The sequence below is a fragment of the Toxorhynchites rutilus genome, chromosome 3 (genome assembly GCF_029784135.1).
Source record: "Toxorhynchites rutilus septentrionalis strain SRP chromosome 3, ASM2978413v1, whole genome shotgun sequence".
Lineage (NCBI taxonomy): Eukaryota > Metazoa > Arthropoda > Insecta > Diptera > Culicidae > Toxorhynchites > Toxorhynchites rutilus.
Window position 1 is genome coordinate 238,479,729 of NC_073746.1, and position 126,416 is coordinate 238,606,144.

General features: G+C 38.0%; 2 protein-coding genes and 1 non-coding gene across 3 annotated transcripts; 1 reads left to right on the forward strand and 2 right to left on the reverse strand.

Moving 5' to 3' along the window:
• Positions 1–7,388: 7,388 nt before the first annotated feature.
• On the reverse strand, positions 7,389–74,068 carry LOC129774053 (uncharacterized). The gene is made up of 11 exons (XM_055777749.1): positions 73,754–74,068; positions 50,659–50,743; positions 50,350–50,590; positions 50,157–50,290; positions 49,948–50,097; positions 49,730–49,877; positions 46,410–46,783; positions 31,053–31,235; positions 14,127–14,219; positions 13,734–14,068; positions 7,389–8,089 (listed from the first exon to the last, which is right to left on the reverse strand). The coding sequence occupies exons 2-11, from the start codon at positions 50,732–50,734 to the stop codon at positions 7,844–7,846; spliced, it is 1,980 nt and encodes a 659-aa protein (XP_055633724.1). The 5' UTR covers positions 50,735–50,743; positions 73,754–74,068; the 3' UTR covers positions 7,389–7,843.
• Positions 36,505–36,586, forward strand: Trnas-uga (transfer RNA serine (anticodon UGA)). Its single transcript has one exon. It is a non-coding gene; the product is annotated as a tRNA-Ser (tRNA).
• Positions 74,069–90,000: 15,932 nt separating the features above from the next.
• LOC129779630 (protein takeout) lies at positions 90,001–109,497 on the reverse strand. Its single transcript, XM_055787217.1, has 6 exons — positions 109,377–109,497; positions 95,182–95,439; positions 91,288–91,409; positions 90,749–91,004; positions 90,524–90,676; positions 90,001–90,446 (listed from the first exon to the last, which is right to left on the reverse strand). The coding sequence occupies exons 2-6, from the start codon at positions 95,252–95,254 to the stop codon at positions 90,298–90,300; spliced, it is 753 nt and encodes a 250-aa protein (XP_055643192.1). The 5' UTR covers positions 95,255–95,439; positions 109,377–109,497; the 3' UTR covers positions 90,001–90,297.
• Positions 109,498–126,416: the final 16,919 nt, after the last annotated feature.

A 126,416-nucleotide genomic window follows, 5' to 3' on the forward strand; every position in this document is an offset into this window, starting at 1 on the left:
TCTTTGATAATTTATATCTCAAAAACTATGAGTCGTACCGAAATAGTGTCTTATAAAGAGTTATAGAGTATTGATGGTTGAGTATGAAAAAAATGTACACTGAGAAAAAAAATTAGTACTCTTTTTTTATTTACAAAATCAAAATTCAATTTGCAATATCTAAAATACATATTTTTAAATTTTTTTAAAAAATTCCGATCAAACTGATCAATTTGCTAATTCTGCCGATGAGATAAATGAATATTTTGGTTCGAATTTTACCATTGATGATTCCCATCTTCAGATGATGCCTCCTACTGAATCAGGATTCAATTTTTCGTACGTTAGTCAAATTGATGTAGTTGTGGCTATTAACTCAATCAAATCGAATGCTATTGGTTTGGATGGTATACCTATTCGATTTATTAAATTATTGCTCCCATCTATAATTTCTGAAATCTGTTTTATTTTTGATTTGATTATTGCTACCTCAAAGTATCCTGCAGCATGGAAATCGGCTAAAATAATTCCAATTAAAAAATCTTCTAGAAGTGTAAATTTGAACAATTTGCGCCCTATAAGCATTCTTAGTGCTCTGTCCAAAGCATTTGAGAAAATTCTACAAAAACAGATTCAAAGTTTCCTAAACTCCAATAATCTTCTGAGCCCATTTCAATCGGGATTTAGACCCGGTCATAGCACTACTAGTGCAATTTCGAAGGTTCATGATGATATCCATAGGGTAATCGACAAAAAGGGGGTCGCATTTTTATTGTTTATTGATTTTTCGAAAGCCTTTGATCGGGTGTTCCATGTGAAGTTACTGGACAAACTCTTTTCACTGTTTTCATTCTCGCGAGCATCTGTTAAGTTAATACAAGCCTACCTAACAGGTCGGAATCAGATAGTGTCAGTCAACGGTATGGATTCGCAACCAATCTGTATTCTATCCGGAATACCACAAGGATCTGTGCTCGGTCCATTATTATTTACGTTATTTATAAATGACTTAGCTACGATCTTGCAATCATGCAAAATTCATATGTTTGCTGATGACGTGCAACTTTATTTGAGTACAAATAAATTAGATATTTACACAATGGCTTGGTCGATCAATGGCGATTTAGAAAGGTTATATCAATGGACTCATACAAATCTTCTGCCAATTAATGTAGTAAAACAAAGGCGATGTTTCTTTCAAGATCTAGAGTAGACTACATCCCACCAACGCTAGTTCTTGGACATGATGTTATCGAGTATGTGCAGTCAGCGTCTGTTCTTGGGTTCATAATTCAAACTAATCTTGAGTGGGACAAACATGTGAGCTCCCAATGTACTAACATTTTTTATGGGCTTCGTCAACTAAGGTTAACAGCAAATATGTTGAATTCGGATATCAAAATTAAGCTATTTAAAAGCTTGTTACTACCGCATTTTATGTATGGAGCAGTCTTGCTTTTAAACGCTTCAGCTAGAGCGTTAGATAGACTACGGGTAGCTCTAAATTCGTGTATTCGCTATGTTTTTAATCTAACACGCTTTTCTAGAGTAACACATCTTCAACAGCGATTACTTGGTTGTCCTTTCTATGAATTTTTCAAGCTCAGAACATGTCTTTTATTACACAAAATAATAAATTCTACGACACCAACATATTTACACGAAAAACTTGTACCTTTTAGAAGTGATCGTGTACGGAATTATGTTTTACCGATCCACAGCACGTCCCATTATGGTAATACTTTTTTTGTAAGGGGAATAGCATTTTGGAATCGGCTTCCTAGCGATATTAAAAATAATGTTTCGCTTAACGGTTTCCGCGAAGACAGCATTGAGTGGTTCAACGGGAGGAATAAGCACGACTGAGTAGTAAATTTAATTATGAGATAAATTGTTAGTTTGCATTCAGAACAGGATACGTTAAATACTCGCGCGTTGCAGTAATTTAAAAGGATTTTTCCTTACACTGTAGCCTTTATATAAATAAATAAAAATAAATAAATTTGAGTAAGAGAAATCTTTGATAATTTATATCTCAAAAAATATGAGTCGTACCGAAATAGTGTGTTAGAAAGAGTTATAGAGTATTGTTGGTTCAATTTGAAAAAAATATACACTGAGAAGAAAAATTAGTACTCTTTTTTTTATTTACAAAATAAAATTTTAATTTGCGATATCAAAAAATATGTATTTTTTAATTTTTTTTTCAATTTTTGCATATAAAATAGAAGTCATGTAGAAAATTTAAAAAATGGGCCCAAGATGGTAAAACTATTTTTGACGAAATTTGTGGAACATCGAATTTATAGGAATTTTCGAAACTTCGAATTTTCGTATGTTAGCAATTATTCTTAGCCACAAATTATGAACTCTGATGTGATTTAAAACAAAAAAGGTTATTATCAATCTCCTTCTAAATGCAACCATTCTCGAGATTTTTACAAAAATATTTCTAATTTATAATCTTTTTTATAGTAAATAATCTCTTTTAATATGTTTGTCGTGTTATACCATCATGTTCATGAGATTTTAAAATTCGCTTATAATTTCCAACAACTTTTCAAATACATCGTTATGGTAAAGACATATGTTTAGGAGTTACGTTACGAAACATTCGAAGACATGTGGGTTAATACAAAACATAGCGAAACTAAAAAATCTTTTTTATCTTAATACAAACTTCAATCAATAAAAAAAATTGGCTTTAATACAGTGGATGCAATCCGAAAATCTTAAAGTATCAGTGTAAGGAAAGATAAAAACATTGGTTCGTTCATTGATGGACCGTATTTTTTTACAAACAATCGAGATGAACAGGTGTCTCAACGCAATGAGATTTTTGACTACACAATTCGATTAAGTGATCTAAATAACAAGTTTGTTATTGTTCCATAAAAACAACAATTTAATTCTAAATGTTATATTAAATTATAAAAATCCAAATATAAAAATCTAAAATTATAAAAATCCAAATAACCTAATAATTTATGACAGAGTCATAATTACGTATATGCTAATAAGAAATTTGAAACGATTACTCGAATAGTTCGGGATGATTTTGATTATACTGTATGAGTATGGTTTTTAGTGTGCTTTAATTCGGTGTTCTAGCACTATAAATAACAACAAACTGGTTATTATTATTTTATACCGTAATCGATTCCGCATGGCTCAATAATAGTTATACTGTTTCGAGACTTCTAAATAAATACAATCGGACAAAGACCAACAAAGAACTTGTTTACAAGTTATTTACATTGAACAGTGTCTGACAAAATATTTGTTACTAATGGAAACCATTAGTGAAAATTTATAATTCTGCACCTATTAATGATTCTCTAACAAAGCTTGAACGAGATTAGTAGAGAAACGTATGTCTGAGTTGTGCTCGTTTGAAATTCATTTGAGAACATAGAAGTTTTCTTTTCGGACAATAATCACGATAATGTTTCTCACTGTTATTTATAGTTGATTATAAATGTTTTGATCACTACTGTACGTTCTAATACTCTGTCACTCACTTTGTTTTAAAACCGGATTGCTCTACTAGTCCATTCTCTTGCGCTAGAAACAATCTAAAAAGGTAAACAAACAAATTCCTGACTGTCGACAGTTATTAAAAGACTAATATTTATGATTTTTACCTAATTACTCTAACAATACAGTAATTGGATCGAATTTACAAAAATTACCCTGCAAGCTGAGATATTAACCACAACCACACCATCGTAGACACCGCGAACGGAAGTGACTTGTGGGAGAAGGGCAGTAACACAAAAGCGCTAAAAATCGCGCACTTCATTTGATTATTATGCACAATGCGTGCGGGTTTTCCCCCAAGGTCAACAATAGTTGCTGTTTTTTTTATTATGAATGCAAGCTCTACAATGTTCAAAGGGGGTGATTGGGGGCCACACTGCCGGTCAACTGTAACTGGTCAAAAGTAGTAAAAACGTCAACATAAAAAGCACTCGGTAAGTGTGGTTGAGTGTGGCAAGGTAATCACAACCGTAGCGAGCTGATTTTAAGATAATTGACGAACGATGATTCTGAGGTGGATCGTTCGGTGGATGGCCGAAACTAGTGACAATGAGAATTGGTTAGTGGAAAATGCTGCGGCCATGTAATAAATGATGCCAAATTCGTTTTGATTCAGTTCCACAAGATCTTTCTAGTATTATCTCGAATTAATCCTGATTGTCGATGGATTCATTTGAAACTTGTGAGCTAATGTAACGGGTCAATTTTCCTTTGGTGTTGGCTTTTTACCCCCAGATACTGGGACACAGTATTCACTAACATGATTTTTCAGGCCAAAACTAAATAAAGGACAACAGGAAACCTGTCTTTTTAACATTGAAAAAAAAAATCATTTTTAACAAAAACTTACTGATCCAAAACACAAATCACAAAACAATACGTTATACACCGTTCAACAATTACGACAGTTCTAGAGGAGACGTACAAAATTGTGAGTATGTTTGATATAAAATCAACGAGCACTACTTGACAAATTAAGTATGTTGCGGAAGGTAGAATGAGTTGATAATAGCAGGCCCGGTGAACTTTGTCCCGCCTAAAATTGATTTTTGATATGAACTCATTTTATGGGGGTGTTCGTAGCCACTTTGGTTGCGCAATATAGTTGCCACAGGCTTATAAAGGGTTAATGTGAAGGTGCATCTCCCAGATTGTTTTTGTTCTTCGAAGATTGGAAAACGGACGAGCAGAATTTTGTTATTTTTTTGAGGAAAATTTCTATGACTGAAATATTGTGGGTTAAAAAAATTTAAATAACTTTCACCACTTTTTAATCAAAACTCTTGTACACTCATACCTCGCTTTACGGCCTAGATACGTTCCACGAAACTCGGCCGCAAAGCGAATAGCCGTATAAGGAATCAATTAGTTTTCAATTTTTTTTCGATTTACATAAAACTATATACTATGATGTGCATAGGGTAGTTTGTCTGGGAAATCAACATTTTTAAGAAAGTTGCGTTTGAAAATTCTAGATGACCATTTTTATTGTCACTCACCTGCCTAGATATATTGACATCGAAAAAAATGTTTTTTTGCCGTTATAGCAACACATTTTAGGTCGTGAATTGAAAACGAGCCTTAATTGAAGAGGGCCGTTGTAGCGAAACGTCGTAAAAAGTGCGGCCGTATAGCGAAGTATGGGTGTATTGCTATTTATTGAAAACGAGATGCTGTATGTCTGCTAATGAAATGCTGTGATTATTGGGTGGAATACTGCTGTATTACGCCTTAAAGTATGCACTATGTCAATCATCTAAAGGCCTTTATAAGTTATAAGCTGTTAGCACAGTATGTAGAGAGCGTCGAAATTGGCCAAAAAAATCCGCTCTGCTTGTTCAATAATTTATGTTGGATTTATGATTGGGCGATCTTCGGCGATCGATTCTCTAAATGGTGAAAAAAAATTACGGATCTATTCACTGATTAAATAGATACCAAAGAATCGAACTTTGCTTAATCGATTTTTGAAAAATCGTTTTTTTTTCCAATTTATTACTTGTTCTACATAAGTGGTTCAAATTTCTATTCAAACATTTTATTCTGATTCTCGTCATAATGGTCACAAAAAATTGAGGCCCACAAAAATTTTATTTTCCTGGACATTCATCTTATACCGTCATGCAATTATTTGATAGAAGTACCGGTAAGTATTTCGTTTTTTCCAAAAGTAATGCTTTATTCTGCAAAAATGGTTACAAATTTAATATTCAAAGTATTCCCATCGCTAGTCACAACTTTTTCCCATCTTTCTCGCAATTCACGGATCCCTTTGCGGAAATAATCGGCCGGTTTGTCGGGTAACCACGAATCGATCCAATTTTTGACTTCAACAAAATTGAAGAAGTGCTGGTCAAACAGGCCATGTTGCATCGATCGAAAAAGGTAGTAATCGGACGGAGCAATGTCTGGAGAATACGGCGGGTGAGATAGGACCTCCCATTTCAGCGTTTCCAAGTATGTTTTGACCGGTTTCGCGACATGCGGCAGAGCATTGTCATGCTGCAAAATAACCTTCACGTGTCTTTGCTCGTATTCTGGACGTTTTTCCTTCAGTACACGGCTCAAATGTATCAATTGTTGTCCCCCGTAATGGTTTCATTCGGTCTTAGCATCTCATAGTACACCACACCCAGTTGGTCCCATAAAATAGACAGCATAACCTTTAGGCCGTGAATACGAGGTATGGCTATCAAATATCGAGACTGGTTACGAAAAAGGGTTATATGTTAAAAATTACGGTACAACGATATGCTCCCATTCAATATACTCCCCTTGGCTTCTCACACACCTTTCCATACGTTTTTTACATTGTTCGTAGCAATGCTGAAACTCTTCATTTGTGATGGCGTTCAAAAGCCGCGTCGCTTTTTCCTTTGCCTCTTCTACGGACTGAAATCGGGTACCTTTCAACACGGATTTGATCTTGGGGAATAGAAAAAAGTCGCATAGGGCTAGATCTGGCGAGTACGGGACATGTTCGAGCACTGGAATGCCCTTATCGGCAGGTGCGTTGTTGTTCGTGTTTTTCGTCACACATGATGATGATGATGATGATGATGTTGGATTAAAGAGGCTTTAAACTTTTCAGTTCAGTCGCCTCTAAACACACACATGATTTCCTACGCACACTACAAACCACTGCTGCTCGCAAACTACTATAGTGATAAAAACGTGTTTTCGTACGTTTATAACAGACACTTCAAGCTACCGAATGTTTACATTTTACGTTATTCATGCTCAAAAACAGTAGATTCCCTTCTTTCTCAATTATCTTCTTCTTCTTTCTTTGTTTTTAAGAGGCTTTAAACTTTGCAGTTCATTCGCCTCTAAGTCAATTATCTTATATTTGAAAATAACATTGATCGTGCGTCGGTAAATTGTGCTCCCCCTTCTGGAACACCTCTGCTTCTGTGATCCCTATTTGAAATGAGATTGATCCCGACGATGCCGTTTGCTGGTAGATAGTTTGATACCTAACTGGACTCCCGTGGTTATTGGGAACCGTTAGCGAATTAATAAATTCTGCTCCTACATGTAGAATATTGTCAATAACTTCTATTCGAAAGTCAAAATTGACGAAAAGTAATTTTTGCGCGAAAATGGTTAATCTGTTTAGATATGTGTTTGCACAGAATTGCGTTCAATTCTCCATAAACCGCAATTACCACATGTCATTACAGTGCTACCAGTAGAAACTCGAGAACTCTTTCCAACTCACTGCTATTTGAATTTCTATTGGTTGGCTGGTTGATTGTATTAACTCTCCTATACTCGTAACTCGTATATATCTTCAAAGAAAAATATATAATTGAATGAAAAAACTCCAGAATTTTGTTTTCTTTAATTTCATTCTGTTTTAATAGCCATTCACCTTATTTACTCTCGGTTTGTCAGACCTATGCGCGAGTATAGGAAGGATAAAGAAGCTTGAATTCATTCGTCTCTAACGCTTCGCCGGACTTAAAATAACTTTTCCGTCACAGTACTTGAGATCAAGTAAAAGCAATTATTTCGGAATTAGGAAAGGATTACAAATATATCTAAATAAAAAATATATCAAATATGTCTATAGGATTACAAATAATATATCAAAAATATATCTAACCTGCTCGTTTTTTCAGGTTTTTACAAGACAAGTATATATTTCTTAAATTACGCTTTCTATTTACATCACATTTCTAGAGCTAGCAACAACATTGCAACGAGTTTTAGATTCTTCCAAAAATAAAGAAACTAATCGCTCCTACCATACTATTTATGAAAATTAATAAAATAGCTCACAATCCTGTACAACAGCCATTTTTTTACAAAACATTCACATTCAAACATCAATCCACAGCTTCAGAGGGAGCTTATTGAACAGTTCATTCCACAGCCCTATGAAGATATCGGCAAGGCCGTACTCGAGATCGGTCCTCAACTCGGCAATCACCTCGTTCGCATTCTGATTCAGGAACAAATTCAGTGACGCACCCAACACCTGGTTACCTTGGAAAAGGTTATCCAGATGAATGCGCATTCCGCCGACTAGGAAAGTGACTTTCATCTCCTCGATGAATATGGCATCCTGTAATGAAAAACCAGATGAGCTTAAACGCTTTATATGCATGCGATCATGTGGACAACAAGCAAGGTAAGCCGCATCACCGCGACGCACAGTGGGGCCATTCTGAAGAAAAACGGTTAAAAGTCTTTTCTCACCTTACCTTAAATTTTAGAGGTTAGGTGTCTCCCGAGAAGTTGTTCAGAATATTTATTCAGATAATTTGACGGTTTCATTTAAACACTTACTAACTTACAGTAAAAATTTAAAAAAAAACTAACTTTTTATATTTTTATACTTTTCATACTTACGAAATATAGAGTAATAAATTTCATGAAACTTTGCTGAAGATACATAATATCTATCTATCAGTTCTTCAGAGATATAACTGTTTTTCTGGGGAGACTATTTCAAAACTACTTTTTTTAACTTAAGTTGTAATTGAATTACATTATATCAACTCAATATGTTCCATAAAGTTTTAGATAATATGAAAATACATAACTTTGCTTAAGACACTATTATTTTTAAATGACACCATTGTGATCTACAGTGGTTACAAAGCAAAAACTAATCACTTTTATTCATAAAATTATTCAAAAATATGCACGTCTGTGCACCAATACTCAACGTCATTTTGTTCGTCAGGGTTTGGAGTATACGGCAAACTACTTTTCGAACTCAGGAACTCTCGGGAACATCGCTTTTTATATCAATTTTTACAGCGCAATTTACTCAATTTTACTCTGTTTTCTTCATACTTATCTCACTTCTTAACTAGGCGAACCTAGCCAGAATTTTCACCTGCCCCCGGGCTTCTGAATGCCAAAGGGGGACTAGGCTCTGCGGAATGCACGTATCTGCATGCTCGTGCTGTTTTAGTCCTGACCGAGGAATTGTCGGACAATCGCGCAGGTGCTAAGGATGACCGACTTTTGGATGCCGGCCAATTCCTTCTCGATGTTCAACACCTTTAGCGCTTCCAGAAGTGTCTTCGGGATAATTCCAGTTCCAGAGAGAACGACTGGAACAATTCTTGGGACCTCCCTTAGCCCCCACAGTTCCTTGAGCTCCACGGCCAATGGTCGGTACTTGCAGATTTTGCGACCGTGGGTCTCCTCCAGATTCTGGTTCAGTGGAATAGCGACATCGATGATGGTGACTTTGCGGTCGCTCTTGTCGTAAACCATTATATCTGGGCGGTTGTGGTGGATCGAGAGGTCGGTCAGAACAGTGCGATCCCAGTACAGCTTGAAACGGTCATTTTCCAGGACAGGTGCAGGCAGGTACCGGTAGTTTGGTACGTTGTCTTCCAGTAGAGCACATTGGAGCGCCAGTTGTCGATGAACAATACGGGCCACGTTGTTGTGGCGCTCGGTGTAGGCTGCGTTGGCCAAAACGGGACAGCCTCCCATAATGTGCTCTATGTTTTCACCTGGTTGATGGCACATCCGGCAAATGTCATCAACGTCTTGATGCCAGACGTACCGCCTGCAGTTTCTCGTCGGCATTATCCTGTCCTGGATGGCTATCATGTCAGCTTCTACTACTGAAGAGAGTTCACCACGCGTTAGCCACAGATTAGATGCGGCCTTGTCGACGTGTGGCCGGTCCAGTTGATGGGGGTGGGCACCATGCACTGCCTTCTGCTTCCAAGCTGCAATCTTCTCCTCCACTGTCTGCAGATTGCAGTTGAGTTGGTACTCCGCTTGCGCCAAGTGCAGAGCGCTGTATCCTCTGTCGGCGGCGCAGACAGCCCGGTATAGCGCGTTTTGGTTGGCGCGTTCTGCGAAGTACTCGCGCAGTTGTCGTACCTGGGCAACACACAGTGCAGAAATGTCGACGATTCCAAGTCCCCCTTCTTTGCGTGGTAGTGAAACTCTCTCCAGTGCCGATTGAGGATGGTGCATTCCGGCCTCTTTGAATGCTTTCCTCATCCTCCTCTCAAGGTCCTCTAGGTTAGTTTTGCTCCATTTGACTACACCAAAACTGAAGGTCAGCAGGGGAACCGCGAATGTGTTGATCGCGCGTACCTTGTTCCCCGCGTTGAGGAAAGTCCTCAGGACACAGTTCACTCGACTCAAGAACTTGTCTCGCAGCTCCGTCTTGATGTCGGAGTGGCGAATCCCGGTGAGCTGTCGGAATCCAAGATATTTATAGGATTCGCCACGAACCATGTCTCTTATAAACTCGCCGTCATAGACCTCGTAGCCTCCGGATTCGGTAAGTTGTCCTTTCAGCAGGTGGACACAGCGACACTTGTCGAGGCCGAACTCCATACAGATGTCCCTGCTTATGTCTTCGACAACCCGGATAGCTACACCTAGACGCTGACGTGAATCAGCGTAGACCTTGAGATCGTCCATGTAAAAGGTATGGGTCACTTCTTCGTGGGCGCCGTCGCCATACCTTATTTTATAGCCATGACCGTTTCTATTGAGCGTCCTACTGAGGGGGTTCAGTGCCAGACAAAACCAAAGCGGGCTGAAAGAGTCGCCTTGGAATATCCCCCTCTTTATCTGCAGCGTTCTAGACTGCAACACATTTTCCCCATCACTGAGGTGCAGAGACGTACTCCACTGCCTCATCGCATGCTGCAGGAACCTAACGACGACGGGATCAATTTTGTAGAGCTCCAATACCCGGACGAGAAACGAGTGAGGTATGGAGTCATAAGCCTTCCTGTAATCGATGTAGGCCATACTTAGGTTCCGCTGGTTATATACCGCCTGGCCGACTATGGCTGCGTCGATGATGGCCTGGTCTTTGCAGCCATGCGTATTTTTCCTGCATCCTTTCTGCTCTTCTGCGATGATGTGATGCTGTTCGCAGTGAGCAGAAACTTTGGCGGTAATTATGCTGCTCAGTATTTTGTACAGACTCGATAGGCACGTTATCGGTCTGTACTTTGATGGGTTCAATGTGTTGCTGTCTTTCGGGAGGAGGAAGGTGACGCCACGGGTGGCGAATTCAGGAAGGTTGTGTGGGTCACGTAGCACCTTGTTGAAGCACTCAGCTATCTTTGGATGTGCGACGGTCAGCTTCTTGTGCCAAAAGTTCTGGACACCATCGGGGCCCGGTGCTGCCCAGTTCCTCAGGTACCGCGAGGCTTCGCGGACATCGTTCTCTCCGACGATGATAGCTGGCATCTCTCCAATTTCACCACAACTCTCCTCCTCCCGTCTTAACCACATTTGCCCGTCGCGATGTTCTACTGGGGTCTCCCAAATACCAGCCCAGAAGTTCGTCACATCGCTAATATCTGGCAAACCTTCGCGGTAGTCGGGCTTCTCGTCGCTAATGTGGTCGTAGAACGCTTTTTCGTTATCTCTGAACATCCGATTTTGTTCCTGGCGCTTTGCAGAGTCAGAGTAACGTTTCAGCCGTTTAGTTAGGACGCTCAATTGCTGTACCAGTGTGTCGAGTTTTTCCGTCAGCTGGTGAGCTCCCAGCTGGCGAAGTTCAGTAGGCCGCACGATCACAGCAACTTGGCGACATAATTTCGCCGATCTGCTGCCTCTTTTGTACGCCATCAGTCTTCCAATTGCGGCGCGCTTGTTTAGGATCCGTTGCTCCAATCTCCTTCGCCATGGAGGCTCACGCCTTTCACGGAGATGTTGGAGCAGTCCGCCTCTTGGCCTAATACGGTATCCTAAACTTTTGGCGGTCGCCACAGCAGCACAGTAAACTTTCAGTTGCAGCTCCTCCATGTTCTCAGCATCAACCAAGTGCAGCGGAAGAACGTGCTCGTTCATGAGCTTTACTGCACTTGTCAGCCTGCGGGAATGCTGCAACTTCGGGATCCTGGGGCGCGACAAAGGGTCCGTGTCGCGGAACTGTGAGATCGCCTCGTCGTAATGGAAGACCAGATCGCGTAGTAGTTGTTGATCTGGCTGTGGATCTTCCGGCTCAGGGGGTTGTTGTACTGTGGCCTCCACTGGTGCTGATTCGCGTGCCCCACTCGCGAATGAATTGCTCAGCCGTACTGAACTTCGTCTCGACACATCGCTTGCTCTGCTTGTTCTGGAGCTTAGTTCTCTCTGCACCTGCTGCTTGATCTCGTCGACTTGCGTTTGGGAGAGCATATTGTTGCGTACAATCGCTCTACGCCTCGCGTTCATCGCGTTTTGGTCAAGCCTCCCGACGAACTCTGGATACGCTTCCTCGAACATTGCGAGTATTCGAGGGCGACCGCTCATGTCCGTCTCCAAAGCAGTGCAGATGTAATAGGCGCGGATCACGAATTCATTCATTTCATGTGTCCACATGATCCGTCGCCTAGTAGTACCCACAAGTGTGGACGACTGTCGTCTGACAGTCGCAACACGCCTCGTAGGCGCAGCGTTTCGTTGGTGATGTCGATGGCTGCTGTTTCCGTGTGGCGGTAGCTCTTCGGGTTGAACCCGGCTGGTGGCCCGCTCTTGCACATCGCCCTCCAGCCGCTGGCCGCTCGCTCTTACGCCCGTTCCAGGACCAGCTCCAGTTCGGGGACCCTCCTCGGGCGATCGCATTCTGAGTATTCTTCGTGAACGTAGCTCCATTTTCTGGGTGTATCTCCTTTGCCCGGGAGACAGCGGGTTGGCAAGGCCTCCATGACCCGGGAGGCCTTCCCCGGGAGAGATATAGCGCTCTGACTCGCTCGCACCCCCTCACTTAGCCACTTTCGACACCCGTTCTCGGAGCCAAGACCAGGTGTGTGTTTCCAGTTCACGCCCGATCTAAAAATGTCGTCATATGATCTTCGTGGAGGCGTGAGATAGGAACATTTGAGACCAACAGGTAGGCTCCTACCCTAGTGTTGATCCCCATTTGAGAACCTTCAAAAAACTTCATACTTTATCTTTTTTTTTTTTTTTTTTTTTTTTTTTTTTTTCTGTATTATAGTGACTTTCAACGCTTCTGGCTGGTTCGTCACTTTTCCTTCCATTTTGGAAGAATGTCGGGAGTGAGAATTGAACTCGTGATCTTGAGCGTGAGAAGTATGGATGTTACCTCCACGCCAGATCCGCTCCACGCATACTTTATCTACTTTTGATGTTTATTTGCGTTATATTAATTTATAAAACATTTTTGATTCTATCGTAGCTCGAATTTGAGTTATTTTGCAGTAGTTTCATTGCAGTTAGACTTTTTTCGATTTTCGTTTTCGCAAGCTGCTTATCAGAGGGGTCGGATGTCATAAGCAATCTTACAAAAACATCCCGATTACTGACACCATTGCGATCATTTAATACTAATAATGTCGTCTTAAGCAAAGTTATGTATTTTTATATTATCTAGAACTTTGTGGTACATGTTGAGTTGATATAATGTAATTTAAATACAGCTTAAATTGAAAAACTAGTTCTGAAATAGTCTCCCCAGAAAAACAGTTATATCTCTGAAGAACTGATAGATAGATATTATGTATCTATGCAAAGTTTCATGAAATTTATAGCTCTATATCTCGTAAGTATAAAAAGTATAAAAGTATAAAAAGTTAGTTTTTTTTTAAATTTTTACTGTAAGTTAGTAAGAGTTTAAATGAAACTGTAAAATTATCTGAATAAACATTCTGAACAACTTCTCTGAAGACACCTAACCTCTAAAATTTAAGGTCAGACGAGAAAAAAATTTTGACCCTACTGTGCGACGGTGCAAATAACAAAAATAACTTGCAAACGCTCACCTCGGGCATTGGACGAACGCTGATTTTTGTGACCACGGATGTTTTCACATCCTTCAGCACCATTGTAACGTCACCGTCGCCAACCAGCGGCAACAGGAGGACGTTTCCCTTCAAGTTGTATACGGCATCAATTTTCAGCTTCGGAATTTCCAGGTCAAAACTGAGTGTGTTTGTTTTGAAGTCCAGACTGGCACGCCTTACGGTAGTGTTCGAGGGACCCTTGATGTTGAGCTTCTTGAAGCCACCACTTAGGGTGAGTGCACCAGAGCCTCGTGACACTTGAACGGATTCGATTCGAAGCGGGTCGAACGGCTGGACGCCTATCTCAGGGATGCCTACAACGAGTTGATTATGATCATTACACGGAGTGTGCAAATCACATGCGGAAATTACCTTTCGCGATATACGGAAATGTGCCCACGAACATTTTTCTGAAACAATCGTCTTCATTTGGATTCTCTCTTCGACAGACTCGGAGCCAATCCGCTGAAACGGTAAAGAAGTGTATATGATCAGTTACTCTTTTTTTGTGTTGCACATTCTGTTGTAAAAACAATTACTGGAAACGCTGACAATCGCTGTGAATTGATACCCAACCAAACATTCGACTATTTTGATTGGACGTTCAATTGTTAGATTAACGTGAATCGTTTTTTATGTATGTTGTTGGTTGAATGGGTGATTCACTCTAGCTTACCAGCGCTTACATGCCGACGTAGCTTAGTATTATACAATTAACGTTGCAATATCCGCAAATGACGTGTCGGTGTAAACGAAGGGGCTCGCAAGGGGTAAGTCGAGTTCATTCACCATCGATGACAACAGATTGATCGTAATTATGTAGACGATTTAATGATGAGGCATGCAATTAAGCGTTACGTGAATAGCTGAAGATTATCCGCAATAACATGCAGAACAGCAGTTTGGAACCGTCTCTCCATAGTGGCGATTGAATTCTTCTCCATCAGTTCGGTAGTTTGCAAAAAATCTTTCGATTCTAAATTTGATAATCTTTAATTGATGGGACAGTACCTAATTACAACCAATTAGTTGGATTAAATAAGAAAGCAATTGACGATATTTGAAAATAGAAATATACCCTCGACAAAAAAATTAGAGGAACAGAGTGCGAAGTCGGAAATTTTAGGTGATTTTTGACATGCTGTATCTTCGTGAAAATTCAACGCATTTCGATGGAAGGCACATCATTTTGAAGCTACAACTTTCAGGTATTAGAATATTTTACGTACATATTTTTATACTGGTGTGTGTAGGTGTAGTGAGCAACAACATCGGGAATAAAAAATCGATTTTTCAAGAATATTCTGGACTAACACAATTTTTTGCCAACCAACTCAATAGCAAATCCAATTAACCTCATCAATCGGCTTTTTTTTTGCTTCCAACAACGTTCCTGTAGGACCTTCCCACACAGAGATATTTCAGTTTGAATGAAAAATCACCCCTTCGTCTTTGATGATGAATAATTCAATAGACAACAATCGCACCGCAAATCGAAAGGCAGTTTCGAAAACTCCAATAAATTCTGCACAAGGATAATTTGTTACTTTGACGAAAAAAAATTATTTAATTTTTTTGCATCGATTTAAAAAAAGTGCCAAAAACAGGATTTTCATAGTGCTTTACAAAATTCACTGGAGTTCTGCAAATAACGCAGTAAGTTCTAATGTTTGCAGGCATATTTTTAGCCTAGTATATTCCCTAAACATCTGTGAGCGTTTCATATTGATGCGTTCAGCCGTTTTCTCTAGCCGATTTTTCAAAGTTTGGAGTAAATTAGAGGAGCATTTGATCGCAATCATATCAAAAGTACAAAATCTTACGCGACTCTCAGAACGAACGATTCGTAACATTCTTTTTCATTCATTTGTAGGTACAAAAATTGTCAGGAGTGATGATACTCACACATAATTTCCACACATACACGCACTCTTCACCCACAAACTCATAAAGACGAATCGTTCATTCTGAGAGTCGCGTAGGATTTTGTACTTCTGATACGATTGCGAACAAATGCTCCTCTAATTTACTCCAAACTTTAAAAAATCGGCTAGAAAAAACGGCTGAACGCATCAATATGAAACGTTCACAGATGTTTAGGGAATACACTGGGCTAAAAATTTGCCTGCAAACATTAGAACTTACTGCGTTATTTACAGAACTCCAGTGAATTTTGTAAAGCACTATGAAAATCCTGTTTTTGGAACTTTTTTTAAATCGATGCAAAAAATTTAAATAATTTTTTTTCGTCAAAGTAACAAATTATCCTTGTGCAGAATTTATTGGATTTTTCAAAACTGCCTTTCGATTTACGATGCGATTGTTGTCTATGGAATTATTCATCATCAAAGACGAAGGGGTGATTTTTCATTCATACTGAAATATCTCTGTGTGGGAAGGTCCTACAGGAACGTTGTTGGAACCAAAAGAAAGTTTATTGATGAGGTTAATTGAATTTGCTATTGAGTTGTTGGCAAAAAATTAAGTTAGTCCAGAATATTCTTGAAAAAATAGAGAAAAACTCGATTTTTCATTTCTTCCCGATGTTGTTGCCCAATACACTTACACACATCAAGATAAAAATATGTACGTAAAATATTCTAATACCTGAAAGTTGTAGCTTCAAAATGATGCGCCTTCCATCGATATGCGTTGATTTTTCACGAAGATACAGCATGTCAAAAATCACTTAAAATTTCCGACTTCGCACTCTGTTCCTCTAATTTTTTTGTCGAGTATATATTGAGATCGAGCAGCATAAAAATACAATAGGCACTGCATGAAAGTGCTATTGATATACTGCTCAAATCTACTTAAAATTATGCCTAATTGCTGAGAAACGCACACAAAACACACGGGCTCATTCTACCCGTAATTAGACCGAGAAAGAGGTCTAAGGAAAGTGTTAGACCGCAAATTTCGAAATGTCATGCTTAAAGGACCACTCCATGGGACGAGCATTATTTTTTATATTTTTTAACTTTCGATAAAAAAATAGATCATTAAACTTTCTAAAATATATTTATTAACATTTTAATAATGCGTGATTTTTTTTTGTATACTGGTATATTATGGTATACTAGATGAATTTGAGTTGTACCATTCGGGGGGACATCCATCTTGAAGTAAAGGTTGTTGAGTGTTTTTATAGTTCCGCTTATTTCGGATCAATCACGACTTTGCAAGTAACTGTTTGCTTCGCGGCCGATTGGACATCCCATTGTCACCAATATTTTTATTACAAAAGGTTTTTAAACTAAGTTGTAATAAATTACTGTCCCACCAATTAAAAATTATCAAATTTAAACCGAAATAATTTTTGCAAACAATTTAAACTCATGGATAAGAATGAGGATAATTACTGCAGAAAATATTATAAATTCAGCGATTTTGACCCCAAGGCGGAGATGTTTTTGAGCGAAAGTAGAAATCAATTAATTCAGAGATTCATTTTCATTTGTAATTTTGCGTTCATGCTTCTGAACATCGTTTTATCAATTCTTCTTCTGAAAAAAAATACCTTGGAAACTGAGATATCAAGTGCTATGTTCTTAAGTTCTTTCATAACTTGCGAAAGACATGTTACACTTTTATATATTGGGTGTGCAACTTAATTCGTTCCTTTTTTTACATGAAAAACACATTTAAATATTATACAAATATAATAGAATGGATTAATAAATTATTCAAAATGTTGGTCATCGCAAGCCACTACTTTTTCCCATCTTTGCAGTGTTGCCACACTTACTGATTTATCTGGAAAGGTACATATTTTTTCGATTTTCTTGCTTCGGATTCTGTACTGTACTGATTACAGATGTTTATAAAAAAGTACTTATAGGTACAGAGTTTCAGGAGTGATGAATTAATAACAAGTGGAGTTGGTAAAAAAGATAAGGCAGAGAATTGATTTCGATGATTGGACCGTCAATGCAATGCTAAAGTGCAACGACATTCCCAATCTAACAAGCATCAATGAAGTTTACAGGTTTTTGTGATGGGAAATGAATCCGTTGCCTAAAAAGAAAGAACAGTTCGCTCGCATTTTAATATTTTATTATACATCAATCCTCGACAACTGTCGAGTGATATTATTCTGATTATAACAATAACAAAAAATAAATATCTAAATCGACAAAGCAACGATACGATGATCACACTCTTGAATTGTAAACATTTGAACAAACAGCAAAGCTCGAAACTTTTGATAACTGATGCATTCAAAGTTTATCAAGAGTGTGTATATCGAACATCAAACAAATGAATATTTTGAGGCTTGAGTACTGAGTACTAAGTACTATTTTTCCAATACTTTTTTTCTATGTAACAAAAATTGGTACAGACTCACTCCTCGTCATACGTCAAGCGATTTTTTTCTGAATATAATTAGAACAAAAATAGGCTTCGATATCAGCTCAACATCGACACGATGGACGCAATTTTAAGATGACAAGATTGGATTAAACATCGTGGCGATAGATAAAAAAAATTATTGGATGATAGTATGCGATCTAATTTTAGAAATACATTGTTTGAGCATCATTAAACGCACGTGTGATTTGAGGTTTGCAAATGTTAATGTACACTCACTGCAAATGCTCCTCCGCTATTTTCCTCATCTGCTATTTTCCAACAGCAACATGAGTCCGAGCGTTGTTATGATGGAATATTATCGACTCGTGTCTGGTCGCATAATCTGGACGTTTCTCGATAATAGCTGGCTTTAAACTGGCATGGCATTATTCGTTTGACTAGGTTTTAGCAGTTCATATTGCATCATACCCTTTTTGATCCCACCAAACACAGAGTATTGGGCGATCATCGATCGATATTTAGAAGATCAATCTTTTTCTCTCCAATCTTCGATTCTCTGGATCGATTCTTTGTATTCTAAAATCGATCTTCTTGACCGTAGAATCATTTTGTAAATATGTTTTTCAGTGAATATTGATTTTAATCTCACCAAAATGAACCTGACAAATTCCATATACATTGAATCTCTTTCAAGGTTTCCAAATTAGTGGTCGTAAATTTAGGATAAGCAGTTTTGTAAGTTTGGTCATAACAAAAAAAGTGATATATCAACACCATTACACTCGCTAAGCAGACCGTGAAAATTGTGAAGAAATTGGATGGTGACATCAGGTCCAGCTGACGCATTCTTTTCTAGAACTGCGACTGCTACCAAGATTTCGACCAAATGCCAGGCGTTTGTACGGTTGGATTTTATGAAATTAATGTCAGCGATGAATATCATCAGTTGCTGAATTTCTAATAAAAATTTTCAAATAACTTATTTAACTGAATAATTTCTGGACGGTACAAGATGAATGCCCTAGAATATACAATTTTTCTGTTCCTTCAAGGTCTTTGTGACATTCATGCTGATAATTAAAATAAAATGCCTTTGATGATTGATTAGAAATGTAAAATGTTTGTTCCATGTTTCAAGAAAAGTCAGCACTTATATAGAAGAAGTAAATAAACTGGAAAAAGGCATTCGATTTTTCAAAGATCGATTCTCTTGAACTCAGTGAATCGACCTCTACGCCGTTTTCAAAATCGATCCGTTTCTCTAAAGATCGCCCAATGCTACCGTGGATATTCGGCTTCAGCGTTCATGTTCCTGGCCGGACTTCACAAATGACATGCAGACATGCGAAATCGCGATTTCCATTCGTTTGGAACATAATTTCCTCGCTTTTAGATGTATCCTGAACCTCGAGTAGTTTTGAAATAGCTTGGCGAGTTACTCCCAATGATTTTGCAAATTCTGTTTGCTTTGGACTTGAATCTTGGTCGAGTAACGTCTCTAATAAGACGAAGAGTCTTCGGTTGACCCGGGGGCTTTTTGTCTTTAACTCAAAAATCACCACCTTTAAGTTGACGAAAGCATTCCCTACAAAATCTAACTTCCACATCTATTCGATGCGCTTCAGTTGTTCTTTTCTTCTAATGGAAACAGAAAATCAAATCATCCCGCGACCATGTCTATTTGCAACGAATCTCGACATTTTTAACTTGTTGTGTTAAACTCAAAGGCTTGTAAACAATATTTGGCTGACACATGTCGACACTTCATGATTCAGAAAAAAATAGCTGTTGTTTTCGGCTATTTATAGCACCTTGAGACAAACGGAACGAATTAAGTTACTCAATATAACTTTTTTTTGTTTTTGATTTTATGATTATTTTATATATTTACTAGCTGACCTGGCAAACTTTGTCCCGCCCAAAATTTGTTTTTGTTATCAACACCTTCAAACATTCACGCGCAAGTTCGTGAGTCCAATCAAAAAACTGTTCATTGATTGATCTTCTAATCGACCTCGTTGAATTTACCTTTTACTAACAAATTCCTAGTACTTCTACCAAAACTCATCATTATAATATGAGATTATTTTCAGACACAATTCTCGTCCAAGATTTTTCAACTACTTGCAAATAACATGTTTCTCCGTTACACGGAATAAATGTTTGATACACAAAATATGATAGAATAAAGACAAACCCCTCCCATCTTCTCCCCTTAGAGAGGGGGAGGAGTGTCCATTCACCATAGAAACGTTTCGTGCCCCCTAAAGTCTTCACATGCCAAATTTGGCCCCTTTTGCTTGATTAGTTTTCGAGTTATGCAGAAATTGTTTTCATTTGTATGACAGCCTAAGAGAGGGGGAGGAGTGTCGAACCACAATAGAAACATTTATTGCGTCCTAAAACATCCACATGTCAAATTTGGTTTCGTTTGCTTGATTAGTTCTCGAGTTATGCAGAAATTTGTGTTTCATTTGTATGGGAGACCCCCTTAGAGAGGGGGGAAGAGTGTCGAACCACCTTAGAAATGTTTCTTCCCCATAAAACCTCCACATGCCAAATTTAGTCCCGTTTGCTTGATTAGTTCTTGAATTATGCGGGAATGTATGCTTCATTTGTATGGCAGCCCCCCTCCCCCCTCAGAGAAACGGGAGGAGTGTCTATTAGTCATAGAAACGTCCCCTAAAACCTTCTTCTTCTTCTTCTTCTTCTTTAATGGCACTAACGTTCCTAGAGGAACTTCGCCGTCTCAACGTAGTATTACTTGCATCATTTTTATTAGTTCTTAGTTGAGATTTCTATGCCAAATGACACGCCTTGCAATGCATTCTGAGTGGCAAGCTCTAGAATACGCGTGATCACAGTGCAAGTCGGAGGAAATTTCTTTGACGAAAAATTCCCCCAACCAGAACGGGAATCGAACCCGAACACCCGGCATGTTAGCTATGACGCTAACCACTCGGCCACGGGAGCACACCCCCTAAAACCTTCGCATGCCAAATTTGGTATTTTCTTGATTAGTTTTCGAGTCAAGTAGAAATTTGTGTTTCATTTGTATGGCAGATCCCCCTTAGACAGGAGGGTGGAGTATCTAACCAACGTGAAAACATTTATTGCGCTTCAACACCTCCGTATACCTAATTTGGTTTCATTTACTTTATTAGTTCTCGAGTAATACAGTAATAAAAAAATGTGTTCCATTTGCCTGGCAGGCCCCCTAATAGAGGGGGAGGAGTATCTTACCACCGTAAAAGCATTTATTGCACCCTTAAACCTCCAGATGCCTAATTTGGTTTCATTTGCTTGAATAATATTCGAGTAATGCAGAAATTTGTGTTTCATTTGTATGGCAGCCCCCCTAGAAGAGGGGGACGAGTATCCAACCACCGAAAAAACATTTATTGCACCCTAAAACCTTTACATGCCTAATTTGGTTTCGTTTGCTTGATTAATTCTCGAGTAATGCAGAAATTTGTGTTTCATTTGTATGGCAGCCCCCCTTAGAGAGGGGGGTGTAGTGTCTAACCACCATAGAAACATTCATTGCACCCTAAAACCTCCATATGCCTTATTTTTTTCATTTGCTTGATTAATTGTCGAGTAGTGCTGAAATTTGTGTTTCATTTGTATGGCAGCTCCCCCTAAGAGAAGGGGGGGGGGGGGGTAGGAGGAGTATCTAGCTATCATAGTTTGGTTTTGTTTGCTTGAATAATTCTCGAGTAGAGCAGAAATTTGTGTTTCGTTTGTATGGCTGCCCCCTTTTAGAGAGGGGGAAGGGGTTTCGAGCTATCATAAGAACCTTTTCTATACAACTCCTATACAACTATACAACTTGGACAAGAAAAGTGTCATCCCATATATGGGTGACGCGGTGATGAAAGTGCTAAATTAATACAAAAATATCTTCCGATGAAACTTTTTAATACTACTAACTATAATTTAGTGTCGCAACATTTTAACTTATTCGGCACTATGTGCGCGCGTAGTAAGGAATGGTCGGTGTTGAGTCAGAGGGGACCAAGTCGCAGAACTAGAAATTTCGAGTTATTAACTGCATTAGTTTAAACATTTTGTGAAAATCAAGTGTACAGCAGGGATAAATTGTCAATAAAAGCCGCTTATAGCACTAAACTTCAAGCTAATTTTTCTCGAAAAATAAATGTGTCACATAGTCCGGACTGACTTAACACCGGCCAAATCTTCTACAATATTCAGCACCTGTTGTGTCGCTCGATAATACTGAAGAATTATCCCTTTTTAGTTTAGTTTAGTGGAATGCGCATCAGCTTACTCAATAGGCTTCTAAGAGCTTCTAAAATCACGTTGGGAATGTGCAATCGGAAAAAAATTACAGTGGAAAATGAGAGATCAAGTGCTATATTATGAAGTGAATATCTTCACTTGACATATAGTGATACCGTGTGGGGATCACCAAAATTAAAAAGAGAATTTTTAAGATTTCATAAAACTTCTATATTTTGCATAATCGCAGCCGTTTAGGAAAAGTAATGTAAAAAACGGAATATACAGTGAATCGCAAAATTAGGTGTACACACCGTGTTGGTTTGTTATTTTTGAGTCTTTCGGGGTTAAAAAGTAAATAATCAAAAGCGACTTAGATTCTTCGTAAAAACGATCCTTTTTTCTCTCATGAAGTGATAAGAAAAAAAATAAAATGGTCAGATTTCTACTTCATGATTAGAAGATAAAAAAACAAACAAAAAATAAAAAATAAAATTCAGACGTGGCAAAATTGAGTGTACAGTTCGAGTTTGACTTAAATTTTGTAACAGTTGAGTTCCGCTTTGTTACCTGAATTTTCATTCTTGACCTCCCACCATAAATGCTCAATAGTGTTCAGATCAAGGAGGTGTTTTTAGTTAATTGGGACATTATAAAGCAGGCACTTCTGCACGATGACATCAATTTGCTTCGGGTCTTTATCCAGTTGAAAGTAGTAATCTCTAGGGAGACCCAATTTCTGCACTGAAGACCGCAGGCTACGTTTCAGTATGCAACTTGTCCATCGTTGAATCGATGGATTCCATGGTTCCAGTTCCAGAAGCCGCAATTGTACATCAGTTGACTGCCGCCACCGTGTTTTACGGTGGAACCAAATGCCGCACCTGGAGCACCGATCCTGGTTTCATTCATACCATCTGTCTTCCCTCCGATTCAAAGAGATTGGTTTCCATTTCATCCGTATAAAGGACCTTGTTCCAGAACTTCTTAGGTCAGTTTACATATGCCTTAGCCAACTGTAGTTGTTTTTTCAAACTCACCTTTGAGATAAAAGATTTTTTTACGAGTAAAACGACCTCTCAGATTGTCCCTGCATACTACTCTCCGGGCAGTATCAGCGCTGACAGGTCCTCCAATGGTGCCGGCTTCTTCGGTAGTCAATTAAGAAATGTTTGTGTTAGGGTTCATTCGAAATGTTCGAATAATTACTCGTTCATCATCAGAAGACAGCAGCTGCTATTTCCCGCATTGTCTTCCCTCGAAAAGTCTTACTTGTTATGATGCCATTCTGATGAAAACTTTTTCAAACATCAATAAAAAATAAATACCAACTCTGCCCAAACTGTGGTTGGGTGTTGACATTACACATCGACGAAAAACGTTCGTGATCTTATTTACAAAGTTTTTTTTGGAGATATATACCTCAATACCTATACACTGTGTACACTTTTGCAATGCCTCAAGTTGAGTTTTTTCATCTTTTTGGGTTGCCAAAATGTTTTATAGCACTTTATTGCGCGTATAGCTAGTTAAATGTGTGAGTAATAATTATGCATCAAAGAATAAATGTATTGAAATTATTTTGTACCAAATAAATGGAAAGTATCGTCATTTGTACACTCAATTTTTCGGTTAACTGTACATGCGTTTCATCATGAAAAAGTCTCAGGAGGGTTGTGTCTGAGACACGACCGCATAGTTGACGTAGGATTCTCTTTGATAATGATTTGGTGGCCCTGAAAAGGGCCGTATTGTCGATTGTTGGGTATTGTTTGTTCACTCCACCAGTGTTTACAACCGAGTGATGATGACAAAATGACCGTAATTAGTCGTTACATGGTGCGTATCAGATAAAAGATACCGAAGTGGAATGAAATATGATGAAAATCGCCCTCTATGACCCCTAGACGAGATGCCTCTTGTGTTATGTATGGATAAAATAAAGAAAAAAAAATCTCATCTATGTTATATAAGATAACTATCAATACCGAACACAATTATCAACTTTTCTCATCAGTGAAAACATGTTACTTTTATATAGAGAAAACATATTTGAAATGGAAATGGTAATTTTCTTTTATTTATTTTTTTACTTTCTGAGTGTTTATTCAACCCAATGCGAATTTTAATTGGACTACCAACACCTAATACCATATGTAGAGCGTATGGGAAATCACTTTTTCGAATATTTCTTCACTTTTCCAATTTTTCTCACCGTATGAACTTTCCTTGGGTGAAAATGAATACAACAAAACAGACAGCTTAAACCGAATGACCCGTTCTTGAGCGGAAACACACCTTGATTTTTATTTATGAAAATTGAAATAAATCGTTTCATAAAGGGTGTGTCACATAAAATTGCATCACGGAAAAAACGCTATAGAAATTTAATTTTTAGGAATTATATCTTCAGTGTTGCGAGCGAACCCCGTTGGGTCGATGAGGCAGGCGAAATGTCGAAACTAAGTGACAGTGACATGACTGACAGTGCGAACCGAATTAAAATAGACAAACAATCAGACATACAAAACACAAGCTAAAGAACACAATAGGCAGACGTGAACAATTAGATTGAAAAGTGAAATTTATAAAACTTACTATTGAACACACGAATTACACAAATTAAAAGTTAGGGGACAGAAATGTGAGTCATAAATTAAAACTACATTGAATTATAAACAAATTAAAATTGATTGAATTAAAAATTTACAGCTTGAAGCTACACACATTAAAAACGTGTTTGCTCTTGAGATTGCTCATAATCTCCCGTGGAAATTCCGTGTGTTTCAACAAACTTCAAGATTTCTTCCACTCTTCATCACCCTCTCTGGGATAAACCTACGAATGGCTTCGAAAAATTCCGGAAAACGAGGTGCAAAGCAGGTAAAGGAGTTGGAACCTCAAAATAACCTCCAAACAACACCACGTAACTGTGCTGCATGCTCTGAACCGGACTGGAAGGAGAACAACAAGTTGAATGTGATAAATGTGAGCGTTGGTTTCACCTATCCTGCGCTGGTGTCAACGAGTCGATAGAGCAACGTAGTTTTGCCTGTAAGGACTGCTCAACACACACTCAACAGCTGACGAGTAGTGCATTATCGTGCAAATCTACTACTTCCAGTGCCAAAGCAAGATTGGCCGAGCTGGAGCTTAAGCGACTTGAGGAAGAGAAGAAGCTTAATGAAAATTTGCTCAATGAACGACCTCAAAAGGAGAAGGACATCCAACAGAAGGAAAACCAGCAGGAGAGGGAACGTTGTGAGAAGGAATTGAAAGAGAAGGAACGCTTGGAAAAGGAATTTTTGACAAAGTGGTATGAAGTGATGCGAAGTATGGCTGAAGAAGACGACGGTGGAAGTTGCAGAAGTTTTCATACGAACAGGAGCAGCGCAAACAAAGTGAAGCAATGGCTTAATGTTCAGGTTTTACCGACTTCGGAAGTGGTATCAGGGGAAATTCAAAACCCAACTATTATCCCGTCGAATACGAAACCGACCACAGTGTTGCAATCTCCCGTAGGAACGAGCCGTCCCATTCCAGAGCCCAATACAACGCAAGTGATACCGCAAATGACGTCATCGGAGCAGCAGAAGCAGATACAAATGATGCATATGAGAGCATCGGTGGTAACTCAACGATTCGCAAAACCGCTGATTGCGTCATCAACTCCGATTCAGCAGCAATCAGGACAGCCAGCAGCGCAGAGGCAACAGTTCGAGTTTCAACACATCACACAAGCACATCCCCCGTCTCACGCACGCTTTCAGGAGATACCTCATGATGTTAGGCCAGGTGAAGTAAGACCGACCGAGGTAGGTTTCCAACCGTTGCATGATGTTGTATGTCAGAATAAACGAGAATCTGCTCAAGAAATACACTGCTCTACACAAAACACTCATTTAATCTATACACACCCGCCCTCTAATCCCTTAAGAACACATTTTGGTAATGTAATTGGTCCACCCCAGCACGTTAACGACAGGTATATGGTTCCAAATTATGGTCATGTGCCTACTGCTACTGTTCCTGACTACCAGACCCCCGTTGTCCTCCCGTCTCTCGCGCCTGTAGCTACAGGATCTCAACAACTGTACGGACCTAATGTTCAGCAGTTACAGGCACGCAACGTGGTTCCAAAGGAATTACCTTGGTTCAATGGAGACCCGTCCGACTGGCCCATATTCATATCAAGCTACAATAACACTACTCAAATGTGTGGCTATTCGGACTCCGAAAATCTGATGCGCCTTCAACGGTGCCTTCAAGGCAAAGCTCGGGAAGCTGTGAAAAGTTTCCTCCTCCACCCATCGACACTTCCTCAAGTATTGTCTACGCTATACATGCTATATGGCAGGCCGGAGTTGATTGCCAACACTCTGCTGACTAAAGCAAGATCAACTCCTGCACCAAAAGCGGATAAACTCGACAGTTTGATAGGGTTCGGTCTTGTTGTGCAAAACTTATGTGCTCATTTGCAAGCAGTTGGTCTAGAAAATCATATGAAGAATCCCACGCTTCTCCAAGAACTTGTAGAGAAACTTCCTCCCAACATTCGTCTGGAGTGGGCGTTATACCAAAGCCGTGTTGAAGCACCTGATGTAGCAACTTTTTCCAGTTTCATGACGTCACTAGTTTCTGCAGTAAGTCATGTGGTTTCACCTGTAGTGGTCGTGACTGAGCCCAATAGCGAGAAGCGTAAGGATAGGGGCTATATCAACAGTCATTCGGTTGTGGGTGATTCTTCCACCTCTGCAGATGAACAATTCAATCCTAAACCGTGTCCTATCTGCAAGAAAGCTGGGCACAAAACGAAGGATTGTTTCGAGTTCCGAAAACTAGATGTCGACACCCGTTGGAAATTGGTCCAGCAAAACAGTTTATGCCGTCGATGTCTTACGTCTCACGGAAAGCGGCCATGCAAAAGTAATGTGTGCGGAATAGACGGATGTGAGTACCGACACCACAGGCTGCTCCATTCGGTGAAATCGACCTGTGAAATCAAACAAGAAAAAAAATCAACGCCCATGGGCACCGTATCCCTTCATTGTGATGAAAATGGTTCCACGTTGTTTCGTTTGATTCCCGTTACACTTCATGGCAAAAATGTTCAAGTGAGCACGTATCCCGCGCAGAACCTGATTCACAAATACTACAGCTCCGAATCTCGGGTCGTGGAAAGGCCAAGGAATTCGCCTTGAAGGATGTCCACACAGTATCATCTTTGAAACTTCCAACGCAGACGATGGTATACAGTGAGTTGCAGGAAAGGTTCCAGCATCTCCAAGGTTTAGCGATAGAAGATTATCAACGTGTAACACCGCAGTTATTGATTGGTTTGAACAACACGCGTCTGTGTGCCAGCTTGAAGATTAAAGAAGGAAAATCAGGTGAACCGGTGGCGGCGAAGACCCGATTAGGTTGGATGATATATGGTAGCTTACCAGGAACCATAACGTTCAATAGACAGCGTTACGTTCATGTGTGCACACGTTCTTCGGAAGATGAGCTGCACAACCTGGTACAAAACTTTTTTGATGTGGAAAGCGCAGGTGTCCGTGCTACACCTTTACTTGAATCTGCTGACATTTACCGAGCTCGTACGATATTGGAAGCAACAACCCACAGAACATCTACGGGGCGTTTCGAGACAGGACTTTTGTGGCGCTCCGATTATATCGAGTTTCCTGACAGTTTACCTATGGCGACACGACGTCTCTTGTGTTTAGAACGGCAGCTGACGGGTAAACCAAAAGTCTATGAAAACATCAGACAACAACTGAAGGACTATCAACTCAAGGGCTATGCCCATATCATCACGGAGGGAGAATTGTGGTCCGCTGATCCTCGTCGAGTTTGGTACCTTCCCCTGGGTTTTGTGGAGAACCCAAAGAAACCAGCGAAAGTCCGTATCGTCTGGGATGCGGCGGCGAAATCGGAGAAGGTGTCTTTCAACAGTATGATCCTCAAAGGACCAGATCTCCTCACATCTCTTCCTGGTGTTCTCAGTCGTTTCCGCCAACGGAAGGTGGCGTTTAGTGGTGACATCAAAGAGATGTTTCACCAGGTTTTGATTCGTGGCGCTGATCGAGACTCACAGAGATTTCTCTGGAGAGACGATCCTACGCAACCTGTTGACACTTATGTAATGGACGTGGCGGTATTCGGCTCCGCGTGTTCCCCGTGCAGTTCACAATTCGTCAAGAACTTGAATGCAAAAGAGCACGAGAAGACGTACCCAAGGGCGGCGCAAGCAATCATCCGGAGCCATTATGCCGACGACTACCTCGACAGCTTTGATACCATCAACGAAGCTATCACCGTTGCCAACGACGTAAAGCTGGTCCATGGAAGAGCCGGATTCGAGATCCGGAATTGGCTTTCGAATAAGACAGAAGTAGTTAACCAAATTGGGAACGGATCGGGAGAATCAGTGAGATAAGGGTAATGGATGCGAGCGCGTGTTGGGAATATCCTGGATTCCCGACGAAGATGTCTTCAGGTTTTCATTGGTACTACGCGATGAGTTACGTGGCCTACTCGAAGAAAAGATAGTTCCAACGAAACGTCAGGTCCTCCGAGTGGTTATGAGCGTGTTCGACCCTCTGGGGTTGATAACGATGCTAGTGATCCACGGGAAAATAATCATCCAAGAAGTCTGGAAAAGTGGTACTGGATGGGACGACGCCATTTCTGCAACCAACTTCGTTCTATGGCAGCGGTGGACGACAGCTTTGTCTCATCTAAAAGAAATAACTATCCCGCGTTGCTACTTCCCGGGATATTGTCCTAATAGTTTGGACACCATGGAACTCCATATCTTTGTGGACGCCAGCGAGGAGGCTTTCGCTTGTGTTGGGTATTTCCGGGTAATTGATCGAGATCAAGTACGGTGTGCCCTAGTTTCGTCGAAGAGTAAAGTTGCTCCAGTAAAAGCTCTATCGATTCCACGACTTGAGCTGCAAGCGGCAGTGATCGGAACGCGTTTAGCGAAATCGATAGCTGAAAATCACGATCTACCGATTCTTCGACGAGTGTTCTGGACGGACTCCACTACCGTCTTATCGTGGATACGCTCGGATCACCGCCGTTACAAGCCTTACGTGGCATTCAGAATAAGTGAAATCCTCAGTGAATCCACCGTTGCTGAATGGAGGTGGGTTCCTACTGGGAAGAATGTCGCGGACGAAGCGACAAAATGGAAGAAGGAGGCAGTATACGACGAAGCTTCACGCTGGTTCACAGCCCCAGAGTTCCTGTACGAGGAAGAAGGTCGATGGCCGCAGCAGAGACATCGTACGTAGGATTTTTTTTCAAAATATAGATTTTTGACGAAATGGCGACATTGTTTGTAAAAAAGTGGCGTTTTTGCCCCAAAAATCTAGACAAAAACATTCACCAAAATTTTATTCATCAAAATATAAAAAAAAGTCCTACGTACGATGACAGGAAATTTAGTGGAGAATCTAGGAAAACTATATCATCAAAATAGGATGGACCGTTCCGGAGGTAGAAATCCCACCAGTTTTGAAAACTTAGTTTCGAGAAAAACGCGTTTTAAATTTTTGATCCGCGCTCCTTACGCAAAGACTTAGGTCCACTAATTGGCTTGTAACTTTGGAACGGAAAATCGGACAAACCTGGGACAAAAACTACAGTAAGGTAAATATCCCAGAGAACATTTTAGGCCAGATTTTTTTCTCAAGTTTGTATAGTGTACTACTCCCTTAACATTCACCGTGCCCTTATGTATTACTTTAACCAACAAAAACTTGCAATTTTTTTTGTAAACTAATCATTTCAAATAAAAGCCGTTTCTTCAAGAAAATTGGGTATTTAAAAGTATGTTTTTTATCGGTAATTCACCGGTTTTACCGGTAATGAAATTCTCATTACCGAATAACCGGTTATTGAAATTTTAGCACGGTAATGCAATCCCTAGTCTGGAATACTGTTCAGTAATTTGGAATCCGCACTATCTGAACGGAGTCAACAGAATCGAAGCCGTACAAAAGCGATTTGTTCGGTTCGCTTTAAGACGATTACTTTGGAGTAACCGGTGCCAATTAATGGCTCTTGACACGTTACACGTGCGAAGGGTTGTGAATCGCGCCTTATTTATGTATGATGTGCTATTGGCTAGGATAGAATACCCCCTTAGTAATAATGACAAGCGTTATAAAAAACAGGTTTTTTTAATATTTGAATTACAAAAAAAATACACTATATATTCTTCGTTTCACAAAAAAAGTATTCGTGATTCGAGGTCTATGCGAATGGTGCTCACCCAATTTTCGAACAAATTTGAGAACACTGCACCCTGCGATATGTTAACGGAATCACTTTCTTCGCACACTAATTATAAATAAAATGGTTTATTCATCATACGTATCACATGTTCTCATTCCGATTTCTAAATATACAGCTTCCAAAAACTATGAATACTAAACCATGAGATTAACACATGTTGATTCGGTAACAAATCGTACCAACTAGAACGAATCGTTTTTCAACGCTATTAAAACCTTCTCTTGGATTAAAACATCTCCGAATTATGTTGTATCACAACAAAACCAATTGCATAAACCCGCGCTGTACTAAAAAAAACTTCTTAATGATTGCAAAACAATATTATAACAGATCCTCACTATTATGAGGCCTGAATTGCTCGAACATGATCTTGGTACATCCAGTTATCCGAAATCCTAGAATTATTTTACGTATAACAACTTTCACACTCACGTTTCTCTTTCAGCTGTGGAAAATCCTTATTCCGAATGACTATTTCTTTGGCTTGCACAACACCATTTAATTCTACAAGGAGCAGCGCCAGAATCACTCCTAGCGCTACCGAGCTGGAGGAGGTCAACGTTTGCCGCACCGAAACCGCGTTCATGATCACCACTGAACGGTTTCCACCGGATCAACCAGGTTTTGTTCTGTTCCGAGCTCCAAATGAGCGAATTAAAAATCTTCTAGATCTTGCTTGATCCTCTCACAGTTCTAGCAATGCCCAACTCAACGGTGCACTTGAATACAACAAGCCGTGTGCCGAGGTTACACAATATGCACTAGGTGCAACGCACAGCTTCCACTCTCCAATGGCACACTTGCTGTAGAGGGGTCCGTTTGGGGGTTTGCATAAATCAGCACATGTTCGAAACTTCTAGATTTCAAAGTTACTTTTGCTAAGTGAACCGAGGTTCTAACACTGTCACGAGATTCCAAGCGGCTGCGGTACCGTTTCTACTTTTGCGCAAATAGGTGCCCTGTTGATTGCGACAAACTCGAACTTGATGCTTATTGAGCTTCTCGAATTTTCAGCGGTTTTTGTGATGGCAGAGTCTCAGTACGCACCTGAACTCGAGCGAATCGTTTACAAAATTTGTCAGTTAAACGCGTTGATTACGAACTAGTGATTACGCAAAGCTGATGACAGGCACTTGAATCGCACCATGCCGCACAGGGAATATCTCATCGAAAGTAACACCGAAGTTACGTACAACACGCTTTCGGTTTTATCGCTGAGATGCACCACTCCGAGAGGATACGTGTTTGCGCGCGAACGGTCGATGAAGCAATAAACTCAAAATTTATATTGAACCGTTTCAAGTTAGGTGCGAGTCCACCGTGGAGCTCCACCATCATGCACATCATGTAGGAAAACCTTTTGTTTTTACGTTCCGTGTGAGCGAAGAAAGCAGAGATGTCTGCTTATCATGATTCCGCCAAGCTCAGCATATCACATGAAATTGGGAGGTAATATAAATTCAAAATTCCAAGCACCGTGTATTATTCTTAAATGCCATTGAAGTGATTGTGTCAATTCGGTTCCATCAGTTCAATATTGTTCAATCTGTCTGAGATAATTATCTAATTGCGATTATTGAAATCCACTGCAAATTTGTTGCTCGAAAGAGAAAAAAACAATAATTGCTGCAATTAACCTTCGATGAAGATCAGAATCGAGGAAACAAAAGCAGCAGTTATGTTTTTCCCCACAAAAGGATGGATCCATTCATCAATGAAAATATCGAAGATTGTATTTCACTATAATTTTCTTCCGGGTCGTAAAGCAGGAATAAATATGAAACATATGATTCATTAATAACACGTCGTTATAATGGTTGATAAAACTCAGTTCAATTTAGTACGAAACTTCATAGTTTGACACTCGAAGGATTTTGAAGATAATGAATGATCAAATATATGACGCTTGAGTAATCTCTAGAGAAATACAGAATTCAAATATCGAATTATCTTGAAACACACAACCCATGAAACTTTCGGCACTTGAATTTTTACAGTGGTCCAATACTACAGACATACTTTCTGGCATATTACATCTTTGAAAATTGCCCAAAAAAGTATATACAATCTGTCAAATGTTCGCTCGACAAAAAATAGTGGAACAGAGTACGGGGTCGGAATTTGTACGTGATTTTATAAATGCTCCAATTTCGTGAAAAATCAACGCATAGAAATAGAGTATACAGCTTCAAAGCTTTCAAAGCTTCAAGTTTTCGAATGTTTTATTAACATATATTTATTTTGGTGTTTGTAGATGTAGTGAACAAAAATATCGGGAAGAAAAAATAAAATTGAATTTTCTTTCTGTTTTTTCAAAGTTTTTGTGAACTAATACAATGTTTTGTTAACTAATTTAGTAGCAATATTTAATGAATTGCTATTAGATCAACCTTATTACTCAGTATTCATTTGATTCCTGGACCGTTCCTGTAGGACCTTTAAATATTCTCAATACACATTCTGATTTAAATGGAAAATTACTCCTTGGTATGTGATGATGAATAATTCAATAATTAATTATGGCATCGCAAATCGAAAGGCAGCTTAACTCCATTGAATTATGTGTAAGGTTAATATGTTGCTTTGACGGAAAAAACAAATTATTTGAATTTTCTTGGATACGAATGCACCAGCTGTGTAAAGTATCCCAAATAAACAACAACAACAACAATTTGAATTTCTTGGATCGATTTTTAAGGAAGTTCCAAAAACTGTTTTTTTATAGTGTATTAAAAAATCTAATCTTTACAATACTACAACAATTTATGATGTTAGCAGAAAACAATAACCTTGTTTATCCTCAAAAAAACTGTGAACATTTATTTTTTTTATCCTTTTTGTTTATTTTAGGCTCATTAGCATTTTAGCTGTAACAGAGCCGAATTTTAACGTTTATCATATCTATAATTAGCACATTACACAGTTACCATTTTCCGGCGTTAGAGTATTCCCTTCTATACCATTGAATATGGTACACACTTATACAGTAGCCGTTTAGGCGTAAGAGTTTTCTATCTGTTCTTCCATTATCCAGATAGACCGGACAGCGGAGACAGTTGATTGATCATTGTTGAGTTATTTATAGAACATCAGCCCGATGTGTCTTGCAGAGCAGAGCAGTTGTATGGATGAATCGATCTTATTTAGACCGTGGATTGATCTCCATCGCTGATGATTGTTACGTGGACGTAGTTATTCTGTAACAACAAAAAGATGGTCAATGAGGGCCCTGAGTTTTGACCTCACGATCGATCGCTTACTAAGCGAACGCGCAACCAATGTGGCTACGGAGACACCAGCATTTCATATTGATATTAGCCATTTTTTGACCGATTTATCAAAGTTTTGGTTTAATAGAGGAGCACTTCATTGCAAATTGTACCAGGAGTACAAAATGATATGCGTACTCTCGGAATCAACGATTCGTATCTTTCGTTTTCATGATTTTGTGGGAATGCGTGTGTAACAGTTCGGCTGAAAAGTTCATAAGATTGACGTCTACATGGCGCCTCTTGCAAAAATCTACTTGACTATCACAAAGCACCATCTTTCAATGGATACGTGTCAAAATGCTCATGCTGTTCAGTCCTGACTGGGAATTGTCCCCCTCTTTATCTGCAGTGTTCTAGACTGCAACAAATTTTCCCCATCACCATCAGGTGCAGAGATGTACTCCACTGCCTCATCGCATGCAGCAAGAACCTCCCAACGGTGACTTCGCGAACATCGTTCTCTCCGACGATGAAAGCTGGCATCGCTCAAATTTCTCCACAACTTTCCACATTTGTCCGTCGTGATGTTGTACTGGGGTCTCCCAAAGTTACAAAGTTACAAAGTTACAAAGTTACAAAGTTACAAAGTTGTAAAGTTACAAAGTTACAAAGTTACAAAGTTACAAAGTTACAAAGTTACAAAGTTGTAAAGTTACAAAGTTACAAAGTTACAAAGTTACAAAGTTACAAAGTTACAAAGTTACAAAGTTACAAAGTTACAAAGTTACAAAGTTACAAAGTTACAAAGTTACAAAGTTACAAAGTTACAAAGTTACAAAGTTACAAAGTTACAAAGTTACAAAGTTACAAAGTTACAAAGTTACAAAGTTACAAAGTTACAAAGTTACAAAGTTACAAAGTTACAAAGTTACAAAGTTACAAAGTTACAAAGTTACAAAGTTACAAAGTTACAAAGTTACAAAGTTACAAAGTTACAAAGTTACAAAGTTACAAAGTTACAAAGTTACAAAGTTACAAAGTTACAAAGTTACAAAGTTACAAAGTTACAAAGTTACAAAGTTACAAAGTTACAAAGTTACAAAGTTACAAAGTTACAAAGTTACAAAGTTACAAAGTTACAAAGTTACAAAGTTACAAAGTTACAAAGTTACAAAGTTACAAAGTTACAAAGTTACAAAGTTACAAAGTTACAAAGTTACAAAGTTACAAAGTTACAAAGTTACAAAGTTACAAAGTTACAAAGTTACAAAGTTACAAAGTTACAAAGTTACAAAGTTACAAAGTTACAAAGTTACAAAGTTACAAAGTTAGAAAGTTAGAAAGTTACAAAGTTAACAAGTTACCAAGTTACCAAGTTACAAAGTCACAAACATACAAACGGGCAAGCAAACCATTTGTCATGACAATTGTCATGCGAAAATGCGAAAACAGAACAGAAACTGAGAGAGGTTGGCGTCGACATCATGCCTCATACTGTATGTTTCTATTCTGTTTTCGCATTTACTCATGACAATTGTCATGACAAATGGTTTGCTTGCAAACGGGTCAACCTAAATAAAACCGTCTAATAAATAAGTGCAAATCATAATTATATTACGTTTACCGAGAGAAAAATCGTTTTTTTATGACTCGATTCTCCGGAGGATTCGATTATTCGGAGTGAAAAAATAAATCAATACTCCGGATAATCGAGTCCGACCTGTATACCAAAAATATTTTTGTAGTGATACTAAAGCAATTACTAATCATATTAGATTTTTTGTCTTTGCAAAATTTCATATGATTACGTTCAATCATTTTTCTTTCGTGATTGATCAAGAAAGACATTTGATCTTCATGTGCCCATTTCTAATACAGTTCTAGGCTGTAACCTACCAAAACTATTCGATGCTCCTCTTAATTTATTTTTTTTTGTCAAATCTTAATCTAAAAATATTTGAAATCCACCCACCACCATGTCAATTATATTAGCATAAGTAAAGATAACACAGTACAGGCAAACCTTTTTTTTGTGCGGGTGATAGGGACCGAACAAAAAAGTCGCATAAAAAAAATCGTGCAAAACTTCACCAGTAGGTTTAAAAAATCGTGTTCGGTACACATTTAAAAAAAACTTTTTTTGTGCGGTAGATAGGGACCGCATAAAAAAAGTTTCTCCCAAGAAAATAACTTAAATCCACGCCATTCACCGTTCAATTTCCTTTTGTTTCTCTGCTTTGTGATGGGACACTTTGCCTTTTCGGTTGCGCGTTGCATGTCGAAACGTGTTGCTGTTAGAAATCATAACATGCAAAAACTTAGAAAATCTTAACTGATGAGAGGAGGGGAATGATTTCAGAAGAGTATGATTGAGACGCAAATATGCTTTTTTCTCACTGAAATGCATATAAACCATCGAAAAAAAACTAAATGGCCGATAACTTCGTCAAATATGCTTCTTTTCATACACCGCACAAAAAAAATCGCACAAGAACAGAAAATCACACAAAAAAAATCGAACAAAAAAAAAGCACGAAAAAAAATCGCAAAAAAACCGCACAAAAACAGGTTTTACTGTACACAGTAAAGAAAGGTAAAAAAACTTGTCAATACTTTCTCCAATCGACGAAAAAAAATGGTTTTATTTTTTTTCTCTGCATGTTATTCGTCGTGCTGTGGTGTCCGAGCGGTTAAGGAGATGGACTTGAAATCCATTGGGTTCTACCCGCACAGGTTCGAATCCTGTCCTCAGCGATGTTTTTTTTTTAAATCAATTATTCCGTTCACTGTATAGTGTTTATATTCGACATGATTCTTCAGGAATATATTATTCTGGATGCTTTTTTGAGATATTGAATAGACGTGGAGATAATATAACTAACGTGATAGTGAATGGTTTTCAAATATTGATATATTCATTTGCAATAAATATTCAGTATATAAATATATAAATATATATATATATATAAATATTCAGTAATAATTTGCTGAATAAATGAATATATGTATGCTGAATACGCAAATAACGATTCAAAATTTCTCACTTGTATAAGCTGAAGGGCTACTATTGACACTTTATAAAATCAATTGAAGTAAACAAAACTATTTTATTGATGAATCATAGATTATTTGTCTAAAACTATGAATTGTAAATATGAGCAGGTTATATATCGTTCAATGTTTAATTGTTCATTGAGCACCTCAAGCATAGGAAAAAGTAAAGGTTGGAAAGTGAAACAAAAACATCAATCTGAGATTGTTCGCACACCTTCCTGCTTAAATATGCACTTCACGAGAAGGTGGCATAAACACAAGGTATGCGATTCGCCTCGCTATTCCAATACCTGGCAAGGCCGCACGAATCGAGCTATTGCTGTTGTTAACACTATTAATGAGTTTCATAATTGAATAGAAATGGAAAGAGAATTATTAAAAAAAAACCAAGTAGTTGACAATAAAAGAACTCTTCGTAATTGTTGATGTTGATTGAAGAGAAAATGTAATGAAATGCCGCTACAATTATATACTTGTTGGTATATACTTTCGGAAGATGATAAATATAATTATAAAAAAAGCTTAAATATACTAGAGTACATTTGACCACAAAGCATGCATTTACACCTGTCTTCGACATGTAATTAAATCCCTGGCCAACGCATAACAAATTATGCATATCATGATGTTGTGGTTGATTTCGAACAGGCTCAATATAATCATTGTTCCGTGGTCGCTTTAGTTAGGCAATCATATTTTTTCCCTTCGCTGTGCAGAAGCATCATTATTACAGAGCTTCCTATGAAGAATACTAAGCAGCACTATCATCATAATTTCCATCGCAGGAAGAAAGAAAGCGAAACTCGTTTTGAGTGGCGTTAGATAATTCACACATCCACCAAGGTATGTAAAGTGCGTGAGTGAACCCGATCGTACCATACGCGTGCCGTTAATATCCATGTTGGGTGTTAATCGAATCAGCTTTTAGAGCCAAATTCCATCGACCTATATAGTAGTAAGTAGAGCGCAGACATAACCAATTCGAAAGCAGTCGCAACAAACTTTTATACATACACAAACACGCCCTTTTGGGGGTTCATAGTGCGAAGTTTCATTATCGCGCTTTCGTCAAAGTGAGTGAATAGTGAATGAAAACAAAAAATAAATAAATTGAACGGAGTCACGAGAGGACAATGTTCCATTCCGAGACGACGGTCGCGGATGAAAGTAGGTGAAAATATATTATTCCCTCGAGCGAGACGCTGTCTGTTGTTGTTTACTCTTATGTAATGCGGCGTAAATCGTATGGGCATTGCAGTTATCGTTTAGTTATTTCGTAATTACAATATAATCGATAAGATGCCTTACAAGTAGGAGCTGTCGCAGTTTAGTGACTCTAAGTATGTATCTTAATGATCCCTTAAAAGGTCTGGTCTGAGATCAGTCCGTGAATGAACTATTCACGTGCTAGGAATCTCTTCGACAAAACATGCATGATAACCTGAAAACTTCCAGAAAACAGTACCATCACTAAGTTTGAAGACTGCAAGTTCAGAGATCATGGAATCCTCGTCGGAGCTACCTGGACTGCTGGAATAGCGTCGAGTCGTTCTCTTTTCAAATCTTTCTTGACTGTAAGAAAATTGGAGAGCGTGGTGTCCAAGACACGACCGCGTTGTTAACTTAGGACAATGAAAAAAATATATTTAATTCCTTTGTTTATTACTTTGGATATTATTGAGATTAAAAGCGAAATTTAAATTGAAATTCTTAAAAATATACTCTCTAGTAGATTTTATCTCTTTCTCTATTATTTTTTGAGCTTCTTCCATCGGATGTTTGTTTTTTGTTAGGGAACTGCTGATGCTGAGTTTCAGAATAGATGTCACCATTTTTTATTTGCGTTTTATATTAATCCACAGAAAATCTACCGAAAAATGGTTATTGCGGCACGACAAATAATGAATTTTAGTAATTTGTTTTCGTATGTTAGGAATAAAGTGAAGTTTTCGAGTTTTCGATTATTGTTTAAGGTATATTCGAAGTATTTTCCATTTTTTGATTGCACGAATAATGATCATTACGCTGTTGACAGCTGGATGCATAGATGCTGTCTGAAAATTGGTACCTTGCTGGTGGTATCGGTTCTGAAGTGACGGGGTGTCGCAGAACGAATTCCAATTAATGTTTTTTAACTTTAGGACAATACTTAAAGCGTTTGGCTGTAACTTTTAGTTGTAACTTTCTAACGATATCAAATATCGAAAAATCTTGTTATGACAACATTCTGAGGGCACAAGATTCCCGAGAAAAGTTAAAAATTCGCCGGGCCGGGGTCCCATCTTAAGTACACCCAAACTAGCGAAGGCAGATAACACGTCATCTTTGGCAGAGAAGATGTCATTTCCTGTGCATGAGAGTCAAATGCGCAAATAATGAGCTATTTTAAAAGCTAAAAAATGGTTTATATGTATGCGAGCAAACATCTCTTTCTGTTTTCTTTTCTCTTTTCATTTGGGATTGTGCAAAAAAAAGTCCATACGACGTCAATGGGGATCGAACCAAGGCAGGCTGGAATGCAAAGTTACATTACACGATTACGCTATCCATATAGCTGCCAGTGCTATTGTAAAGAAGCGAGATAATATTACACCTCAACATAAAATGAAGTTGGAAGGAGACGATAGAAACGAACTTTATATTACGTTACCCATATATGTCTTCCTAAAAGTAACAATGTTATTATTTTGCCCGCTTCATTTTCCTGAATTCACTTGTCCGTTCCCCATTCTCATCCCTATAAATAAGCAGAACTTAGCACCCGATGAGATCAATTTACTACAGCAGCTACACCCAAAGTTAATTTTTTTAGCACACGTTCTGGCATTATGTTATCTTGCAGCTCATTTAATGTAATAAATTAAATGAGCTGAAAGATAACATAAAATGTTTTATTCCCCAATACATGTATATCATTTGTATAATATATATGCTAGAGCCAATATGAGGGAGCGAAACAGGAGACACATTTACATGAAAGCATATGAAAACTTTTCGTATAGCTTGCCAAATACACGGCCCAGACAGAGAAAGATATATTCTCGTTCATGTTATTCTTTATCGTCTTATAAAACACCTTCCAACTTCATTTTATGATGTGTAATATTATCATGCTTCTTTATAATAGCACTGGCAGCTATATGGATAGCGTGGTCGTGTAAAGTAACTTTGCATTCCAGCAGCCGTCCTTGGATCGATCCTCATTGACGTCGTATGGACTTTTTTTGTTGCACAATCCCAATTGAAAAGAGAAAATAAAACAGAAAGAGATGTCTGCACGCATACATACAAACCATTTTTAAGCTTTCAAAATAGCTCATTATTTGCGCATTTGACTCTCATGCACAGGAAATGGCATCTTTTCTGCTAAAGATGACATGTTTTCTGCCAACGCTAGTTTGGGTGTACCAGCTTCCCAAGACAGCGGTCATGGCCGTAGGATATTTATATACATCACCTGGCTATAAAGTTTTTACAACCCTCTACAAACAATGTTCCGGACAACATGGCAACGTAGGAGAAAATGCTATTTTTATCTATAATATATTTCTGTAGTTATAGATTTATTAGACTTAGGCTTATATCTATGAAGATTGAGGCTATTTAGATTTGTGCTCAAAAATCCACTGATAAATGATGACACCTTGTCTTCTTCTGCATAATTAAATGAATTATGTTTGGAAGTTTTATCAAATTTCAATTGAAAACCCAATAAAATACAAAAATATGTGAACTTTGATAAAAGAACATACATTGAGATATAGGGCAGAAATCACTCGATTGAGCTTCCTACAGGAATCCAACAGCCGGGGAAATTGAATGTTCGAAATATCGAACGTTGGCAATAACGAACTTTTTTTCTGCTGAATCAATACCAACACATCTAAAGGGTGTGTCATATCAAATTGCATCACGGAAAAAACGCTGTAGAAATTCGCCCAGTAGACCGATCCTTTTGAAAATTTTAGACAGTAAAATATAAACTATTAAACAACTTTTGGCATTTTCTTTTTATTCATACTTCGAGCCCAACCCCGTATGCTCGCACCTTCCTCTTTACCCCGTCCATAAGGTTCTGTACAACGTCAGGTTGTAGTTTTTTTTGAACAGAAATCCATTTTCTCTTGAAGTCCGCCTCCGATTTGACAACTTTTGGGTTCTTCCGGAGGGCCTGCTTCATAATCGCCCAATATTTCTCTATTGGGCGAAGCTCCGGCGCGTTGGGCGGGTTCATTTCCTTTGGCACGAAGGTGACCCCGTTGGCTTCGTACCACTCCAACACGTCCTTTGAATAGTGGCACGAAGCGAGATCCGGCCAGAAGATGGTCGGGCCCTCGTGCTGCTTCAATAGTGGTAGTAAGCGCTTCTGTAGGCACTCCTTAAGGTAAACCTGCCCGTTTACCGTGCCGGTCATCACGAAGGGGGCGCTCCGCTTTCCGCAAGAGCAGATCGCTTGCCACACCATGTACTTTTTGGCAAACTTGGATAGTTTCTGCTTGCGAATCTCCTCCGGAACGCTGAATTTGTCCTCTGCGGAGAAGAACAACAGGCCCGGCAGCTGACGAAAGTGCGCTTTGACGTAGGTTTCGTCGTCCATTACCAGGCAATGCGGCTTCGTCAGCATTTCGGTGTACAGCTTCCGGGCTCGCGTCTTCCCCACCATGTTTTGCCTTTCGTCGCGGTTAGGAGCCTTCTGAACCTTGTATGTACGCAGGCCCTCCCGCTGCTTGGTCCGCTAGACGAATGAACTTGACAAATTCAGCTTATTGGCGACATCCTGGACCGAACTTCTCGGATCACGTCTAAACTGCTTAACTACACGCTTGTGATCTTTTTCACTGACGGAGCATCCATTTTTGCCGTTCTTCACCTTCCGGTCGATGGTTAGGTTCTCGAAGTATCGTTTTAGTACTCTGCTGACCGTGGATTGAACGATTCCCAGCATCTTACCGATGTCCCGATGTGACAACTCCGGATTCTCGAAATGAGTGCACAGGATTAATTCACGACGCTCTTTTTCGTTCGACGACATTTTTCCAAATTTACGAAAAATTGACAGTGAAGCATGGCCAACGTGATCTTTACACTCTTATCTGATTATAAGCGAAAGCTGAAGATATAATTCCTAAAAATTTAATTTCTACAGCGTTTTTTCCGTGATGCAATTTGATGTGACACACCCTTTAAACTCCGCAGCGCATTTTGGTTTGTTTACTTCGGAAAACGGATGATTTTTCATTTATTTTTGCATGTTTAGTTATGAATGTTTGCAAATATCGATTAGTTTAGCAAATATAATTGAAAATCTATATGATTTTTAGTCCGTTATAACCCTAGGTGATGGCGACCGTAGAATTTCGTTTGTGGAAGAGCTGGAGGAAATTATCAGTAGGGGAGGTGGGGGTAAAACGGACATGTTAACGCAGTTTCTTGCAATTCAATATACTGTTTCTCTACCTAATTAACCAAATATTTTACAAAAAAGTGTTTTTCAATGTTTTTTACTAAAATTAAAACAGACGGAAAAGTACATTTTTTTCGATGAGGGTAATATATATGGGGGTAATATGGATAGGTTTGTAATATGTGAAGCGTGGAGGTTTATAGATCGCGAGAGGAATAATTTTATTCAATCAAGGTTCGTTGAATGATGAAAAAATCGAATTGATTCACCTAGAAGTGATATCATGCTTTTCAGCAGTATAAACGAGCAGACCCTCAACTATTATATCAACATATTAGAATGGTTCCAGTCAGCTTCTAAACTTCCATATTTGGCGATTCCATTTCCATTTGTAGACGCGGGGCATTCCTTAGGAAGAGATTAAACAGACTTTTCACAGTCCATCTCCCTGCCAGTGGCAACTGTCCGTTTTACCCCACCAATACAATTATTTCAATTGTGATTGTGGCGATGGATACCACGATATGGAGCATATTGTTTGGTCGTGTATCCGGTTCCATGTTGCTCGCTCTCAGCTCTCTAGAGCACTGAGAGCAAAAGGCAGACAATCGGATATCCCCGTCCGGGATATCTTAGGTAGCCGTGATCCTGATCTTCTGCTTCATCTATACCTGTTCCTCAGAAACGCCGATGTCAACGTTTAATGATGTTTCCTTCGTTGTGTCCCCGTTTCATATCCCTCCTATCCGATCTATAAACTTTTACTTAGTCACGGCAATACATACACACACTCTTTACAGATACACGGGCCAAAGGTTGTGCAGTCCACTGATCATTCAACAAGAGCCAAAGGTTGTACCGCTCATGACAACTCTCCACGAGCTGATGTTTGTGCCGGCTAGTGACCATTCTATCCTGGATTCCTCGAGTCGAGAAGACGCACCACGCTAGATATGGGGTACAGACTAGGGGGCGTTGCTGATTAATGGTCAGCTGTATCCCAAAAGGAAGTATCCCGTGTCGGGCACAGGTACAGAGCATTGGAGACAGCAACATCACAATTACGAAAACACTTGTAATACTAATCTCGAGCCAACCGCGAGTAATCGGTTACATATTACTAACATAGTTATAAGGCAAACATTGTCGAAATATTGAACTCCCGGCCCCGTCAGGTTGACGCCATATGAGCCTTAATAAAAATATATATTTTGAATAAAAAAAAATTAAAATTTTCCACTCAAAAATGAATTTAATTTTCCGTACATACCTAATATCACTTCTCTGTCAACTCACAAACCGAAATATAACCATCAGCGAATTCAATTTCGATATTAAACCACTCAAAAAGCTTAATATCGAAACAGCTAAAATTACATCCACACGCGAAATCATGTACAGGGTAACTTCGATATAACGTACATTTTACTTTCAAAATTGTACGTTGTATCGAATTGTACGTTATATCGAAGCGTAATAAAGAACTCTGTAACGTAGCTTATATTACTTTATTGTGTTGCTGTTTGAGTAAGGTTGATGAATAAAATCAATAAGAAGACGAAGCCAACTTTTCTCATGATTCTTCCCATCGTTCTGTTGATTGAAGTTTAATTCATTTAGAATACGGAATCACAAAACAGTTGTATTTCTGGATTGGTTAAAGTTACAACACAAGCTTTAGTATCAAAATACAAATAGTTTATTGTTCTTTCAAAAAAAAATATTAAAAAACATTTTTTTTGACTTTGGTAATGTGTACGTTATAACGAGGGTACGTTATATCGAAGTTTCCCTGTATGATTTTCGGTTTTTGTTGCCCTTTTCCACTTTTGATGAGTATTCATTGCCATAGGGTGGCTTAAATATTATAGAATAACATGTAGAAGATGTTCACATTGACAGAAATCTGAAATTCAAAATGTAATTATACAAATCAACTACCTGTCCATATTACCCCCACTGTCCGTATTACCAGCGGTTCCCCTACGTGTAACAAAAATTCTAATTAATAAGTCTTTTAATAAGACTTTTTTGACAGCCTAATAGGTGCCACTGCCCGTTAACATCAAAAACACTGGTTGCTGCTGCCTGGTAAATTCACGCAATAGCCTTTGGTTATGCAAAAATCAAAACAATATTTCTAGTGTAGAGAGAAAAACCATTTTTTAAAGACTTACGAAGAAAAAAATGGAAAATTGAATTTTTCATCAAATACAATTTTCAATTTTATTGAAAAAAACTGCATAATCTAACACAGTAGATCCTAAATAAAACGTTTCCAGTAAAAAACTTATCAACTTGTTGAATTTTCAACAAATTTTAACAGAATTTACATATTAGCAGCTCTAGAAAATTAAGTATTTTCAGATACCTTTTAATGTTTTGGTGAAGCAAAATATTGAAATAATATTCCCAGTGCGGTGAAAAAATGTTTTTTTTCTTCTGGGTGGCTGTCTTACAAAGGGTTGATATAAAAGTTGATGAGAAATTCAATCTCTTGAGCAATTACTGTCGCGCTATAAAACCAGGTTTTCTGTGGCCTACCAGCAGGCGCTTTGTGTGTTTGGCTGCGTACTGAGATTTTAAGTACAGTAAAACCCCGATTATCCACGGAAGACGGTGCCAGAGTCACCGCAACTAAAGAAAAATAGCGGATAATGATTTAAAAACCGTACAAAGGAGCAGACACGGAGAAATATATTTAGTATGAAAACTCTGATGAACACTGAACATGTTGTGTACCGTTTTACCTCAAATTCCGAACACTTACGCTTTGTTGGCCATCCAATAGTGTCTCGTTACACGAAACGGTACTGTTCCGCGACATTAATTTTATTTTTTAATCCAACAGAGCCTTCCTTCCACTTAACCACAATAAAATTGATTTGGGAATCTCTATCCATGGCAGAAAATTAACAATATTTCCAATTTTATTTGACTGAAATTCCAGCACTAATACAACTGATATGTTCGTCGTATCTATGGAAGTTAAGAGGCTGTAAGGGTCTATCCATATATACCACGCGACTGTTTAACACTAAACCTACCGATGTTTCATGTATACCTATTCCTACCACAGCGGGTCAAGTGACCCTTTATAAATTGTTAGTGAACAATGACTCGATTTATTAACTTTTGTTAAGAAACGTGGCATACCATATTTCACCTGTACATTTTGGCATTTTGGGATAACAATTATTAGCAAAATATTGAAATTACCATTTTTGACACGCAATGTCGAACGACAAAAAAGTTGTAATGATACGAAGAAGAAAAGGTTGAACGGACAAAAGACCTTTTTCATAAATTTACCTAAGTTATCCGGTTTTACGACCCCTATTTCAATACTAATTATAATGAAGATTCCTTCAATAATGATGTTCATCCATTTATTGTACTTACCTTTCTTAGTACTTAACATGAAAACTGCAAACCGAGTAATAAAAATAACTATGAAAACTGAAAAATCAACGATACTTGGTTTTTTACGTAATCTGCTAATACAAACATTTTATTGCTGGTTTTGACTGTTATTTTTTTTGTAAATATTTACTATTATGAAGGTTGTATCGATACCTGTAGATGATGTTCTACGGAAGGGGAGGCAAAAATTTTTCGGGGTTTTCATCATTCATTTATTAATAAAATGAAAGTTCAGTACATTTGCTTTTTAAAATGAAGTGTTTGGAATTTCAGTCAAAGTGTTGATTAGATGAATTGAATACCATGACAAAACAATATCCGCACCGCTGAATATCCGATCGCGGATATTCAGCGCTCTATTTTAGGTCAGGAAATGAATAATAGATTGTTTTTTAACTTTGAACACAAACAGTGAAGATACTGAAAAAAGAAAACAATTTTACGAATAAAGTAGGTGTTTTCAGGAAAAAATGACTTTTGATCCTGAAAAAAATCCACTTCATGTTTTATTTTAAAAAATTAAATTAAAAACATATAATTAATACTCAATATTACCTACCCCCTTTGGTCTCGATAACCAACAACAACGCTTTTTCATACTTTTCACGAGATTCCGAGATTCCGGAGGATAGGTTTGCATGTTCGTAACGTCAGTTTTGTCCACCTTGTTGTCCTAAATCGCCCATAAATTCCGACTAGGATTCAGGTCGGGGCTTTGGGGTGTCAGCACCATTAGTTTGATCCGGGCCGGGAAGAATTCTGCTGTTTCCTTCGCAGAATGCATAGGGTTCTTATCTTGTTGGAAGGTGTACTTATCCTCCAGCTCCATTTTCAGCATGGATTCTTCCAGGTTCTCGCACAAAATGTCGATGTAACCATCAGCGGCCATAATACCGTTAAGTGCGCTAAGATTCATAGTCGGTTGCAGATGCCGGTCCTGGAGGCCGTCGTCGATCTTCCGCCGCATTCGGAGTCCCCTTTTCTTGTCCAACAGCTCAAAATTAGACTCGTGTGACAAAATAATGCGCTTCCAGAACTCCAAAGACTTGTTGACATGACGCAACCGCAACCTGAACTCGTTTTTTTGTAGGTACACCCAGGTTTTTTTACGCGGTTTTTTTACAAGTTTTTTTTACGCGGATTTTCGAATTAACGCGGATTTTCTAATTAACGCGGTTTTTTTTACGCGGATTTTCCAATCAACGCGGTCACCGCGTAAAAAAACTGAGCAATATCAAATCTGTCCCTCATGCTTCCTGAGACCATATGACGGAACTTAGTGCTATTGACGGATATTAGTGCCGCACCTATGTGCCAGGTTCGATGCATCTGTAGCGAACACATATTCAATTTGCCCGCGTTGTTCACCACCGCCTATGCCAGTTTCGATGGGAACGACCACGTCAAGTCGGAGGACAGATTTTGCAACGCAAATGCCTGACAGAACAGAAAGAATTAGACCAGAAGCAGTTAGAGTTGGAACAGAGGCAATTAGCGCACCTTTTTGAGCATTTAAACCATAAAATTTACCTTAGGCTGGACAACTACTTTGTCACACTCCACCTCGCTTCGTCATTAGAGGGTATGACTCATCTAATGAGTTACAATAAATGTTTACTCGAATTCGGATTTTCCAATTAACGCGGTTTTTTTCTCGGATTTTCCGATTTTTGCGCGTAAACCTGAGCAACATCACTTCTCTCTCTCTCAGTTCATATCTCTCCCTTTCAAACTCCCTCAGAGCGTATGCCGCACCCCATCACGATTCTCAAGAGGATTTTTATGTGACCTTTTTTTTCTTTACGGGAAGTTTCCAATTAACGCGGATTTTCCAATTAACACGGTTTTTTTACGTGGATTTTCGAATTAACGCGGTTTTTTTTATGCGGATTTTCCAATTAACGCGGTTTTTTTTACGCGGATTTTCCAATTAACGCGGTTTTTTTTACGAGGTACGTATCCCCCGCGTAAAAAAAACCTGGGTGTATTGCTGATCATCGGATGTTGTTTTTTGGCAAAGCTGTCCCGTTCCAGCTAGCGTCGTCAAATAATACAAATACGATCAAATAAATACACATACGATTGAGAAGGTCCAAACCAAACTTCCTTCAACCGCCGGAATGGTTATTCGTGGGTTTTCCTTTACTTCCCGGATGATTAACGTGTACGTTCTTGCGTCAGTCTTACGTCTCGGTCTTCTTCCCGGTCATTCGGCCACGCTATCGAGCATCTGATGCTTCCGAATGAACTGGACCGCACCACGACTTACCCCATAATCCTCAACAATGTTTCGTTGAGACTCCGTACGCTGAAAGTCACGCGCAATCAAATATACTCGGGCACTCAAATTGTTCTTCCTCGGCACATTACAACCCGTTTTTTGGTTCAATTTGGTTTTCATTGATGGTGCAATGAGTCTGAAGGTTAATTTAAACATTTTGAATGAAAGATAAGATATAAAGCAAAGTACCAACAGAATGAGGACGATGTTCGAAAAAGTACACTCACGTATACCACGATATCATAGCTACATTACATCGTAAGTTTATGTTATATGTATACGTTCTCCTAAAAAGTATTACTTAGCCAACTATACTTCCCCAAATTCACTTGTGCGTTCCCGTTTCTCTTCCCTACGATCGATTATTATTTCTGTTTTTTTCAACAGTGATTTTTAGGTACATTTATGAACATCGATATAAAGAAATCTCTGGCTTCCTTCGTGTCGAGTTTTTGTGTTAGTGTTAGAATATCTATGACTTTTTTTCTATTGAAAATAGACAGGATTAATAATTAATAGTTCCGGATTTCTCTTGCCACTACCACTTCTACAACTTGATTAAAACTCATGAAACAAACGATTTTTTCGAGGTCGTTATGTAGAGTATTGAATGAGTTGAATTTATGGATTTCTGAACAGTTAAAAAAGCGAAATTCAAAAGCAGTAGTCCCCATTAATCGAAACCCTACATCAAGCTTTCGCCCATGCCTCTAGACACAGACTCTTCTATCCTTATTTAGATAAATTCATAGTTTCACATGAGAGTGAGAAGCTATGCTATATGTTTTCAGAAAGAAATATTTGGGTCCCAGATCAAACGAATCATGGCAGGTTTGTTGGTATCTTGTAAGGTCATCAAGGGTAACTACCAAACACGGTTCGGGTTTCAAGAATGTAATTCTTTTTCGGTTATCTAATGAGTGTAACCCCATGATAAGTGCACAATAGTTGTCATAGACCACATTAGAATCATTGTTTTGATAAAAAAATGGGTTGTCCGGATGTGACATGATTTGTAATTCAGAATGGTAAACCTAAAACTAATGAAATCAAACTTTGACAACTGTGGGAATAAGGGATCATTTTTCCTGGACTGTGAAATGTATAATCCTGTATTTCGATAAAAAAAAATCCACATTGATCTTATATAATTTCTATATGCGTAGTAGAAGAACCCGGTGATTATTACTTTGAAGAGTGAATTTAAACAAACATTGACAAACGATTTCACATACACATACACATCCCTATTCAACACGGGGTGAATATAGGATTGTTTCATTTACACTATGCACGCTATCATAAAAAGTACTGTAATTATCTAAATGATAATCAATACAGAGGATAGTTTATGTTTCACTTCGCACGCGCCAATCTTATTATGAATAATAACCAAAATATAATAACAAACTACATCTGAACCGCACAGACATTATTTCTCATACCGAACAAATGACTAACGTAATATTAGTTTGTTAATTTACATTTATTTTTAAATACGCAATAAAAAGTCCAACAATATGTACACATTTCAAAAGATTGGCCAAACAACTCCATTGTCGTATCCATAAATTACTATACCTTACATTCGATCATCTTAGCTACACTTATTACCATTTCTTTATCTAGTATTTGTATTGGTAACGAATCTCGATCGCTCGAATCCAGATTTTTTTTCATCATTTGTGGATTGTTGTGAACTTCCGTCTAGTTCTTCCATTCCCCCTTCGCACTTCAGGGGAACAAGACCTCCTCTGGGAATCTTTCGAGTATTTTATTCCCCGTCCTCTTGAATATCCTCTGCAGGGCTTTCTCGATCAGCGGGATCAACTCGTGACTAATTAGAGAAAAGTTTTGATTGATGGTTTGGTTGATGATTTCCCCTAGAATGGAAGTAATTGCTCGTAAAAGTTGCAGAAAAAAAATGCAATGCAATGTATGTTTGTATACTACCCAACGTTCGATCTCCACCGAAAAGGTTTTCTAATTTGATTTTACCATCACCAACCCTAATTTTGATGTCCAGTTTGGCCAACGAAAGGTGGTTCTTGCCGTTGATCACTTTCCGGTCACCCTTGATACGGACATTTCCAACACCTTGCGCTGAAAGCAAACATCGGAATCAGTTCTGTGGTTTCGTCATATTGCAACTTTAAACTCACTGAAGTTTCCAGTAAATTTGCCTGCACCTTTCACCGGTAATAGGATAATTCTACCATCAACTACATATCGCCCTTCGACGTACAAGTGGGGAAGCTCTAGCTCGAAGCTGTACACTTTTCCGTATTCTACCACACTGAAAAAAAAGAACAAGATTTATGATGTATTTGATCGCAAAGCGTTAACGGGGCTTACCTCAGTTTCTTCAGCCTAAAATTAGACGGTCCATACGCCTTGATATCCTTGGCAGTAATACTGATACCCTGGCCCGGTACGCTTTCGGCTACAATCAGATCGCCCAGATTGATTGGTTCGATGGAAGGGATGTCCAACTCTGGAATACCTCGGGCCAGATACGGCCGCAGGGTTTCGATGGATTGCTTCATACATTCGGTTAGCTTTGGATCATCACGATGACACACGTGCAAGTATTCGGCTGAAAGGAGGGTGAAATATCAAATTCTTTGTTTTATTTCTTATTATTTCAAAACATGTTCTACTCACGGAGGTCCATTTCACATTTCGTGAAGGTTATGAATAAAAATATTACTAACGTAGCAAATAACTGATGCGTCCACATTTTGAAAGCCTGCAAGTATAATAACCGGTTTATTTGGAAACTATCGGTCAATGCATCACCATGTTTGTATAGTAGGTGAATGAAATTTGGGAGAGATCAACACGGAAATATTCCGTTGCTCTAATGTACGGTGGGTTATTTGGTTGTAGAGATAACGCTGTCGGTATCAACCATACGAATTATGATACGAGCTTACTATACGAAGATAAAATATAAAAAAAAAGCAAAAAGTGTATGAAATTTTCTATTCACCAATAATGGGTGTCTTTACCATTCACTTCATGAGGATCATTCATGTAAACGCGGTCTGCGACCCATATGAGCATTTCGGCCGGGATCTCACACTGGTCGCCCGCCTGTCTGATATTTACACTATACTAAAATCCGTCATATACAGTGGTAGACATTCGTTTAGCCGCACCTTATTTTTCCTCAATATTTTTAAAAATAAGTCAACTCTTTGTACAATTTTGCTCATAAAAGACGGTTATTGTTTATTTTCATCGAATTCATTCTAAAAAAAAGTATAAATTCACTTTTTGTTTTCTAAGTAATTCAAATATGTGGAATCAGGGTGGACATTCGTTTAGCCGCATCCTAAAATTTCAATAAAAGAAAATTTGTGCGGCAAATTTCGAGTCCAATCGGTAGCTAATATTTAGTATGTCCACCTCCATTCCGGATCACTTTGACAACTCGATTTGGCATCGAGTCAGACAGCTTTGAAAGTGATGCCATATTGGTTATAGCCCAACATTCCTGAATTACTGCCTTGAGACTGGAAATGTTGTCAAATTGTCAACCGTTTGCATAGACCATCTCGGCCAAGATTCTCCATAGGTTCTCTATGGGATTGCAATCGACTGCCAACAGGTCATTCAAGAAGCGGATTGTCCTTCTCGGCAAACCATGCCTTCGATTGCTTGGAAACGTGGATCTATGCATAATCCTGCTGAAAAAACGACACCCTCGCAAAAGAAACATGCACCCAAAAAAAGTCCAAACGGCGACAACGGGGATCGAACCAAAGCCGACTAGACTAGGATGCAAGGCTTTTTTACTCGACCACGCTATCCACATGACTAATGATGCTGTTCAGCAAATGCGTGATAATGTTGCACCTGATTATAAAATGAAGTTGGAAAGTGTTTTCTAAGAGTAAAAAAGGAGCGCATTAAAGAGAGCAGTATCTATCTCGGTCTGGGCCGTGCATGTGGCAAAGTATGCGGAAAGCTTATTTGTCTTTTGTTTCGCTCGCTCGTACTAATCTTATATTGCTGTACCATGTATATTATACAAATGCTTACCAATATTTGAGAGTCATGACATTTTCTGTTATGTTATGTCTCATTTAATGTAATTAATCGGGATGACAAAACATGAGCCTAAAATCAATTTTGGATGTAGCTTTTTAGGTTTAACAGAATGACAAAACATATACACACATGCAAACACAACATGTTCTTTACGCGCTACATGTGCATTTTGTTAAAACTTTCGACGCCCCGTCACCCAGATATGGGTGACACTTTCCTCGTTCAAATTAAATGGGATTGATAAAAGGAATTTGATAGAATAGACACCTAAGTGTAACTATAGGATATGTAGAAAAATAATAAAAATATAACCATATTATTATCATACTCGAGCATAAAAACTATGTTTTTCAATACAGAAATCAATCAACTATCCATCTGTAAGGTCGTGTATATAAGTAGTCAGATAATCCAAAAACCATGACCAAAACAAAAAAGCAAGAGTCTACCGCACATTGACAAATTTCGGGAAGCTCTATACAATTACTATGGACCTTTTCTTCGCAAATAATCCGAACCGCGGAAGTTCAGGGTTCTTCTATAATTGAAAAAAAAAAATTAATCAATTATTAACGGAGTATTCTAGTTTAGAAATTTGAAAAAAATCAATATTTTCCTTCATGTAGTTTAGGCATTCAAGAATATACTCTAGTAAGGACCAATGAGGTACATATAGAGGTGGAGTAGTAGGCGAAGTGTATCTGTATTGGCAAGCAAAATATCGTGTCGTAATTATTTGCATTCAATATGGAATGTATATGGAAGAAACAAAACAATGTTGAGAGTACTCACGGTTGCATGCTAATTTGAGTCAACTCTCAAGAAATCATTCAACTGGTTGTTTTTTAAGAGATGACAATGGTATCTTGGCATATTTCGAATATTCATGGGGTAAAAAGGTCCAGAGAGCAATCGTATGCTTAGTTCTCGAAAGCAGTAACATTTTCGGTGAAATTTTGATAATTTGGCGATTATTATCTCACAACATATACACCGTCACTGAGAGCCTTCGAAACATTAACTTCATAACGGTAAAATAATGAAACTTCGTTTGTTTCTATGAACGTGGGGGAGTGAAAATGCCACATGGAAATATCACTTTTATCCGTCTTTTTGACGGGGTTTCACAAATATTCACTCCACGCTGTCACATTAGCCTCACATTCAGCGGGAGCTCTTCAAAAATGTACGTTTTTAATTAATAAATTATTTCCTGAAAATAGCATTTTTGTATGAATGCGGTGGACAATCAAAGATAAACACAACGACTGACGTCACTATTTGCGAAATAGTTATGGCAGCGCATACTATGTCGCTCGAAACTCGATCATCTTCATTACCTTTTTTCCAGGACATTGAGTAAGGACTTATCGAAAATAATATTAAATCCGAGTTAGAGCCATTTTAGTGATGTGGTATCTAACCTGTTACGGCCATAACAATGAACTTTAAACGCGTTTATCTCGGAACTAGTTTTTTTTCAAACTGGCGTACACGATATCTCAAGTTCTACTGAACCAATTAATGTCGAAATTATATGGATACGATCTGCAGGCATCTCTCTATCGCACGAACCTCTAAAAAAAATATTTTTTAAATTTTACTATTTTTAAAAAATCGGTAAACGTAAGAAAAAACGTTTTATACCGCATTTTGTTTTTCAAACATGTTTTGCCCAAAAACATGTTTTTGACTTGTCCGAGGTTCATGCGATAGCGACATCTTTACTGATACAGAATCTGTTCGATTTTTTGTTTCACATAACCAGAAGGGCTGGATTCGTGTACGCCATGCACAACTTTTTTTTGAACCCATCACTTCATAAGCTCTTAACTATTAAAGTTATGAATATTTTTTCTCTGTTCAATCTTTGTTTTATTGTTAAAAGATAGATGAACAAATAATGATATGATGGATAGAAAAAAAATTCTTTGTTTTATTTTTACGGAGCTCGAAAAAACGTCCGAAATTCGTGTCTCTACACTAGAATACCCCCTTAAGCGAATTGAATAAAATGACTTAGTAACCCTACATCAACAATGCGTTCATGTATAGGATGCCTCTATTTTTCTATCGAGCCAACAACAATGATGACAAATATGAAACATAAAATGTAAAAATTACTCACACAATGGGACTGTACTTGAGAATTCTTGCTTCTTTCTGCCGCTTCTTCTCAATGTTTAACATGAAAGTACCGCGAATGCGCGTAAAAGCAAACAACGAACCTCGTCATTGTCAAAATACACCCCGATCAAAAATTTTTGCAAAGGACATCACAACGTACGGACTTTTGCTCTGAATTTCAAGTAGATTAATCGACGCGAATTATTCGTTTGTTTCGTTTATTGGTTACGTAGTAATCGTTCGAGTGATAATTGTTATTTGCAGACTTTAACCAATTAACCGACCACCGGACATTACTAGCTACAAACGTTTATTAAAAAAAGCGGATTCTTTTCTTTCCCAATCTAATATATTGAATACATATATTCGATCGAATGAACTTTGTACCTGAGAGAGAGGAGCCAGCTCACGTTTGTTGTGATCACCATTATGTCAGCGCGAGCCAGTCACGATGAATCAAGGGGAAATATTGAAGTCTGTAGAAAGTTCTAAAATGACATTTTTCCAAGACTTTTTATGTAAAAATTATAATTGCTTTGAAATCAAGCTATTGAAATCACTAACATCTGTATACAAGCAGGTTCCAGCTAGGAAATCCATAAAGTTGGAGCATGTTATTACTGCTCAAGATTGATGTGGAATGGCTAACTTCATTCATCAAGAAAACGCTGCTGAGCGGAGTCACCACCAATAGCTTGTTTGTGCAAATTAAAGACACTGGTACGTCGTGTTCGTTCAAGCTTCTCCCAAAAATGAGTCCACCGGAGAGAAGAATGGTACCGCTTTCGGTGCGGCTGTCCGAAAGCAAAAATAAAAAAAATCCTCAAAAATCGCTGCACAGAAGCCGAAAACGCTGAAGCCACAGAGATCAGCAGTGGCTTCGAAAACAAAAATACCGTCGTTTCGAGTCAAATGAAATTGTACCGGATTGCAAAAGTTAAACACTAATCGAAACTGTCCGTTCAAAACACGAAAAGATGAGTAATGTCGGGAACATAACCGGATAGACGTAGGACTACTCTCAGCGTCAACATTAGCATATTGATTGTTTGGTGTCCAGTGCGACCCTGAAATACTGAACTTATTGAATATCAAAACAGTTTTGACGTGGGACTACGTCTAACCGGAATATATGGAGAGTAAAATGAAAACCTAATCACAGAACATGCAGGAAAAAATGAAAGATTTCGAATGCTTATAGCTCGAACATTTCGTACTGGATAGGAGAGATGTTTGCATCACTTGATAGGGAATATTTCTACGCATCTATCGCAACTAACAAAATGTTGTTTTTCATTAGATAAACAATTGAATAACTGTAAAATATTAGGCGTTATCTAAACGCCCTAACTGCATCGTTTTGATTGGCCCGATTTACGGTTTCCCTAACACAGCCATCAAAACCAAGCAGCCTTGGGGAAATCGGCATTGCAAATACATGAAAGTAGGGGGACTTTTGTTCTCATCGAAAAATGTTCCCTAACACAGACTTTAAAACCAAGCAGCGAAATCGGCATTGCAAACACACGAAAGAGCCTAGAGGCGAGTGAACTGAAAAGTTTAAACCCTCTTAAAGCCAAAAAGAAGAAGAAGAACACACGAAAGTAGGGGGAGCTTTTGTTCCCACCGAAATGTGTTCCCTAATAGAGATTTCTAAACCAAGGTGCCTGGAGAAATCGGTATTTCAAATTCATGCAAGTCGGGGGTATTTTTGTTCCGACTGGAATGTGTTTCCCTAACACAGACTTCAAATCCATGGAGCGTGGGGAAATCGGCATTGCGAATTCATACAAATCGGGGGTATTTTCGTTCCGATTGAAATGTGTTTCCCTAACACAGACTTCAAAACCGAGGTTTCTGGGGAAATAGGCTCTGCAAATAAATGCAAACTGCGAGTACTTTTGTCCTCGCTTGCCTTTGTGCAGAGTGGAATATGTCTGTCCTAACATGATCTTCTAAACTTAGGAACCTGGGAAAATCGTGCAGACACTAGAAGCGAATGAACTTCCCAGTTTCAAGCAAATTCGAGATTCGAGAAGTATGTACACTTTTGGGATGTAAACTTCAGAGGGAATGGAAAATAAAATAATCGTTTGATAATTTTTTTTATGTCTTCATTGGAAAGATTTTCAGCCTTAGGCTGGTTCATCAAACGTTTGAGAATTCTTCCGTACATATATTTTGTTCTAGTCATCATACCAAACGTAAAAGGTCCGTCATTAAATTTACTTGTAACGAAGAACAATCAATCACAATAAATGAATTGACTTTACACGGCATTTGTTCATTTTTTTCACTCACAGAGCAAATATATTGAACTCAATTGAATTTGGAAACTGTTTCATTCAATCAAGAATTTAATCAATACAAACGAATGATTGCTAAGCTAAGGTAGTTCCACGTCAACCTTGCGGTTATATCATAGATATAACCCACTCATTTTTTTTCGGTATAATTATAGCAAAACAACGTCTCAAAGGCTTCCAAAAACATCAATCCAAATTAAAAAATCCACAAATTTGTTTGTGCATCACCTTTCGTTGAACGGCAACAGAAGTCTTAACCGAACCGCAATGGAATGAATTTTTACTTTTGTTTGTGCATTTTCGGGAAAAGTGTTCGTGATAAAAAAGCGTAATAAGAATAAAAAAAAACTATTTGTCATTCAGCTGGCCTCTCTCTCAGTTTTGTATGAGACTTTTAATGGGAAGATCAACTTGTTTGCTAAGAGTGAGTAGGACCATTACCCCCTCGAACTACTAGCGTACAAATTCGAAGCTGATCGAGCGATCACAAAATATTCGACCCAACATTCGCATGGTATATTGGTCACACTGAATCGATAAGTATAGTGAAGCTGTTAAAACATCCTATAATTTTTACGGTTACCCAAGGCTGTATCTCGAATTGTGGAATCTATTCAAATAGCGAAAATTAAACAACATTCTGAAACAGAGAAGACAACCGCGTAAGCATACAACCGAAGAATCAGCAAGTACACACATTAGCGTCATCCCTGTGGTAATAAAACCACAGCAAATGTTCTATACAGCAGTTTCGCACCACGGAACAGTATATTTATGTAGCCTATTCGAAGCCAATTAAAATGCATAGGTAAATATTTAGTCAACCAGTTTCCAGTATTGCCGTTTGGCAAGCCGCCGAGAGTGTGTGCATATATGGATGTATGCGAAAATGACGCGAATAGCAAACCAAGTCACCAAGTCAGCCGGTGAGAGGAAATCCGATCGGCACGGTCGGCTCAAGCCAACTGGTTTGTTTGCTTCAGTCAACTACTCAATCACATGGATGCATTTTTTTAATGCATTCGATTACTCATTGCGACATATTGGCAAATTCATTTGCAGCAGTTGTCGAAATGAATTTGCAATTCCTGATTTCGGAACAGCCGGACAATTTTGCCAAAAATTCTAGAAGTTTTTGAGTAGCCTCCAGGGGTCGTGGTTATCGAGATCAGTTCCATTAGGCAAATCTTTCATCATGAGTTCTGCCTAATGACTCGCACTTTTCGTACCAAGCCTAGTTTCTGCAATAGCGAGCCGGTGTCTTAACTAACATACGACACCTAGTTGAAGCATTTGTGTTCAAGGTTTCCTCACATAGGTGCATTTAACTCTCCGAAAACATTCCATGCAGCTCTTGTTGCGCGAAGCAATCTCAGTAAATCCGTTTTGCGTTTAGACGATGTCGTGGAAAAAATAAATAAAACACGTTCTCATGCCATGGAGCTACCTAACCCTTATGGTCCGCGCGAAAAAATTACGAAAACTCAAGTTACGCCAGAGAACTGCTAGTCCGGTAGTCGTTGCACTGGTTGGTTTGTTTGTTTATTTATCACCACATTTTCACTCTTTCTTGGACAGTGCATTACCAACCGGCGTTTAATGGTCAGCTGTGTTCGATCGAAAGCATCAGTGTGAACACTGAACACTATCGGATGTTGATGGCCAGTAAATGCGGTCATTCGTTATGATGAGAAGTTAATTGAGATAAAATAAGCTCCAACCTCTTTATTTCATTGATTGATAATTCTGTCATATGATTATGTAAAAAGTTCTTGCGTTTTTTTTCTATGAGTTTTAGGTAAACTTAAAACCAAAAATTGCATGAGATCATGCAGCAGCTAATGCATCAGCTGAGATACTCCCAACCAACGGCCTCAATTCATAACACGAAATCCCCCAACCGGTGGAACCATCAATGCCACTGTCTGATAATTTCTAAAATACAGGTTTGGTGAACCGATTGTTGAAGTTGCTTTCTATTTCAGAGTTTTGCAGTGTGCTAATCTAGGCGTCAGCCGATCGTGTCGCATGCGCTAATTAGGATGCAAAGATATGGTGGAAACGTTGATATCTGCAGCAGCAACAGCAGCAACAGCGACAATAGTATTACAGGTTGTGCCCACACATGGGCGTCTGGCAAAATAGTTCGAATTGGGATGGGACCTTCAAAAATGTTCAAGGTCTAGCAGCAAGTTTGGCAGCTTTGGAACGATCGATAACACTGCGGTAGCCCTTGGGCCGTCAATTTATTCACCACTTTCGCAGTAGTGCTTCTATAGCGAGCGGAAGAGCGATGCGTTTTGATGCTTTGGAACCAGGATGATGGGAACAAATGGACTTTTTTTTAGAAGAGAATTCGATACATGAATACATTGTGGATGTCTCTTCCACCCAAGTGTCTCATGATGTTTCCACCTCATTTACTACGAAGCAGAGACATACATGCAGGAGTGCCTGAAAAAAGTATTCTTCCTGAATGTACGCAATGAATGAATCTGACATGTTTAGGCCTGATTTGGCAAGCTGTCGCAACAGCGGAGAAGTACTAGGGGATATGGGAGTAAGACGGTCATGTTAAAGAAAACTTCAATTGTTTTTTTGGAAACTCATGTTTCTTACAGTACAATATACTGGTTTTCGAAATAATTTTATATTAGTATTTTATAAAAATGTGTTTTTTTTATGTTTTTTGCTGAAATAAAAGCAAGCCGAAGAGTAGAACATTTTTATCGGTGCGTGTATAATGGACATGTAGTGGAGGGGGGGATATGGACAGGTTCATAATATACGAAGCGTAGAGGTTTATTGCTCGCGAGAGGAATAATTTCGCGCTCTCACAGTGTCTCTGCGTCCAGTAGCTGAAATAGAACAAAAAAATAAAGCAATATAAAAAAGAGTTCAATATTCTTCCCTTCACTTTCCATCATGCATTGGATGTGATTGTGGATGTGACTGTCCATTTCAACCCCACCAGGGCAATTATTTCAATAATTTAAATTTACCACTTACGAATGAATTTACTTCTATGTACATACCTAATATCGCTTCTCTGTCAACTCACAAAACGAGTTGTAACCATCAGCGAATTCAATTTTGCAATTAAACCACTCAAAATGATTGATATCGAAGCCGCAAAAATTACATCCACACGCGGAATCATGTTTGATTTTCGGTTTTTGTTTCCCTATTTCACTTTTGATCAGTATTCATTGTCATAGGATGTTTTTTCTAGAATAGCATGTAGGAGGGTTTCCCATCAACAGAATTTTGAAATTCATAATCTATATATATATATATATATATATATATATATATATATATATATATATATATATATATATATATATATATATATATATATATATATATATATATATATAAACGGATTTCTGTCTGTCTGTCTGAATCTTATGGACTCGGAAACTACTGAACCGATCGAGGTTTGGAGGTTTTACGGCGCAATAAATGTTTTCACAGTGGTTAGACACTCCACCCACCTCTCTAAGGGGGAGCTGCCATACAAATGAAAGGCAAATTTCTGCATAACTCGAAAACTAATCAAGAAAGTGCCAAATTTGGCATGCAAAGGTTTTAGGGGACACAAAACGTTTCTATGGTGAATAGACACTCCTCCCGTCTCTCTAAGGGGGGAGGGTGGCTGCCTTACAAATGAAGCATACATTTCCGCATAATTCAAGAATGAATCAATCAAACGGAACTAAATTTGGCATGTGGAGGTTTTATGGGGAAGAAACTAAATGAAACACAAATTTCTGCATTACTCGAGAACTATTCAAGCAAACGAAACCAAATTTGGCATGTGGATGTTTTAGAATGCAATAAATGTTTCTATGGTGGTTCGATACTCCTCCCCCTCTCTTAGGGTGGGCTGTCATACAAATGAAAACCAAATTCCTGCATAACTCGAAAAGCCAAATTTGGCATGTGAAGATTTTATGGGGCATGAAAAGTTTTTTATGGTGAATAGACACTCCTCTCCCCTCTCTAAGGGGAGAAGAGGGGAGGGGTCTGTCTTTATTCTATCATGTTTTCTGTATCAAACATTTATTCCATGTAACGGAGAAACATTTTATTTGCAAGTGGTTGAAAAATCTTGAACGAGAATTGTGTCTGAAAATAATCTGATATTATAATGATGAGTTTTGGTAGAAGTACTATGAATTTTATAGTAGAAGGTAAATTCAACGGGGTCGATTAGAAGATCAATCAATGAACAGTTCTGCGATTGGACTCATGAACTTGCGCTTAGTAAGAAAACGAGAATGTTTGAAGGTATTGATAATAAAAAAAAACAATTTTGGGCGGGACGAAGTTTGCCGGGTCAGCTAGTGCAACTATAAACATCAACCACCTGTCCATCATACCCCCACAGCCGTCTTAACCGCGGGATGCGACAATGTGGAGGGTAATGCAACAAAATGGTTAGCCAACAAAGCATTCAAAATATGATGAGTGATATTCTAAGCAAAGTTAGAGATTTCATCAAAACCAAACCAGAATATTTTTTCACTATTTATCCTCTGAAGTATAATACATTACCTTTGTTTTGAGTACTAACCCTTTGCGGTCGTTTTAAATTTGGGCATTTGGGTCGGAAAATTTTTTCCTTGAAAAAGTAAATATAAACATTTTTCTTACTTATTCTGTGAACTATATATTAACAATATATTAATTTAACAATGTATTTTAATGTGATGTCTTTATATAAGAATTATATTTCATAATTCGTCTTCATGTGAAATCTTTGGATACAGTCCCCAAGATTAAATCATATGAAGTATTCTCAATACATAATTTTATTTTTATTATCCGTTGGATATGATTTATTTTTGCCATCGATGCAATTAATTTGTAATTAATGCCAGCAATGTGTATCCGAAAAGATCAGCACTTTTCACTTTAAAAAAACAAAGACTTTTTATAACTTGAAATTATTTAGATGACATAAGACACTTACGCAAACAATTATTCTGCTCTTAAAGACAACTTCAACATAATTTGAACTAGTTACTCAAATAAAGATTTCGAAATGATCAGAGCTCCTCACTTTAGATGAACAAATATTTTGTCGCTTGAGGCACTTATGCGATTATTCAAATAACATGAGACATTTATGCAAACAGTAGTTCTGATACAATCTTTTCCATCACACCAAAGTGTTACAATGGCTACATTCATGGCAGTTATGATTTTTGTCCCACATTTCTATGCATTCTGCGAACTGTGCGTTGTCTTGTGTGGGTGAATACTTTGTTTGATACTGAGTACCGCTATCTATTACTCATAGGAGCACCGTATTGATTCGTGAACAGGTTCACTAGACATCAAGCTTCGTTTAGGAATAGCATAAACTGATACTTGGTTGAGTAAAATATAACATTAGCATAGTTTCTTGCTGTGGTGGCTGAGAGCAGACAAACGACCACAAAGAGTTAAATATTTTCATTTCATTGACATGGTTCCGAGATAGATCCTTTCGGTATACAATCCACCAGAACCAGTTCGCAGCGAAAATACTTATTAAGCCTAACAGTATTTTATAAAAACGAGACCTGAAAACTCACAATGTGATAACTGGGAGAGAGCATTATGAGCGCCAACTGACGCCTCGCGCTTGTAATGTCGCGCAAAATATTTTGTTACAACTCGCTGTGACAGTCAAGTCACAGCTTCAAGAAGTCCAATTTGAGAATTTGAGATGACAATTTCTTTTGACACCCTAATACACCTACACTAAATTTGAATGACCAAAAAAGTAAAACAAAAGTTAGTTACTCTTCTTTAAATTTAGTTTTTCAGTGTATCTGGGAAGACGCGTCTCGGAAATCGTAGTAAATTTTCGATTTAATTTATTCATTACGTTATAGTTTTGATGAAACTGGATTTTCTATGAGCGCTCATAAAACTTAACCCTTTATAGGGCCGTGGGAACTAGACAACGAATCGATTCCAACTTCAGGGAACATAATCCTTACATGAGGAACAATACATATTTACCATTGATAAAAAAAATAGCTAAAGGGTGTGTCACATCAAATTGCATCACGGAAAAAACGCTGTAGAAATTTAATTTTTAGGAATTATATCTTCAGCTTTCGCTTATAATCAGATAAGAGTGTATAGATCACGTTGGCCATGCTTCACTGTCAATTTTTCGTAAATTTGGAAAAATGTCGTCGAACGAAAAAGAGCGTCGTGAATTAATCCTGCGCACTCATTTCGAGAATCCGGAGTTGTCACATCGGGACATCAGTAAGATGCTGGGAATCGTCCAATCCACGGTCAGCAGAGTACTAAAACGATATTTCGAGAACCTAACCATCGACCGGAAGATGAAGAACGGCAAAAATGGATGCTCCATCAGTGAAAAAGATCACAAGCGCGAAGTTAAGCAGTTTATCCGTGATCCGAGAAGTTCGGTCCGGGATGTCGCCAATAAGCTGAATTTGTCAAGTTCATTCGTCCAAGCAGCGGGAGGGCCTGCGTACATACAAGGTTCAGAAGGCTCCTAACCGCGACGAAAGGCAAAACATGGTGGGGAAGACGCGAGCCCGGAAGCTGTACACCGAAATGCTGACGAAGCCGCATTGCCTGGTAATGGACGACGAAATCTACGTCAAAGCGGACTTTCGTCAGCTGCCGGGCCTGTTGTTCTTCTCCGCAGAGGACAAATTAAGCGTTCCGGAGGAGATTCGCAAACAGAAACTATCCAAGTTTGCCAAAAAGTACATGGTGTGGCAAGCGATCTGCTCTTGCGGAAAGCGCCCCTTTCGTGATAACCGGCACGGTAAATGGGCAGGTTTACCTTTAGGAGTGCCTACAGGAGCGCTCACCACTACCACTTACCACTTACCTTACCACTTACAGCACGAGGGCCCGACCATCTTCTGGCCGGATCTACTCGTGCCACTATTCAAAGGACGTGTTGGAGTGGTACGAAGCCAACGGGGTCACCTTCGTGCCAAAAGAAATGAACCCGCCCAACGCGCCGCAGCTTCGCCCAATAGAGAAATATTGGGCGATTATGAAGCAGGCCCTCCGGAAGAACCCAAAAGTTGTCAAATCGGAGGCGGATTTCAAGAGAAAATGGATTTCTGTTCAAAAAAAACTACAACCTAACGTTGTACAGAACCTTATGGACGGGGTAAAGAGGAAGGTGCGAGCATACGGGCTTGGGCTCGAAGTATGAATAAAAAGAAAATGCCAAAAGTTGTTTAATAGTTTTTATTTTACTGTCTAAAATTTTCAAAAGGATCGGTCTACTGGGCGAATTTCTACAGCGTTTTTTCCGTGATGCAATTTGATGTGACACCCCCTTTATTAGTATAGTTGGTGGCAGTATAGTATAGTTGCCACTGCCTGTTAATCCCAAGAACATTGTTTGCCGCTGCCATGTAAACTCATTTTATTGCGTATATGGTTATACAAAATCAAAAAAATATTTCTAGTGCAACGAAAATTTTTTTTTATATACACCCAAACTAGTCTCGCTAGAAAGCATTTCATTTTTGGCAGAAACCATGTCTTTTCATGCCTTGTAGCGTCAAATAAGCAAATAATGTCATTTGTCCCCCAATGCTTCAAAATGTTTATATGTATGGAAGCAGAAATCCCTTTCCTTTTTCTTTTTTCATATTTTTTGGGATTGCACCCCAAAAAAAATCCAAATGACGTCAACGGGGATCGAACCAAGGCCGGTTGGAATGCAAGACTGTTTTACATGACCACGCTATCCACATAGCTAATGATGCTGTTGCGGAGAAGCGTGATAATATCAAACACTCTGTTGTTCCATAATTGTGGTGAGTTATGATAATCATCAATAAATGACGCAGTTGCTTCACTATTCTAGTGCTACACACGCCGCACCGATCCGCAGTCCATTGGATAAGGCCAATATTGCTCGAAAAGACCAATTATGTCGTAAAAAGAGACTCTCCAATAAGCAAGAACCATCGCCTTGTAGTATGTAGCATGTTGAATAGATGGACTTTCGCCTTAAAAAATGTGACTGTAATCGAAGTGTAAACACTTCTTCTCGTCACTAACTTGTAATCTATTTGGTGTATTTTTAGAATCGCTCTGATGATAACTTACCTACCGAAAAATAATCACCAGTGAATCAAATTTCCAAATTGAACCTCCCAAAATGCTTAGTGAAATCACCTCCAAATCATCAAATATAACCTCGCATACGCAGGTCAACTGCCGTTGACGGCGGAATGGTGTCGACATCTGGATACGACATTAGTTTGTATGAGGCCAACTTTTCTCTATCAGATTGGTCGGCCCTAAGGCAGTTTTAAATTACTAAAATTAGTTTTTATGAGGCCATTAGTTTGTATGAGGCCAACTTTTCTCTATCAGATTGGTCGGCCCTAAGGCAGTTTTAAATTACTAAAATTTGTATGAAATTTTTTTCTTGTCGTTATTTACCTACTAGAAGTAAGTTGTTCTTGTTGAAGTAAGTAGTGTGCACCCGTGGCCGAGTGGTTAGCGTCATAACTAACATGCCGGGTGTTCGGGTTCGATTCCCGTTCTGGTCGGGGGAATTTTTCGTCAAAGAAATTTCCTCCGACTTGCACTGTGATCACGCGTATTCTAGAGCTTGCCACTCAGAATGCATTCAAGGCGTGTTATTTGGTATAGAAATCTTAACTAAGTACTAATAAAAATGACGCAAGTAATACTACGTTGAGACGGCGAAGTTCCTCTAGGAACGTTAGTGCCATTGAAGAAGAAGAAGAAGTAAGTTGTTCTGACACTAATTTAAACTATTTTTTATGAATTTTCAGATATTCTCACCAAAATTTACCATTATAATATAAAATTATCTTTAGACACAATTTTTGTATGATATTTTTTCCCTACTTGCAAGCAAACGTGATTTTCATTTACATAGAGTACTAATTTGATTTGGAAAAAATAATTTTCATTCATAATTTTTATTTTAAAAGTTTGTTCATTTCTTCTGCAACCCCACATTATCATGCCTACTCCCCCATTCGTAATACGAAGCTCAATACCGTCAACGCGGATTACGATTTTCTGTTTTGTTTACCTTTTCCACTTTTGACAAATCGGTAATATTATTGGGTGATTAGAATATCATAGAATAACATGTAGACATAGTTATCATGAAAATTATGAAATTATCTCTAAATTATTCAAATGAACTGCATGTCCATGTTATCCTATATCGTAATGCATTGAAATCCGGACACTTAAGGGGGTATTCTAGTGTAGAGACACGAATTTCGGACGTTTTTTTCGAGCTCCGTAAGAATAGAACAACTATTTTTCCTATCCATTATATCATTATTTGTTCATCTATTAACAATTAAACAAAAATTAAACGGAGAAAAAATATTCATAACTAGGATAGTTCAGAGCTGATAAATAAATATATAAGTAAAGAGGGTTCAAAAAAAAAGTTGTTCCATGGCGTACACGATTCCAGCCATTGTGGTTATCTGAAACAAAAAAATTGAACAGATTCTGAATCAGTAAAGATGCCGCTTGAACCTCAGACAAGTCAAAAACATTTTTTCTAACAAAATGGTGGCCGTTTGAAAAGCAAAATGCGGTTTTTTCCTTTTTTTTAAAAATGTAAAATTTAAAAAGTATGATATATAGTTCGGTAATGTTGTAGTTACAGTTATTTTGAGCAACTTTGTAGAACAAATTTCATTTCTATCTTTCAATATAACCAATTTACCGCTTTCGTTCTATGTCACATTTGAGTCATCAAGAAAAAATTTGCTTTTACATTTCAAATTCTATATGCAAACTGTCTTCCCGTCAAGCCAACCCATAGCATCTTCTGAGTTCACTTTAACCTGACTGCCAAATTTGTCAGACCAACTATTCTAATCTTTAGATTAACCGAACATTTGACCCTTTGGATGAATTTCACGTTGTAGCCTATCCTCATTCTGACAGTTGTCCGCTTGATCCTTCAGAAATCGCCATTGGGCCATCTTTACTTGACAACATTGGTTCCCTCGATCTTAAACAAACCTCAATCATAGCTGTGCTCCTTTTTAACGAAACTTACATATCCAATTCTACAATAAGAACAAACTCTACTCTAGGTTCTATTGCTATAACAATTCAGATTTCCTTTGTCGCAATCCTTTGCTTCACAGATAGTCATTGAAGCGTGTTTAGCATGAAAGTTGAGGAATAGAATCTATTACAACGTAAAATTAAACGCATTACTTCATTTTGTAAACATTGTAACCACAACTTTTGAGGTTCGTTAGCAAAAAATGGATGAACAGAAGTCTATGTGTGACGATATTATTGATTTATGAAATTGAATTTTACTCGGAATTGTCAACTCATTTCTCAAATGGCACATGATATCGTTTTTTTTTTTGCAATTTTTTGGGTGACATTATCTATGTGAGACTCAAAAAGCAGTTTGTCATCTATAGTAGTACCAAGATACACTCTGTCCAACTTCTATAAGATCACTCTGATTATATTTCGTTGCAATACAAACAGTTACAATTTCAACAAGATATATTCATACATTGTAGAATGCTTAGAATAAAGTATATTAAGCGTCAATTTCGTTCAAAAGTGTTGTTTGTTTATTTATTGTGCTTAAATATAATAATTTCAGCTGTCCAGTTTCTATAAGACCATTTCGAAATTCATAAGTTTTATCAATGAAAAATTCAAAACGATTGGCTGATTTACATGTCAATAATTGGCAACCTTGCCATTTCAGCTAATAACCTGGAAAATTCGTGTTGGAATACTATTTACCAAATTCTGCTGAACGGATTTCTCGATATTTTTCCATGTTTCCGATATTGCGACCTTGGGCTCTTCAATCGTGGTGTACCGTTTTTCCTCAGTGTAGGTTCTGCGTACAAGGATCCCTCTAAGATTTTCAACAGGATTCGAGTCTGGGGAGCGAGCCGGCCAGTCAAAAAAAAAAGAAGTTTTTGCTCCTTAATCCATTGCTTAGTTTCCTTACTGGTTTGAATGGTTTTAATGGTAGCATTGTTTTGCTGGAATGTGATTTTATGACGATATCCACGCAAAAACGGTAAGAGAGAGAATTCCAGAACATGTATGTAATCCTTGAATGATGTTAAAGCTATCTTAAGCTTTCCAGTTGCACAAAATCCTGCCCAAACCATGCACGAGACTCCAACAAAATTCCTGGTTGAAAAATACTGTTCATTCTTTTTTAAATCACACCAGTACCCATTGAAACCATCAGGACCATCCAAATTTAACCTTTTTTCATCAGTGGAGATAACCTATACATTAAAGAATTTTTCGTTTTGGTATATAGCAAATTGTATTCTTTTGGAAATTGGGCGTTACTTGATGGGATCGTCCAATCCGATGAGCAATTTCTCTGATACCAACATTTTCTTGGTGAAATGCATCCATTTGTCTTTCTTCTCTTTCTGTAAGCACTTTTTCCTTCAGAAATTTGCTGATTAATTGATCAAAACAACTAAAACAACGGAAGATGTAACTGGTCTTATGGAAACTTGACACTTGAAAAATACAAAAACATTCGTTTACGCTCAGCACTTGCACACACACATATGAAAATCATACAATGTATGGTAGTCACCAATACCTACACACTAGAATATAAATTGTAGCATTGTTTGTTTACAATGACACAAAGCAGCAATATCATCACCTGGTCTTATAAAAGTGGGACAGAGTGTACTTTATCTCTCTAACGCGATCAAGTGTCTCACCATTTATCTTTACCAAACACTCGATATCATAATATCTCGAAGAAAATACCATGTACTTGTTTCTTCAAACATATAATTTTAACTGCTTATAGTTCAACCAAATACCGAGGCAATGTGATTCGCCATTCAAGTGCAATGCTGTGGATTCCAATTTTCTAGCTGCTATGAACAAAATAGTTTCGTCAGCAAATAAATTGATATCGCAAAAAAGTTCTAAAGCTTACTAGAACAAATATTTTTCGATGCGACTCATCCATAATGTATACACTTGTATACACTAAAAGAAATCGGGGTTTCCAAAACTATTTTTTTGATACCAATTGTCTTATAATCGCATGAAATGTCGAGATTTACTGTTATCTCGCAAAACAAATTTGTCAACAGCTAGGTACTATGTTTGACACTACACTGAATTGATACAATAGTAACTATCAGTCACATTAACTCAACATGCAAAAAATGTCATGGTTTTGGTTTGGTTTGGTCAGTGTCAAAATGATGCTAAAAGGTGGAATGACCAAAATTTGGTTCACTTTAATTTGACGCATTTTTTAATTGTGCAGTTAAAAAAACTGAAACCCCTCTTTTTGTAGGCATATGCGTGTAGAAAGATTTCTCTATTTTGATTTTGACGTTTGCTTATCAGTTTAAAAAATGGCATCCAAGCAAGAAATTACCAAGTTGGCAAATTCGGCCTTCGAAACATATCAAAGGAACAGTAAATATTTCGCTGGCCTCAAAGATCATGTATGTTGACATCGTTAGAGTATTTATAGTGAGACTATGTGAAGTGTCTGGTCCACGTCGATGAGCCGCAGATGATTGAAGTCCTGAAAGGCAACATTTGCCATGTTTTCAAGATATGAGGAATATAGTTTCAAATAGCTCCAAAAAGTGAACGAAAATTGGACTTGGTGTGAGCGATTCATTAAGCTTTTTGAAATTTGGTCAAGCAGGGGAAAAAAGGGGGACACGACTCTCTCTCTCTCTCTCTCTCTCATCCGTCCATTGATGAGGTAACTACTTTTGTGCATCAGAAATAAAGTTTTCGTTCCTCTTTATATGGACGTAAAATTAAGATTGCGTACGCGGGTAACAATTTCGTTCTTAGGGGGGTATAAATGTGGATTGCAGTTGAATTGAGAGGCAAATTTGTCAGTTAGAATAACCACTGACTGGACTAGTTCATCAGTCATCCTCGCTAGGCAACGCTAGTCAATTCAGTTTTTGTTGACGGCAACTGCTGAAGCATTAAAAAAAACTTAGGTAGCCTAATGAAAATTTTGTGTTCATCAACAATTTCTTCCGTTTCCTCTTATTTCCTGCTTTTCTGCTTTCTTCTGTTTATCAGTATTTGTTTGAACGGAATCTGCTTGCAACGGAGAGTCAGTGAAAATTCGTGATTTTCCCCTCTTCCGTCCTCAAGTGGTGGTTTTCTGCGGTAATGTTTTCGGAAAAGTAAAATCTATCTGAGCTTTGAACGCATTGTTTTGCAGCATTCTTGGATCATCCGATGAGTGCAATCATTTGAACATTCAAAATCCTTGTCCTAAAAAAACGTTTCTCGAAAATGGATAGCAAACTGTCATTTTGAATCCAGCTAAGATATTAATCGGAGTGAACGAAGCATTATAAGCCGATGCAACTGCAAGCAGGATTGCCAACTATAATTTGAAAAAATCAGGAAGAATGAAAATTAAAATCAGAATAAATCAGGATAGCTTATATTGGGTTGTCCGAAAAGGTAATGTCGATTTTTGGGAAAACAAAAACATAATTTTCAATCAAAGCATTATAATTTAATTTTATATCCACAGTTCTATGTATTCCTTCCTTCGGGCGAAGATCGGATATGTAAAGAATTAATAAGCATGGTATAAATCCTCGCATAAGCGGAAATGCTAGTGTTTTGCCTGACTTTTTGATCGTTTATATTTTTTCCGAAAAACCTACTGCATCACTACAGAACTAATCATCCATGCTTTGGAATAAATTTTTACTCAACAAATGAGGAAAGCATATCAGCAGCGGAAGACTCGTTGAATTTTTTTCATTTGTTATGATATTAAGTACGGTTATAGATATATTTACCATAGTCCCATCTTTTAATTTTATTCAACTTTAAATCAGGCGAACAACTTACATATAAAATCTTTTTATATTGACTGTGGATTCAAAAGTATTCTCTTGAGTAATTTTGCACTCTGAAACGTATTCCTACATGAATAATTTTGGGGATACATCTACATACACATTATCCTCAATAAAGCAATGTTGTTCCTCAAACTTAATCTCGTTGTAATTTCATAAATTCGTCAGACAATCTGGTTTAATGGAATTTTCTAGCAATGTTTTGGGAAGCCACGAAACAATTGAGGGTAGAGATAAAAAATGAGTGGGTTATATCTATGATATAACCGCAAGGTTGACGTGGAACTACCTTAGCTTAGCAATCATTCGTTTGTATTGATTAAATTCTTGATTGAATGAAACAGTTTCCAAATTCAATTGAGTTCAATATATTTGCTCTGTGAGTGAAAAAAATGAACAAATGCCGTGTAAAGTCAATTCATTTATTGTGATTGATTGTTCTTCGTTACAAGTAAATTTAATGACGGACCTTTTACGTTTGGTATGATGACTAGAACAAAATATATGTACGGAAGAATTCTCAAACGTTTGATGAACCAGCCTAAGGCTGAAAATCTTTCCAATGAAGACATAAAAAAAATTATCAAACGATTATTTTATTTTCCATTCCCTCTGAAGTTTACATCCCAAAAGTGTACATACTTCTCGAATCTCGAATTTGCTTGAAACTGGGAAGTTCATTCGCTTCTAGTGTCTGCACGATTTTCCCAGGTTCCTAAGTTTAGAAGATCATGTTAGGACAGACATATTCCACTCTGCACAAAGGCAAGCGAGGACAAAAGTACTCGCAGTTTGCATTTATTTGCAGAGCCTATTTCCCCAGAAACCTCGGTTTTGAAGTCTGTGTTAGGGAAACACATTTCAATCGGAACGAAAATACCCCCGATTTGTATGAATTCGCAATGCCGATTTCCCCACGCTCCATGGATTTGAAGTCTGTGTTAGGGAAACACATTCCAGTCGGAACAAAAATACCCCCGACTTGCATGAATTTGAAATACCGATTTCTCCAGGCACCTTGGTTTAGAAATCTCTATTAGGGAACACATTTCGGTGGGAACAAAAGCTCCCCCTACTTTCGTGTGTTCTTCTTCTTCTTTTTGGCTTTAAGAGGGTTTAAACTTTTCAGTTCACTCGCCTCTAGGCTCTTTCGTGTGTTTGCAATGCCGATTTCGCTGCTTGGTTTTAAAGTCTGTGTTAGGGAACATTTTTCGATGAGAACAAAAGTCCCCCTACTTTCATGTATTTGCAATGCCGATTTCCCCAAGGCTGCTTGGTTTTGATGGCTGTGTTAGGGAAACCGTAAATCGGGCCAATCAAAACGATGCAGTTAGGGCGTTTAGATAACGCCTAATATTTTACAGTTATTCAATTGTTTATCTAATGAAAAACAACATTTTGTTAGTTGCGATAGATGCGTAGAAATATTCCCTATCAAGTGATGCAAACATCTCTCCTATCCAGTACGAAATGTTCGAGCTATAAGCATTCGAAATCTTTCATTTTTTCCTGCATGTTCTGTGATTAGGTTTTCATTTTACTCTCCATATATTCCGGTTAGACGTAGTCCCACGTCAAAAAAGTTAAGTACAAAGTTTAACTTAATGTAAGATATATAAAAGCGCGAGCCGGAGCACTATCATGGCAGAAAACTTTGGCATGGAAACCAGTATATTTATTACGAATAATGTAAATAGTACAAAAATCAGGAAAAATAAGGATCATTTCAGAAAAATCAGGATAAATTGAGTATTCGTTAGGATATCAGGGAGCGTGCTAAAAAGTCTGAGAAATCCTGATAAATCAGGAAGGCTGGCATCTCTGCCTGCAAGGTCGTGCATAGAAACGGTTTTTCCAGGATGGTTCAGTAGCCAATCGTTCTGGGAAACTGAGAGCTTTTGCTTGAAAATTCTCATAACTGAAACAACCAACGACTGTAAGCGATGTGTTCAATGAGGTTTAATAGATACATGAATTATGCAATTTTTTCGGCAATATTTAATTTTTCCAAAGCGCAATGGCTTTTCTGACTGTCGAGCAATAGCAAAATTTATTTGTTTATGCTGCTTTTTCAAATGTTCCAAAAATTCCGGAACATTGAGAAACAGTTTTCCTGTCATCCAACCGCTAGTTGGGCAATTGGCAAAGCCAATGGACCCAGTTGGACCACCTGTGAGCATAGGATCATGAAAACATTCCGTTCGAAACTAGTTCGGTAACTCTATCCATCTCATCTTCGTTGATGCTCTATCGGTTTTCCTTTTGTAGTTTCGAACCATTATAATGCCTGAGAATCAGACAAGGCTAAAAGCCCCCGTACAAAGTTGCCCCCCTTTCCCCTATTTGAATCTCTTGCAGCGTGGAAAACGCGCATTATTCTCACTTATATTGCGATGCGTTGTAATGTTATAAGCTATTCGAAAATGCAAAATTCCAATAAGCACTTAGTTGTGAATAACTTTGCTCTAATATTATTTGAAGTAAATAACGCCAAATAATACGTCTTGAGTGTATTCTGAGTGGTATGTTCCAGAATACGCGAAGATCAATGCACGTCGAATGTACATTCTTTAACGAGAAAAAAACAGCATAACGTGGGTTCAATATAGGTTCCGACATTTGGCTTCCGGTGGGAACGCATGGTGCAGAACAAAATGGTAAATAGGTAAACAAGCAAGTGCGTTTGATTTCGTTCATTGCTCCAAATTTTCTAGTTATCAAAACAGTTCATAATAATAATTCATATATTTATATATAGGAACACAGGAAAATATTCCCTCCAAATTGTCCTTAGAGATGGTAGTAGAACTAGTGAGACACGTCCAGTGTTTGTTCCTCCGTTTCAAAAGTCACCCGAAAGCCACGCTGGAAGATTACATCATAAACTTGATCTCACTAATCCCAGCATCAACATCATTATCTTTTTCAATGCTCAAAACTATTCACTTGTCCGAGCCGAGTCCTCAACGTTCGTGCATCCGCTTATTCAAGTTGCAGTTCTGCAGGAGAGGCAACATCCCGAGAAGGTCACTTGCATATTTCAACTGTCACACACTGATGGAATGCCACCGGTTTCTTCGTCCAAGGTTCCTCCAACCCAATAGATAAATTCAAAAGTTGCTTTAATCCTTTCACCGTCGTATTAAGCTGTTATTTTTCATTTGTCTTCACTAAGTTGATATTATCGTACAGTTGTTTCTTATTTGCTTCTCAAGGATTCCACTTCATAAAACAACACTCTAGAATTGGTTTCGTGAGATGGTGAGCCGAATCTTTGCTCCACTAGGAACGATGATGAACTTGGCATTGGCCAAAAAACCAATTATGCACATGTTATGCAATACCGCACTATGTCCTCACCTTTGGAGCAATTGTTCTTCTTGCGTGTCACGAGCCGAAAGGTTAAACACGATTCTCAGCAAGACTCACACGCGCTCTAAGCTGCGAACCTTTCGAGCTATCACAGCTAACTGAATTGCACGGTGGGGTGTAGCTTTTCTCGTGGGCTAGAGTTTTCCTCCGGACACACTCACGCTTGACAGTCACTTGAGGCAGATAGGCGCCGGATAGGGCGGAATGAAGCATGAATGTGTCACACGCAAACGACCACCTTCCTTTTCCTTCTGCTCTGTTCAACTCGGATCAACACGCGCGCGCGCTCGATGCAATCAGTGTGATGTTGTTTTCGCAAATGAAACCGAAAAGGAGTTGCGGGCTTTTCAGAAATCAACTGAGTGTCGAAATCTTAAAACATAAGTTTATATACGACAGTGAGGGGAAGTGTGGTGCTTCGCAGTAAAAGACAAAAATCGCACACATAGACTTCGATTCGGTATGCTTACTTGAATCGAGTCTACGAGACCGATTCACTAGTGTTAGACTTAATTTCGGCATGTGCACCAAGGGAAAATTATCCTTGTGCATCAAATCATTTTAAATTTAAAAATACTAAACAGTCGTTTTCGATTAGCCTTTTGATGAGATAATCTTAAAACTATATCGCTCTGCTGTTCGCTTACGCCGAATGCCCTACTGACAAACTGATGTGAAAAGACAAAATCACTACCAAAATTTCGCCAGTGCCAAAGAGATGCAGAAATGTTTAGTAATCGAGTTGACTTCACAACATCGCTCACACAAACCGAATCCCATCGAAAGGGGTCGTTTCAGGCAAGCAACGAGATGCTGTTAGTAAGTATGCAGTCTCTCTTTTTTTGGGATGAGTGGCGCACTCTTCGAAGCATTCAGGTGCGAGTGGGGCAGATTGCGCATGCATGGACGCAGCTACTGACTCGTGTGTCACTAGATGTATCAAAATACTTGAAATGTTTAAATCATATGAGCTTTGGCAATTTAGTATCGTCCCCGTTCTTCAAAAAATTCTTTTCAACTTGGTCCATCAAATAAGGGCTTGCATATTTCGCACGCTTCGGTAAATAATGAAGAATCCGAATTAATAATCCTAACAAATTATCTCTGAAGAAGACTGCTTCACGTCAAATCGCGATGCTCGCCTTGCATTTGACGAAATTTTTCGAAGATGTAGTTCATGATTAGAAACCATATTCTGTTTGCTCAATGATATATTTATAGAAAGAAGTGCTCGGAATAATCTAGTAGATGCGTTAAGGAACTACCTTTGGGAATAACCGGGTCTGATCGGGTCTCGATTGTGGCTTTTTTCAAACGAAACTCCAAGTTGCCCTCTAGGGACACGGTGAAAAAGGCAGAATTTTCGTAATCCTATGTTCAGAAAGCAAAAAAAAAAGGCTCAAGAAAGCTCTACGTGAATTTGCTGAAAATATATAATTGCATCGATACAGATGATAGAACGTACTGTAGGTCGTTCTTGGACGATCAAATTTCCATGACTGCAAAATACAAAAGAGCTTGACGTTCCAGAAAAAAAAATCTCGTTTGACACGCAGTCTGAAACTGCGGAATAAAAAGTACCGATTTTGTAACTCCTGAATCTGGATCTCATGAATCTGGAAATTAATCAAATCAGAAGAGGAAACTGCCTTTTCAGAAGCAACATATGATGGATTGTTTTTCTAGTTCAAGCTATGACCTATGGAGGAACACTGATCGACTGTAATGGGCAAGCTGACGATGAAGGGCGGATCTGCAAGCAACGAAAAAAAGTGCAAAAAAGCATCGGCCGTGTTCGGAGTAATGTTCAAGCAAAGGGATATGGTAAGAAGAAGGGGAAGGGAACAATAGTCTCAAGCAGAGTTGCCAATTATAATTTTCAAAAATCAGGGAGAATGAAAATAAAGATCAGGAAGAAACCAGGATAGTTCATATTGGATTGTCCAGAAAGCTCGTGACAATTTTTGGGGAAAAAAAGGCATAACTTTTTAAGACAAACATGCATTTATTCAATTTTATGTGTACTGTTCTGTTCCACAATTCTTCACCATCTTCCTAGAACATTTTTGTTTTATCATCGAAAACTGTTCAAGGTATTTTTCTGCTGTCCATGAAGTTCAAGTTTTTTTCCCCTGACAGAACATTGCAGGGAACTGAACCTATGATAATCTGATGGTGCAATATCCAATTAGTTTGGCTAATTTCTCATGTTGTCAAAGAGACATGAAGTTTAGCATTGTCCAGATGGGAAACGACGCCTATCACATTAACTCATTCTGTTTATCCTGGATTACATGTTACCTGTTCTCATATGGATTTTGATTCATATCTATTGTACTTCATATAAAATCTGCCAAGTGTCTGTAAAGCTGTCAGAAGTATAGAAGTAGATACTGAAGTGATAGAAAAAAAATTCACGCTCATTCAATCAATTCTAAATCCAGCTTAAGCATTATGCAAGTGTGAGCCAGAGAACTTTTTTATTTAGACTATCATGACAGCTCTCATTTTCAACCAGGAAAATGTTGACAGGGATTCCAGTATAATTATTACGAATAGTTTTTATTCTTATGAACTAAAAAATACAAACATCAGGAAAAATCAAGATCATTTCAGTAAAATCAGGTAGAATAGAGTGTTTATTTTTAATTTTTTTTAATTTTTTATTGCAGTCCAAACACTTTCTAATGATGGAACAAAGGTAACATCATAATTCAAGAAAAAATATAACTCTCCGTTATTTTAAACAAATTCTATTAATTTACCGTTCATCAGCCAGCGCACACCTTCTCCCGTAACGGTTTCGGAAGTGCCAGCCGTTTCAACCATTTCTTCCTTTCTTGCTCTAATATTTAGGGAAGATGGGGGTAAGACGGACATGTTAAGGGATACTTCAATTGTATCTTTGGAAACTCATGTTTTCCAAAACTTAAAAGCAGTTTCTTACAGTTCAATATACTGGTTTTCGAAATAATTGGCCAAATGTTTTATAAAAATGTGTTTTTGAGGTAGAACTACGTCTTTCAGGAAGGGTGCCAAATCAGAAAACAGGTCACGTTTTTATAAAATAACGTTAACGTTAATAACTATTTTCACTGTGAACGAATTCTCGTGATTTGCACACCAATCGATTCGGAAATTCTCTAAGATTTGTTTGATATCCTATACATTACAATTCGCTAATCCTTAAACGGTTTAAATTCATGAAAACTGAAAGAATTTCCTTTTTCCCCATATACTTGTTCTGCCGATTTGTGTGTTAACCCTACCCGTATTTCGAATGCTTATAACTCGAACATTTCTTAACAGATGTTTGATGTCAGATGTTTGCATCAATTGATAGGAAATATTTCAACGTGTATATCACATTTAATAAAATGTTATTTTTCATGAGATGAACAATTGAATAACTGTAAAATTTCAAGCGTTATCTAAACCCCCCAACTGCCAAGGGTTGATTGGTTTCCCTAACACAGACTTCAAAATCGATTTACCTGTGCGGTCATGTCCTAGATACAACCCCTTACAATTTTTCATGTTTTTTCACTGAAATTAAAACAAGCCGAGAAGTAGAACATTTTTATCGATGCGAGTATAATGGACATGTAGTGGGGGGAATATGGACAGGTCAATAATATACGAAGCGTAGACGTGTATCGCTCGCGAGAGGAATAATTTCGTTCTCTCAGTGTTTGTGCGTCCAGTAACTGAAATAGGATTAAAAGAGAAAGCAATATAGAAATGAGTTGAATATTCTTTTCTTCACTTTCCATCATGCATTGGATGTGATTACGGATGTGACTGTCCATTTTCGGTTTTTGTTTCCCTGTTTCACTTTGGTCAGTACCCGCGTCTTACCCGCGATTCCCCTAAGTTTTAAATCCCAAATTTAAGCGCAATATCATTTAATCTGATTTTTATGACTTTTCAAAGCTTGGCATATTGACGTTTTTAAGTTTTTTTTTTTTGAAAGAAAGTACATTACTTTGAAACGCACTGCAGCTTCAATGATAGCTTAGATTTCTTTGTAGTCAAAGGAAAAGTTTTTCGAAAAACTCGAAAAGTTTCCCACGGTTGTCACAACATGCAAAATTTGAGTAAAAATATATGTTGAGCAAACCACGCGAATTGTCGTTTCAGTGAGAAAAGCGATAGCAAATTTTTTTCACTTTATTTTCTTAATATTTTAATTTTATCTAGAATTAATTTAAATTAAAATCATAATAATCCATTGATGAAAGTTTTCGTATCACAGTATTCATTAGAGCATAAAATATAAATTTGGGCTAAGCATCACAAAATTTATCATTAAAAGGTTGAAAAAGTGCGTGATTAAAAAAGGAATAAAAGTAGGGTAGAGTGAATTTTTTTTATGAAATTTAAATCATATCAAACCAAATTATTCAGCGCATATTAAAAGCAATGTATATTAGAAATTCGAAAGACAACAAATCTATGAAACAATGGAATACAGAAATTCACTAGACGAAATGACAATTGCAGCGAAATAGATTTTTCCTGCTGATAAGTATGAAGAGTTCCAAATTTCACTCGTAAAACATTCGAAAAAATACTAATCATGGTATAGCCAATCAACTTCCAATAGTAAACACTTAATTTGAAAAAGGAGAAAAGTGGTTGTAATTTCAGATGAAGTTATATTTCTATTGAAGAAAACAATTGTTCAATCAGGAAAAGATGATGATGAATCTGATGACAGCTATTAAGAAAAAGAAGAAGAAAAATATGATGATGATGTGTTGATTTGTATTTTTTTTTTGTATTAGCTGTGTTGTTTTTTTTTCAATCACAAATGATGCTTTATATTTATAGCAGAATTTGTTTGTTTTGAAAGGTCGTCCATAAACGACGTGATCTTCTTCAATAGGGAGGATGTACAGTTGCTTGTGCTATGTAAACAATACTGTGCAGGGAAGGTGCTATAAATCAGCATCCCGAAATTATGTAAATAGCATTTTTTTCGTTTTCAACGACCTTTTTTTTGCTTGGCTAGCCTCATACAAAGTCGCCCCACAATACACACTAGAGTGCCAATGAAAGATTTACTAAAAAATTTCTCAAAAATTGACTTTTCAGACGGAAAAAACGACCCAAAAAAGTTAATTTTTGACAGAATTTTTTTTTCGAGATAACGGTCAAGCTCGACGTTTTATGGAATTTTAAGACATTTAGCATCAATTTTTTTTTTAAACTATTGGGTGATTTTCACGGTTTTCAAGAAACTCAAATTTTAACGTTTGCGACACTAGTATATGAAGTCCGATTGAGCTAATACTTTGCATTAGGAATTTTATAGTGCAAATCAACATTTCGCAGGGAGTTCCGCATGAATAATCGAGATGGTAATTTTCATTGGAACCTTAATCCATACGTTTTGTTTCGTTTTCCGAAAAAGTCCCAGAAAGTCGATTTTACATAAATTTTTTCCCCATACATCCATTGGCACTCTAGTGCACACCCATCATCTTTTGACAGTCCTATAACTTAGAAGCTTGGATTCAGGTCAATGTTCACTGTTTCAGGCTTTGTATGACTTTCTAAGATGCTTCTCATTGTCCAATTTGGGTTAAATATGCACCATTTTGTTGTAAAATTTGTTGCCACTCTGAAGGGAGCTTCATAATGGCTCTCTCATAGAATCATTGGTCCTTATTGGCGAAAAATAGATATTTACAAATATATATTACAATTATTTTTTTTATTTGCAATTTTCTTGTCACACTTATTGTGTTGTTTTTCAATGCGAGAAAAAGGTAGTTATCGGTTGGTGCCAGGTCCGGACTATATGGTGGATGCATTAAAACATCCCAAACAAGCTCACGGAGTTGTGTGGCCTTGTCCCGATGAAATACAACACCTCTTCTGTTGACCAATTCTTGACGTTTCTGGTTGATTGCTAGCTTCAAATAGTCCATTTGTTGACAGTAGAGATCTGAATTTAGTGTATTGCACTAAAATTGCACAACAAAATTTAAAAAATAGAAATTTAAGGAAAAATTTAAATAAATAAACTAAATTGCACTTATTTCAGTGTTACAGTATCAGTACCATAAACACCATTCACAATTTCAGCGGTCTGGCTTGCATTTTCGTCTTTATAAAAGAAAAATTGTAAAATGTACCAAATTTTCTCTTTGTTGGCCTCCATTGTTACTCTCAGAACTGAATGGAACAAACGAAAAACAGCAAAAGATTTTTTTAGTGTGAAAAGTCACCTTTACCAAATAGTGTTAATTCGAAATTGTTTTTAGATTTTTCCCAAAAGTACAAAGCTACATCGACATAGTTGAAAGATCAAATACCTCAGTAAGATGTAGAAAGTTTCTCTTTGTTGGCCTCCATTGTTACTCCCAGAACTGAATGGAACAAACGAAAAACAGCAAAAGATTTTTTTAGTGTGAAAAGTCTCCTTTACAACTTTACACCTTTACAAGTTTAAACTTGCATGTGTAGGATCGATATTACGCGAGATATTGATCACTAAAGTTATACCGAGAAAATAATGGATAACTTTTTCCCCAACCCTATATTATTTTCAATTCTCATGAGCATGGAATTAAAATCAAAATGGCTACAGTGTATGTATTTCATATATAAAAATTTGAGTAATATAAAAAGGTGATTATTTTAAGGAGAAATAAATATGTGTAACATTTTTCGAACTAATCAATATCCAATTCGTTATGAGACTCACGTAAAATAACAAAGCACTACGATGCATTTTTGACCCATCCATTATTCGCAGAAAAAAAACAGACATCGTTCCAATGATTGTGATTAAATTTGATGAACATATTCCAACTGATACGGTTCAAGCAGCACTACGTCTCAACTTTGAATTCAAAAGCAGGTTGAATTCGAAATTCAAACATTCGAGGTGAATTGGGAAGAACAGAACTGAATAGTTAATATTGGGCAATTACGCAGCGACTCGCCGTTGCATCGTCCGGAACTTGGCAAAGGTTGGCCGAGGTGTGTGTGTAGCAAGATGAGCGGATGTTTCGTAAACAGCGACAATCGTCTTCGTCAGCATAACATCATTATCACAAATCGGATGGATAATTACCACCCGTCAATTGATGGCCATCAGCCGTAGTAAAGGGTGTGTCACATCAAATTGCATCACGGAAAAAACGCTGTAGAAATTTAATTTTTAGGAATTATATCTTCAGCTGTCGCTTATAATCAGATAAGAGTGTATAGATCATGTTGGCCATGCTTCACTGTCAATTTTTCGTAAATTTGGAAAAATGTCGTCGAACGAAAAAGAGCGTCGTGAATTAATCCTGTGCACTCATTTCGAGAATCCGGAGTTGTCACATCGGGACATCGGTAAGATGCTGGGAACCGTCCAATCCACGGTGAGCAAAGTACTAAAACGATACTTCGAGAACCTAATCATCGACCGGAAGGTGAAGAACGGCAAAAATGGATGCTCCGTCAGTGAAAAAGATCACAAGCGCGTAGTTAAGCAGTTTAGACGTGGTCCGAGAAGTTCGGTCCGGGATGTCGCCAATAAGCTGAATTTGTCAAGTTCATTCGTCCAGCGGACCAAGCAGCGGGAGGGCCTTCGTACATACAAGGTTCAGAAGGCTCCTAACCGCGACGAAAGGCAAAACATGGTGGGGAAGACGCGAGCCCGGAAGCTGTACACCGAAATGCTGACGAAACCGCATTGCCTGGTAATGGACGACGAAACCTACGTCAAAGCGGACTTTCGTCAGCTGCCGAGCCTGTTGTTCTTCTCCGCAGAGGACAAATTCAGCGTTCCGGAGGACATTCGCAAGCAGAAACTATCCAAGTTTGCCAAAAAGTACATGGTGTGGCAAGCGATCTGCTCTTGCGGAAAGCGGAGCGCCCCCTTCGTGATGATCGGCACGGTAAACGGGCAGGTTTACCTTAAGGAGTGCCTACAGAAGCGCTTACTACCACTATTGAAGCAGCACGAGGGCCCGACCATCTTCTGGCCGGATCTCGCTTCGTGCCACTATTCAAAGGACGTGTTGGAGTGGTACGAAGCCAACGGGGTCACCTTCGTGCCAAAGGAAATGAACCCGACCAACGCGCCGGAGCTTCGCCCAATAGAGAAATATTGGGCGATTATGAAGCAGGCCCTCCGGAAGAACCCAAAAGTTGTCAAATCGGAGGCGGATTTCAAGAGAAAATGGATTTCTGTTCAAAAAAAAACTACAACCTGACGTTGTACAGAACCTTATGGACGGGGTAAAGAGGAAGGTGCGAGCATACGAGCTTGGGCTCGAAGTATGAATAAAAAGAAAATGCCAAAAGTTGCTTAATATTTTTTATTTTACTGTCTAAAATTTTCAAAAGGATCGGTCTACTGGGCGAATTTCTATAGCGTTTTTTCCGTGATGCAATTTGATGTGACACACCCTTTATTTGATTAAGCGGTTCGTTGAATGTATAGCGCATTGACCTTTCTAGTTCGCAGAATCCTTCAACGGATGTGCAGTAGGAAACTGTACCAAAGTGCTCGCGAGAGTAACTAGTCAAACCATTTTGTGTATAGATGGAGTCAAACATATAACCATCTTTCTGTTCCACAATTAAATAACGGAACGGAATTTTCTAATTCCGATTTTCACTAAAATATGGCACATAGCCAGCATAACATTAAATTTAGGTAATCAGCCTACTGATTACATTACCGGAACTTATAATGTAAATATTCATATTCAATTGACCTTTACCTGCTTCCGTTACATTTAATTATACGGCATTGATCCTCGAACAGTCAATGTTCAACACTAATGCACAAGGTAATTCATACCTTCAGGATAAAGTTGCTAATAAATGAAAACTGAAACTGTACTAATGATCAGATGATTTTTTACACACAGTGTTGCTAAATGATAAGAGGATCATGTTAACATTATGTTTACCAAAGGGGGTCTAAAGGCACCTTCCACCTTTTTTTGTACCCTATTTTTGTGTATATCAACTCGATCAAACGATGTCTTCTGACAACTTACGTTTTTTGAGCAGAACTCAAAAAATAAAAAAAATAATATGTTCAAGAAAACCAATTCAAGTTTCATTTTCTAAAGGTGTCTGGTACAAATAGAGTTAATTCGAAATTGTTTTTAGATTTTTCCCAAAACTACAAAGCAGAAGAACAGGTCACATGTTATTTTCAAACTTATAGTTATTAATAGTTAACGAAATCTACAGAAACTTAGGCTTACATTATTTAATATGGATGAATTTACGCTTGAACAATATTGGAATACATTAGTAACAGGTTTGAGATTCCAGCAACAAAATATCAATACTAAATGGAGAAATGAAAACTCTCAGATACTCAGGGATAGAACGACTTTTCCCGAAAGTTGTTCAACACAAGGAGCACGATTGTCAACCAGTCCTGCCAGTTTATTTGATTAGTCGACGACATCGACATAGTTGAAAGATCAAATACCTCAGTAAGATGTAGTGGACAAAAAAAATGAAAAGAAAAAGTAAATCGATATCATTTTATGTTTTTCAAAGATTTTGTGAACTAACACAATTTTTTGCAAACTAAATCAATAGCAAATCCAATCAGCCTTATCAAACAGCTTTTTTATTTGATTCCTATAATGTTCCTGTAGGACAACAGCGTACAGGGTAGGATACAGAGATATTGTTGTTTGAATGAAAAATTTCCCCTTCATCTTTGATGATTGTTTGATCAATGTGCACCCGTGGCCGAGTGGTTAGCGTCTCACATTATCATGCCGGGTGTTTGGGTTCGATTCCCGTTCTGGCCGGGGGATTTTTCGTCAAAGAAATTTCCTTCGACTCGCACTGTGCTCACGCGTATTCAAGAGCTTGCCCCTCGAAATACACTCAAGGCATGTTATTTGGCTTAAGAAATCTCAACTAAGTATTAATAAATGACGCTAGTCAATGCATACGTTGAGACGGCAAAAGTTCCACAGGGAACGTTAACGCCATTCAAGAAGAAGAAGACGAAGTTTGATCAATAAAATGCGTTCATTCAGTGGTTAGACATTGTATTGTATTTTATCTGTAATGACAAAACAGGCAATTATTTTCCGGGGAACCCAATACAATGGTGTACAAAAAACGGAGTATAGGGAAAATAAAATGAACCTCTAACTGGTACGACTTTACGGAGAACCCAGCATTCGAAAAATCATCATGGCCTGACGGGTGTGATGAGCGGGATAAAATTCTTCTACACTGCGTTTCATAACTGTAGAACCACTCTATTTTTCTGAGTTTCCAGAGATATGTAAGCATTCGGTTGAATTAAAATGTAAAGTATAGAGTACAGTAACTATTTTCATTTATAAGACTGGCCATTTGAACTTTATTGATTTGTTCAGGCGCGAAATATTCAAAAAACTAAAATTTCAGTGTTTCATAACTATAAAACCAGATGGAAAAGCTCTCACTCCTTTACAAAATAAACGTCAACGTCACATGAATTACAATAAGTTTGTATTTCATAGGTCATCTTTAGTTCTCAATCAGTATAAATAACCCATTCGGGGAGGTTTCGACCAAACTATGCCATGTTATAGTGTTTATCTCGTTCTACGCAGAGAATACTACTCGTTTGAGCTTTTCAAATCACTCATACTGCTTGTAAGCTGCATCTACTATCCATACGATCACTACTCATAAGTTGACAGTGTTTTGTTTTAGTAAACAAGCTGAATAGTCCAGAATTTGAAGCCCCTATTCATTAAACCATACCATGATCTTCCGGATTTTATGAATTGATGCCAAATTATTCGATTATCTTGTTTTTTTGGTGCAAAAACAGCAGTAAATGATGTTGAAGTACTTTATTGCACGAAGTTTATTCGCGTTGATGGTAAGCTATCAAAGCCAGGCCTTTTTGAGAAAATTCTCCCTAAACCATAAAAATCCCATCTTCAAAACTACGGGTCCAAAAACTAATGTGGAAGCTAATCCCATGAATTTCACTATTTCAGGAGAACTTCTCTGATAAAAAGAAATTTAACTTAGAATGGAATTTGTTCATACTGGAAGGACTTACGGTACGTGTCATGTAATTTTTCAACTCGTATCTTTGCAGGCGCCAGTTTGATGGTTTGAGGAAAATATTTGATAAAAGACCTGGTTCAGATAGTTTTTGATCAACACGAATGCACAGTCAGACGTGTAATGAAGTACTTCAGACTCATTTTCTTCTGTTTTTTTGGATCAAAAACATCGTAATAATTGGGTAATTTAGCATCAATTTATAATATCTAGGAAATTCATGGTATGGTTAAATGAATAGGGGCTTCGGATTCTGGACTGGTCAGCTTGTTTACTAGATCAAAACACTGTCATGAGCTTATGAAGAGTGATCGTACGAATAGTAGATGCAGCTTACTAGCAGTATGAGTTATTTGAAGAGCTTAAACGAGCAGTATCCTCTGCGTTGAACGAGATACACACTACAACATGGCGTAGTTTGGTCGAAACCTTCCCAAATGGGTTATTTGAACTGATTGAGAACTAAAGATGACCTACGAAATACAAACTTATTGTAATTCATGTGAAATTGACGTTTATTTTGTAAAAGAGTGAGAGTTATTCCATCAATAAAGTTCAAATGGTCAGTCTTATAAATGAAGATAGATATCGTATCCTACACTATATACTTCAATTCAACCGACTTTTTACATATCTCTGGAAACTCAGAAAAAATAAGTGGTTCTATAGTTGTGAAACGCAGTGTAGAATGCTGGACAACAGCAACGCCAAAATGGTGTTCGCATCGAATCCGATGGTGACAAGAAGAGGAGTCCAGCAATTTAGATGACTGGACCGGGTGGAACACTTGGTGATTCTTGTCTTAATTTTAAAGTTTGGCCAATGGATAATTTAAAAGAACGATTTTTCAATTACTTGAAGACTTATGATAAGACCGTTGACCAGGTATATAACTGCAACGAATCTACCTTATTTTTCCAAATGATTACCAGATAAATGTAATTTCATTTGGAGGAAAAAAGGCGTTGCGTGAATCAAAGCTGACAAAAATCGGATAGTTTTCATGTTACAATGTTTCTGGCTAAAGATTGTTCAACGCCAACAGAATGATGAATCAGGGACTAATTCAAAACATAAAAGTAATATATCGGGAAACATTAGAAATATTAATCATGCTAAACTCAGAAATACTGGGCAAGGCACTGGAAAAATAACATTGTCAACCACAATCACAAAACCTTGGAAGCAATTTGATGTGGTCCAAAGCAAATATTTGGCGAATTAACACATTAAGGGCCGCTCACGAGTTTTCTCGTGATTTGCATTCCGTCTATTACGGATGGATCACGAAATCAACCGTATTTTTTACACTTGAAACGATCTCATTCTTGGAATCCGCATATGTCTTACAGATTATTTTGCAGTGCTTAATGTGTTAAGACAAACTTTCTGTATCCACCCTATAAATGATTTCTGATCCTGGTGATCAAATAGTGGTACTGGATCTCGAAGGAAGAAGGAAGGTATTTCACACACAATTTTCTCATAACAAAATTATCAGTATAGTGAATGAAAAGGACGAAGATACCGATTTTGGGGATGAGGAAGATGATGAGAAAAAAAGAAAAATAGTTACAGTATTCAACCGGAAAAAGCAGCTCTGAAATATGCGATTTGATAACGCAAACAGAATGCCATTTAGACAAAACTTCAATTCATTGAGTAATACGATAGAATGGGAAAAACAAATAAACTTAGATTTAGCTATAATGTCTTTCACACAATGTCTTCGAGAAACAAGAGAAATTGCTCTGAAAAGCACTGCAACTATGATTTGGTTATATCATGTTATACTGTGTTGTTTTACGTGTTCATGTGATAAATATTGTAATAAATGTTTTATTATAAATTTTGCATGTTGCAGGGAGACAAATGCTTAAGTCACACATATTGGAAGGAAGAAAAAGACAGTTCGATATTATTTCAATATTTTGCCTAACCAAAGACTTCCAAAGGCATCTGGGAAAACTTCAATTTTTTGGACTGCTCAAAATGTACGAAATTTATTTTACAGCCATTTCTATGTAGAAAACCCCCGATTTTAGAGCGCCGGCAGATAATTCTGTTGAAATCATCGAAAATTCAACAAGTTGATATGTTTTTCATTATAAATATTCTAATTAGAATCTACTATGCAGTTTTTTCATTAAAATAAATGGTGTACTTGCTGAAAAATTCTAGTTTTCATTTTTTTCTTTATTAATCTATATAAATATTGTTCTGATTTCTGCGTAAGCAAAAGCACAATAGATCGATTTTACAAGGCAGCGACAAACAGTGCTATTGGGGTTAACTATATTGCCACCATTTTTTTCAACTGTTTCAATAGTCAATTTTGTATCAATGGTAAATATGTGTTCCACCTCATGTAAGTATTATGTTCTCTGAAGTTGAAGTCGATCACTTGCCTAGTTTCAACGGCCTTATAAAGGGTAAAGCGTTAATAATTCTGCTCTGGTATGATAATCATTTTACACAAAAGATAAAATGTCCAAGAGTTATATGTTGCTACTTATTGACTGACTTAATTGTTTCAATAGCTTAAAAATTGCTTTGAAAACAGGTTATTGAAATCACACAAATCTGTATATAAAGTGGTGCCTGCTCGGAAATCCATCAATAACGTCGATTGATGTTGTTGAATTCGGACACGGTCTGCAGAGGCATCGAACGACAATGAAGTGTCCTTGCGAAGGCAGCTGAAGAAGGTGTTTGGATTGAGTTGTCCACATTGGTTCTTTTCAGGGCTAGAAACGAATGAACTGCAAAAATTTAAAGTCTCTATTATTCAACAAGTCAGTCGGCCAGTCAGGAAATCCATTTGGTTGCCATTGTAAAGCTGGTGTGGAATGTTCTCACTCACTTGCCTGAACACTATGCTCTTCTTTCCCAATCCCTTTTCTTTGTGCAGCCGAACTGAACGGAGCATTCAGTGAAAAACGCAGTATCGATGATAATTCGACACAGTTTGCTTACAAATGGGGCCATTGACTATGGATTTGAAAAAATACAATACGAAATACAAAATGTTTGTCATGGTGTAGAGATGTTAGAGAAATTACATTGATAAAAGCAGCAGTTATAATCTCATTCGTTCAAGAATACCACAATCGTCGTTTCCAAGTGTGGGGAAGGGCTGTATTATTTGCGCTGGTATTTTCGAGGAGAAATCGATTCCTCCTTTGAGCGTTTCTAATTCTTTTCCGGTTAAACGAAATGGTATGATAGTATGATAGCCAACGATAGTTCTATGTCCACCTTGCGCTTATATCACAGACATAACCCTCTTTTAGTTTTATAGCAAACCAAATTTAGTAGCATAAAAACATTACTCAAGCTTTAAATTGCTCATTTGTTTGAAGATGATTCTACATACTGTTGCTAAGCTTAGACTGCATACTATTAGTTGGTGAGACTTCGAGGTGTTCAACACTGTTTAATGTTTAGATCTCATTATGTTCATCGTGTCGCCGCTGGGTCGATTTAGAAGGGAGACATCGAAGCGCCGAGCATGCGAGCGACTCACAGTACTGTTCTTTTAAGACATCCGTATTTCCCAATCCTGTACATGTAATTGAATCTTTTCCTCGTTTACTTAGTCTATATTTATGTTTCGATTCTGTCACTCCGTGTTTTATTCCATTGTTTACCAAGCAGAAGGAGTTGGTTTATCAGTTCTTTTCAGGGCTATTTTCACAAAAGAATTCTCGCTGTTAATTTTTAAGTTCATGCGCCCAGAGGCAGGTTTCCACCGGAGAGCCGTTCGGGTGCTGTCGATCCAATGCTGCAATTTTGTTCGGATGAGGCACTACAGCCTGTTTTAATGTCGTCTTTTTTTAATGTTTGTCTTTTTGTTTTAATGTCGAGTGCTTTTTTTATTTTTGTATCACACGCACACAAGAAATGTGGAATAATGGTGCTGGTGGAGCGAAATTGATATGCCTCATTCACGATTCAGTCATCCAGGTTGCAATCGGATGACAGCGGTGGCTTGATGGAAAGGTAGGACAGACCGTTTTCATACATCACATACAAGCATTTTTGATCATATGCGTTGTTAATGGTGGTGGTGGTACAAATATAGAATCGTCTGTGGCTACAGTGTGTATCAAGAGAAAGAGTTGCTTGAATAGCCAATGTAGACGACAAATTTCTGAAGTAATACCTGAACTTGAAAAAAATCAAATTAAGTTATTGGAGAGTGTGAATCTGTTTTGGATTTTTTCCGAACGATCATTCAATTTTCGCGAATCCGTGCAAAGTTTCCGAGGTAAAAGTGGTCCCAAAGTGCGTGGAACTTCAAGCCGGATGTGAATAAAGTACTTTTCTGCGGTGAGTTATGCCAAGGTCTCCCAATTGATAACCTAAAAAAGTTTAAAACTTAACAAATTCAGGACACATCATCATCATTACTAAAACATTCCAGGCAAATGAACGTTTGAGTACAAAACCTCAAAAAAGAACAAATCGAGAAGAAGAAGAAGAGGGCAAAGGTAAGTGAGAAGAAATTATATATATATATATATATATATATATATATATATATATATATATATATATATATATATATATATATATATATAACGACCAGGACTTTCTCTTTAGAGTTTTTAAAAAATGCGTCGATTCGATTCGGTCGTCAAATTGAAACTGATTTCTTTATTCAATTAAAAATGGAATGGTGCTCCTGATGTTCTGCTGCTTCCGCAATTTGTTTGTTGTTGACCGGATGTGTTCTGCTTACTTCAGCGGTTGCGTGCACGCGTGGTTGAGTTGTTGACGCCGCGATAATATCCAGGTCGCCGTTGGAATTTGATGGTGCGTCGGACTGTGATGTTTCGCGGGCGATTTTGCTGACGATGTTTATCGATTGGGTTGTCTCGATTTGTGTAGGGCCAGAATGGGCCGTAACTTATATATACGTTTATCACGACTTATCACGTTTAGTAAATCTTAAGTCTATTTTCGCTCTTATTTATATTTCAACGTATTCCAAGTTATTCATGTAGATGTCAGTCAAATAATGCCAAAATTTGTTCATGGTCATCGAGTTTCGACTCATCTTAGGCATCAATTTTTATTTATTTTACTGTTAATTCAATATTGAATTTGTCAATACGGTAAAGGAAGTTGTCTTGTCACATAGGGAAGTAGACAGATATAAAACGACATACAGCTGATTTTTTTCACTTATTTATTTTTCACACTCACAAATTAGCCAACGGTACGTCTATTATACACTCTGAACGAGGACACTGAACGACAAAATTAGCCAAACATTCTCCTTGCTGGTCTAGACGCATTGGATTGGAGAATGCGATCGTAAATGCAAAATTATTCATGATAAATAAAAAAATGATAAAATAAAACATGTTAAGCAGCACCATTTGTGTTTTTTTTCCTTCAGTACCGAACTGCCTAAAATTTCAAAACCTGACAGCAGCCTGCACTCTCGCGTCTACTCGCGATACTATCTACTCGAGCCAATACTCCATCGGTATTCTGTCGAAGAGGCGTTGCATAAAGCTCTGAAGATGCTCGGTCAACTTTGATCGCAGTTGCGGTTTCATCTCCTTCAGCAGCTCCTGGGCGTTGGTGTTGATAAACAGGTTCATAGCGGCCTCTGCGAAGCAGCAGAAAAACAAACGTATATTGAGATGCTTTGCGGTTGACGTCAACACAGAAGAAACTGTTACTCACGAATGATCGCATTCTGATTAGCGATGTTTTCCACACCCATTCTGATGTCCTTCACACTGAAATCCATTTTGGTCTGATCCACGGTAAGGTAGGTTAAACCGTCTTCGTTTTGGTATGGGGAAGCCTTGAAGTATACCTTGGCCTTGACACCCTCTGTTTGAGACGACAGGAAGAAATCATACATTATTATCTTTCTGGGTGTGAAAACCGATTCCAATAAGTTACCATATTCTCCCCAATATTGTCCGGAACCGGAGGCTTGGATCAACAGCAACACTCCGGAGGACACGTATCGCGCTCTAGCTTTAATCAATGGGATTTCGAGTGTCATTTGGAATTGCAACGTGTCAATATCCGACCGCACGTTTACAAAGGTTAGGTTGCTCACTCCAAACGCCTCGATATTGCTGAATGTAGCCCTATACCCATCGGGGCCACTACCAAGTGCTATGCTAATTTCATCGACGATCACCGGTTCCACCTGAAAATAATAGAGAATAAAAGTGGTTCAAGCTTTCCGCTTTAACCGCCTCCATCGTGACCCACATTGGAGTGGAATGACGACGAGTACACCACTCCAAAGACTTATTAATATTCAATTGCTATCGTGTTCACGTTCAATTGGAAGAACGGTTCTTTCAGCACGTGAGAAGTAATCCCGATATAGGTGATCATTATTTACACAAGAAAGTGTGTCACATTTCAGAAAACACCCTTTCGCTTTTGTTCTTCGTTTTCATGAACCAATCGAATAGCGTACTCACGTCAACAATTTCGATTTCCGGAATGCCACCCTCCCGCAGGTGGCGTGCCAGCTTATTTCCTGTGGATCGCAGACATTCATTCACCTCTGGATCATCGCGCTCGCAACGGTGCATATAATAAGCTGTCGTGGAAGGGTTAAGTGAGAAAAGAAAAAAAAAATCAACAGAAAGTGACTAAGAATGCTGTGTAAAACCAACATAGCCAAGATGAGAAAAAAAAGGTAAAAAGCTAAACAAGATTTCGGAAACTTCCACCACCTATCCGTGTCATGTCGTGTGCGGTTTTAACTTGCTCCGACAAGGCAAGCCTGATTCCTTTCGCCACGGCTGGTAGCTTCGCAGAAACCGTAATGCTGACGAGAAGGCGCTAGAGATGCTCATTCCACTTCTTAAGATTTTATAGAAGATATGAGTTTATGTAAAGGTGGAAAGGTTCAATGTTGGAATTATTTTGCTTCTAACAACCAAGTACTTGGATCCCAGGAAAACTGGTGACAATGAATTCAATGAATTCAAGCTTTGCAAACCATGAAAATTGAGTAGAATGCGAGCAATTGAATTCCGCATGATCTCATAGACAGAAACTCCGAACGTTGAAAAAACTTTTGTGGAACACTGCTTCAAAGACACAGCTCAATTGACCACTACGACTCAATACTATAATAACGATTTCTTTTCTTTTTCCGAAGTTTACGTACGGGATCTTGAAAGATGGAATGCTTATCTGGTAGCGTGAATCCGAGGGAGATCTAACTATTTTTAAGTTATGTAACATTCCTGTGTTGTTCAGGATGTTGTGAACCATTATCAAGGTTTATTCTTCACACAAATCTAGGATTGGTAAAATATTACGGGATGAATCAGAGTACAGTTCGAACGATGGATATAAAAAATGGCGATTTTTAAATAATTTTGAAGGACCGGTTTTGTAGGGTTTGGAGTTTTTCTTAGTTTTGATTTACTGAACCTTCCCCATGTTACGGTCAGAAAACTCAAGTATGAGTTTTCCAATTCCATTTCCATTTTAGAGTTGTCCGAAAAATCAACTTTTTCCTCTTTTTTTTTTTTTTTTTTCCAAAAATGACTTTTTTCAAAAATTCATAACTTTTGAACTTCTACTACACTGATTCAGATGATCGACATATCAAATTGAAGCCAATCACCTACCAAAATAAAAATACCATACCTGCAGAAAATTCGAATTCTACTCTTGTTATTATTGATTGTATTAGTTTTTTTTTTGTTTTCATAGTCTCGGAACCAAAGGCGCTATATTTTTTTATATTTTTTCTGGAAAGCTGAGGATTTTTCACATAACAAATGTCGAAACCAGAAAAGCGTTTTTTTTCGTTTTTGAGTTATGATTTTTCAAAGTTAACCGATGGTTCGAAAAATAATTTTTTTCCTCTTTTTTCCAACACAAAAATTCAGAACTTTTGATCTACTGGACCAATTCAGATGATCGACAAATAGAATTAAAGCCAATTAGATAGTCTTTTTTGAAAAATATTAGACTTGCGAAAAAAGATGGATTTTGATTTCTTAATTATTTATTGTATTAGTTTTTTATAGTTTACATGGTTTCGGGACCAAGGATGCTATATTTTTTTATATATTTTTTTTTTTTGAAAGCTGAGCTTTTTTACATAACATATCCAAAAATCAGAGATGTGTTATTTTTCGTTTTTGAGTTATAATTTTTCAAAATTAACATGTTTTCAGTCTTCGTTCAATATTTCTATGCCACTAGACTGGATGTATGTGACTAGAATTCAATCAATTGGAAAATGTGTCATTTTTTCAAGAAAGGCTAGCTAATTGGCTTTAATTTTATATATCAATCATCTAAATCGCTTCAGTAGTTCAAAAATAATGAATTTTTGAACAAGGTCATTGTTGTGAAAAAAAAGTAAAAAATAATGTTTTGGACCATCGGTTAACTTTGAAAAATCATAACTCAAAAACGAAAAAAAAGGGTCCCTGATTTCGAGATATGTTATGTGAAAAATCCTCAGATTTCCATAAAAAATATAAAAAATATAGCGCCCTTGGTCCCGAGACCATGAAAACTATAAAAAACGAATACAATCATTAATGACAAAACCAAAACCTGGATTTTTTTCAAGAATGACTATCTAATTAGCTTTAGTTTGATATGTCGATCGGTTCAGTAGTTCACAAGTTATGACATTGAATCTGACATCTTAAAACTTTTAAAACAGGTGCTTTTATTTGTGCATTTGACCATGTAAAATACGAAAAACCATCTTTTCTGCTAGTCTGTCTGCTAGGAAGTCTGGGTATAGGAAGGACTTCTAGAAAATTCTATTATTTACCGTGTTATACTTATTTTGGTGATGTGGTATCTAATTTAGTACGGCCTTGACACAAAATTTCAAACCCGTTTATCTCGAAACTAGTTTTTTCAAGCTGACGTACACGATATCTCAAATACTACTGAACCGATTCATTCCAAATTTGATGTGAATAAATCTTTATACATCTCTCTATTATATTAACCAATATTGAATTATAATTCTAATTTTATTATTGAAAAGACATCGTCATGAAAAACGTATTAAAAAGCAATGTCATTTTTCAAACGCCGTTTTGTCAAGTCAATTCTTTGACTTATTCGAGGTTTATACCGTATTTACTGATTCAGAAGCTGTTCGATTTATTTTAAACCAGAAGGGCTGGAATCACCATGGCACATCTTTTTTTAAACCCCTTACTTCACCAGCTTGCAGCTATTCAAATTTTAATTTTTTTTGTTTCGTTTAGTTCTTGTTGTATTAAATTTGTTTTATTTGTTCAGCACTCAAAAAAATGTCCGAAATTCTTGCCTCTACAATAAAATACTCCCTTAATACCTATGTAGCTGAGCATGTAAGCCTATATGGATTTGAAAAAAAAAATCTTATCTTTCCGGTAGATGAGCGACTGGTACTTGGTAGCTACCTAGTTTTGTTCTTCAGCTTTCAGAACATTATCAGCATCATTATTTTGTTTATTCACAATCGAACCGTTCGACTTAAAAACTTTTTTAACAAATTATATATTATATTCAAGTCATTCTTGGGTCTTGGGTTACGTAATATTCCTCATTCTATTTAGTTTATTTGCTACTTCATCATTACAAGGTTACTTTCCTGTCAGTTGGATGTAATCGAACTCCTCAATATAAAATCCTTCCAAAAACTTTACTGAGTGGCACGTGAACTTGTCTTTCCTCAAACGATTTCGATTTTAGACACCCAACTGCACGGTCTGTAGTACTGCCTTGCATTTTGTGGTCAGTAAAAGCTCATGACAAACTTCCTATTTAATTTGCCATTAAACACCGGGCAACAGGCGAATCGTGTTTTTCAAGAGGGGCTTAGCGCTTAGTGCGCGAACTTATGAGATAAAATGTAACGATAGAGAAACGTTTGTATTTCGATTTACCGAAACATGTATGATGTGAATAGATTTCTGCTCTCAAACAACATATATCATCATCAATCTTTCGTTGAAATTCTATTGGATGATACTGCATTGAGCATCTCTAGTGCGCCTTCCAGTCATCGAGATACATTTTTTTTACTCGTCCGAGCCGTATCTCGCGAGTCAAACACAGCTGTCTAGATTCGAGAAAAAATGTTCAACTGCAAGGTATTGCAGCAATCCTCACGGAGAACTAGATTCTTGATCAACTCAGCACTGCTGCGCTAGCCGTTTATAGGATTGGAACTCATCAAGCAGTTCACCCTCGCTGTCGCCGTTGAACTAACCGAACCGAGGCGATGGAAATGAATGAAAACTGCCGTTTTCCAGGCGTTGCACGCGTGCCTTAGCTCTCAAGCAGATGGATGGATGATTGGATTAGACTAGCCGGTGAAGGTATATACTTACGCAGTTGTTGCGAGAACGCCAGGTGGAACGAACCGCTAGTCAGCAGTACTAGCGCAAAGGTCAACGAACGCATTCTCGTGCGGCTCTATTGACGACGATCCTTGGCACTCTTCCGTTTCGCTCGGTCGTTCGTCTTGCCGAGGGTCTGATCTGCACCGTTGGATATGTTTCTGAACCGCCGTGGGTCTTCTCGAGTGAGGGGTTGCAACTTTGCGGATTGACCCGTCACGTGCAGTAATAATTTTAGACCGCGTCAGACTGCCAAAAAAATTAGATGGAGAAAATGAAGATACGTTGAGGGGAAAAAGAAAGTGTTGTTGGCTAATCGCGAATTTGAAGTAACTGGATACCATGACGTTTAATTTTAAGCTGCACGGGACCCCGGTTGTGCTATAGATCTTCACCGGAGTTAATGACTGCGCTGCTCATTAATGTGGTGCTAATTACGGTATGATGATAATAATCATCGTGTAGATCAAAGTAGATGCATGTTCAATGGACATTCTGAGCGAAAATCTTGCAATGATGGTATTTGTTTAACAATCGGAACATGGAGGGACTCTGTCGGTCTATAGGTTTACAGACAGAAAATTCATTATCGGTCACCCGTGTGAATCAAATATTCAAAAAATGTGATATAGATAAACAAACATTAATGAACTTTTCTCTGCACAACCACACTACGGTCCATAAAAGATTATAAGAGGAATCTTTGCGGTTGATGTTCTGAAATTGTTGCTTTAAGATGTAGAAGCAACTATTTCCGAACATCAATACCTATGTCAGTATTAGCCTAGGATTTCCTTTGTAAATTCAAGGCTAATACTGACATAGGTATTGATTCCAATTCCTGATCGGTCAAGGAATTTTTCGGATTGGAAACATTCTTGACATGCCGTGGGATGAGTAATGGGCCTAAAGTATCGGCTTGAATTAGGCTTGGGTTTGCTCAGCTGCTCATACTCGAAAACGATAGCATCGTGGCCGGGGATCTGATAAAGCGGGAATTCCCTTGTAAATTCGTGGCTAATACTGACATAGGTATTGGGTTCAATTCCCGATCGGTCTAGGGTCTTCCCGGGTTGGAAATTCTCTCGACATGCCATGGAATAAATACGATCATATAATGGCTTATATTGTTCTTTCGATTAATAATCTATGTCTGCGAGATAACCAGTCCGTTTTCCTTTCAATTTAATTTGCATACTGGTTAGTTGATGAAAAATATAAATACCGATAACTCGTCCCGCTCAAACCTTTGTAGGGGAATCAGGTGGGACCATCATATTTTTTTTTTTTTTTTTTTTGAAAGAAGCAGCAATTATTTATGCAAACATTTTCCGATAGTATTTCTGTGAAAGCGTTTTCAATATTATTATTTATTATAAGTGATTCCAATATACACTAAATTTTTAAGTATCATATTAAGTCATTTGTTTAATTGATAGCAATGTACATCAATTACGAAGAATATACGTTTCTGAATATTAGACATTTTATGTTACATAGTATCAGCTTCCCGCAATATCTTAAAATACACAATAAATTTTTTGAAGTTATTTATTTTTATTTTTATTACCAAATTAGCAAGCAGGTTACGTTGTTATGCAATAATATTAACGTTAATAGCTATGTATTTTGACGATTTGCATATCAATCGAATTTGAAATGCTCTAAGATTTGTTTGGAGTCTGTGAATGATTTAAATTGATGACAATTCGAGGCATTTCCTTTCTCCCGTACTAATCCTAATTCCAATTCTAGTACTGCCAATCTATGTGCTTATTTTTTTATTTGCATTAACCAAAAACACATTCCAAATGACACAATATTAAATCTAACAAAGAAACGACTTATTCTAGCCCAACACTGGACTAGTATATCACGTAATATATCGCCGGATCGATTTGGTTTAAAGTAGTTCAGTGGTTATTTTCTCAGGTTTCCCGATGTTTTTCTTTGCGTCGTGATCGGACTTTTATGAAGAAAATACGTGAATAACGATGAATAAATAACGGAATATTTTGCCAGGTGAATTAATTTTAGAGCAGTTCTCTCGGTTACCTTCTTAGGTTACTTAAAGCCCCCGTCGCCGTGTTTGGGGATGAATGAAGACTACGTGCGTTAAATAACGGAATACATGACCGGTCCGCTTGATGTTAGAGGAGTTCTCTCGGTTACCTTCTCAGAAGAATGGAAACTAGTACTCGATTACAGACAAATCAATAAGGTAATTGAGAATGATAAATTCCCTCCACCAAATATTGACGCACTTTTATCTCATGTGTTTATTTATTTTGCCTCATTAGCATTTCAGCTGTAACAGAGCCGAATTTTAATCGTGTACATGTCACATGTCTAAAAATCTATCCATAAATAGCACATTAACAGTTACCATATTAGGCGTAAGAGTATTCCTTCTGTTCTTCCATTACCCAGTTAGACCACCGGACACCGGAAACTGTTGATATGATCATTGATGTGTTATTTATAGAACAATAGCCCGATGTTTCTTGCAGAGCTGAGCAGTTGAATGGATGGATCGATTTTATTTCGACCGTGGATCGATCTCCATCGCTGATGATTGTTGCGTAGACGTAGTTATTCTGTAACAACACAAAGATGATCAATTGAGGGCCCTGAGTTTTGAACTCATGATCGATCGCTTACTAAGCGAACGCGTAACCAATGTGGCTGCGAAGACCCCCTATTGACTCCGGTGCAAATTACTTTTCTCATCTAGATCTATCACAAGGATATTATCCGTGTCTTCTATGACCTGAAGATAAACCAGTAACCGCATTTGCCGCACCTTCAGGGCAGTATCAAATGACAAGACTGCCTATGGGTTTTAAGATTAGACCTTCATTATTTCTTCGACTCATGACAATAGCGATATCAAAACTATACATGACAAAATATTTAGTTTATCTAGACTACATTATTGTTTTTGGAAATAAACAATAGAGAAACATAACAAAAATAAAATAACAGTGTATGAGAAATTGAGAAGGACATTGGGACATTTAATAACAGCCGAAGGAGTTAAACCTGATCTTGCTAAGATAGAAGCAGTGAAATCACACCAAAAAATCCTGATGAAGAGAAAATATTCGTAGCTTTTGCGAATTGCTATAGGAAATATATCCAGAACTTTGCACGATTGTGTGTACATTTGAATCATTGAACAGGAAAAGGTGTACCCTTCGAATGAAATAACGACTGTAGTGAATCTTTTGGATTACTAAAAAAACAATTCATAGGCCCACCTATCTTGGACTACCCGAATTTTGACAGGAACAATACGTTTCACCTACATACTGACGCGTCTGGATACGCAATAGGAGCAGTGTTCTCGAATGCTAATTGTATACCAGGTGCATATGTCAGCAAAACACTCAATTAGGTTGAAATTAATTACCCAACAATCGAAAAAGAACTGTTGGCTTTAGTATGGGCAATTCAACATTTTGAATCATATCTTTATGGAAGAAAATTCATAGTTCGTACTGATCACATACCACTAGTTTACTTATGTTCATTGACGGACCATTCAAGCAGCCTTTCTAAATTCAGACTAGAGCTTGAGGAATATGATTTTTAAATGTATTACACTAGCTGACCCGGCAAAAATCATCGCGCCCAAAATTTGTGTTTTGTTATCAATACCTTCAAACATCCACGTTTTCTTACTATGAGCAAGTTCATAGGTCCAACCGCAAAACTCTTCATTGATTGATCTTCTAAACGACCCGTAGAATTTACCTTTTATTATAAAATTCCTAGTATTTCTAACAAAACTCATCATTATCATTAGTTCAAGGTGGTAAAACTATTGTTGACGAACTTTGTGGAACATCGAGCTTTTATGAATTCTCGAAACATACAATTTTTTCAGGTCGATCACGGAGAGCAACTTCGAAGTGTAGAGTCTTCCCAAGCTCAAACTCAAGCTCAACACTAGACAAGTATATCCGAGCACCCCACGAACCTACTCTTATTTACATGATGAGACATGTGAAAAAATTATAACAACAATTGAACACACAACGCATACTAATAATACAAATAATTTAGCACAGCAGGCAGTCTATTTCAGACAGAACAACATCTGAGACGAAAGTAGTCTTCGCTACGTTCCGTCATTTCTCAAGAAGATCTAGGTCGATTAATTGACAAAGATCTTCAAAACTGGGAAGATAAATTGGTTCGTTCCAAGGCAGATCGGACAAACTTACGTTGCATTGCTTCTATTTAGTTTTGATAGTACGGAATCCATACAAAAACAGCATTCTCAAAAGTAGATCGGACTAACGAACAATGTAAAACTTTTTGACAATGGAGTCCAAGAATTTCGAAGCCTTGCGAATTAGATTAAGAGGAGTATCGGAAATAGTGTGGTCGAACGAGAATACGGAACTTTTGCGATCAAAGTAGATGGTGAACCATTTGACAGAACCCAAACTCATACGGTTTGTTGCTCACCGGCCGAAGTAGCTGTGCTGCTGTGTTTCTGCTGTGCGTCTTCTCGGTAAGTTATCAAGGATTGATGTTTGAAGTCATCTACGTTCGAAAGTCTGAATCATTTGAGTGTGAAGTTGACGTCATTCAAATACAACAGAATTAAGAAGGGCTTAATTCGACTAGCCTGTGGAACATTGGATATGATGAGGAACGGTTCAGATATAATGTCTCCTACTTTAACTACCATTGGTCAACCAACAAGATAAGAATATAGCCAAATTAGCAAAGATTTTAGTTTTCTTGATTATTTTTTAAATTTTTTTAGATAACTATGCTTGGGAAAAAAGGGAAAGAAGTGATGCGTTTGCGCTTTTGTTTTCAATTTGCTTTTTATCGCCTTTTTTGAACACTGGAAAGACGAACAATTTCATTCAGTATATAAGGAAACATCTAGAATTGAGAGAACGATCGAAGATGGTAGCTAGGGGCTTAGAGATAGCCAGATTACATTTCTTCAGAACGAAAGATATTATTCTGCCAGGACTAGGATTTGATGAAAATATCAATCGAGTGCATGCTGTTTCAGCGTAGTTATGAGCGATCAGTGGATGAGAATCGATGGCTGGTCGTTGAGGAACGTTGTTTACAACATTATTAACCCGATGTGGATTGAGTGTTTCATCGGTGAAAACTGCCGAGAAGCGTTCTTCAAAGGGGCTATCGATAGTAGGAAAAGATGATACTTCTGTTTAACCTAATTTCATGGCTGAAGGCAGTCCTACTTTCTTCCGCTGTTCGTCGATAGAACTCCAAAACATTTGCATTGCTGAGCCAATTTTCGGTATATATACACCCATTCGACGCCAAACCGATATAGTGGTTCTCAGATTTTCGTCAAAAGTGGTAGTTTTGTTTTTTATTGCAAAACATTAAACCCGTATTTTTTTTATTTTTTCAGCAGGGTGACCATTTCCATTTTAGGGTTGACTGAAAAATCAACTTTTGCCTTTTTTTTCCAAAAATGACTATTTTCAAAAATTTATAACTTTTGAACTACTAGACCGATTCAGATGCTCGACATACCAAATCGAAGCCAATCACCTGGTCTTCTCTAAAAAAAACACTACGAGGGTCACTATTTATATTTCGGGAATTGGCAACAATGATGTCATGTGAGTCCATCTGACGGTTCCCTCGTAGAGTTTGACATTTTTGACGATATACGTACTCAGAACATTTTGTCATACGGACGCTATTTGTTTATTTTATATTTAGTTGAAAGTTCGGTCTCGGCAATAAAATGGAACTGAATCGTGAACATTTTCGTGCGATGATTTTTTACGACTTTCGACGTGAATTATCACAACAAGAGTGCGTCAATCAACTTAATTTGACTTTTGGCGATGAAGCTCCATCAAAAACCACTGTGTATCGCTGGTATAGTGAATTCAATCGTGGTCGTAGTTCGCTGTCCGACGAGTTTCGTGAAGGTCGTCCAAAATCGACTGTATTGCCAGAAAACATCGATGCTGTGCACGAAATGATTAAGCAAGATCGTCATGTAACCTATTGTGAGATTGAGGCATCCCTAAGCATTAGTTCCACCAGCATATATGCGATTTTACATGAACACTTAGTTGTGCGAAAATTATGTTCACGTTGGATCCCACATAATTTGACAATCGCTCAAAAAAAGGCTCGTGTCGATTGGAATAAATGCTTTGAAAATTGGTTTAAGCGCATGCAAAAGTGTATCGATCATCGTGGCGAGTACTTTGAAAAACAATAAAAATATATTCGCAGCTTAACTATTTGTTTTTGTTCCTATTCCCGAAATATAAATAGTGACCCTCGTATATTTGCAGAATATTCGATTTCTGTTCTCGTTATTATTGATTGTATTTGTTTTTTATACTTTTCATAGTCTCGGGACCAAAGGCACTATATTGTTTATATTTTTTCTGGAAAGCTGAGGATTTTTCACATAACATATCTCGAAACTAGGAAGGCGTTTTCTTCGTTTTTGAGTTATGATTTTTCAAAGTTAATCAATGGTTAGAAAAAAAAATTCTCATTTTTTCCACTAAAAAAATTATAGCTTTTGATCTACTGGACCAATTCAGATGGTCGACTTATCAAATTAAAGCCAATAAGCTAGTCTTGTTTGAAAAAAAATTACACTCTGAATAAAAACGGATTTTATTTTCGTAATTATTGATTATATTTTTTTTTATAGTGTTTCGAGACCAAGGGCGCAATATTTTTTATATTTTTTCCTGAAAGCTGAGTTTTTTTTACATAATATATCCGAATACCAGAGATGTGTCATTTTTCGTTTCTATGTTATGATTTTTCAAAGTTAACATGTTTTCAGTTTTCGTTCAATATTTCTATGCGACTAGACTGAATGTATGTGGCTATAACCCAGTTAATTGGCAAGTGTGGTATTTTTCCAAAAAAAACTAGCTAGTAATTAATTGATGATTGCTTTAATTTGATATGTCGATCATCTGAATCGGTCCAATAGCTCAAAAGTAATAAATTTTTGTAAAAAGTCATTTTTGGGAAAAAAGGGAAAAACGATTTTTTGAACCATCGGGTTACTTTGAAAAATTGTAACTCAAAAACGAAAAAAAAAGGCTTCTCTGGTTTCGCGATATGTTATGTGATAAATCCTCAGCTTTCCATAAAACATATTAAAAAAATATAGTGCCCTTGGTCCAGAGACTATGAAAACTATAAAAAACAAATACAATCAATAATGACAAATCCAAAACCTGAATTTTTTCCTAGCGTAGCATTTTTCCAAGAATGCCTAGTTAATTAGATTTAATTTAATATATCGACTATCTAAATCGGTTCAGTAGTTCACAAGTTTTTCTTCTTCAATGGCACTAACGTTCCTAGAGGAACTTCGCCGTCTCAACGTAGTATTACTTGCGTCATTTTTTATTAGTACTTAGTTAAGATTTCTATGCCAAATAACACGCCTTGAATGCATTCTGAGTGGCAAGCTCTAGAATACGCGTGATCACAGTGCAAGTCGGAGGAAATTTCTTTGACGAAAAATTCCCCCGACCAGAACGGGAATCGAACCCGAACACCCGGCATGTTAGTTATGACGCTCACCACTCGGCCACGGGTGCACAACAAGTTATGAGTTTTAAACAAAAGTCATTTTTGGAAAAAAAAAAAAAAAAAAAGGGATAAAAGTCAATATTTCGGATCACCCTAAAATGAAAATGGGCACCCTAACAAAAAAATAAAAAAATACGGGTCTAATAGTTTGCTTTAAAGAACGAAACTACCACTTTTAACGAAAATCTGAGAACTACTATATCGGAACTACTATATGGAATGGCTGTATACTCAAAGCAGTGCATCATCGCATCAAAGCATCATCGCTTGATCTGCTAGTTCCGTGATTTCACAATATATTCCTTTCCATTCGAGCTGAGAATACAACCAAATATCTCACAATGCCTCTGGCATTGCAATTAATGCATCGAACTGACTGCCGTACAAATGAAACACAAACTTCTGCATTATTCGAGAATTAATCAAGAAAATGAAACCAAATTTGGCATGTGGAGGTTTAAGGGTGCAGTAAATGATTCTATAGTGGTTAGATTTTTTTTTTGGTAGAAGTACTAGGAATGTTATAGTAAAAGGTTATTTTAAAAGGTAGATTAGATGATCAATCAATGAATAATTCTGCGATTGTGCCCATGAACAGCGCTTAGTAAGAAAACGTGGATGTGATAACGAAAATTAAATTTTGGGCGGGACGAAGTTTGCCGGGTCAGCTAGTTTTCTCATGAACGGACATTCTTGCGATGTTTAATTTTATGTCACTGCACCAGTATATGGCTCTGTGTGTGGACAATGTTGGTCGTTTGTTTGAAGCTGGTTAGTTTGTGTGTACCAACAATGTGCAGAGATGCGATTCCACTGAGGCAATACTGAACAACATGTAGCGTGACACTTGATTTGAAAAACATGTATTTTTGGTTTGAATGAAAATTTCTATTCCGTTTGGGTTGGAGGAAATATGAGTTTTCCACAGCAGTTGGGAATATTTTGACTCAAGTGTAACTTTTTAATAGGACGTATCGATGTTAGTAAGAGAAAATTTTGATATTTTATATCTAGAAAACTATGAGTCGTACTGAAATAGTGTCTTAGCTTTCTATGTTATAGGGTAAATTAATTATACACATATACTAATTATACACTGAGAAAGAAAAATTAGTATGTACTATTTTTTTATTCACGAACAAGATAAGACTATAGCCAAATTAGCAAAGATTTGCAAATTAACGTATATTGATGTAGTTAATGGAAAATAAATTCTTTCCAGGGCCACCAACATTCCAATTAATTTCGTAAATTTTCTAGCTTTCTAAAACAATATTCAAAGTAATAAGCAAAGGAATTGAAAAAAATAAGGAGCACGCACTACGTCAACAATGCGGTCGTGGAAATTTTGTTGTAGAAAAAAAATCATCAGCGTCAAATGATTTACGACTTTTGTAAATTCAGAACAAAAAAGCAGAAAGCAGAAAAAACAATACATCCCGAAAACGAAAGAAACGAAAGACTTTCTGAATCTGAGTATAATATCAAAAATATGCAGACAAATTCCCTACAACAAGAGATAGAGTCTCTTTGATCTCGACACTCTCAATCCCACAAAAAAAAAGTTTTGAAGGGTTTGCCTTAAATAAACAACTTATTTTGAAAGGTTCACCTAAATATCTTTCATATGATGGAAACAGATTGAAAATCGGGTCAGTGATTCGAAGATTGCGAACTTTCAGAAATGGATGTATTCCGTTAAATCAACAAACGCGGATTTCAGGATAGCGCTAGTAGCCAAATAGAAATACGGGTCTAGATTATTCGATATGAAATAAACAAAGTTGGTTCTGCAAAAATCGCCTAGAATTACTGATACATTGCACAGAATTAAAACAACGACAAGAAGTGGAAAATGGGTGGAATTTTCCTCGCAAAAAATTGAATATAATTTCCCTAATGAAAATACTAAGATTGTTACGTTATGGTAAGAAAGAGCAAAGTCTACGATTTCGAGAGAATAACTTTGCTTTGGTATTAACCCTCGTCTCACTCACTTGAAAACCTAAAACATCGAGTATCACTCGTGGTGCACTTGCATATCCTAGGGTAATAGGAAGCTCAGCAGAGTAGTGAAATTACTCGATGCGTGACCCATCGAAGCGTTTGCATTTGGTCCGCTCTTTTTGAAACTACAACGTGGTGCTCATTCATTAAACTGGATATCAAATCATGAATAGAATATAAATATAACAATTGCGAATTCCCAATTAAACCAAGATACATATTAATATTCAACCAATATATACCGAATAAACAAAAAAAATACTTTAGTTGGCATAAGATGTAAAATATTGTAAATGGATTCACATACTCGGGAAAGGAGAAGTGAAGTGCTGTTTTAGTGAAGTTAATGAATTACTTCAATCAGAAGACGAAGCCAGCCTTTCTCATGATGTTTCCCTTCGTACTGTTCATTAAAGCTTGATTCATTTAGAATCCGGAATCACAAAACTAGCTGTATTTCGGGAATGATTGAAGGTACAAAACTTGTTTTAGCATCACAATACAGATAATTCATTGTTCTATCAGAAAAAAATATTGAAAAAATGTTTCCTTTACACTTTGGAAATGTGTACGTTATATCGAGGTAAAATGTATGTTATATCGAGTGACGTTATATCGAGTGTACGTTATAACGAGGGTAAGTTATATCGAAGTTTCCCTGTACATAGTTTTTTGAATTTAGATTGCATACTATTATTTATTGAAATTTTCGAGCTGCCGCCACGATGTTTGACCAAATCCTTTGAACTCAAAATAGCGTTCATCGTATCGTTTCTGAGCCGATTTTAAAGATCATTTCTGTTCTGATTATATTCAGTAAAAAATCGCTCGATAGTTGCCGAGGAGTGAGGCATAGTGAGAACGTTACAAACAAGGCATCGAAGCGCGAGCGAACCATCAATTCTTTTTAGGAATCCAATTTTTGTCCACCAACCCTACACATGCTCGTTTTCTGGAATTGTGATTTCCTTACGGAGCAATTTTATCTCTGGGGTACGGACTTAATTCTCCACATCTTGTACATTCCCATTGTAGAATCCTGGAAACGCTTCTAACACAATATTAATGCTGGTCAAATTGGAAAAGTTTCTGGGATCAAACATTGCCGCAGACTTGAGCGTCGAATCATCAAAATCGAATCTTTTTCTCATTTGTTTGATTAGCTCTATGAAAAAAACTACGACAGATATCCTTTGAAATGATCTAACTTTCCCTGTCCATTGTTCTGATAATTTCTTCTGCTGCTATTCCAACCTAAAATTCATGTCGCTTTTCAAATGATCTTCATATTCAATAGCATTGGACATTGAAACAACGTAAGATTCTTTGCAGATATTAGTGAGAATGATCAAATAAAAATCTTTCAGTTCTTCATGTAGCATCGTGAATTCAGGTTTTTCAGCCTGGAACAAACGATTCAATCTGTTGATCTGGGGCAAAACATACGTCGCACCGTCCGACGCGAATCCTTTCAGACTATCCTTGTAAGGAATTTCGTCCCTAAGAAACTGATCAAAGATTGCATTGTAAATGATTTTAAGATCACCAAGTAATACTGCGACGTAAAAGTTGTCATGTACCGTAATGTTGCTTTGTTCAAATGTAAGAAATTTCAGAAATAGAAAAAAAAATGTACCAATCTGTACTTTTTGACGAAAAACCGTACAGAATCTGTACCAAAAAGGAAAAAAAACTGTACCATTCCAGATAAATACGTACGTGTAGCAGGACTGGTTACAGCCAAAAGTATGAAGTCACCTCAAGGGATATAGTATTGCTGTACGAATTTTAAAACGCGTTTTCTCGAAACCATATTATTTCAACTGATGGTATCGATATCTCAGGATCTACTCGACCGATTTGGCTGAAATTTTCCATCGACATGTAAAAATGAATTATCTTAGGCGTTACATAACGGAACAATAACCAAAATATACGAACACTTCACTTTATTCGTAACATCCAAAAAAATACACTTAAATTCATTATTCTCCGACCTTCCAGACAGGGGTCCCCCCTTAAGCCATTTTCACTATAGGTCAAGTAACTGGTCGCAGTGGAAAATAAAACTAACAAGAAAAAAAACCTTTTCTAACAGCAGAAGAACGGTTTCTACCGACGATTTTTGCAGGTTTTTCAAAAAAAAACTATTTAGTTGGAACCATCCGCCAAAGTAAAAGAAAACTGCCGAAAACCGCTAAAATACAAATAGCATGAAACGAATCGAATTTTTTCAGAGTAACTTTACAAGTCGAAATAATTTGATTTCAACAATCGAATGAAACCTAACCAAAAATACTAATACTACATTCGCGACATAAATCTGTACCAGGGGACAAAAAATTACCTTCTTTCTGGGATCATTAAATATTACAACTGTCCAACATTAGGGGTCCATATTTTGTCAGCCATATGGTCAGAAAATATAGTGAATAATGTATATGCCATTAGTGGTATAAGCACGTAGCACATTGGTTCTGTACAAAGAAACTAACCATCTAAAAGAACAACCTAATCTTCCAAAAAGAGCTAACCAGCTAAACTCACAGCACACACCATATTGTATTCTGACCGAAGCGTTCCAATCATCAATTTTCTTCGTTTTAAATTAGTAAATCAAATCCATTTTTCATTGGCTATTGTCATTGAATGAAATTAGTGATATCATTAACGTCTATACAGCAGGAGTTTGCTAATGCATTTTCGATTCTTCTTCTGATCTTTAATCAAACGAAATTAATTCCACTCCACTTTCTTAAATGTTGACAGCAAACCAAAAGCTAATACATTTTTGAATTAATTTCATTCTTTCCACCAACGGAGCGGTTTCTTTGTCAACAACGCCAACGTTAATATTTCCGGTGGATTTCACTTTTCCTTGTGTTTTCAACATAACAATTAGCAGCTTTGAAATTTGCTGGATACAAAAAAAATCGGCACTGATCCTCATAGCTTCTGTGAATTCAAAAGTTCGTAAATTTTTCATGTAACTCAATTTTATTATTTAATTGGGTTACATGAAGAATAAAGTTTTTGATCATAAACGAAACGCATAAGTGCAGAATCTCATAAATGCACACGTCAAAAATTCTCATCAGAATCATTGATTATTAAGATAATTTGGATTGTGTCTTCGATAGTATGCTCTATTTTAATAACAAAAAGTTAATTAAAGAATTATTTCGTAATACCAAAATACCAACTTTGCTACTCTCTTTTTGGTGCTAACATTGACGGTCACTCGACAAGGGGAGGCCATTAATGAGACCCCATAACTCGTGAAAACAAATGTTTTTTTTTTATTAAAAATTCTGAATGATCACAAAATTTGACACATCCTGGTTCACGATACATGTCATGCCCAAAATTTCAATGCGATCATAACAGCATGCTTCTGCAAACTTAAATTAACTAAAATTCTAATAAACTGACATAAAAAAATTGTTAAAGAAAAACCACTCTCGATAATGAATTTCAGAGATCATTGGCAAATATTTTCATCAATGTCAGGTTTAGTTACTCCTGACACGCTCTACTATTATTGAAATTCAATTCTATTCAACTTCTATATCATTTGAAATGAACACTTTTGATTTTGTCAAGAAATTGCCACTCTAGACTATCATAAACGCACTTTTTGAAATACACTAATAATTCGCAATTTTGATATTACGATTGTTGATTTTTTCTTATACACTATTTATTACCTCAAACACTACACGAAACACCACTTGTCATTTGTGAAATTCTCAAACGAGCCGCACCTGGCCAAAACATTCCGCGATCTGACCAAATAGCAATAGCGAGACCTGCTCTTTAATACAACAAATCGGTGAATAATTCGACTGACTATTAAACGAATTTGCGTCAAATGCTAGGTACTATTTGACAACGAGTAAAGCCTTTTTAATTGGCCCTTAGATTCGGCGGAAGCAACTCTCAAGAACAAACCAACCTCGTGCCAAGTTCACTGCCAGATCGTTTTCGACGATAAAATTGAATCTAGCCGCAATCCAGATGAAACACCGGTTAATTGTTATGTAATAGGCCCATAAAACCAAACTAGTTAAATCCACTCAAAAACGGTGAACTCTGCGTGGAGTTATTACGTCAATAAGGATTCACAACTAGTGAATATTTCACCGTACCAAAGTGTTGTCCAGTGTCAATATTGGCGCATAGTTATTTATCAATCAACACTAATTCAGCGAACGTCCGAAGCGACTCAGTCACCCCTTTCAACATTTCTCGCAGGAAAGGCATGTATAAAACGTATGATATTCACAATCCACAGCCACTTTCTACCTTTAAATTAACACCGGCACTAACCAATCGGTTGCAAAAATTGACAATGATTCGAAGATTTTACAAATTACTTCCTTCCTGCTTTTCACTCTTCACAGTGGCCTTTCTGGACAGCCAGCGGCATTCATTACTTTTTTTTGAATGGTACATCTCCATGACCCTTTCGAAATTATCTTACGTATTGGAGCTCAAGCTCATTACAATCGGCTGTAATTACTCCACAATTCCGACGGACACAATTAACAATCACTTCGACGAAAATCTACAATCATCACTCACACTGTTTTTGCTCTTCTTCCGACGGTTCTAACCGTGTTCCACCGTTGGTAGTTGGCAGCAAATGGTTGTGCCCGTTCCTTCCTTCCGAATTGCACCTATGGACACGAATGAATGCTGACCAAATGGCCGATCGACGGTGGTTTTATGAATTTTCTCTTCGGATTCCGCGAAACGTGAAAGACTTTCTTCGCTCGGGTTTCGATGATCATAAAGAAGCGAGTGGCAACAACAACAAAACAATTGATCAAGGTGAGGCCGTTTGAGGATGGATTGTGAGCGGTTTAGCGGTGGCACACCTGAAAGCTTGTGGATCGAACACGAGTGTGTTTGATGTAATTTGTGACGAACTGCAATATGGAAGCTGGAAACGAACCGTAACAGGGAGCTTTGGGGTGGAACTTTTCAGGTGGTGAGTTATCGGAAGCCGCATCAAATGAAACACCCGAAGTTCCCCATATGGACTAGAGTGGCATAAAAAATTATTATTTCAATATTTTATTTCTTGGTTTATCAATTTTCACTACGCCACACAGTGTATTCAATGTATGGGAATGTGGGACGAAAATCATAACAACAAAATGTAGTCATTTCGATATTTTGATGTGATGAGAAAAATTGTTCCTAAATATCAGAACTACTGTTTGCATAAATGTCTCATGTCATTTGAATAATCGCATAAGTTTCTCAAGCGACAAAAGCTTTGTTTATCTAAAGTTAAAAGTTCTGATAATTTCGGAAACGCAGAAATTATTATTTGAGTAACTACTGGTTTAAAATATGTTGATTTAGTTGTTTTTAAAGATCAGAATAACTGTATAAGTCTCTGTATCTGTATCTCATGTCATTTGAATCATCTCATAAGTATATCATGTAAACAAACCCTTGTTTGTCAAACGTGAAAAGTGCTGATCTTTTCGGATACACATTGCTGGCATTGATTACAAACTTATTGCATCAATGGCATAAAAATCTCATATCCAACGGATTATCAAAATAGAATTAAGTATTAATAATACGTCATATGATTTATACGAGTCTGCGTACCACCATACGCCTTCCTCATACGGATTGTCATTGGTGCATTGTCCAGCTTACACTGTTCTATCAACTCGCGCCTTAGCTCCTCGTCTGTCGTGATTTCGTCCATATTTCTGCATTCGACCACTGATTCCTGGGAAAGAGCCCTCACCTTCACCTCCTCACCGAGCGACTTCGCAACCAGTTCCTTGAAGGCTGAACTTTTGACCGCCGGATCCCTCTTGAGCTCGAAGAGCATCTCTCCTCTGGGTACGCCTGGTTTTCACCACCTTCTCTCCCAGTTCTTTCAACTCCGGATCGTCCCTCACTTTCCGTAGGAGTGATGCATAAGTCACTCCTTCCTTCACCTCGACGATCAGGGCCTCTCCCTTACTTCGCTCGCGTCGGGGCCTAGGTTTTTTTGTCTCCTGCATCCCTTTCTTCTTAACTTCTTTCTTCTTTCGTTTCTCCGTCTGTTTTTCGACAGTGCGCCATCCACTGCCTTCACCTTCCTTTTTGTTTCCCAGGTTATCATTTTTAACCTTCTTCAGGTCTTCTTCATCCCCTGGGGTATCCCTCTTCCTTTTGTCCGATCGTGGATTTCGTGGCGTCTTCGGCGTCTCCTGTATCTCGACGGACATCTTCACCCTTGCTTCAGCGAGTGCTTTTTCGACAACCTCTGCTCGCGTGATCATCTCCTTCTGTTCACGGTCAGCAGCCGTAACGGCCGATTTGATGCTTGTGACTAAATGTTTTATCTTAGTATGGACATTGTTTTTGTCCTTAATGAACTCGTAGAGTTCGTTCACTTTTTTCTTGACCTCCATCAAGCTTGATCTCCCGACCTGCAGCCCTTCTAAAGAAGTGGTGGTGTTGGCTTTATGCGTTAGCACTTGTATCAGGCTACTCTCTCCTTGTTGTGGATCCTGTTGGTGTCCTGTAGGATTCGCTATGGCTGTCTGGTTGCGAATTGGTGATCTCTGGAGCTTACCGCTCCTTGCGAACACGCTCGCCTCTCCTGTTGGTGTGTCTTCATTCCCGTCGTTTCGTCTGTTGAATTGTTCGAAGGTATTCATGTCTGTTGGGTCCCAACTTCGGGCCGCTATCTCCGCTCGTTGTACATAGTCGCTATCAGTGATCCCATGGTTATCTATGCAAGCAGTGAGGCCATGCAGGGGTTGACACGGTCCTTCATGGGGACCGTGTTCAGAGCCAGATCAGCGCAAGTCAGGAATGTGACATCTGATGCCTAGTACCTAGTGCCTGAGCCTAGACGAGCATCGAACGTACCCGAAGACTTGCCAAGTTATTACCGGGACGGGGGCAATCGCACTATTAGCCCACACGCCGTTTCAGGAAGGTGTCACTCTTCCTTACTCAGGGAACAGGATAGTACGACTGTCAGCCTTCAGCGTCGTGTTGAAATCGTTTCCGTAACGTGTCCATTTCCATGTCGTAACCAGTATGTCGTAATCAGGATCTTACTGGCGTCGATCCTGATGTGCTTGGCACTCCTTTCGTGGCTCCTGTACACGGTATTTCCCCCGTGCAATCTCCAATAGGCTTTACCGCGCCCTTACTCGCGTTGTCACCCGATTAGTCGCCTCATACGACAGGGACAGGGACCAAGACCCGAAGTGCTATTCTAGGCCGGCAACTCTACGGTCAAAGGCATGTAGTACCAGCTATCAAGAGCTAGGTAGAATTGCCTTGTTGCCTTGAAATTGTTCAAATCACTATTGTTAAAGTCAGATGTGTGTTTGAGCGTACCACTATTTTATCGTATTTTGAGTATTATTGTACCGTGATAATTTTTATTCTATTGACCATTCGTTTTTAAACCATCAACAAACTGTGTATCGTGTGTTCTGTTCATCGTATTGTGACAGATTTCTCAGAAAAACCGAAAATTGTTTGAATGTTTTGAGTCTGTTGCTACTGTGTCGTGTTAGTATTGTTTCATCATCCCATTCTGTGTAGAAACATCGAAACTACTAACTCGAGCAAGCTTCCATCCCCGCTGTACTGCTGGTTACGTATTGTGCCTACCTAAAGGCGATTCGCTTGAAAATATTGATGAGCATGGAAAAGAAAAGTTGCGCCAAGTGCAGTCAAACAATCAACGGCATTGATGTTATCACCTGCCGTGGGTACTGCGGTCGCATGTTTCATATGGCATGTGCAGGCCAGACGGGTGTAACACGTGCGCTCATGAATTATTTCACAACGCATAAGAGAAACTTATTTTGGATGTGTGACAACTGTGCCGATTTATTCCAAAACTCGCACCTTCGCTCCATAACGAAGGTGGCGGATGAGAAGTCTCCTCTTGTGTCTCTTACGGAAGCAATCAACAACCTTCAGACGGAGATCAAACACCTATCGTCAAAGCCCGCACCCAATCTATCATCGGCGGTTAAGCGTTGGCCAACAATTGAACCAATTCGAGCGGCGAAACGGCTTCGTGGTCCTGATTTGGATTATAAAGTACCCGAATGCCAGTCGGGTTCCAAACAAGTAGGGCAGCATGTGGCCTCTGTTCCTGTCATTGAAAAGCCGACGACCAAATTTTGGATCTATTTGTCCCGCATACGACCAGATGTATCCATTCAAGATGTGCAGAAAATGGTTCGAGCGAATCTCGAGTTGTCTCATGACCCGGAGGTTGTCAAACTGGTGGCAAAAGGAGTTGACACGAGCAATATGACGTACATCTCTTTCAAAGTCGGCTTAGACCCAACCTTGAGAACCACCGCATTGGACCCATCCACTTGGCCAGAAGGTATCATGTTCCGCGAGTTCGAGGAACACACCATTCAAAATTTTCGGAAACCCTCCGTTATTCATCTGACGCCAACATCAGTCGTACCACCGGAAGTTCTAATGCAGCCATAGTAACTGATACGACGCGCTTTCTTGTTGACAGTGGGAATCCTCGGGTTCCCATCACAGGCGAGTATTTTCACTCAAATTTATCCAAACTGTCACTCAATCACCCTAAGTTGCAGCTCACTTCCTCTGCCAACTCACGCCCTCTGCCAACTCACGCCGAGCTGCCACAGATGTTCCTGAAATATTCCCCCAGTCGTTGCTATCAACCATCTCGTCGCCGAACCATATGCCACCAAGTAACGCTGCAGATATTCCGCCCCGTTCATCTGACACAACTGTCTCAATCTGCAATACACCAAAAACTGAGCTTCGATTTTACTATCAAAATGTCTGAAGACTTTAAACCAAGATTACTGACGTCTTCCTCGTGTCATCGGAAAGCAGCTTCGACGTGTTCGTATTCACAGAGACATGGCTCGACAATCGAATTAACTCTTGTCAGTTGTTCGGTGATGGATTCAACGTTTTTCGAACGGACCGTTCTGCTTTGAACAGTACAAGAACGCGCGGCGGGGGTGTTTTGATTGCTGTTGCTAGCAAATAAGAAGCAACGATAGTGCAAATTGCCTCAGGTTTGAGCGTGGAGAATGTCTGTGTGAAAATTGCAACGGCCTCAAAATCAATCTTCGTTATCGTATCATAGATTCCGCCAGAAAAATCGGCTGTTTGTGAATGTATTCAGTCTCACGTAGACGTTGTTTCAGAAATTAATCGTAAGATGAATATTAAGGATGGCCTCATTTTATTCGGAGATTTCAATCAGCCTCAACTCGTCTGGAAATCAGTGAACAATACCTATGCTTTTGTTTTGGACTCGAATTTTTCGCAAGCTTGCCGCACTCTTTTGGACAGCCTTTCTTTTGAGGGATTGAGACAGCGCAATGTGATACGTAATCACTTGGACAGAACGCTTGATTTGGTATTCACTAATGAATCTATAACTGACTGTAGTTCAATTGACGAGGCTCCGGAGTCCATTATAGATGCTGACCCCCATCACCCATGTCTGGTTTTCACAGTGTACTTCCCGACAATAACTCCATACGTAGAAGACATCGATGAACGTAAACGTGATTTTGGAAAAGTCGATTATGATGCACTCAACTCAATGCTTTCACGAATTGACTGGTCGGTCATTTGTCAAAGTAGCAGTGTAGACGACGCTGTTAGTCGTTTTAATGAAACGTTACACGAATGCTTCGCCCTTTGCGTTCCGTTGTCGAGACCACGGCGAAACCCAGCTTGGTCTACTTCTCGTTTACTGTACCTTCGACGCAGGCGGTCCAAGATGCTGAAATGGTACTCAGCTCGAAAATGTAACCCAGCAAAGCTGGAATTCAGACAAGCGAGTCGCCTCTATCGAAGCCATAACCGTTACCTGTATAGCAGGTACGTGAGACGTATTCAGGACAACTTACGACGCCATCCGAAACAGTTCTGGAATTTTGTAAATTCAACCGTTCGTTTGGATGGCGTAAGCGTGTCCTCTGCAGAAGAGAAAAGCAACTTGTTCGCTAAACATTTCGCGAGCGTATTCCAGTCATCGAACATAAGCACATCAGGTATTGAACGAGCAACACATTCCCTGCCATTGGACGTTCTGGACATTGACATTTTCAATGTCAACCAAAAGATGGTAGAGAAGGCACTGAAAAAGCTAAAATCATCTGTGACACCTGGTCCGGATGGCATTCCTGCGTGCATATTGAAAAAATGTAGTGCCATGTTGACAACACCATTGCAAGCTATATTCAATCTCTCTCTCCAATGTCGGCAATTTCCGTTGGCATGGAAAATGTCTTATACAGCCAATTTTTAAGAAAGGAAGTAAAATTGATGCGTTAAACTATCGTGGAATAACCTCGCTACCTGCTGGATCTAAGTGCTTAGAGATAATAATCAACGACGTTATATTCCAGGCCTGCAAAGCCTACATTTCAACACACCAACATGGTTTCTTTCCTCAACGATCAGTGAACACGAATCTTTGTGAATACACGTCGTTTTGCATCAACGAAATGGATAAAGGAGGTCAAGTTGATAGTGTTTACACTGATATCAAGGCTGCATTCGATACAGTAAATCACGATATTTTGATAGCCAAACTTGATCGTTTAGGTGCATCTTCGAGAATGTGCGAGTGGTTGAAATCATATTTGACTGGTCGTCAATTGTTCGTGAAAATAGGATCAGCCATATCTGCACCGTTCATTCCCCGATGTGGTGTGCCCCAGGGAAGCAATTTAGGACCGTTGTTGTTCGTGTTGTTCTTTAATGATGTGTCTCATGTTCTCGATGACTGCCATTTGATGTTCTATGCGGACGATTTGAAAATCTACTTGACTGTAAAAAACATTGACGACTGTCGCCAACTGCAACAGCAACTAGAAGCGTTTGTTAATTGGTGTGTACTAAACCATCTTGCTGTAAGTGTGTCCAAATGATGCATCATATCCTTCCGAAGAACGAAAAATTATATCGTGTATGACTACACTATCAATAGCACTGAGTTGAATAGAGTTGATAATGTTAAAGACTTAGGTGTGATACTAGATCATCAGCTCACCTTCAAAATGCACTAAAGGGTGTGTCACATCAAATTGCATCACGGAAAAAACGCTGTAGAAATTCGCCCAGTAGACCGATCCTTTTGAAAATTTTAGACAGTAAAATAAAAACTATTGAACAACTTTTGGCATTTTCTTTTTATTCATACTTCGAGCCCAAGCCCGTATGCTCGCACCTTCCTCTTTACCCCGTCCATAAGGTTCTGTACAACGTCAGGTTGTAGTTTTTTTTTAACAGAAATCCATTTTCTCTTGAAGTTCGCCTCCGATTTGACAACTTTTGGGTTCTTCCGGAGGGCCTGCTTCATAATCGCCCAATATTTCTCTATTGGGCGAAGCTCCGGCACGTTGGGCGGGTTCATTTCCTTTGGCACGAAGGTGATCCCGTTGGCTTCGTACCACTCCAACGCGTCCTTTGAATAGTGGCACGAAGCGAGATCCGGCCAGAAGATGGTCGGACCCTCGTGCTGCTTCAATAGTGGTAGTAAGCGCTTCTGTAGTCACTCCTTAAGGTAAACCTGCCCGTTTACCGTGCCGGTCATCACGAAGGGGGCGCTCCGCTTTCCGCAAGAGCAGATCGCTTGCCACACCATGTACTTTTTGGCAAACTTGGATAGTTTCTGCGAATCTCCTCCGGAACGCTGAATTTGTCCTCTGCGGAGAATAACAACATGCCCGGCAGCTGACGAAAGTCCGCTTTGACGTAGGGTTCGTCGTCCATTACCAAGCAATGCGGCTTCGTCAGCATTTCGGTGTACAGCTTCCGGGCTCGCGTCTTCCCCACCATGTTTTGCCTTTCGTCGCGGTTAGGAGCCTTCTGAACCTTGTATGTACGCAGGCCCTCCCGCTGCTTGGTCCGCTGGACGAATGAACTTGACAAATTCAGCTTATTGGCGACATCCCGGAACGAACTTCTCGGATCACGTCTAAACTGCTTAACTACGCGCTTGTGATCTTTTTCACTGACGGAGCATCCATTTTTGCCATTCTTCACCTTCCTGTCGATGGTTAGGTTCTCGAAGTATCGTTTTAGTACTCTGCTGACCGTGGATTGGACGATTCCCAGCATCTTACCGATGTCCCGATGTGACAACTCCGGATTCTCGAAATGAGTGTACAAAATTAATTCACGACGCTCTTTTTCGTTCGACGACATTTTTCCAAATTTACGAAAAATTGACAGTGAAGCATGGCCAACGTGATCTATACACTCTTATCTGATTATAAGCGAAAGCAGAAGATATAATTCCTAAAAATTAAATTTCTACAGCGTTTTTTCCGTGATGCAATTTGATGTGACACACCCTTTACTCATTAATAGTGGATCGAGCGAATCGGCAGCTAGGATTCATCTTCAAGATAGCAAGCGAATTTGATGACCCACTATGTCTTCGATCTTTGTACTGCTCATTAGTAAGATCCATTCTTGAATTTTCCTCTGCTGTCTGATCACCATATGATGTGGTGTGGATTTCAAGAATCGAAGCAGTGCAGCGCAAATTCGTGAGGTGTGCCTTGCGTAGCTTACCGTGGTCCGATCCACTACGGCTCCCACCAAATGAACATCGCTGTGCCCTACTCGGTATTGAACCCTTGGTAGATCGACGCAATCGCAATCAAGCTATTCTTGGTGCCAAGATTCTGCGTTCTGAAGTTGACAGTCATGCACTGCTACATCAACTGAACATCTACGCTCCCGAACGAGTGCTGCGATCCAGACAATTACTCTATCAACTACCGAGAAGAACACTATATGGATCCAACAATCCCATCGACTCGATAAGTCGCAGATTGCAAGAAAATTTCGATTTGTTTGACATAGTTTGTTAGATTTAATCATTAAGACCTTGATGTCAGATGAATTATAAACTCAAATACAAATACAAATATCAATTTGCTTGCAGCTGGATATAATTATCAAAATGGCAGAAAATTTTATGATAACATTTACATCGATTCCAGTGATTGCAGCACTAGTTGAAGGATCGTACCGTATCCAGGTTTCGGTTTGTCAACTAGTAAGTCCATTATAGCCTTAAAATATCTTTGAATACGTATCTTGCATTCCTCATAACTTTTATTATTAGCTTCTCCTCAAACTTGCCTCATTTTGAATGGTAGTCTAAAAATAAAATATCAGATAAGTTTCTTCTCAAATTTTTAAATGAATAAGACAAACCTGTAAGCTATATGCAACGGACATCCAAAAAATTTGATCCAACAATGAAGAGTTGATAGACCGAACCTAAAGTTTCTGGAATTCTCGGGCTTCTCGTGGACGTTAGAGCTGTTCATCTCCTTAGAAGTGGCCCACAGGTATAGCAATTAGCTGCTAGTTCTGCTACTCACCGTCTTTTTTGTTTTACTTGAGGAACTGTGCTTGTGCTTGTGCTTTCAGTGGATTTATCGTCAATCAGAACTGATGACTGCAGCCACGTTTTATGTTTCTTCATGAATATTTTTTTTCCTCGATGTCATTTTCTTTCCAGTTTTTGTTGAGTTGAGAACAGTATGTGTGGAAAAAAAATTATTAAAATGTTTGTAAACATGTTCCGGACTGAAAAAAAAAGAAAAAAGAGCGTCAATACTTTGAAAGATATTGGTTTTAAATTAATTTTCAATACTTTTTATATTGTTTATAGTTATGTGACAAGTTATTAGTAAATATCAACAATGAAAAAAATATATTTCACTTGGGGAAAATAATATGCTTTATTATTTTTACATTTTTTTTTCTTTTTATGTGTAAATCTACCGCAAGCATACTTTTGACATTTTTTATCATTATCATTTGTATTTTTGTTTTATAGTTGCAGCAAAGTCGTATCTGACAAATTTAGCGTTTGTTAGAATGGTTTACATCTGATAATTTGGCAGTTGATCATTGTGCGTCTTCATATTCAGATGATTTTTTCTGCCTTGCTGCTTTGTGTTCGGTAAAAAACTGTTCTGCGAATTGAAACAAGAACTCTTTCCGGTTTATTTGGCATATACAGTGTAAACCTGCACCTGGCTTATGACGGAAATAATTGTTCATCAACTGTTCTATTTTAATCGATAGCAAGTCTGACTATTTTCAATGAATGTCCCATATTTCCAAAACCGAGGCGAATTTATTTGTTTGTAGGCGTCTACTTTTTTATGTATTTAATCGAAGCGAATAAATCGTAGAATTTGCTAGAACTTTCCTGTTGCCATAATTTTTCTAAAAACATGAGATCCCGCTCTGGTAAGTAGAAATAAACCATTTTTTCTATACCTTGTAAGTTCCACGAACATATAAATCCCCAATATATGCATGTATTTCCGGTATTACTGTTGTCCAATCGTTCCTCAAAATTCGGCAGCCTTCTTCTGCTGTGCAATTTGTTCCAGCCCAACTGAAGCGAAAAACCTCTGTCGGATGCCCCGCCTACGAACGTCGTATGCCACACCACCAGCAAAGAAATTACGCAGCACAGCAGAGAAACCAACAACAACGCAATTCGCGCTGTTTGTAAATATTTGTAAACATGGGGTCAAAGGCATGTAGGCATATTTTTCCTCCCCATTTTTGATAACCAACCTTCCTCCTATCCGATCGATAAACTTTTACTTAGTCGCGGCAATATATACACACACTCTTTACAGATGCACGGGCCGAAGGTTGTGCAGTCCACTGATCATTCAACAAGAGCCAAAGGTTGTACCGCTCATGACAACTCTACACGAGCTGATGATTGCGCCGGCTAGTGACCATTCTATCCTGGATTCCTCGAGTCGAGAAAGACGCACCACTCTAGATATACTAGAGTGATATACTAGGGGTACAGACTAGGGGAGCGTTGCTGATTAATGGTCAGCTGCATCCCAATAGGAAGTATCCCGTGTCGGGCACACGTACAGGGCATCGAAGACTGCAACATACCAATTATGAGAACACTTGTAATACTAACCTCGAGTCAACCGCGAGTAATCGGTTACATATTACTAACATAGTTGTAAGACAAAAATTGTCAAAATATTGGACTCCCGGCCTCGTCAGGCTAACGCCACATGTGCATAAAATAAAATATATATTTTGGAAAAAAAAACGCAATTCGCGCTCGCTATAAAAGCGAGGTGCGCTGCCCTAAAATCACCACAATTTCACCGACCATCACGACCAGAACATCGGAGAACCAACAAGAAGAAGCAGCAGCAGCCGAACAGCACCGAAGAAAAGAAGATAGAATTGTGGAAGAGAAAAGAAATATAGTTTATAGTTATTATTTTCCGCCATCTTTTTCTTCTACATTCTAAACATTCCGAAAGAGTAAAAGCCTTTCTCAAGGCTTCCAATTCAGCAAATGAACCCGCATCCGACCTCGATCCCCGACGAGAACTCCACCCGTTCATCCAATTGGTCCCGAGCTCAGAAGTTCCCGAAAATACAGTTCACCGCAACCTAGTCTTTGTTCCCAGACTGAACACAATTTTTAATATGTTTGATAATATTGTTATCTATTATCAACGAGAATGAACTGGTAATATTGTCTGACATAATATCCTTTCTTGAGCAGCCTGACGACTCTTTCACACCCTTGAAAGTAGATAGTGGCCTTCCAAAAATATCACCTTCGTCAAATTTTGACCACACAATACCATCGGTTCCGGTCCTCTGAAAGGTGTTCTCAGATGTTTCTGCTTCAGAGTCTGAACTATTTAGTATCCTACACCTTTTTTGAGCATATCGATGAAACTTTCATGTTCATAATTGATGATCGACTATTCATCGTTATCTTCAGTATCAAATGTTTCACTTTGAATATAATCCGCTTCATCTTCAGATGGTTTTTCAGAATTTGTTGCATCTGATTCTATATCGAAACAATTTTTATTTATGTTCCTCAGATTTTCCAATAACTCAATTCTATTTCCTATTCATTTCCTGAATTTATGGGTCAAAAGACATAAAATGAACAACTTGTTAGCACAAGAATCGCTGCATAGAGATACGAACAAAAAGTACTACTTTAGCTTTACAGAAATTGAAATTTATAAAGTATACACTATTTACCAATTTTTTCATGTGATGGTTATCGAAAAATAAGGAAAACTGTCATTTCAATACGAAGCCGAACTGTTCATATAAGAAAGTCACTCAATTTAATAGTGAGAGTCATTTGATTATCTAAAATTCTTAAGCAGTAAAAATGACTGCGCAATATAGGTATAACACATATGTATGTACCGGAAATGAAAGAGAGGCAGGTAACTGCAATTATAAAGAAACGTGTTTATATGTTGTACCAAAAGTCACAATATTCTAAAAAACAAAGTTGTTTTTCTAATTGAAATTTAAAAGCAGTCAAAATGACTTCCTTTTAAAATTCAAGGTAAAAATAAAATAAAAACAATAAAATTCATACCGTGAAAAACTTGTAGGGCTAGTACTTGGTCGTGTAACCTTTGTTATGCATTACTTGACGCACCCAGTTCGGCATAGATTCCAACGGCTTCTGGCACGTGGTGACCGGGATGACGTACCAACAAGCTTGGATCCTATCCCAGAGTTGCTGCTGATTCTTCGACTTCTCCGTGTGTACCGACCTTTTCACGATCTCGAATAGGTTCTCTATAGGGTTCAGATCCGGAGACTGCACTGGCCACCATGACGTCGACTTTGTTATCCTGTAAACACTTTTTGACAGACTTGGCGGTGTGCTTCGGATAGTTATCTTGCATGAACTGCCATTTCAGGGACATCTCCAATTCGGCGTGTGGCAGCATAACATCCCTTAGGATTTGGGCGTAGAGGTTTTGATCCATGATCTTACCCACCTAGTACAGGGGGCCAACCCCGTGCCTGGAGAAGCACTCTACGCCATAATGTTCCCTCTTTCATGCTTGAGTGTCTTCTTGGTATACTGTGCCATGTGCGCAGTCTATTGGGTGATGGACCCAAGTTTTTTTCCGTCCTAGCCGATGAGGTTTATCTTCGTCTCATCCGACCACAGTATGTTTCGCCACTGCTTTACCTTCTTCGGGCCGATCCAAGTGGTCTCTCGCGAACATCAACCGCGCCCTCAGATGCACACGGACAAGTTCAGTTCGTCCCGGATCTTTTTCGAGGACTTGAAGGAATCTTTCTTGGAGGCTCACTTTATGGCAGCGTTATCCTTCGCGGTAGTTTTCCTTGGGCGTCCAGTCGTTTCGGTATTTTTGCGGTCGTGGAGGGCCATTAAACACGAAGATCGTCCCAAGTACCCTGCGATTTCGCGTTGGCTGCTGCCTACCTTTTGCGGATGATCATCCACCGTGTTTCCGTGCAATTACTTACCAGGATCCGAAAAACACAAAATACCTCCGAGAAACAATCAATTTTGTTCAAAAATCGATCGAAACAACAGTCGAAACAGCCGAAAGTTGTTAAGTATGCTTAAAACGCATTTTTTTTTATGAATGACTATTGTTTTAATTACATAATTTTGCATAATTTTCTTCGAACAACGCAAATAAATTATTATAAATGGATTGAAGCACTGGATTGGATTATTTTTTCTCAAAGTTTTGTCACATTCTTTTTTTGCTTGAACAGTGGTCTTAATGTTTTGTCCGACACTGTATAAATTGCCATTTAGTCTGGAAAGGTATACCGGGGCAAGTTGAACGTTTTTTGACAGTACATACTAGAGATTAACATCCGAAAAAGTAAAACAGCCATTCCATGTCAAACTGATATAGTGGTTCTCAGATATTCGTGAAACGTTGTAATTTTGTTCTTTTTGGCAAAACATTAGACCCTTTTTTTATTTTTTTTTACTTTAGGGTGGTCCGAAAAAACAACTTTTTCCTCTTTTTTCCAAAAATGCCTTTTTTCGAAAATTCATAACTTTTGAACTAAAATCGGTGTAGATTTCGATGATCGATATATCGAATTGAAGGCAATAAACTCCTTCACAAAAATTACACTTGCATTACGCTTGCGAGAAATTGGATTTTGTTTTCATAATTATTTATTGTATTTGTTTTTTATGGTATGCATGGTCTCGGTACCAAGGGCGTTATATTTTTTATATTTTTTCTTGAAAGCTGATATGATAAGGGGAAAGATTTGATTGTGGAACCACTCTAAAATGGAAATGGGCACCCTAAGGAAACACAATAAAAAATACAGGTCTAATGTTTTGCAATAAAGAACAAAATTACTTTTCACGAAAATCTGAGAACCATTATATCGGTTTGGCATGGAATGACTGTATATGGAGTTTAGCTGATATACCTTAATCGCCACTAGATAAGAATGATGAATGATAAAATGAATTAATATCAGAAAGTACCGTGAATTTTGTAATAAAACTTTTTAAAATTAAAAAAAAAACAAGTTGAATTTCAGTCAAATTTATTTCATCTCCTTCAAAATATCATCCATCTGCAGCAACACACATGTGCCAACGCTTGACCCAGTCCTCCATGGATCTCTCATAGGATCTCCTCGATTGACTAAAATCTCTTTCCACGAAGTGGCATCTTCAACATGGGGAACAAAAAAGTCGCATGGGGCCATATCAGGTGAATACGGTGCTTGCTCGATGGTATTTACTTGATGTTTGGTCAAATAATTCAGTACAATTCGGATTCGGTGCGATGTTGCGTTATCATCATGCAAAATCCAAGAATTGTCAGCCCACATTTCCGGCCGTTTGCGACGTACAGGCAGACACTAATGATCGGATGGCACTAAAATCAGACAGATGTACTTCTAAAGGTCGTACCAACATAAAAAAACAGGTTCCAGCATGCACGGTACGTTTAAATAAAAAATTCTCGGTACTTCCGGATCATAGTTTACATTATTCAAAGTATTGCCTATCGCTAGACGTTACTTTTTCCAATCTTTCTGGTAATTTGCAAATTGTGTCGCGGAAGAAGCGTTCATCTTCTGAACTCTTGAAGAATGAATCCAGCCAAACTTTGATACCATGTTCTGAAGTAAGGCGTATTCCACTCAAAGCGTTCTACATCGATCGAAACAAATGATAACTGGAAAGGGCTGTAAGGCGGGCGAACCAGATTTTCCCATGTGTTTTATAGTGCATCAGTAACAGTGAGCCTGTGATGTGTTGGCTTTGCAAGTATCATGGAGCGGTATAATAAATTTTTCTAAAAAAGTTTATTTCTATCGTTTTTTAGCTTAATGTATATATTTGTTCATTGCAGAAATTGTGGTTCTGTAATTCGGATTTTGGCTTCCTGAAGCTCTCTGTAGCACTCCGATACCTCCTGCTGCAGTGCTTGAATTAAGCTATCAGAACCGGCTGAATCATTAGGTTTTTCATTAGAGATGTCGATGGTGCTGCTCCCGATTTCCTTTGACGGAATATCCCTATCGAGATAGTCATGTTTCGTCTCATTAGAAAACTGGACCGATTTCGCGGATGTTACGGATGTTTTTACTAGATTCAACTCTTGCATGATGAAAATCAAGACCTTTCGGCGAGCCGTTCGGTTTTGATTTCCCGAGGCAGGATAATCGTTCACCTTTCTGACAGTGGGAGTAGCTAAAAATGAACTGTTGAACATGGGATGTACGAACAATATCCTCTGCGTATAACGAAATACAAACTACAACATGGCGCAACTTGGTCGTAACCACCCCGAATGGGTTATTTGAACTGATTGAAAACTAATGATGACCTACGAATTAGAAACTTATTGTAATTCATGTGAAATTGACGTTAATTTTGTGAAGGAGTGAGAGTTTTTCCATCTAGTTCTATAGATATGCACCACTGGAATTTTAGTTTTTTGAATGTTTCGCGTCTGAACACAACAATAAAGTTCAAATGGCCAGTCTTATAAATGAAGACAGTTATTATGTCCTACACTATATACTTCAATTCAACCAACTTCTCACATATCTGTGATATTCTTTATATACACATACATTGGAAAGTGTGATTTTTAAGGCATTTTGTTTTTAATTTATAGAAAAACAACGGAAAATTGTAAAAAAAAATATAAAATGTTTTATGGAGGGTTCAAAATTAATCCTTGTCGTTGCCGAACACATTTTAGTTGATCCACATGAAAGATCAATTTTGAAGTACCTTTTCCAGCACATCGTCTGTTATCTCATCGATAACACACGTGGTGTTCTCTTCAAGTACTTGAATCGATGCTAGTTTATCGCCATAGACAAACGATTTGACATGATCCCACAAAAAACACACATGCTAAATTTGGTTTCGTTTGCTTAGTTAATTTTCGAGTAATGCAGAAATTTGTGTTTCATTTGTATGGCAGCACCCCTTTAGAGAGGGGGGAGAAGTGTCTAACCACCATAGAAACATTTATTGCATCCAAAAGCCTTAACATGCCAAATTTCGTTTGGTTTGCTTGATTAATTCTCGAGTAATGCAGAAATTTGTGTTTCATTTGTATGGCAGCCCCCCCTTAGAGAGGGGGGAGGGGTTTAGAACTGTCATAAGAACCATCCCCGACCCCAAAAACCCCTACATACCAATTTTTTTGTCGATTGGTTCAGTAGTTTCCGAGTCCATAAGAATCAGACAGACAGACAGAAATCCATTTTTATAGATATATATATATATATATATATATATATATATATATATATATATATATATATATATATATATATATATATATATATATATATATATATATATATATATATATATATATATATATATATATATATATATATATATATATATATATATATATATATATATATATATATATATATATATATATATATATATAGATTCAGCGTTCTTTTTGGTCTGCTTGAGAAGTTGTTCCTTCACCTTTATATCCGCTTTGAATTTCTTCATCTTCTGATCATCATCACTCAAATCAGCATCTCTAGCAGTTACAAGTGCATCTTTTTGGGCTCGCAGTGTTGAAAGTTCTGCAGAAATGCGGTCTTGTGAGGGAGTTCAATGATGCTTCTTTTCGGGATCAGTTCGTTTTGTTGAGGATGTACCGGCATGAGACATGAGACAAATTAGTCACATCGCTCGATGTAGAAGCTTTTGTTTGAGTTTGCGTAGCGGCCTGTCAAAGAAATGTTGGCAATGCATTTTTTTGCTACCTATCATTCAATTTTTTACCTTGCTAAAAAAACATGCTGTATCCACTACGTTTTCAACGTCTTGTATTCAAATTTGCATTCATTCCAAACCGCGTTTGCATTACGTTGAGCTTCAGGACCAGATTCTTCAGGATGGGCTTCTCGGTACGCACGTTGCCACTTTACGTGTAAATCTCCTTGCTTTGACATTCTTTTTCACTTCAAATCACATTACGGAACATAATATTGACGAGGAAACCGAACAAAACCGAAAGAGCCAAACAAACACAACCAAACAAGTTTTGACGTTCATCAAAGTTAGCGTAGAAAAAAATGTATGCTTTGTTCATGCGACACGCTAAGGTGATTTCACCGAAAATTAACAAATATTAACGAGAAAAAAAAAATTCTTTTCATTTTTCATTCATTTTTTTACCATCAATTTCTTAAGTAAGAAAAGGTAAACCCCCTCTCAATTTTTTTAAAACACGGACTTCAACCCCCCC

Bases quoted from the DNA above. Each gene is read 5' to 3' on its own strand.
- LOC129774053 (XM_055777749.1), bottom strand. From the start codon at position 50,734: ATGTGGACGCATCAGTTATTTGCTACGTTAGTAATATTTTTATTCATA. The intron at 50,591-50,658 runs GTGAGTAGAACA...CCCTCCTTTCAG, and splicing joins GAAATGTGAAATGGACCTCC to CCGAATACTTGCACGTGTGT. The intron at 49,878-49,947 runs GTAGTATACAAA...CTTCCATTCTAG, and splicing joins CGGTGGAGATCGAACGTTGG to GGGAAATCATCAACCAAACC.
- LOC129779630 (XM_055787217.1), bottom strand. From the start codon at position 95,254: ATGCGTTCGTTGACCTTTGCGCTAGTACTGCTGACTAGCGGTTCGTTC. The intron at 91,410-95,181 runs GTAAGTATATAC...CTTCCACGACAG, and splicing joins GGCGTTCTCGCAACAACTGC to CTTATTATATGCACCGTTGC. The intron at 90,677-90,748 runs GTAACTTATTGG...CGTCTCAAACAG, and splicing joins ACAATATTGGGGAGAATATG to AGGGTGTCAAGGCCAAGGTA.